This window comes from Dermochelys coriacea, chromosome 1 (assembly GCF_009764565.3).
Source record: "Dermochelys coriacea isolate rDerCor1 chromosome 1, rDerCor1.pri.v4, whole genome shotgun sequence".
Lineage (NCBI taxonomy): Eukaryota > Metazoa > Chordata > Testudines > Dermochelyidae > Dermochelys > Dermochelys coriacea.
The window spans coordinates 354,001,321-354,143,873 of NC_050068.2; the positions used below are offsets into that span (position 1 = coordinate 354,001,321).

The window sequence follows — 142,553 nt, forward strand, 5'->3', positions numbered from 1 at the left end:
TCCTTCAACAAAAAAACTTCATAAACAGACTTCAACGAGAGACTGCTGAATTGGAATTAATTTGCAAACTGGATACAATTAACTTAGGCTTGAATAGAGACTGGGAATGGATGAGTCATTACACAAAGTAAAACTATTTCCCCACGTTATTTCCCCCACCCCCACCCCCCACTGTTCCTCTGATGTTCTTGTTAACTGCTGGAAATAGCCTACCTTGCTTGTCACCATGAAAGGTTTTCCTCCTTTCCCCTCCCTGCTGATGGTGATGGCTCATCTTAAGTGATCACTCTCCTTACAGTATGTATGATAAAACCCATTGTTTCATGTTCTCTGTGTGTGTATATAAATCTCCCCACTGCATTTTCCACCAAATGCATCCGATGAAGTGAGCTGTAGCTCACGAAAGCTTATGCTCAAATAAATTTGTTAGTCTCTAAGGTGCCACAAGTACTTCTTTTCTTTTTGGGAACAGACTCTGCCTAAGAATTCAGCAGAGGGATCTGCTTTGCAAAGTGATCAAGTTTGGCTGGTGCTGTTTTACAAATCACTTCAGTACTGAACGTGTTCAGTACTGAACTGAAAGCTGGACGTGCACAAGTCCATGGGGCCGGACGAATTGCATCCGAGAGTGCTGAAGGAATTGGCGGCTGTGATTGCAGAGCCCTTGGCCATTATCTTTGAAAACTCGTGGCGAACGGGGGAAGTCCCGGATGACTGGAAAAAGGCTAATGTAGTGCCCATCTTTAAAAAAGGGAAGAAGGAGGATCCTGGGAACTACAGGCCGGTCAGCCTCACCTCAGTCCCTGGAAAAATCATGGAGCAGGTCCTCAAAGAATCAATCCTGAAGCACTTAGAGGAGAGGAAAGTGATCAGGAACAGTCAGCATGGATTCACCAAGGGAAGGTCATGCCTGACTAATCTAATCGCCTTTTATGATGAGATTACTGGTTCTGTGGATGAAGGGAAAGCAGTGGATGTATTGTTTCTTGACTTTAGCAAAGCTTTTGACACGGTCTCCCACAGCATTCTTGTCAGCAAGTTAAGGAAGTATGGGCTGGATGAATGCACTATAAGGTGGGTAGAAAGCTGGCTAGATTGTCGGGCTCAACGGGTAGTGATCAATGGCTCCATGTCTAGTTGGCAGCCGGTGTCGAGTGGAGTGCCCCAGGGGTCGGTCCTGGGGCCCGTTTTGTTCAATATCTTCATAAATGATCTGGAGGATGGTGTGGATTGCACTCTCAGCAAATTTGCGGATGATACTAAACTGGGAGGAGTGGTAGATACGCTGGAGGGGAGGGATAGGATACAGAAGGACCTAGACAAATTGGAGGATTGGGCCAAAAGAAATCTAATGAGGTTCAATAAGGATAAGTGCAGGGTCCTGCACTTAGGATGGAAGAATCCAATGCACCGCTACAGACTAGGGACCGAATGGCTCGGCAGCAGTTCTGCGGAAAAGGACCTAGGGGTGACAGTGGACGAGAAGCTGGATATGAGTCAGCAGTGTGCCCTTGTTGCCAAGAAGGCCAATGGCATTTTGGGATGTATAAGTAGGGGCATAGCGAGCAGATCGAGGGACGTGATCGTTCCCCTCTATTCGACACTGGTGAGGCCTCATCTGGAGTACTGTGTCCAGTTTTGGGCCCCACACTACAGGAAGGATGTGGATAAATTGGAAAGAGTACAACGAAGGGCAACAAAAATGATTAGGGGTCTAGAGCACATGACTTATGAGGAGAGGCTGAGGGAGCTGGGATTGTTTAGTCTGCAGAAGAGAAGAATGAGGGGGGATTTGATAGCTGCTTTCAACTACCTGAAAGGGGGTTTCAAAGAGGATGGCTCTAGACTGTTCTCAATGGTAGCAGATGACAGAACGAGGAGTAATGGTCTCAAGTTGCAATGGGGGAGGTTTAGATTGGATATTAGGAAAAACTTTTTCACTAAGAGGGTGGTGAAACACTGGAATGCGTTACCTAGGGAGGTGGTAGAATCTCCTTCCTTAGAGGTTTTTAAGGTCAGGCTTGACAAAGCCCTGGCTGGGATGATTTAACTGGGACTTGGTCCTGCTTTGAGCAGGGGGTTGGACTAGATGACCTTCTGGGGTCCCTTCCAACCCTGATATTCTATGATTCTATGATTCTATGAATGCAGGGTAATGTAATGTTGGTATCCTGATCGACAAGTCAAGGGCAGCCGAAGTGTGCTTAACTGGTATTGGTTGAGGGGGTCACCCTCCACTAAACCTCACTCGCTGGGGGTGAAGGGGCGAGGGTGTGAACAGGTGTTTCTGGCGGGGGGGTAGGGGAAGAGGTGTTGCCCAAGAGTCTTAGACACCACTTGACCCTTCTCCTCTCCTCTCCTCTGTTTACAGACAGCGCTGATTAGACCCGACTGAGAGTCGCTGTTCTGTGAGGTGATCGCTGGAGTTGAAATCACTGAGAACAAGGCCAAAGGCTTAGCTCTGAACTCTGCACTCAGCAATTCCAGGGGCTGGAGGAACTTCCCTGCCCATGCAGGCTGGGCAGCTGCTGTCACTGCAACGCTGCCCCGCAGCAGGGCTGAGTGGGGAGCCCTCATGCCATGCTGGCATCGCTGACTGGCTGCACTAGAGGCGGGTCGCAGTGGCCAGCGATGGTGCGTGACTGACAGGGCAGTGGTGGCCACAGCAGAGGGAATGGTGGCAAAGGTGAGCTGGTTGCATTGGTGGCAGCAGCAGCTGAGGTATCGCTCGATGCCCTCTCCTCCCACCTGAACACACCTCTGGACTCTGGGTCTTTGCTGGACCAGGACAGCAGCTGTGAATGGGGTGTGGTGGAGGGACAGGGGAATGGCGTATTAAAGAACCATTTGTTTGTTGGCCTTGCACAGGGCAAGGTGAGAAACTGAGGCAAAGGACACTGCTCACCATACACTAGGGTGGGTGTTTGCTTCTGACTCAGGGTTGTGATGTTTTCGCAAATCAATGCTATGACTCCTTCCCCTTTTATTCAAAGTCTCCTTTGCTATACACAGACTCAGTACTTGAGAGAGGGCTGGTATCACCTCTTACAGGCACCCAGGTAGTGGTTAATTTTCTCAGATTACTGGGTGGAAGCTTGAGCCGGGTCTGTGTTGTATTGTTAAGCAGAACCCTTAGATATTGAACCCGGCCCTTGTAGCTGTGACTCTACCTGGCAGAAGGGTGACATTAGGAACAGAAGAAATCCTAGCAGTGGTATAGACCATTGATAAATGGAGATGGTAAAATTGTTGATAATGATGCAACAAAGGCAGAAGTGTTCAATAAATACTACTGTGGTTTGTCTGGAGAGAAGCAAGACAATGTACTAGTATCACATGAGGATCATAGAATCATAGAATATCAGGGTTGGAAGGGACCCCAGAAGGTCATCTAGTCCAACCCCCTGCTCAAAGCAGGACCAAGTCCCAGTTAAATCATCCCAGCCAGGGCCTTGTCAAGCCTGACCTTAAAAACCTCTAAGGAAGGAGATTCTACCACCTCCCTAGGTAACGCATTCCAGTGTTTCACCACCCTCTTAGTGAAAAAGTTTTTCCTAATATCCAATCTAAACCTCCCCCATTGCAACTTGAGACCATTACTCCTCGTTCTGTCATCTGCTACCATTGAGAACAGTCTAGAGCCATCCTCTTTGAAACCCCCTTTCAGGTAGTTGAAAGCAGCTATCAAATCCCCCCTCATTCTTCTCTTCTGCAGACTAAACAATCCCAGCTCCCTCAGCCTCTCCTCATAAGTCATGTGCTCTAGACCCCTAATCATTTTTGTTGCCCTTCGCTGTACTCTTTCCAATTTATCCACATCCTTCCTGTAGTGTGGGGCCCAAAACTGGACACAGTACTCCAGATGAGGCCTCACCAGTGTCGAATAGAGGGGAACGATCACGTCCCTCGATCTGCTCGCTATGCCCCTACTTATACATCCCAAAATGCCATTGGCCTTCTTGGCAACAAGGGCACACTGCTGACTCATATCCAGCTTCTCGTCCACTGTCACCCCTAGGTCCTTTTCCGCAGAACTGCTGCCGAGCCATTCGGTCCCTAGTCTGTAGCGGTGCATTGGATTCTTCCATCCTAAGTGCAGGACCCTGCATTTATCCTTATTGAACCTCATTAGATTTCTTTTGGCCCAATCCTCCAATTTGTCTAGGTCCTTCTGTATCCTATCCCTCCCCTCCAGCGTATCTACCACTCCTCCCAGTTTAGTATCATCCGCAAATTTGCTGAGAGTGCAATCCACACCATCCTCCAGATCATTTATGAAGATATTGAACAAAACGGGCCCCAGGACCGACCCCTGGGGCACTCCACTTGACACCGGCTGCCAACTAGACATGGAGCCATTGATCACTACCCGTTGAGCCCGACAATCTAGCCAGCTTTCTACCCACCTTATAGTGCATTCATCCAGCCCATACTTCCTTAACTTGCTGACAAGAATGCTGTGGGAGACCGTGTCAAAAGCTTTGCTAAAGTCAAGAAACAATACATCCACTGCTTTCCCTTCATCCACAGAACCAGTAATCTCATCATAAAAGGCGATTAGATTAGTCAGGCATGACCTTCCCTTGGTGAATCCATGCTGACTGTTCCTGATCACTTTCCTCTCCTCTAAGGATGAAGAAGGACTTTCTAGTCCATTAGTAATTGAGGGGTGGAGTGTGACAGGGAGTGTGTTGTGTGTATGTGGGGGGAGAGACAGTGTGTTTTGGGGGGCTGAGTGCATGTCAGCATGCTGTCTTGTAAGTTCAGACAGCAGCAGACTCCCCCCTCCCCCCCACCTTTCTCTCTCACACACACTCATAGCAGCAGCATGCCCAATAATGGTTTTCTTTGTCCCAGAGCAGATAAGCAGCCAGAAACGGAGCTTTGAAAGCGGATATCCGCATGCCTGCAGCCGAGTTTAAAAACAATGAACAGAGCAGCCACTTGATTCAGGGGATTTCCGGAGGCCAATCACAGTGCAGTAATTCAACATGTCATCCACACTGAGACCCAGGCATTTTAGCAAGGGCGCAGCAAGCTTTATGCTTCTCATGGAGGTGGATTACCAGGAGCGCTCCAGCTGCAGAGTCCAGATGCTCTAAGTGCTTTGCCAATGTGGACACCTCAGGAGTTAGGGCGCCAGGGACTGATTTAATGTGCTATAACTTGCAAGTGTAGCCAAGCCCCAAGAGTCCTAAAGGAGTTGGCCGAGGAGATCTAATACATCCAAGGGTGCCGAGGGAATTGGCTGATGTGATTGCAGAGCCATTGGCCATTATCTTTGATAACTTGTGGTGATTGGGGAGGTCCCAGACAACTGGAAAAAGGCAAATATAGTGCCCATCTTTAAAAAGGAAAGAAGGAAAACCCGGGGAACTACAGACCAGTCGGCCTCACCTCAATCCCTGGAAAAATAATGGAGCAGGTCCTCAAGGAAACCATTTTGAAGCACTTGGAGGAGAGGAAGGTGATCAGGAACAGTCAACATGGATTCACCAAGGGCAAGTCAAGCCTGACCAACCTGATTGCCTTCTGTGATGAGATAACTGGCTCTGTGGATGAGGGGAAACTTGTGTACGTGTTATTCCTTGACTTTAGCAAAGCTTTTGATACGGTCTCCCACAGTATTCTTGCCAGCAAGTTAAAAAAGTATGGATTGGATGAATGGACTATAAGGTAGATAGAAAGCTGGCTAGATTGTCAGGCTCAATGGATAATGATCAACGGCTCAATGTCTAGTTGGCAGCCAGTATCAAGTGGAGTGCCCCAGGGGTCGGTCCTGGGGCCAGTTTTGTTTAACATCTTTATTAATAATCTGGACGATGGGATAGATTGCACCCTCAGCAAATTCATGGATGACACTAAGCTGGGTGGAGAGGTAGATATGCTGGAGGGTAGTGATAGGGTCCAGAGTGACCTAGACAAATTGGAGGATTGGGCCAAAAGAAATCTGATGAGGTTCAACAAGGACAAGTGCAGAGTCCTGCACTTAGAACAGAAGAATCCCATGCACTGCTACAGGCTGGGGACCGACTGACTAAGCAGCAGTTCTGCAGAAAAGGACCTGGGGACTGCAGTGGATGAGAAGCTGGATATGAGTCAGCAGTGTGCCCTTGTTGCCAAGAAGGCCAATGGCATATTGGGCTGCATTAGTAGGAGCATTGCCAGCAGATCGAGGAAAGTGATTATTCCCCTCTATTCGGCACTGGTGAGGCCACATCTGGAGTATTGCATCCAGTTTTGAGCCCCCCACTACAGAAAGGATGTGGACAAATTGGAGAGAGTCCCGCAGAGGGCAATGAAAATGATCAGGGAGTTGCGGCACATGACTTACGAGGAGATGCTGAGGGAACTGGGGTTATTTAGTCTGCATAAGAGAAGAGTGAGGGGGGATTTGATAGTTGCTTTCAACTATCTGAAGAGGGGTTCCAAAGAGGATGGATCTAGACTGTTCTCAGTGGTGGCAGATGACAGAACGAGAAGTAATGGTCTCAAGTTGCAGTGGGGGAGGTTTAGGTTGGATATTAGGAAAAACTTTTTCACTAGGAGGGTGGTGAAGCACTGGAATGGATTACCTAGGGAGGTGGTGGGATCTCCATCCTTAGAGGTTTTTAAGGTCAGGCTTGACAAAGCCCTGGCTGGGATAATTTAGTTGGGGTTGGTCCTGCTTTGAGCAGGGGGTTGGACTAGGATGACCTCCTGAGGTCTCTTCCAACCCTAATCCTCTATGATTCTATCTCTGGCCTTCTAGTGTTAATTTTAACTAAAACTTGGAATACCAGGGTAATTCCAAAATAATGAAAAGCTGTTATGGGCACCAGTTGACAAAGAATTAAAGAATAGGGTGACACTTAATGTCAGCCTGTATAGTTTTATGGAAAACAGAGTTGTGAAACAAACCTGAATTCATCCTATGATGAGATTGCAATAAAAGTAACTGTGTATATGTATTTTCAGAGTAGCAGCCGTGTTAGTCTGTATTCGCAAAAAGAAAAGGAGTACTTGTGGCACCTTAGAGACTAACAAATTTATTAGAGCATAAGCTTTCGTGAGCTACAGCTCACTTCATCGGATGCATTCCGATGAAGTGAGCTGTAGCTCACGAAAGCTTATGCTCTAATAAATTTGTTAGTCTCTAAGGTGCCACAAGTACTCCTTTTCTTTTTGTGTAGATGTAGTACACTTAGATATTTGTGAAGTATTTTGACTTACTGTTAAACGACAATCTGATTAAAACACCAGAACTATGCAATATCTGTAGAGCACACACTGATGGGATTAAGACTTGGTCAACAGATCTCAAATCAAAGTTGTAGTGGGGAATCACTGAGCGAGGATGGTTTTAGTGAGGTTCTGCAGGGATCAGTACTGGCCAGATGCCGTTCAGCATGTTCTTCAATGAGATGGAAAAAGAAAAGGAGCCCTTGTGGCACCTTAGAGACTAACAAATTTATTTGAGCATAAGCTTTCGTGATGTAATGCTCAAATAAATGTGTTAGTCTCTAAGGTGCCACAAGGACTCTTTTTCTTTTGTGGATACAGACTAACACGGCTGCTACTCTGAAATGAGATGGAAGTAACCACAAAAATCCCTGCTGATAAAATGTGCAGATGACACAATGTTTGGCAGAGTTGTAAATAATTATGTGGCCAGTGCAGTTGTACAGAGCAACCTGGAACCCTTGGTAAGCTGTGACCATTCAAACGGAATGAGATTTAATATAGCCAAATGTAAAGTTATACATCTAGAACCAAGGAATACAGCCCCCCCCGCATCACGTGGGATGGAAAGCAGGGTCTCCGAAAAGGATTTACAAGTCGTAATGCACAACCATCTGACCATGAGCTCCCAGTGTGAGCCTGTGGCATAAAGAGTCAAATGGATGGATAAATAGGAATAGAGCACAGGGAGGTGATTTTAACTCTGTATACAGCATTGATGAGATTGACATGGGAATATTGCTCCAGATCTGGTGCCCACATCTTAAAAAGGCTGTTGAAAAATTGGCAAGGGTTTAGAAAAAAGCCACAAAAATGATCTGCGGGCAGGAGAAATTGTCTGACAGTGAGAGACTTAAAGAGCTCTGTCTGATTATCTTGTCAAAAGGAAGAGCAAGAGGTGATTACAGCCCATAGGAACTTTCATGGACAGACAATACCAGCTGCGAAAGGGCTCTGTAATCTACCGGAGAAAGTCAGAGCAAGAACCAAGGGCTGGAAGCTAAAGCCAGAAAAATTCAAAAAAGAAACACTGCACCAATTTTCACCAGTGCGGGTGAATAACTGCTGGAACAACCTCCCAAAGGATGTGTGGATTCTCCAGTTCTTGAGGTTTCCAAATCCAGGCTGGATGCTGTGATGCAGGGTGAGAATTTGCTAAGTCATATCCTATCTTTCTAGTATCTTAGGCTTAGTTTTCAGTTTTGTTTATTTGCTAGGTGTGACGTTATTGACTTGAACTGGGACCGTATAGAACCTTGTTGCACCCAAGGTCCTGTAGTGGCACCAAATCTTGTATAAAGGGGGTCAAATAAGGTGTCTAAGATGAAGTTATGGTTTGCTGGTTATGATTATGCTATCTGTTTGCATGTATCGTTTTTGTATTTAAAGATATAAGTATTGGCTCTGTACTGTCTGTATTTCAAACTTATGCTATGCTTCTGGGTGACACCCCAGACAAGTTGGTGTCAGCTCTTCCTAGCCTGCTTGATGGCCCATTAAGGACCAGCAAGGTATGCAGGGACCTGCCTATGGACAGAACTCTGAGGGTTTTCCAGGCCATGTGATGGACAGCTTGTCTTTGGAACAAAGAAAGAAAAAACACATGGCAAGAGACTATAAAGAGCTGCTGCAGCTCCTCCATCTTGTCTTCAATCCTGCTTCATACCTCTGGAGGAAGTTTGCTACACTGAAGCTTTGAACCAAGGACTGAAAGACCCATCCCAGCTGTGGGTGTTCTCCAGAGACTTGATTTGAACCTGCAGTTTATTCCGTCACTGCTGCAAGCCTGAACCAAGAACTTTGCCATTATTGTATGGAATTGATTCCATGTAACCAATTCTAGCTCTCATCTATATTTCTTTCCTTTTATGAATAAACCTTTAGATTTTAGATTCTAAAGGATTGGCAACAGCGTGATTTGTGGGTAAGATCTGATTTGTATATTGACCTGGGTCTGGGGCTTGGTCCTTTAGGATCGGGAGAACTTCTTTTCTTTTGCTGGGGTATTGGTTTTCATAACCATTTGTCCACATAACAAGTGGCACTGGTGGTGATATTGGGAAACTGGAGTGTCTAAGGGAATTGCTTGTGTGACTTGTGGTTAGCTAGTGGGGTGAGACCAAAGTCTGCTCTGTTTGGCTGGTTTGGTTTGCCTTAGAGGTGGAAAAACTCCAGCCTTGGGCTGTAACTGCCCTGCTTTAAGTGGTTTGTCTTGAATTGGTACTCTCAGTTGGGTCCCACCAGAACCAGCATCATTACACTAGGTGATCTGCTTTGATCTGTTTGCTATCACTTATAATCACTTACAATCTATCCTTTTGTAGTTAATAAATTGGTTTACGTTTTAATTTAAACCAGTGTGACTTTGACTAAAGTGTCTGGAGAAAAATCTCAGCTTGGTTTAACACAAGCTTATTGTGCACATTCCTCTCCATATTGAGGTAGGGGGGAAAGACATATTAATGAGCTTACACGGTACAAATCTCTGTGTAGTGCACAATGGTGGAATTTGGGGTTTATACTCCAGGAGGGGGATGCATGCCAGGGGAGGTGGGAAACTGGCTGGTGTCTGCTGTTGGCACTCAGGTAGCCCAGTCTGGGTGAGTGGCACCACCTGCTGTTGTGTTGGGTGATAACAGGTCCTGGGTGAGGCTGGCTGTGTCCCCAACCCAGCTGTCAGAGTAGCAGCCGTGTTAGTCTGTATTCGCAAAAAGAAAAGGAGTACTTGTGGCACCTTAGAGACTAACAAATTTATTTGAGCATAAGCTTTCGTGAGCTACAGCTCACTTCATCGGAATGCATCCGATGAAGTGAGCTGTAGCTCACGAAAGCTTATGCTCAAATAAATGTGTTAGTCTCTAAAGTGCCACAAGTACTTTTCTTCTTTCAACCCAGCTGTGTGTCTTAGAGAGGCACAGCAATTCCCATGGCTCCCAGACTGCACCTCAGAGGTAACAACCCATCACAGGCATAAGCAAAAGATGCCCACCGCTTAGCTGGGTTAGCCCTAAAGGACACATAGAGCTGGCTTATCTCAGAAGCTTCCATTCCTTCTTGGAAATTTAAGTTTGTAACTCAGTTGTGTATCTATGTCTACCTGCTTTAACCTTGTAAATAACTCTCTGGTTTCCTTTTCCTGCTAATAAATCTTTAGATAGTTTATTATAGAGTTGGCTACATGCATTGTCTGGGGTGTGAGATCTGAAGTGCTCTGGACCTGGGGTAAGTGACCAGTCTTTTGGGACAGAGTAACCTGAATATTGCTGTGATATTTGGCTAAGGGACTGTCTATCACTAAAGGCTAGTCTACTAGTGCTAGCAGGCTAGCGCTGCTGTGGCAACGCTTTAACGTAGCTTGTGTAGTCATGGGAGAGTGCCTGGAGAGAGCTCTCCCAGCACTCTGAAAAAAAACACCTCCACGAGAGGCGCAGCTCCCAGCGCTGAGTGCTGGGGCACTGTCTACACTGGCACTTTACAGCGCTGAAACTTGCTGCACTCAGGGGGGGGGTGTTTTTTCACTCTCCTGAGCAAAAAAGTTGCAGTGCTGTAAATTGCCAGTGTAGACAAGCCCTAAGGCAGGTTCACCTGGGTACCCAGACAGATCAGCATACCGAAGGGACTGCCAGTGACTCCATGTTATGGCTATTATGGTGTCTGAGCAGTTTACACTGGATAATTGGTTGGTGAAATCACAGCCAGTCTGGGATTTGTGCCCTGGTTCCTAACAGCCTGCCCTGAGGCTGGGATTCATGCTTTTGAGTCCTTGCGGGACAGCTGGACACTGATGCCTTTCTGGAAGATGCTGTAGCCAAATGCATCAAGAGAAGGTTTCACAGTTCCACAGGCTCCGCGCTATGCCCTAGCTTCGGAACAGACTCTTGGAGGAACCCCCACAGGGTGAGCCACACAGCCTCATCCCCCCAGACTGAGCTTCTGGGGCTTCAGCCCTCCTGCTTCACACCCTGAGCTCTGCCCAGCAACTCCAGCTGAGACAGACCTCAGCAGAGACTTGTCTGTGTTTCAGGGAAGAATGCACCCTCGCAGATACTTGCAGTGACACACAAGCAGCATTTTCAAAACTGTTGGGTTTATTAGTCAGCGGGAACGTAGCATTGGAAGTCCTTGGATCAGCACAGAGACATGCAAAGTAAAGCATGGTCCATTCTGATCAGCCCAGAACAGTTCACCAGCCATAGAATCATAGAATATCAGGGTTGGAAGGGACCTCAGGAGGTCATCTAGTCCAACCCTCTGCTCAAAGCAGGACCAATACCCAATTTCTACCCCAGATCCCTAAATGGCCCCTCAAGGATTGAACTCCCAATGCTGGGTTTAGCAGGCCAATGCTCAAACCACTGAGCTATCCCTCCACCATTTTCAGGCTCAAACCACTGAACTATCCCTCCTGCATTTTCAGGCTCCGCGTCTCTCTGAGACTACCTTCCTTAGTTCCCAGGTGAGATATCTAGAGTCCTTAAAAGGCAGGCCTTCTTACCATTCAGTTCACATCCCACTTGCCAGGGTTTCCTGCTCATAGATGTTGATGGTTCAATCACTGGGGGGTTCTCTTTGTCTTGCTGGATCCTCTGGAGGTCTGGGTCAGTTTCAACCAGTTCCTTAAAAACCCAAAAAGAAAAGGAGTACTTGTGGCACCTTAAAGACTAACAAATTTATTTGAGCATAAGCTTTCGTGAGCTACAGCTCACTTCATCGGATGCATTTGGTGGAAAATACAGTGGGGAGATTTATATACACACACAGAGAACATGAAACAATGTGTTTTATCATACACACTGTAAGGAGTGTGATCACTTAAGATGAGCTATTACCAGCAGGAAGGAGCGGGGAAAGGAGGAAAACCTTTCATGGTGATAATCCAGGTGGGCCATTTCCAGCAGTTAACAAGAATGTCTGAGGAACGGTGGGGGGTGGGGTGGGGGGGAGAAATAACATGGGGAAATATTTTTATTTTGTGTAATGACCCATCCACTCCCAGTCTCTATTCAAGCCTAAATTAATTGTATCCAGTTTGCAAATTAATTCCAATTCAGCAGTCTCTCCTTGGAGTCTGTTTTTGAAGTTTTTTTGTTGAAGGATAGCCACTCTGAAGGTCTGTAATCGAGTGACCGGACAGATTGAAGTGTTCTCCGACTGGTTTTTGAAAGTTATAATTCTTGATGTCTGATTTGTGTCCATTTATTCTTTTACATAGAGACTGTCCAGTTTGACCAATGTACATGGCAGAGGGGCATTGCTGGCACATGATGGCATATATCACATAGTAGATGCGCAGGTGAACGAGCCTCTGATAGGTTGGCTGATGTGATTAGACCCTATGATGGTGTCACCTGAATAGATATGTGGACAGAGTTGGCAACGGGCTTTGTTGCAAGGATAGGTTCCTGGGTTAGTGGTTCTGTTGTGTGGTGTGTGGTTGCTGGTGAGTATTTGCTTCAGTTTGGGGGGCTGTCTGTAAGCAAGGACTGACCTGTCTCCCAAGATCTGTGAGAGTGATGGGTCGTCCTTCAGGATAGGTTGTAGATCCTTGATGATGCGTTGGAGAGGTTTTAGTTGGGGGCTGAAGGTGATGGCTAGTGGCGTTCTGTTATTTTCTTTGTTGGGCCTGTCCTGTAGTAGGTGACTTCTGGGTACTCTTCTGGCTCTGTCAATCTGTTTCTTCACTTCAGCAGGTGGGTATTGTAGTTGTAGGAATGCATGATAGAGATCTTGTAGGTGTTTGTCTCTGTCTGAGGGGTTGGAGCAAATGTGGTTATATTGTAGAGCTTGGCTGTAGACAATGGATCATGTGGTGTGATCTGGATGAAAGCTAGAGGCATGTAGATAGGAATAGCAGTCAGTAGGTTTCTGATATAGGGTGACCTACGTGCCTCTAGTTTTCATCATGCATTCTTACAACTACAATTCTTACAATAGAATCTGGCCTGGGTCCTGCAGGAGGTCAGACAAGATGATTTAATGGTCCCTTTTGGCCTTAAAAAATCTATGACCCTGCCCTCCAGCCTGTTTATTTTCCCAATCCCAGGCTGGCTTGTACCCCCGGCCTCTCTTCCAGGCTGGTTCAGCTTGGCCCAGCCCCCCGGGGAGGCAAAGTCCAGCTGTGGGTCCAGCTGATTCCAGCCTCATTATTATGATCGTCACAACATCTCCTAGCAACACATGGGAGAATGTGGCTATGTCAGCCCAAAGTGAGGCCTGATGATGTCGCAATGGTGTCAGGGAGCCACGTCTGGTGATGGGGTCCCTGGCCTGGCTGCCCTTGGGGCTCCTGCCCGTGCTGCTCCTGGCGACGCAGGGATACAGCTCGACGTGTGAGCGGGATGTGGGGGCAGGGGCATTGGAACAATTTGTACAGTTCGGGTGCTGAGAGCCATTGAACGAAATTGTAAATCCTGTCTATAATGGAAACCACTTCAACTCAGGGGGTGCTGGAGCATCCCCCGCACCCTTAGTTCCAGCACCTATGTGTGGGGGGCTCCCATGGAGATGGCCAGAGGCTCATGCCCCCCACTCATGCCATGAGCACAGCCCCATGGTTGGGCCAGCCCATGCATCAGTGCCCAGACACACTCCCTGCCCCTCCCATGCTCCCAAGTGGCAGCTCCCTGCAGGAGAGGAGGCAGTGAGGCCAAGACCTTCCTTTACAGGGGAAAGTGGAGGAGAGCACAGCAGGAGATGTGGTGGGGCTGAGGCCTTTGCCCATAGGGAGGTGGAGGAGGCAGCAGGGTGGAGACATCTTCAGAGGGTTTAGGCTGGTCCCGTTAAATATCCACCAGGCCCCAGCCCCAGAAGTGAGAAATATGTGGCAACCCAGAGATTGTTTCCAACTGGCCACAAGGGGACGCCGTTGCCTCACACTAATTCATCTGAGCATCTATAACTCGGGCAAGGCCAGATGCCAGAGCTGGGGAGCCCAGGGCAGGGGGCTGTGGGTTGGATTGAGGGGTGTTGGCAAAGCTGGGGTGGGGGGAATGGAGCCCAGGGCAGTTATAGCAGGGGGCTGTGGGTTGGACTTAGGGGAGTTGGCAGAGCTGGGGGTGAGGGGGAGCAGAAATGGAGCCCAGGGCAAAGGTAGCAGGGGGCTGTGGGTTGGATTGAGGGGTGTTGGCAGAGCTGGGAGGGAAATGGAGCCCAGGGCAGGGGTAGCAGGGGGCTGTGGGTTAGACTGAAGGGAGTTGGCAGATCTGGGGGTGGGGGTGGGAATGGAGCCCAGGGCAGAGGTGGCAGGGGGCTGTGAGTTGGATTGAGGGGAGTTGGCAGAGCTGGGATGTGTTGGGGGGAATGGAGCCCAGTGCAGAGGTAACAGGGGGCTGTGGGTTGGATTGAGGGGAGTTGGAAAAACTGGCGGGGGAGGGAATGGAGCCCAGGGCAGGGGTAGCAGGAAGCTGTGGGTTGGACTGAGGTGTGTTGACATAGCTGGGGCTGCGGTGGAGCCCAGAGAAGGGGTAGCAGGAGGCTGTGGGTTGAACAGAGGGGAGTTGGCAGAGCTGAGTGGGGGGAATGGGGCCCAGGGCAGTAGCAGGGGGCTGTGGGTTGGACTGAGGAGTGTTGGCAGAGCTGCGGGCGGGAAATGGAGCCCAGTGCAGAGGTAACAGGGGGCTGTGGGTTGGATTGAGGGGAGTTGGCAGACCTGGGCTGGGGAGGGGGGAATAGAGCACAGGGTAGGGGTAGCAGGGGGCTGTAGGTTGGATTGAGGGGTGTTGGCAGAGTTGGGATGGAGTGGGGGGAATGGAGCCCAGTGCAGAGGTAACAGGGGGCTGTGGGTTGGATTGAGGGGAGTTGGAAAAGCTGGGGGGGAGAGGGAATGGAGCCCAGAGCAGGGATAGCAGGGGGCTGTGGGTTGGATTGAGGGGTTTTGGCAGAGCTGTGGGGGGCGGGAATGGAGCCCAGGGCAGGTGTAGCAGGGGGCTGTGGGTTGGATTGAAGGGAGTTGGCAGAGCTGTGGGGGAATGGAGTCCAGGGCAGGGGTAGCAGGGGGCTGTGGGTTGGACTGAGAGGAGTTGGCAGAGCTGTGGGGGGAAATGGAGCCCATCGAAGGGGTAGCAGGGGGCTGTGGGTTGCATTGAGGGGTGTTGGCAGAGCTGGGGGGCGCGTGGTGGAGTCCAGCCCTGGGAAAGCAGGGAGCTGCAGGTTGGCAGAACTCAGGGCGCGGGGGGCACCTCTCATCCCTGGTTTCTTTGTTGACTCCATCTCTGCTGTCAGGGGAGTGGAAATGGCTTTGGGGAGCTGCTTGGGGTCTCTGTGTTTCCTTCCTGCCCTCGATGGGTCCCTTAAGTCTCACACAGCCCAGCCATTCCTTTCCACGCAGAGACGGGATCTTCTCACCCTGTCTTTGATCTTCTCCACAGCCTGTGGGCGCCGCCCCCTGGTGTCTGGCTATGGTGGGATGCGGATCGTGGGTGGCGTAGATGCTCTGCCGGGGGCCTGGCCCTGGCTCGTCAGCATCCAGATCCCCACCCGAATGGGCCCCCAGCATTCATGTGGCGGGTCCCTCATCAGCCCCCGCTGGGTCCTCACAGCCGCTCACTGCTTCAAAGCCAAGAGAAGGTGAGACGGGGCAGTCGGTGCCAGGGCCCTAGGGGGACAGTGTGGCGGGGAGGGAGGCCATGGGCAGGAGGGGAAGTTGGAAGACACCTGGGGAGCATGAGCAGCTGATCCATAGACTGTAAGGCTAGAAGGGACCATTAGAACCTCTCATCTGACCCCCTGTATTAATAAGCCCAGTAACTTGGGTTTGGCTAAAACATTTTCCAGAAGCATCTAGTCTGGATCTGGAGACACCACAAGATAGAGAATCCACCACTGTCCTTGGGAGTTTATTCCAGTCCTTAGTCACCTTCATTGTTGAATTTTTGGGCCTAATTTCTCATTTGAATTTGTCTGGCTTCTACTTCCAGCCACTAGTTCTTGTTCTGCCTTTCTCTGCTAGATTGAATAGGTGTTTAGTGCCTGGTACTTTCTCTCCATGAAGGCCTTTATACACTGTACTTGATTCACTTCTCAATCTAAGATGAACAGACAGAGTCTGTCTCTCACTGTCAGGCATTTTCTACAGCCCTTGAATCATTTTTGTGGATCTTGTCTGCACCCTCTCCAATTTTTCAACATCCTTTTTAAAATGTGGACACTAGAACTGAATGCAGTGTTCAGCATGGGACTCACTAATGCTGCAAACAGAAGTAAAATCCTCTCCCAGCTCCTACTCACTTCACCCCAGTTTATACATCCACAGATCATAATAGCCCTTTTGTCACAGCATCACAGTTGGAGCTCATGGTCTATTACTTGTCTACTATGACCCCTAAATCCTTTTCAGTGTCACTGCTTTCCAGACTACAGGCCTCCTTTCTGTAGCTGTGGTCTGTGTTTCTTGTTCCTAGATGCATAACTTTCCATTTGGCTGTATTAAAATCTATGTGGTTTGAATGGGACCAGTTGACCAAACAATCCTGATCGCTCTGTACGGCTCCCCTTGCCTCATCATTATTTACCACTCCACCCATCTCTGGGTCATCCCTAAACTGTACCAGCAGCAATTTGATATTCACTTCCAGAGCACTGATGAAAATGGTGAATGGCATCGGGCCCATTGCTGAGGGAAGGGCCGGGTGCCTTGGCGAGTGAGACGGGGCAGAGCTCTTCACTCACCTTCCCTGTAGATCTGACACTCCACTAGCTGTTGGCTGCTGGGTCTCTCTCTCCCCTCAAGCCTGCACAAAGGACGAGGGAAGGGTGTGGATCTGGGGCCCCCCTTTCCCTGGTCCCTGCACCTCATTCACTGTTCACATGAGATGTGCTGCTAGGCGCTGTGGTTCTGCACACAGGCCATGCCTGCCTTGGGGAAGTGGGTTGTTTTAGAAAGGGGTTCCCCAGATTAGCCACAACCAGCTAAGAAGATTTCACCGTCACCTGCCTCAGTCTACACTGGAGGCTAAGTCATGACAACACATTTTCTGAATGACACACTCCACCCATGCAGACGTGGCCTCAGCGAGGGTCAGAACTGTGGGCTGAGGGCAAGCGGATAAAGCGGACTTCTGGAAACTGTATTTGGAAATTGCTAGCAAATACTTCAGAGCTGTGATGTTCATGGTTAAGCACCCGTCTAGCTGCTTGGCACTGCTGCTGCAGACTGACAGGGCCTGCCCTATGCCCTGGATTGTCAGCACTCCCGTGAGAGGACCTTGCAGTGTGCCAGACCCCCAGCAGGTCACACCTTTCCACAGGGGTAAGTCATGCGTCCTCAAAGACTGCTAGCCCATGTCTCCAGGCTGCAGCATTCCTGTTCCTCCTTGTGAACTCTGCCCGGAGAGTCTGACTGAAGCAGAGTCCTCTTCAGAGACTTTTCTCCCTGTCAGGGATTCATAGCTTCCAAGGTCAGAAGGGTCACTGTGAGCATCTGGTCTGACCTCCTGTGTAATACAGGCCAGAGACCTGCCCCCAAATTAATTCCTAGAGCAGAGCTTTTAGACAATCCTCCAATCTTGATTTAAAAATTGTCACTGACGGAGAAACCAGCATGATCTTTGGTAAATTGTTCCAATGGGTTATTACTGTCACCATCAAAAATTTACACTTATTTCCAGTCTGCATTTGTCTAGCTTCAACTTCCAACCATTGGATCATGTTACACCTTCCTCTGCTAGATCAAAGAGCCCATTATTAAATATTTGTTCCCCCTGTAGGTACTTATAGACTGTGATCAAGTCACCCCGAACCTTCTCTTTGTTAAGCTAATGATTGAGCTCCTTGAGTCTATTGCTATCAGGCAGGTTTTCTAGTCCTTTGACCATTCTTGTGGCTCTTTTCTGAGCCCTCTTCAAGTTATCAACATCTTTCTTGACTTGTGGACAGCAGAGCTGGACACAGGATGACAGCAGTGGTCACATCAGTGCCCAATACAGAGGCAAAATAATCTCTCTGCTCCTATTTGAGATGCCCCTGTTTAGGCAGCCCAGGATCCCATTAGCTCTCTTGGTCACAGTGTCACACTGGGAGCTCATGTTCATCTGATTATCCACTTCCTCCCCCAAATCTTTGTCAGTCACTGCTTGCCAGGATAGAGTCCCCCAGCCTGTGAGTATGGCCGACATTCTTTGTTCCTTGATGTGTATTTAGCCATATTAGAATGCATATTGTTTGCTTGAACCCAGTTTACCAAGCAAACCAGACTGCTCTGAATTAGTGACCTGCCTTTTTATTATTTACCAATCTCCACGTTCTTATGTCATTTTCAAACTTTATCACTGATGATTTTGTGCTGTCTTATGTTTATGGATTGGCATTAATTATATTGCCCCCCCTTATTTCTTTATTAATCGGGTCCATATCAAGCACTCCATTCTCTTGCGTGGGCACTCCATTCTCTGTCTGATAAGACTGTAATTACCTGAGCCATGCCATTTATCTTTTTAAAATATTAGCACATTAACTTTCTTCCAGTCTTCTGCATTAAGGCACCTTAGCAAGTATCTACTGCAACTCCATGCAGTCTTTTCAAAACAGAGGCGGGTTTATTAGTCACCTGGACATAGCATTGGGAAGACATTAGGTGAACACAGAGAGGCAAAGGATAAGAAGAGTTCAGACTGGCCAAAGTTGGGCTCCTTTGAGCCATGCTGCTGTAGGAACCACCTTCCCTTTCTCTCTGTTCCTTGCGTCTCAGTTCCAGGTAAGAGACCCATGTCTTTGTGAGCCCACCTCCTTATGGCCCCTTTCTGTCACCTTCTCCCATTGTTCTCCTGCTGAAAAGCTGGGCTAAATTCACATGTTCAGCCCACTGGAACCTCCCACAGACAAGTGTCAGTTGTTCAGCCCTTGGGGTTCCCACTATCTCTGTAGGGTCTTCCATTGATATAGAATCATAGGACTGGAAAGGACCGTGAGAGGTCATCTAGTCCAGTCCCTTGCACTCATGGCAGGACTAAGTATTATCTAGACCATCCTTGACAGGTGTTTGTTCAATCTGCTCTTAAACATCTCCAATGATGGAGATTCCACACCTTCCCTAGGCAATTTATTCCAGCGTTTGACCACTCTGACAGTTAGGAAGTTTTTCCTAATGTCCAACCTAAACCGTCCCATGCTACAATTTATGCCCATTGCTTCTAGTCCTGTCCTCCAAGGTTAAGGAAAACAATTTTTCATCCTCCTCCTTGTAAAAACTTTTTATGTACTTGAAAACTGCTGTCAAGCTCCCCCTCAGTCTTCTCTTCTCCAGATTAAACAAACCCAATTTTTTCAATCTTCCCTCATAGGTCATGTTTTTTAGATCTTTCATCAGTTTAGTTGCTCTTCTCTGGACTTTCTCCAATATGTCTCCATCTTTCCTAAAATGTGGCACCCAGAACTGGACATAATACTCCAGCTGAGGCCTAATCAGCGCTGAGTAGAGCGGAAGAATTATGTCGTGTCTTGCTTACAACACTTCTGCTAATACAGCCCAGAATGATGTTTGCTTTTTTTGCAACAGTGTTACACTATTGATTCATATTGCTTGTGATCCACTATGACCCCAAGATCCCTTTCCGCAGTACTCCTTCCTAGGCAGTCATTTCCCATTTTGTATGCGTGCAACTGATTGTTCCTTCATAGGTGGAGTACTTTCCATTTGTCCTTATTGAATTTCATCCTATTTACTTCAAACCATTTCTCCAGTTTGTCCAGATCATTTTGAATTTTAATCCTATCCGCCAAAGCACTTGCAATCCCTCCCAGCTTGGTATCATCCACAGACTTTATAATTGTGCTCTCTATGCTATTATCTAAATCACTGATGAAGATATTGAACAGAACCAGACCTAGAACAGATCCCTTAGGGACCCCACTTGATATGCCCTTCCAGCTTGACTGTGAACCACTGATAACTACTCTCTGGGAATGGTTTTCCAACAAGTTATGCACCCACCTTATAGTTGCTCCATCTAGGTTGTATTTCCCTAGTTTGTTTATGAGAAGGTCATGCAAGACACTATCAAAAACCTTACTAAAGTCAAGATATACCACATCTACCACTTCCCCCCATCTACAAGGTTTGTTACCCTGTCAAAGCAAGCTATTAGATTGGTTTGACAGATCCATACTGACTGTTTCTTATCACGGTTATTATCTTCTAGGTGATTGCAAATTGATTGCTTAATTATTTGCTCCATTATCTTTCCAGGTTCCGAATTTAAGCAGACTGGCCTGTAATTCCCTGGGTTGTCTTTATTTCCCTTTTTATAGACGGGCACTATATTTGCCCTTTTCCAGTCCTCTAGAATCTCTCCTGTCTTCCATGACTTTTAGAAGATAATCGCTAATGGCTCAGATATCTTGTCAGTCAGCTCCTTGAACATTCTAGGATGTACTTTATCTGGCCCTGGTGACTTGAAGACATCTAATTTGTCTACATAATTTTTAACTTGTTCTTTCCCTACTTTAGCCTCTGATCCTATCTCATTTTCATTGGCATTCACTATGTTAGATGTCCAATTGCTACTAAACTTTTTGGTGAAAACCAAAACAAGAAAGTCATTAAGCACCTCTGCTGTTTCCACATTTTCTGTTATTGTTTCCCTCCCGCCCACTGAGTAATGGGCCTACCCTGTCCTTGGTCTTTATCTTGCTTCTAATGTATTTGTAGAATGTTTTCTTGTTACTATGTCTCTAGCTAGTTTAATTTGGTTTTGTGGCTTTCTAATTTTGTCCCTACATACTTGTGTTATTTGTTTATATTCCTCCTTTGTAATTTGACATTTTTTAGGACTCTTTTTCAAGTATCAGATCACTGAAGACCTTCTGGTTAAGCCAGGGTGGTCTCCTGCCATACTTTCTAACTTACCTATACAGTGGAATAGTTTGCTTTTGTGCCATTAATAATGTGTCTTTGAAAAAACTGCAGACTCTCTTCAGCTGTTTTTCCCTTTAGACTTGCTTCCCATGGGATCTTGCCTACTAACTCCCTGAGTTTGCTAAAGTCTGCCTTCTTGAAATCCATTATCTTTATTTTGCTGTTTTCCCTCCTATCATTCCTTAGAATCATAAATGCTACCATTTCATGATCACTTTCACCCAAACTGCCTTTGCCACTTTCAAGTTCTCAACCAGTTCCTCTCTATTTGTCAAAATCAAATCTAGAACAGCCTCTTTCCTAGTAGCTTTCTCCACCTTCTGAAATAAAAAATGGTCTCCACTACATTCCAAGAACCGGTTGGATAATCTGTGCCCTGCTGGGTTCTTTTCCCAACAGATGTCTGGGGAGCTGAAGTCCCCCATCACCACCATGTCCTGGGCTTTGGATCATTTTGTTAGTTTATAAAAAAGCCTCCTACACCTCTTCTTCCTAATTCGGTGGCCTGTAGTAGACCCTGACCATGACATCACCACAGGCGCTAACTTTTGTTTTTCCCAGTGGAGTGGGTGCTCCAACCCTGTTCCGCCCCAAACCCTGCTCCCATTTGGCCTCTTCCCCCAAGGCCCCGCCCTCATTCTGCCTCTTCCCAACTCAGCTCTGCCCCCTCCCCTAAGGGCTCCCACCCACCCACCTGCCGCTCGCTCCTCTCCACCCCCCCGTCTCCTCCCCTCCCCCAAATGCCTCCTGCCAGCCGCTTGCTGATCTGTGGTCAGCCCCAGGGCCCCAAATAGCTGATCAGTGCCCAGCCCTGGGGCCTGGAACCACTGGCTGGTGGGTGCTGAGCACCTCCTGTTTTTTCCCATGGGTGCTTGAGCCCTGGAGAACCAACGGAGTCAGCACCTGTGACATCACCCTTGTTTTTTACTCCTTTTATCCTTAACCAGAGACATTCAACAGGTCTGTCTCCTATTTCCATCTCAGCCTTGGTCCAACAGCTCCTCCCTTTTTCCCCTGCCTGTCCTTCCTGAGCAAGCGGTACCCTTCTATACCAATATACCAGCCATGTGTATTATCCTACTAAGTCTGTGAAGCCCACTATGTCATAGTTGTGTTTATTAACTAGCATTTCTAGTTCTTCCTGCTTATTTCCCTTACTTGTCGCATTAGTATAAAGACCCCTAAGCTACTGATTTGATTCCCCCCCTCGTCCCCAATGTTCTCTCTTGTCTCTCCCTTATCCTGGCTGTAACGGCCCATGCACTGCCCCGCAGATTCCAACCCTTCTCCAAGGTCTCCATGTTTTTGACTTACCTGTGGGCTTTTGTCACCTGCCTCCATCAAACCTAGTTTAAAGCCTTCCTCACTAGGTTAGTCCCTAGTCCCTATATGGGTTGGTCCCAGCCAGTCCCTAACAATCCATTCATACCATCCCAGACAAAACACCTTGTATCTCCTGCTTTGTCCCAGGGGCAGCATTTTAACTCTGCTGCACCCACTGGGTAACAATACCATGGTGATAGGTATGGAGTCATACAAATAGTTCATAAAATATTGCAGAAAAGTCCCACTTCTCTCCCAACTAGCTAAATGCAGCCCCTCTGAACAGAGCTTATATTTATACTGTCCCAATTAAACAGTCGTTATTCACTGTAATTAGGTTTAGCAAAGTGCTCAAGGGATGGGGCCCCAGTAGCGGGAAATGGAAATTGAAACTAAAAATACAGTGCAGTGATGTGAGTGGGGCAATGTCTCCCTGGAAGAACTGACCTGTGGTGGGTCCAGGCTGTCTCTTTCCAAGGATACATCTACCCTTGAAGCTAGGGGTGGGAGTCCCAGCTCGAGGAGACGTGTGCGTGCTAGCTCCGATTGAGCTAGCATGTCAAAAATAGTAGTCTTGGTCTGTGCACTAACCTGGCTGTGAGTGTGTAACCCACACATCTCCTGGGTGTGGTGCTCTCTCCCCTCTAGTGGCACCGAGACCACTTAGAGATTAATGAGTCTGGTACAGCCTTTTCTAAGAGCTATGTGGCTTTTAGCTCATCCTGTAGAGGCTCATGCATTTAAGTCCAGAGGTCCCAGGTTCGATCCCACTTGTAACACCGATAGGCCCCGGTTGATAACTGTGTGTGTGTGACGTACAATGCATGTTACGGCTCTGTGGGACCGTCTGTAGCTCTGTGCACTAACCCAGCTCTATGTATGTGACATGTAGTGGGTGTTATGGGTCTGTGGGGCCCACATCTGTGCAGTAACCCAGCTGTGTGCGTGATGTACGGTGGGTGTTTCAGATCTGCAGGGATCGAGTCTGTGCCTTAAACCAGCTGTGTGTGCGTGACATATGGTGGGTGTTACAGAGCTGCGGGGCCCCAGTTTGTGCAGTAACCCAGCTGTGCGAGTGACATACAGCGGGTGTTAGAGATCTGTGGGGCCCGGGTCTGTGCACTAACCAGCTATGAGTGTGTGACGTACGGTGGGTGTTAGGGGTTTGCAGTGCCCAGGTCTCTGTGCACTAACCAGCTCTGTGTGTGTGTGTGTGTGTGTGTGTGACATACAGTGGGTGTTATGAATCCACAGGCCCAGGTCTGTGCACTAACCCAGCTCTCTGTGTGTGTGTGTTTGTGCGTGACGTACGGTGGGTGTTATGAATCCACAGGTCTGGGTCTGTGCACTAACCAGCTGTGTGTGCATGTGTGTGTGTGTGTGTGTGTGTGACATACAGTGGGTTTTATGAATCCACAGGTCTGGGTCTGTGCATTAACCCAGCTGTGTGTGCGTGTCTAGGGTCCTGGCTCGGTGGAGGATTGTGATTGGCATCTCAGAGCTCTCCCACCTGTCAGACTTAGTGCAGATCCGCTCAGTGCACAGGGCTGTGCTGCACCAGGAGTACAATCCACGCAAGGAGACAAATGACATTGCCCTCATCCAGCTTGACCGTCCTGTGACCTTTGATGACCTCACACAGCCGGCCTGCCTGCCCAGCGCACTCATGGCTGTCACCACCTTCTCCCCCTGCTACATCAGCGGTTGGGGCACCACCACCCAAAACAGTGAGGGGCTGTGTGCGCGGGTGCCGCCTTCTTACCCTGGGGGGGTCTAGGAGAGAGATGGACCAGCCCTTACGGCTGGGCTGCACTAGATCAGCCACACACATGGGGACACGCACACACAGCTACTCGCATGGGGATGCACACACAACTACATGTATGGGCACACACACATGCAGATACCCTCATGGCCACACACACATGCATTGCAGTTATGAATGGGGGCACACACAGGGGTTGGAAAATGTGTTGTAAGCCCCTCCTGCACCACACTGCCAGCAGCTCCGTGGGTGGGGCTCACTATGCTCTCCTATGGACAAAGAGGCAGGCTCTGCCTGGCACGGCACCTGAGCTGTTGCTTACACCTGGCCAGCTACCTCAGTGGTGTGAATGGTGAATGCTGGGCTGAGAATATTTGTCACCTGCTCGGGACAGGTGTAGGTGACACACAGTGCTGGGCAGTGGCATGTAGCTGGAGCCGTTATTGGTGGGGGATGTTATCGTTCATGGTCAACTTATCCATCAGCATGAATTTCAGCCTGCCCATTCCTCCTGAGTCCCTATCCCCTGTTCACTTCTCTCCCCGTCACTCGCCTCTCTTCCCCTCCCCCTCCCTCCTACACTAGTATTTGCAACTGCTTCCAGTGCAGGAGAAATCCTGGACCTATTGGAGTCTGTGGGAGTTGAGTATCTTCTGCCTAGTTCATGAAGTTTATGTTTGCTTTCCTGCTGTAGGTCATTATTGAAATTGCCTAAAGGACCTGGCCTAAGCTATTCCCCACAGTCCCACCTCTCTCAGCTCACAGCTACTGACCAGACACTACAAATCTAGTTACTACGGGTGGGGCAGGTTAGGAGGCACCACGTCATCATCTGCGCCAGCCCCTACTCAACTGGGGCTGCCTCCTACCTGCATCTGGCGGCTGCAGCTCCTAGTCCTGGCTCTTCAGTCACATCTTTGCACTAACCTGCCCATAGAGCATTACCCCGTTTCCCCACTGTCTTTGCTTTTTCCTCTGTAGGTTCTACACAGCAACATGCACCTCTCTAGTCTATTAATATTCTTTCTGTGTGACACTAAAATAATGGGGGAACCAGTTAATTTATTTGGACATTCCAAAGGCCTTTGATGGTGTTCTCTTGAGAGGGTGTTAGGGAAAGTCAGCCAGTCCTGGGGGGAGAGGCCAAGTGCTGTCTTGGGCGAGAAACTGGCTAAGAGAAGAGCACAACTAAATGGTCATCTTTCATCCTGGCAGAAGGTCAGCAGCAGGGCTCAGGAAGCTGTACCAGGACTTGGGCAGGTTCATGTATTATTAATAATCAGGAAAGGGGGCTGTGCAGCAAGGCAGCAAGTCTTGCAGCCGACACAGTCTGTTCTAGAGAAGACAGTGAGGCTCATCAGAGGGACCAGAGTCAGCTGGGGCATGGGCAACACGAAGGTGGATGGAATTCAGTGCTGGGCACTGCACGGGGGAAGGACTAACTAGACCAGCCCACACCTTGCTGGGTTCTAACATAATTGTAACCACAGAGCACAGGGGCCTGCAGCCCAGCGAAATGTCTGCTCAATGTGCAGCAGCCACAAATGGGCTGTTAGGGTGCATCAGGTATGGGACAGCATGTAAGTGGACTGTTAGTACAGCAACTAGCACGCCCTCCTCCGGGCACTATGTGCTATACCAGTCACTGGGTTGGGAGGGAGGGAAATTCAGAAACAGGCCAAGAACCAGCAGATCTGTGAAGAGAGACTGAGACTGTTTGCCTTAGAGGGGAGACAAATAAATGATGGAGGGATTCAGAAGAATGACTGGGACAGAGAAACCAGTCTGCCAGCGGAGTATAGATTGTTGGGAGGCCGGTGTGCTGGGAGTACTGCTTAGTGTGAAACACAGTTGTTACTTTCTCTATTTCCCTTTTCCCTTCAACCCTCCTGCCCTCCCAGTTGACAGCAGATCAAACCTCTCCTCTGCCAGGAGGCCTGCAAACCTTCAACAGTGGCTAGGCAGTGGGGGAGCTGGGCCCATGGCTCGTCCTGCTCACCAACATTGTCTCACTGCTCTCCCCTGAAGCCACCTGTTGTCTTTTGGTCTTAGAGGGTGAAGTCCTGGGGCAGGGACTGGCTCGTTGGTCTGCATTTGAATAGCACCTGGCAGTGGGGCCGGGACCTGGGTCTGGCCGCGCCTAGGCATTCCCACCATTCACATAAATAGCAATAACTGCGTTAAACTCCCTGGGGCAGGGACTTTCTGTCTTTTTTGCTTAATGTCTGCATGGCCCATGGCACAATGAGGCCCTGCCTGTAGTGGAGACAGCTCCGGGAGCACTGGTGGAGGGCCGCCTCCTGCTCAGACCTTCGGCTTCATCTGCCAGTGGGATTTAACGCTGGGACCATTGACCTGCCTTAGAGACCTAGCCGGGGGTGATGGAAAACCTGAGAATAGCTCTGCTGCTGCCTGTGAGCATGCTCACAAACAATGGTGGTGGATAATGGTCCCACTGCCCTGGAGCCATCCCATAAAGCTCTGTACCCACGTTCACAACTACCCCTATCCAGAGAGCACCACCGGGGAGGCTGAAGCCAAAGCTGGGCCAAGCTGGCAGGCAGAGGCCTTGTAGCCCTCTATGGATGGGAGCTACTCTCACAGCCTCACAGTAGCCAGCATCCTCTGCCCGCCTCATTCAGCCTGGACACAGGGACAGCCGTGGACACAAACACGCTCCCGTTCAGCTATACCGAATCAGAAACAGCACCACCCTGGCTGCGGTAATCCAGGCTCTGTGAGCCAGGCTGAGCTATCACCACTCATTGCACGGAGCTACACGTGCTTAGACTTGGACCAGCATGCATCAGATACCATACACGCACACACACCTCTACCTCATGCTACGCTCGCTGCATGGCTCCCTGGGAAGGCCCAGCCCACTTCATGGTCTCAGGGTTAATCTTCAAGGTCCTCCACAGAACTGGTGCCAGACACCACCGAGAGCACGTGTCCGTGACACCTATGTGCCTGGGGAGCTGTGACGCTGTCAGCCACACGGAGGAAGCCTGTGAAGCAGAAGCCTGGCTTTCTGGGCAGCTGGGCCGAGGTGTTGTGGCTCATTAGTGAGGAGAGGCGAATGAGCACAGATCTCACAGCATCCTCAAGTGTTAGAGTCACATCTTCGCCTTTTCCCAGCCATGGTGGGGAGAAAGAGACGGGAATAATCACTGAAATCCCCAGCTGCCCTGTGTGGGTCTGGGCAGACAGGCGGACCTGAGCTTGTTGGGTGCCATGGCTGGGAGGCGCACCATCCCTGGGGTGACCGCACACTGATGATTTGACGGTTACTCATGGCAATGGGAGGGAGAATAGTACAGTGGCTGAGGGGACCTAGCTGCTGCCCCCTCCCCCCAGCCATAGCCTTTGGGCCCTAGCTGCTGGAGCAGGAGTCAGAATGACCGTTCCTGGCGCTCTGTGGGGCACAGTGAGAACTCCAGGAGCCAGAACTGGCCTGTGCCAGGGCACTGAGACATGACACCGTGGTAGGGGAGGGGGACACGAGGGCACAGAAGGGAGGGGCAGAGCTGCGGGCAGGGTCTGAGCTGGATGAACAGGAACAGAGCTGAAACCCTCTCCTTCCCTGCAGCGGTGGACAATGCCGACATCCTGCAGGAGGCCAAAGTGCAGCTCATTGACACTGCAACCTGTAACAGCAGCCGCTGGTTCAACGGGGCCATCGCCAGCAACAACCTGTGTGCAGGGTATGAGCAAGGAGGCATCGACAGCTGCCAGGTACACAGGCCGGAGCCCTCTCACTGCACAGCCCTGCCCCAGCACTAGCTCCTCTCCCCACTACCCTCTTTGGGCATCACCAGCCTGTCCCCAGCCAGCAACGGCTGCCAGGTACACAGGCCCTGCGCCCCATTAACACCCTCTCTCCACTCCCCCAGAAATGAGCGCATGGCCGGGGGAGAGCTGAGCTCTGTAGGTATCAGGGCTGCTTGGGTCTTAGGGGCTGCAGCTGGTGCTAAGGAGTTGGAGGTCACAAGTCCTCAGTAACACGCCTTCCCTCTTTCTGCAGGGGGACAGTGGGGGTCCCTTAATGTGCAAAGATGAGGTCACATCCCGGTATTACGTGATTGGCATCACCAGCTGGGGCCAAGACTGTGCCCAGGCCCACAAGCTGGGCCTATACACCTCTACCCAGCCCTTTCTGGAGTGGATCCTGGAGAACACTGGGCTCCTGGAGCCCAAGGAGAAGACATCTGAGGAGATATTGCCAACACAGATTGTGCCCCTCCAGTCTCCTGCTGCTGCCACCAAAGTCAGGCCTTTCCTTCTCCCTGTCCTGCAAGAGCCAGTCGCCCCGCTGGAGCCACCCTACTTACCTCCAGAGCCAGTCGCCCCCCTGGAGCAACCCTACGTACCCCCAGAGCCAGTCTCCCTCCTGGAGCCACCCTATGAACCCCCAGAACCACCCTACGAACCCCCAGAGATACCCTACATCTCCCCAAAGCCAGCCATTCTCCCAGAACCAGTAAGCCCATACAGAGCATTCCTCACCCACAAAGCCATTTATCCCCCACAGATTAATCCCCCCAAAGCCAGTTATTTCCCCAGACCAGTAATTGTCCTGAAACTACTGATCCCCCCCAAGATATATACCCATCACAAAGAGAGCGGCCCCTCCCCACCAGCTGTCTCTGCCCTGTCTGCACCCCAGAGGCCTGGAACCTCCCAGGATTTTAAGAATGACTGAGACAAACTGGGAAAAAGAGTCTTGACTCCATTATGGGGGGAATGTAGCAGCTGGTGGGGACCAGCCGCGCCTGTTGCCCTGAGGGACAGTGATCTGAGTGACCCAGCCCCTGCATGGATTACATGTGTTGAATTTCCCTCTAGGTGCCCTTCTGCTCTGTTTAGCCTGAGGCCCTTGGAAGGCACCAGTGTCCCTGCTCCACCCCAGGAACTGAGGCGTGGGCCTACATGGCTCAGCACTGCTCAGACAGTCAAGGCATGAGGCCCAAGTCACACCCATGGAGGCCCTGCAGAGCCTGCCCATAGGGGCCCACCTGTATGTCCACCCATCCCCTACTGCATGCATCTTCCTAAAATAATCTGCAATCCCACAGATTTGGAGAGTGAGAGGACAAGGATGGTGAGGAGATCATGCAGAGTGTCCTGCTCTCTTGAGGTCCCTTCCAGCCCATGATCTGTGACCATGGGTTCTGCAGCCAAAATAGACGTGGGGAGCGGAGAGACGGTAGATAGTATAGGGGTACCATATTTGAACATGGGGGGTATTTGCTCACCCACCCCCATCCCCACCCCCTTCCCTGCCCACACTGGACCCCTTCCCCATATCCCGGCCCCGGCCCCACCTCCTCCCCTGAGCACACGGCGTTCCCCCTCCTCCCCCTCCTTCCCAGCCATGCGAAACAGTTGTTTTGCGATGCAAGCACTGGGAGCTATGGGGAAAAAACAGGCACTCTCTCTTGAGTGATCAGCATTCACTCTCTTTCTTGAATGATCAACTTTTCTTTGGGGAAAAATAATAATGGCAAAATCCCGGACGTTTTTAGATATTTTAAAATTCCTCCCGGATGGGGATTTAAGAACCAAAAAGCTGGATATGTCCAGGAAAATACGGACGTATGGTAATCCTAAAATATTCTGGTTCCTGTGTTGCAGTGGGGAACTGAAGCACACAGGAAGTCTGTGGCAGAGCCAGGCATTGAATCCAGAGCTCCTGAGCGGCAACCCTTTGTTTCAGCTACCTAGGTTCTTTCAGGTCATTAGCACCTCTGTGTTTTCTCAAAAGCCTCACTCCCAAGGAGGCTGGGCCTGCCCCACACTTTGTGTGACCCCAGCACTTCAATTACATTGTATGTGGGACCAAATCTAGCCACAAGGGCCTCACACCTTTGTGACATGGAGGAGTGAGGCCAGTTCTGTCAATCACAGCTCCCAGGTGGTACAAATGAATCAGACTGTACCTCAGTTGTTCTCATCTGGCCGCTGTTCAGCCACCTGGGGAGATCAGGGCACACTAAGCTAGGACTAAAGCCTCCACATTGGCTCCCTCCCTAATGTATACAAAGCTACACTTTGCAGCTCTACACACCCCTTACGCAGCACGACTCCCTCAAGCTGATGCCCAAGTTACAGGCACTTTTGCAGCTAGTGCACTAGAGACCCAGAGCTGCTTGTTAATTGCTTGTTAAAAAGAAAAGTGATTCCTCACCAGTGTAATTATGACCCTGCTCACTTTCCCCTTCTTCAGAGTCTTGGGGGAAGCATTTGCAGAGTAGGAGGAGGGAATATGGGATGTTTGGGGTCCTTTTATGCCTTGAAAGCCAGGATGAGGGGCCCCAATGGATGCTGTTTTTAGGGCTTCCAATCTTGCCTGTTGTGCAAGTGATCACCCTGTGTGGATCCACATGGATAATCACCTTGAAGAACCAGTCAGGAGGGAAAAGGATGAGTTTGGGGAGCTGGGAGAGAGGGGAGGTGAAAGCAAAATCATGGCACAGTCCCCTCCCACACTGCCATCAGCTGCAGCGCTAGGAACAAAGAATGTAGGTCACACTTACCAGCGGGGGGACTGTATCCTGGAAAGCAGTGCCTCTGAAAAGGACTCAGGAGTCATGATAGAAAACAACTGAAATGAACTCCCAGGGCAATGCTGTGGCTAGGAGGGGCATGTGAACCATGGCTGTGTTAGCAAGGGGATATCAGGTAGGGAGATGGTATTACCTATATATACAGTTTTAGTGAGACCATTGCTGGATACTGTATCCAGTTCTGGGTCTGCACTTCTGTAAGGATACTGATAAATTGGAAAGTATTAGAAAAAGAGCTATGAGAACGTTTCAAAGTCTGGGAAACATGTCTTAGAGTGAGAGACTAAGAGCAGGTTGAGTGGTGACTTGACCATGGTCTACAAGTACTTACATGAGGAGCAGATTTCTGATAGCACAGGACTCTTTACCCTAGCAGACAGAGGCAGAACAAGATCTCATGGCTGGAAGCTGGAGTGAGACACATTCAGAGTAAGAATAATGCACAATTTATTTAATGATTGTGTTCTCTTCTGATCTTAAAATCTTCCAGTGCACCTTGCTCTGCTACAATTACTTGGGCACTCAGGCTCCCTGGCATTCCCCACCACTGAAGAACCCTGATACCGACTGCAGGGAATTTACAAGCCTCAGAGAGGCACCCCCCAATTCCTCATTCAAATCCACCATGCCCACACGAAGTGACTATAGTGACTATAGTAGAATTACATGGGAGGACAATTGTTTTCAAAGGCCTCACCCTTTGCAGCAGGTTGACTTCTCTGGCAAGGTGTCAAACTACTCATACACTGTACAGGGCTCCATCGGCTCAGAAAGGGACCTGGGTGTTGGTGCAGCAGCTCACTGTGCAGCTGCAGTCAAAACAGCAAACAAGGTGCTGGGATGCATAAGGCATGGACTGGAGTGTAACAGCAACCATTCTAATGGTTGAGGTTCAACAAAGACAAGTGCAGAGTCCTGCACTTAGGACGGAAGAATCCCATGCACCGCTACAGACTAGGGACCGAATGGCTGGGCAGCAGTTCTGCAGAAAAAGACCTAGGGGTTACAGTGAACGAGAAGCTGGATATGAGTCAACTGTGTGTCCTTTTTGCCAAGAAGGCCAATGGCATTTTGAGCTGTATAAGTAGGGGCATTGCCAGCAGATCAAGGGACATGATCGTTCCCCTCTATTCGACATCGGTGAGGCCTCATCTGGAGTACTGTGTCCAGTTTTGGGCCCCACACTACAAGAAGGATGTGGAAAAATTGGAAAGTGTCCAGCGGAGGACAGCAAAAATGATCAGGGGGCTGGAGCACATGACTTATGAGGAGAGGCTGAGGGAACTGGGATTGTTTAGTCTGCAGAAGAGAAGAATGAGGGGGGATTTGATAGCTGCTTTCAACTACCTGAAAGGAGGTTCCAAAGAGGATGGAGCTAGACTGTTCTCAGTGGTGGCAGATGACAGAACAAGGAGTAATGGTCGCAAGTTGCAGTGGGGGAGGTTTAGGTTGGATATTAGGAAAAACATTTTCACTAGGAGGGTGGTGAAGCACTGAAATGCGTTACCTAGGGAGGTGGTGGAATCTCCTTCCTTTGAGGTTTTTAAGGTCAGGCTTGACAAAGCCCTGGCTGGGATGATTTAGTTGGGGAGTGGTCCTGCTTTGAGCAGGGGATTGGACTAGATGACCTCCTGAGGTCCCTTCCAATCCTGATATTCTATGATTCTATGAATTGTAATGCCTTTATATATTCAATGGCGCGGCCTCACCTGGATATGGCAGTATTTGAAGGAGTGCAGAGAAAGGTGCTGGGAACGCTCAGAGGCCTGGGAAAACTATCACAGGAAGAGAGATTGAAAAGATTGGGATTATTACTTTAGAGAAGAGATGAATAAGAGGGGACATGATACAAATCTATAAAGTAATAAATAATCTAGTGAAGTTAGATCAGGAGCCTCTGTTCTCCCTGTCTCACAGCACAAGGAGAAGGGGACATTTGATTAAATCAAAAGGTGGCAAATTCAAAACCAGTAAAAGAAAATACTGTCCATCACAATACATGGTCTGCGGAACTCATTGCCACTGGAAGTTGTTAAGGCCAAAAACTTGACAAAAGTCCAACAAGGACTGGACATTTATATGGATAATGAGAATATCCAGATTTATAAGAGTTAATGCAAAAAGAGGTATTGGAAGGAATATTAAACATTGGATTAAATCCTGAGGCACAATTTCCAACAATTAAAGATTAGAATCAGACCTTTTGGGGGGGAGGAGCAGATTACCCTTCATCTGCTGCTTTGAGGTTCTTACACTTTCCTCTGGAATATCTGGTTCTGGACAGTTGAGCACAGGACAGTACTGGCCAGTCCTATGTTCCTTGTTCTAGTGTATGTATCAGTGCACTCTGGGAGAATGTAGGCAGCTACTCCATGATGCCTCAGCAGGGCACAGAGCGCCTGGAGAACATGCTCACACAACCTGCACTGTGTGGGGTAATGAACCCAGTGTGCCCTACTACAGAGAGAGCAGGGCGGAAGGAGAGCTGGCCAAGCTGGATACACTGTCCAGGGAGATTTCGCTCTGTGCTGTCAGCAGTAGCCTACCCATTCCTACCTGCCCCTGGGGTATCTCCATCGCCCATGGAAGTCACCGTCCATGTTACCCTCTCAGTGTTCACAGTTTTGGCCCTGATGCTTCCATCAGCACCTTCCCAGCTCCACTCGCTCATCACAAAGGAAGATGGAAACCAGAGACCTGTGTGATGTCATATTGGCCAGTCACTGATTGGACGGAGGCCCTGGACTTGGTTTATGATGTCACGAGTGGTGAGGCAAGTCTCCGTAGATGCAGGTGTCTGGTGCTCCGGTGGAAGATGAGGCTGCTCTCCCTCTTCCTGTTCCACACCCTGGTCTGGCCCATGCACAGCATGAATGGCAACTGTGAGTAAGTGACACCTGGGCCATGAGAGGAAATGCTGAGAGTGGCCCTGATGGGGCACTTCCCAAGCACCAAAGGGCATTGGCTTCCCCACAACATGAGGCTGTCCTGAATGACAGGGATTCCTGCCCCCTTCCCAGGGTCACGCCCAGGTTCAGATGACATCTGTGCCTCATGGGTTAGCAATGAGGCCCTGGCATATAAATCCCATGGGCCATCTCACATGGGGTGGGGAACACACAGGGCTCCTAGGCCCTGCTGCTTCCCACGGGTTGTGTCCAGGGAGAGGCAGGTGGTATGACACAGAAGATGCCTGGCAAGACCTGGGGAGTGAGATAGAAACAGCTGGGGGCAAAGGTCAGCCCCAGGGTAAGTGTCAAATCCCTGCTGCCTTGTCAGGCCACAGCCAGCAGGGCAGTGACACACCTCTGTCTCCAGTGCAGTTTGTGGGCGCCGCCCCCTGGTGTCTGGCTACGGCGGGATGCGGATCGTGGGTGGCGTAGATGCTCTGCCGGGGGCCTGGCCCTGGCTCGTCAGCATCCAGATCCCCACCCGAATGGGCCCCCGGCATTCATGTGGCGGGTCCCTCATCAGCCCCCGCTGGGTCCTCACAGCCGCTCACTGCTTCAAAGCCAAGAGAAGGTGAGATGTGTGACCTGGGGGGGGAGGGGTGCTCTCACAGCCCAGGCAGGGGGCCAGCCACCCACCCACTCTTCCCTGTACTCCTAGCACTTGCAAGCCAGAAGGACATCTGGGCAATGCCATGGAACTGGTCATGCCATGGGGCTGATCCTTATGGGGAGAGACGGCTGGGCACCATGGCCTATTCCACAGACTGGCACTGTTCCCTGGCCAGGCATCAACACACCCTAGGCTGAGCCCTGGTGTGCATGGGCACTGACTGACAGCTTGTCCCAAGGTGAGAGCATGCTGGAGAACACGCTGCCTGAGCAGCTGGCCCTATTGTGTCTCTGACCTGGCTCCCTGCTGCTGCGCTCTCTGTGCCCCAGACAGTAGGGCCGTGCAATGTACCCAGCTACAGTGCATCTCTCTGCGGCCCTGCACCGGGCGGGAGAGGAACCGCTCTATCCCCTCCCACTCCTCCCTGTGACTGACTCTCATTCTGTTCTCCAGGCTGCTCCCGCAGTGGCGTGTTGTGATTGGTGCGTCCCAGCTATCCCAACGTGGCCCTGAGGCCCAGGTGCGCTCCATCAAACAGGTAGTGTTGCACGAGCACTACGAGCCGCGCACGGAGAGCAATGACATCGCTCTGCTGGAGCTCGAGCAGCCAATCGAGTGCAATGGCTACGCACAGCCCGCCTGCCTGCCCAGTGCCATGGTGGAGGTGTCGAACCTGTCCCACTGCTACATCAGCGGCTGGGGAGTCATGCAGGAGACATGTGAGAGCCCCAGGCTCCCTGTTAACTCTAACTGGGTACCTGTCCCAGCACGGACACAGTGACCTCAGCTGGGATCTGGCCACACTGAAGGTCTAGGCCTCTGCTGCCATGAAAAGACAGCAGCTGCCGCTCCTGATGGTGCCCCACACACCTCACTGAGCCAAGGGCACGTGCCCGCCAAAGGCTGGATCCAAACCTCACCTGCCCAGGCAAGGGAGGAGGAGGAGGGGATGCATGAGCAAAACCACAAAACTGAGGGAGCAGAGTGAAGGTTAGGCACTGGGGGAGGGGCACAGCCATGTGGCGCATTGGGGAACGGGAGACAGGGCTAAGAGCTGTGCAGTAAATATTCTTCATGTCCCTGCAGCCCTGGAAACAGCTGACATCCTGCAGGAGGCCAAGGTGCATCTCATTGACATCACGACCTGTAACAGCAGCCGCTGGTACAACGGGGCCATCGCCAGCAACAACCTGTGTGCAGGGTATGAACAAGGAGGCATCGACAGCTGCCAGGTACGCAGGCCGGAGCCCTCTCACTGCAGAGTCCTCCCCAGCTCTGCTCAAATGCTTGTGCTGTGGCCTCACACCTCCTCTTCTGGGATCCCCGCCTAGAACTCTCACTACCCCCTGCTCTGCTGGAATCCTCACCTGGGACCCTGCCTCCACTTCCTCCAATATCTCTACCCGGGGCTCTGCCTCCCCCTCCTCCGACCTGAACAGTTTCAGCACCCTTGTCTATGGTCTCCTTAAGTCCCAAACAACGCTGTTTCTGGCATACAAAAGAAAGTGAAACCACATCATTCCTCCTCACCCATCCCCAGGCTCCTCCACTGGTGCCCAGTCCCTTCCAAACTGCCCCACCCCATTTTAAAACTCATGCCCCATGCCTCTGTCCTTCTGCTTGTCCAGCACTGGCCTCTCTCTACCAGGTGGTATGGGAGCCTTCTCCTCTGTCTGCCTGCTGCCAGAACTCCTTCCATTTTCCCATCTCCTAGGTAATCTCAGCTGGAAACGTCTTTGCTTTTCTCTCTCTGTCATTGTATTAGGGGTGTAAAGCCCCAGGGATGCTATGCAAAAGGAGGGGGATTGTAGAGCCCACGATGAGCTGCATTGGGCTGTGGCAGTCTCCCAAAGGAAGTGGGAAGAGTCCCATTTAAATGTCCTCAGTAATGGAACTGGCCAGAACACTAGGGCAGCGTTTCCCAAACTTTTTTGGCCACGGAACACTTTTTAGCCTATTACGGAACACTTATATTATTTTGTAGTTGTTTGGTTTTCAAATAAAAAATTGCATTATTTATGCTCAAATATATTTCATTTTATAAAACAAGCAAAAATATGAATGTAAAATAACTTGAACTAACAATTTCTAACTGGAAAGCGTGTATAAAATAGTACAAAAATCAAGTGCAAGAATCAAAATTAAATTCTAGATTCTTTCACGGAACACCTATTCACATTGTGCGGAACACCAGTGTTCCGTGGAACACAGTTTGGAAAACGCTGCACTAGGGAATAGGCCACAGGAACCATCCACAGGAATGGACTAGAGGGGCCCAGTAGGTGGCTTTTGTCGCTCATGTCAATGACTCAGAGATCCAATCTGGGTCAGGAGCTCTTAGGATTAAGAGCACAGCTACTCCTCAGGGCCATTGAGGCAGATACCCTGAATGTGGTACGCAGAGCTGGGAGTGAGGCCTCCATGCCACAGCGCCGATGCATAGTGGCTGCGTTCAGAGGTGTGATATCCAAGAGGGCTCTGTATGGGAGGGGGAGGGAGCTGACTGCTCAGCACTCACCAAACCAGCGATGCGCTAACATAGAAATGCAGCAGACTCCTGATGGGGGAAGCACTGGCTGCAGCTCCTAGACAGTCCATTCCCAGGGGTGGGGGGCACTACAAGATCATTGCCCTTTGGAACACATGCTAGGGCTTTGCCAATGCTAGGCAAGCCTTGGGGGTGAGCCCCCTTCCTCTGAGCTCTAGCTGACAAATGTCTCCCAGTGGCGGATGCCAGAGGGACCAGTTGTGTGTCCTTAAGCCTCTTCCAAGAAGGAGTCAGCCCTACTGCCAAGCCTGACCCACCAGTGATGAGCTGGCTGTGCCTCAGACCTCTCTTCTCTGCTGCAGGGCGACAGTGGTGGCCCCCTCATGTGCACAAAGGAAAGGTCAAAGCGCTTCTGGGTTATTGGAGTCACCAGCTGGGGGCTGGGCTGCGCCAAGGCACAGAGGCCAGGGGTCTACAGCTCCACTCAGCACTTTCATGACTGGATCTCGGGGAAAGTCAGGCCCAGGCCCAGAACAAGGACAGGCCCCTGCTCGTCAGCCCAGAGCAGTCTGTCTGACTTCTTCAGGAAACTGAATGAGTTCCTACAGGGCCTGAAGGGAAAGGGGACTTGAGAAGGGAGGGGAGCAGAGCACAGCGGAGGCTGAGATGGACGGTGGCCATTTCTGATGCTTTGCCCACTGCTCTAGAGGACTCTGTACCAGCATCCGGCTCCCATCCTGCCCATCATCCTTGTGGATGTAGATTGAGAGCTTACCTTACAGCAGAAGTAAAACAGTGCCCTCAACACAGCCAGCTCTGCCTCTGTTCTGTTCAACCTCTTATGCTATGCCCAGAACCACCCAGTAGCAGAGGCTGCACACAACCAGCTGGGCTAGAATGGTGGAGCGAGGAAGGGGAGGGATGGCTCACAGTGGCTTGGGACAGTGCAGTTGGAGAAGGGTGGCACACAGAGCCAAAGAAACATTGGGGTGGAGTGGTTGGGCTGGTACGGTGAGTGGGGTCAGGGAGGGGTGAGAGGTAGAGCTGGCTGGGTTGAAACAGCAGTGGGAAGGGCTGCTATTCGAACATGGTCCGGGTGCAGGAAGGACCCAGGCTCAACGCTTTGTAAAAAAATCCTTTAGTGTTGGTTTTCTCAATCTGGGCTCTGCTAATAGACACCTGGGCAGAACTCTTCCCTGCAGGGCAGGCAGTGCCAACACCCCAGCAAATGCCCCCCTTCCCTCCCAGAGGGGCAGGCAGCAGTCACATGTATTCTTGTCCCTTCTGCATCCCGGATGCTCAGGAGGATGGCGCCCAGGCCAGGAAGATCAGGCCCAAACAGTCTCCCTCCCAGGGAGGGATGGTCCCAGCCAGAGGCTCCCAGCATGGCCAGTGCATGAGAAATCTGCTCTCCCCAGGCAGAGAGTGATGGTTCTAACTAACCATGAAGAAGCTGGGGCAATAGGGAGCAGTACAAGGTCAGTCTGAGGCCTGGGCTCAGGTGGATGGGGGCTTCTCCTCAGGGTAGTTCTCCTCTTTATCTGAGTCCTCCCGCTTTTTCTGCAGCTCAAAGTTCTGGAAGGGAATGGGGGAATGGTGAGAAGCAAATGGGAACCAGCCATTTCCCACCCCACTAAAGCACTCCCAGCACAGCACCTCATCCCCTCACCGCTAATCTGGGACTGTCTGTACAGGACCCCACAATGCTCCCAATACAAGCCCCACTTCACCCCACTCTGAGCTGGGACTGGGGCATTACGGGATCCCCACGATGCTCCCAACACAGGCCCCACCTCACCCCACTCTGCACTAGGACTGGGGGCTTTTTCCTGGTGAGGGAAGGGGTGTGGTGCTGGCAACTCACTAAGGAGAGGGAGGGGAGCTTTAGGCAGGGCACTCTTACCTCCAGCTCCCGCATGACCTCATCCATAAAATCCCCTGAATTCTGTTTGTATGCGATAGCTAGTTTGATAGCATCACTGAAGAGCTGAGGAGAAAGGAGGGGCACTTGTCACTCTGGGAATGAGAGGGGCGTCCGGGATGCCCAACCCCAGATGAAGCCACAGGACTTTTCTCCCCACCCTACAGCACCCTAGAGAAACCAGCCATGAGACAACCCCCCAGCTACGGGAACCCCCCACACCTGTGGGAGGCAGCCAGCGAAACATCCTGTCTCCCAAAGAACCCCTGCTCCTTCTCACCTCCCCATGCAGGCTTGCCCAAGTCCCATCTCACATAGCCAAGCTTTACCTTCACTACGTTGGTGCCATCTGCAGCTGAGACAAAATAGAAGGGCAGATTGAACTTCCGGGCAAAGTTGAAGCTTTTCTGGGTCACTTTCATATCCGCTGAAGGAGCAAAGGAGAAGCAGTTGTTGAGCCATCACTGCTGGTAGCAGGCCAAGCATACCCTGGGACAGCATAGAGAAGAAGTCCATGCAACCTTTGTGGGGGCATCTCTCGCTGGCAAGGCCCCCTTCATGCAGTGCATGGTTTGGATGGTGCCTCCTGACAACTAGAGGAACCTGGAAAGGGTGACAGGCTAAACCAACAGTTAGCAAGGAAGTACATGATGGAAAAGGACCTTTTTGTTGCTGGTCAAGGCTTTCCACAGAGGGACCCTGACAGGGACTCTCACCTCATGGGGGGACATCTGGTACAGTGTCAACAATGGAGCATTACTTTTCATCTGTCCCAGCTCCCAGGTCTGCATGGCTCTGTCTGTGCTAGGGATGTCTTTCAAACGTTTCTCGCTATTGCTAACAGTGGTACACTTGCAGCGTACCGGTGTTGTCATAGAACCATCGCCTTTGCCCTCCCTCCGCTGCTCTTCCACTGTTTGTCACACTCACTTGTTGCTTCTCATCTCAAAGCAGACTGAAATCTCTTGGGGCAGGGACAGTCTCACCCTATGTTTGTGCAGCACCCTGCACAAACGGGCCTGATCTGGATGGGGCCTCTGGGTACTTCCACAATAAAGAAAATAAACAGTAACAATGTCAGGGAACCTGTTGAGCTAAGAGGGCTCTGCCAGCTGGCCAGTGTGGTGCAAGCTGCTGTTCAAGGGAGTGGGAGGAGATAGGAAGGAGACTGGGTGATATCAGGCCAGAACTCAGCTAACTGTGCTATATATTTATGTCTGTGCTGAAAACAAATTTGTGTTTTCAGTTTCTTTTTCTGAGCAAAACAAAGTCAAAGAGGCAAAAACATGCTGTAAAAGGCCAGCACTTTATCTAGTAAAATATGATCTGTGGAGTCCATCTCCAAGAAGCCCTTGGGACCAGCCAGGTGGTCACTTCCTTCAGCCATGTCACAAAAGGACCATCCCACAGCACTGAAAGGCCAAGAGGCAGAAACACTCACCATCAATTTTGTTGGCCACCACGATGCAGGGGATCTCTGGGCGGAACTCTCTCAGCTCCTTGTACCAGTTATTCAGGTTCTTGTAGGTGACCTTCCTCTGCACATCAAACACCTGCCAAGGAAGAGCCACCTGTCACCAGGCCTGCAGCTGGACAGTCCCTGAGCAACCCACTGCACTGAGCATTTGCAAAGAACTCATCCCACCATGCAAAATCACTGCCTTTCTTTTTAAACACACAGAATTGCAGAGTTAGTGCCTGAAGGGAAGGTGCTGAAGGGAGATTATTTAGATTGGATCAAAATGTTTGATACAGCATCCCATGGAACCTCACTGTAAGAATTAATTACAATTGGCTTAGACCAGACATCAGCATAGGGGCTGACAACTGGCAGGAAGGCGGTAAAACAGAGGCTATGGTAAATGGCAAACTATCATCAAGCCATTAAAAAAAACCCAGCCCCTCTCCCTGCACTAAGCTATCATCAGCCTCGTGATCTCTCTGCATATCCTGCCTTGTACAGTGCTGAGGATACTCACCCTTAACAATAATGAGGGTGGGGAAGGCTCTGACGTGCCCTGTAAGGACAGGGGTCAGGCCCAGTCTGATTTACAACTTCATTAATGAGCTAAACAAGGGGGTCAGCAACATGTTAATGAAGTTTACAAATGATGCTAAATTAGGAGGAGCTGAGAATAACAGTGTGGACAGAGGAGAGTAAAGAGATTAAAGGAAAGGGCAGGAAACTCAAGCAATGGGCAGGAAACTCCAGCAATGGGAAGCAGCAATGGCTGAAAGACAAGGGCAATGAGAGGAGGCAGCAAATGGGACATGAATTTGCAATGCAATAATCCTGCATAATAGACCAATGCAGCTTTGTGCTGGATGCTCCAAGGTATTGAGTCAAAAAGCAACAAAGGGACAGACCTCCCTATATGGCTTTGATGTGACTGCACCAGGAAACGTGCATTCTGTTCTAGGCATGATATTACTGGAAAGCTGTTGATGAATGGATGTAGACCTGAGGTTGAAAAGGATCCTAAAGGGAGCGGGAAAGAATCCCCTAATTATCCTTCATGTGGGAACAAATGATACAGCTAGATTCTCGTTGGAAAGTATTAAGGGAGACTATGCTAGGCTGGGGAAGACGCTTAAGGAAATTGAGGCTCAGGTGATCTTTAGCGGGATCCTTCCTGTTCCTAGAGAAGGGCAACAAAGGTCTGACAAGATTATGACTGTCAACAGATGGCTTAGGCAGTGGTGCTATAAGGAGGGCTTTGGGATGTATGACCACTGGGAGGCATTCATGGACAGAGGTCAGTTCTCTCGGGATGGACTTCATCTCAGTAGGGAAGGAAATAGACTTCTAGGATCGAGGCTGGCACAACTGATAAAGAGAGCTTTAAACTAGGAATTGGGGGGAGATGGATGGGAGATGTCCAGAAAATCTCCACGCCAGATTTTAGCATTGAGAGGGAAGCAGATGAAGTAAGAATGGATACAGCCGTGGGTAGGAGAATGTATATAAGGAGTGAGGGCGGTGTGGATACTAGTCTAATAGGTTATACTGGATGTAGAATGACTGTGCCTAATAGGGTACAAAATGTGAGCGAGGCCAAACAGCAAAAATTAAGATGTTTGTACACCAATGCAAGGAGTCTAGGTAACAAAATGGAGGAACTAGAGCTACTGGTGCAGGAAGTGAAACCAGATATCATAGGGATAACAGAAACATGGTGGAATAGTAGTCATGACTGGACTACAGGTATTGAAGGGTATGTGCTCTTTAGGAAAGACAGAAACAAAGGTAAAGGGGGTGGAGTAGCATTGTATATCAATGATGAGGTAGAATGTAAAGAAATAAGAAGCGATGCAATGGATAAGACAGAGTCTGTCTGGGCAAAAATTACATTGGGGAAGAAAACTAGTAAAGCCTCTCCTACGATAGTGCTTGGGGTGTGCTATAGACCTCCGGGATCTAATTTGGATATGGATAGAGCCCTTTTTAATGTCTTTAATAAAGTAAATACTAATGGAAACTGCGTGATCATGGGAGATTTTAACTTCCCAGATATAGACTGGAGAACAGTGCTAGTAATAATAATAGGGCTCAGATTTTCCTAGATGCGATAGCTGATGGATTCCTTCATCAAGTAGTTGCTGAACCGACTAGAGGGGATGCCATTTTAGATTTAATTTTGGTGAGTAGCGAGGACCTCATAGAAGAAATGGTTGTAGGGGACAATCTTGGCTCAAGTGATCATGAGCTAATTCAGTTCAAACTAAATGGAAGGATTAACAAAAATAAATCTGCAACTAGGGTTTTTGATTTCAAAAGGGCTGACTTTCAAAAATTAAGGAAATTAGTTAGGGAAGTGGATTGGACTGAAGAACTTATGGATCTAAAGGTAGAGGAGGCCTGGGATTACTTTAAATCAAAGCTGCAGAAGCTATCGGAAGCCTGTATCCCAAGAAAGGGGAAAAAATTCATAGGAAGGAGTTGTAGACCAAGCCGGATGAGCAAGCATCTTAGAGAGGTGATTAAGAAGAAGCAGAAAGCATACAGGGAGTGGAAGATGGGAGGGATCAGCAAGGAAAGCTACCTAATTGAGGTCAGAACATGTAGGGATCAAGTGAGACAGGCTAAAAGTCGAGTAGAGTTGGACCTTGCAAAGGGAATTAAAACCAATAGTAAAAGGTTCTATAGCCATATAAATAAGAAGAAAACTAAGAAGGAAGAAGTGGGGCCGCTTAACACTGAGGATGGAGTGGAGGTTAAAGATAATCTAGGCATGGCCCAATATCTAAACAAATACTTTGCCTCAGTCTTTAATAAGGCTAAAGAGGATCTTGGGGATAATGGTAGCATGACAAATGGGAAGGAGGATATAGAGGTAGATATTACCATATCAGAGGTAGAAGCGAAACTGAAACAGCTTAATGGGACTAAATCGGGGGGCCCAGATAATCTTCATCCAAGAATATTAAAGGAATTGGCACCTGAAATTGCAAGCCCATTAGCAAGAATTTTTAATGCATCTGTAAACTCAGGAATAGTACCGAATGATTGGAGAATTGCTAATATAGTTCCTATTTTTAAGAAAGGAAAAAAAAGTGATCCGGGTAACTACAGGCCAGTTAGTTTGACATCTGTAGTATGCAAGGTCCTGGAAAAAATTTTGAAGGAGAAATTAGTTAAGGACATTGAAGTCAATGGTAAATGGGACAAAATACAACATGGTTTTACAAAAGGTAGATCGTGCCAAACCAACCTAATCTCCTTTTTTGAAAAAGTAACAGATTTTTTAGATAAAGGAAATGCAGTGGATCTAATTTACCTAGATTTCAGTAAGGCATTTGATACTGTGCCACATGGGGAATTATTAGTTAAATTGGAGAAGATGGGGATCAATATGAACATCAAAAGGTGGATAAGGAATTGGTTAAAGGGTAGACTGCAACGGGTCCTACTGAAAGGCGAACTGTCAGGTTGGAGGGAGGTTACCAGTGGAGTTCCTCAGCGATCGGTTTTGGGACCAATCTTATTTAATCTTTTTATTACTGACCTTGGCACAAAAAGTGGGAGTGTGCTAATAAAGTTTGCAGATGATACAAAGCTGGGAGGTATTGCCAATTCGGAGAAGGATCGGGATATTATACAGGAGGATCTGGATTACCTTGTAAACTGGAGTAATAGTAATAGGATGAAATTTAATAGTGAGAAGTGTAAGGTTATGCATTTAGGGATTAATAACAAGAATTTTAGCTATAAGTTGGGGACGCATCAATTAGAAATAACGGAAGAGGAAAAGGACCTTGGAGTATTGGTTGATCATAGGATGACTATGAGCTGCCAATGTGATATGGCTGTGAAAAAAGCTAATGCGGTTTTGGGATGCATCAGGAGAGGCATTTCCAGTAGGGATAAGGAGGTTTTAGTACCGTTATACAATGCACTGGTGAGACCTCACCTAGAATACTGTGTGCAATTCTGGTCTCCCATGTTTAAAAAGGATGAATTCAAACTGGAGCAGGTACAGAGAAGGGCTACTAGGATGATCCGAGGAATGGAAAACTTGTCTTATGAAAGGAGACTTAAGGAGCTTGGCTTGTTTAGCCTAACTAAAAGAAGGTTGAGGGGAGATATGATTGCTCTCTATAAATATATCAGAGGGATAAATACAGGAGAGGGAGAGGAATTATTTCAGCTCAGCACCAATGTGGACACAAGAACAAATGCGTATAAATTGGCCACCAGGAAGTTTAGACTTGAAATCAGACGAAGGTTTTTAACCATCAGAGGAGTGAAGTTTTGGAATAACCTTCCAAGGGAAGCAGTGGGGGCAAAAGATCTATCTGGCTTTAAGATTCTACTCGATAAGTTTATGGAGGAGATGGTATGATGGGATAATGGGATTTTGGTAAGTAATTGATCTTTAAATATTCAGGGTAAATAGGCCAAATCCCCTGAGATGGGATATTAGATGGATGGGATCTGAGTTACTATAGAAAATTCTTTTCTGGGTATCTGGCTGGTGAATCTTGCCCATATGCTCAGGGTTTAGCTGATTGCCATATTTGGGGTCGGGAAGGAATTTTCCTCCAGGGCAGATTGGAGAGGCCCTGGAGGTTTTTCGCCTTCCTCTGTAGTATGGGGCATGGTTGACTTGAGGGAGGCTTCTCTGCTCCTTGAAGTATTTGAACCATGATTTAAGGACTTCAATAGCTCAGACATGGGTGAGGTTTTTCATAGGAGTGGGTGGGTGAGATTCTGTGGCCTGCGCTGTGCAGGAGGTCAGACTAGATGATCAGAATGGTCCCTTCTGACCTTAGTATCTATGAATCTATGAATCTATGAATTGGATGGAGTTGAGAGAACAAAAGAAATACAAAGGGGTTGAGGGATGGAGTTATGAGGAAAGATGAAAGGTGCTTAAGGTAAACAATGACGGGAGAAGGGACAGGAAAACAGTATAGGAAGGACTGTCAACAGCAAGCAAGGAAAGGAAATATTTACAGCACTACATAAGAACATAAGAATGGCCATACTGGGTCAGACTAAAGGTCCATCTAGCTCAGGGGTCTCAAACACGCAGGCTGCATGCGACCAGCCGAGTTATTTTCTGCGGCCTGCCATAGGCACTGAGTCCACCGGCAGCCAAGCTCCCCTCACAACCACCCCCTACCTCCCAGCGCTTCCTGCCGCCAATGAGCTGTTTGGTGGCGCTTTGGACTTTCCAGGGGGGAGGAGGGAGGAGCAGAGACGTGGTGTGCTCAGAGAAGGAGCTGGAGAAAAGGCAGGGCTGGGGTGGGGATTTGGTGAAGGGGTTGGAATAGGGGCAGGGAAGGGGCAGAGTTGGGGTGGGGACTTTGGGGAAGGGGTTGGAATGGGTGCGGGGAAGGAGTGGGAAGAGGCAGGGCAGGGGCAGGGGCAGGGGCGGGGCATTCAGCATGTATGATTCTTTGCTGTGAGTAGTTGGGAAGAATGTTTGTTAAAAGTGACAACGTATTTTGTATGAATAGTTACTTTAAAAAGTTCCTGCCATTACAGCTACATTGATAGACTGTTACCGTAGATCATCATCAGTGTTACTAACCACATAAGGAATAGTTACAGGTATTTATATTTTATTAAAACCCCTCTTCGCATTACAGTTTTAAAAAAGTTAATACATTGACTTTTAATTACATACTATATTACTCTTCATTTTTTTCATTTTTGACTATATTTTTGAATCGTTGTATGAAAAGGTTTCAGTGATGCGGCCCTCCCGCCAATGTACTAGTCCTCATGTGGCCCTTGTAGTGATTTGAGTTTGAGATCCCTGATCTAGCTCAATATCTTGTCTTCTAACAGTGGCCAGTGCCAGATGTTTCAGAGGGAGTGAAAAGAACAAGGTAATTATCGAGTGAGCCATCTTGTTTTCCAGTTCCAGCATCTGGCAGTCAAGGGCTTAGGGATACCCAGAGCATGGGGTTGCATCTCTGACCATCTTGGCTAATAGCCACTGATGAACCTATCTTCCATGAATGTATCTAACTATTTTTTGAACCCAGTTATACTTTTGGCCTTCACAATATCCTCTGGCAATAGGTTCCTCAGGTTGACTGTGCAATGTGTGAAGAAGTACATCCTTTTGTGTGTTTTAAGCCTGCTGCCTACTAATTTCATCAGGTGACATCTGGTCCATGTATTATGTGAAGGGGTACATAACACTTCCTTATTCACTTTCTCCACACCAGTCATGATTTTATCAACATCTATCATATCATAGAATCATAGAATACCAAGGTTGGAAGGGACCTCAGGAGGTCATCTAGTCCAACCCTCTGCTCAAAGCAGGACCACTCCCCAACTAAATCATCCCAGCCAGGGCTTTGTCAAGCCTGACCTTAAAAACCTCATATCCCCACTTAGTTGTCTCCTTTCCAAACTGAACAGTCTGAGTCTTTTTAATTTCTCCTCATCTGGAAGCTGTTCCATACCCCTAATCATTTTTGTTGCTTTTCTCTGTATCTTTTCCAATTCTAATATATCTTTTTTGAGATGGGGGTGACCTGAACTGCACGCAGTATTCTAGGTACGGGCGCAACATGGACTTATATAGTGGCATTTTAATATTTTCCATCTTATTATCTATTCCCTTCCTAATGATTCTGTTTGCTTTTTTCACTGATGCTGCACACTGAGCAGATATATTCAGAGAACTATCCACAATGATTCTAAGATCTTCCTTGAGTGGTAACAGCTAATTTAGACTGCATCATTTTGCATGTACAGTAGGGATTATGTTTTCCAGCGTTCCCTACTTTGCGTTTATGAACACTGAATTTCATCTGCCACTTTGTTGCCCAGTCACCCAGTTTTGTGAGATTTCTTTGTAATTTGTGGCAATCTGCCTTGGACATAACTATCTTAAATAATTCTGTATCATCCGTAAACTCTGCCACCTCACTGTTTACTCCTTTTCCCAAATCATTTATGAATATGTTGAACAGCACTGGTCCCAGTACAGATCTCTGGAGAACCCCACTATACATAACCTGTCTCCACTGTGAAAACTGGTCATTTATTCCTACCCTTTGTTTCCTATCTTTTAATCAGTCCCTGATCCATGAGAGGACCTTCCCTCATATCCCCTGACAGCTTATTTTGCTTAAGAGCCTTTGGTGGGGGATCTTGTCAAAGGCTTTCTGAAAGTCCAAGTACACTGTATCAACTGGATCACCCTTGTCCACAAATTTGTTGACGCCCACAAAGAATTCTAATAAATTGGTGAGGCATCATTTCCCTTTACAAAAGCCGTGTTGACATCTTCCGCAACATATCATCGTCTATGTGTCTGATAATTCTGTTCTTTAGTATAGTTGCAACCAATTTGCTTAGTTCTGAAGTTAGGATTACTGGCCTGTAATTGCTAGGATTGCCCCTGGAGGCTTTTTTAAAAATTGGCATCACATTAGCTATCGTCCAGTCATCTGGTACAGAGGCTGATTTAAGCAGTAGGTTGCATTCCACAGTTAGTAGTTCTGCAATTTCTTATTTGAGTTCCTTTAGTAGTCTTGGGTGACTCCCATAAGGTCCTGGTGACTTATTACTACTGTTTATCAATTTGTGCCAAAACCTTCTCTCTCAACACCTCAGTCTGGGACAGTTCCTCAGATTTGTCACCTGTAAAGAATGGCTCAGATGTGGGAATCTCCTTTACATCATCTGCAGTGAAGACAGATGCAAAGAATTCATTTAGCTTCTCTGCAATGGCCTTGTCTTCCTTGAGTGCTCCTTTAGCACCTTGATTGTCTAGTGGCCCCACTGATTGTTTGGCAGGCTTCCTTCTTCGGAGGTATTTAAAAGTATTTTTTGCTGTAGTTTAAAGTCTTTTGCTAGTTGGTCCTCAAATTCTTTTTTGGCCTGTGTAATTATACTTTTATGCCTGACTTGCCAGAGTTTATGCTCCTTTCTTTTTTCCTCAGTAGGATTTGACTTCCACTTTTGAAAGGACACCTGTTTGCCTCCAACCGCTTCTTTTACTCTGCTGTTTAGCCAGGGTGACATTTTTTTGGTCCTCTTACTATTTTTTTATTGGGGGTGTATATTTAATTTGAGCCTGTAGTATGGTGTTTTTTAAAAGTTTCCATGCAGCTTTCAGGCATTGCACTCTTGTGACTGTTCCTTTTCATTTCCTTTTAACTAACTTCCTCATTTTTGTGTAGTTCCTCTTTCTGAAGTTAAATGCTACAGAGATGGGCTTCTTTGGTATTTTGCCCCGCACAAGCATGTTAAATTTAATTACATTATGGTCGCTATTACTGAGTGGTTTAGCTATATTCACCCATTAGACCAGATCCTGTGTGCCACTAAATGAGAATTGGCTCTGCCTTTGTGGTTTCCAGGACTAGCTGCTCCAAGAAGCAGCCATTCATAGTGTCTAGAAATTTTATTTCTGCATCCCATCTTGAGGTGACGTGTCAATATGGGGATAGCTAGAATCCCCTATTATTATTAACTTTTCAATTTTTATAGCCTCTCTGATGTCCCTTAGCATTTCATAATCACCATCACCACTGTGGTCAAGTGGTCGATAATATATTCCTACTGCTATACTCTTACTATTCAAGCATGGAATTACTATCCATAGAACTTCTATGGCAGTTTGATTGATTTATGATTTTTACTACAATTGACTCTGTGGTTTCTTTCACATATAGTGCCACTCCCCAACCAGCCTGACCTACTCTGTCATTCCTTTATATTTTGTACTCTGGTATTACCCTGTCACATTGATTATCATCATTCCATCAAGTTTCTGTGATATCAATATCCTCATTTAATACTAGGCACTCAAGTTCACCCATTTTAGTATTTAGACTTCTTTCATTTGTATATAGGCACTTATAAAATTTGACAATATTTAATTGTCCGCCTTCATGTGATGAAACCGAGTGGGACTCTCTTTCATTTGACTATTTCTCTTAAGCTTCTACCTATACTTTATCAACTTCTTTAGCAGGACATAGAGAATCCCTATTAATAGATCCTCCCCTAAGGAATGTCTCTGTCTGCACCATGTTCTCCTCCGCACCATTAAGCTTTCCCCAGCCCTTTGTTTAAAAATTCCTCTATGACCTTTTTAATTTTAAGTGCCAGCAATCTGGTTCCATTTTGATTTAGGGGGAGCCCATCCTTCCCACATAGGCTCCTTCTTTCCTAAAAGGTTCCGCAGTTCCTAATAAATCTAAACCTTTCATCTCTACATCATTGTCTAATCCATGCATTGAGACCCCATTGAGCTGCCTGTCTAGCTGGTTCTGTGCCTAGAATTGGAAGCATATCAGACAATGCTACCATGGAAGTCCTAGACTTTTATCTCCTATCTAGTAGCCTAAATTTGACCTCGAGAACCTTTCTCCTACCTTTCCCTATGTCACTGGTACCCACATGTACCATGACCACCAGCTCCTCCCTAGCACTGCACATAAGTCTGTCTAGATGTCTCGGAAGATCTGCAGCTTTTGCACCCAGCATGCAATTTACCATGCGGTTCTCCTGGTCATCGCAAACCCAACTATCTATATTTCTAATAATTGAATCCCCCATTACTATTCCCATTCTCTTCCAATAACTGGGGTCCCCTCCCCCATAGAGGTAGTCTCAATGTGAGAAGATACCATGGCATCATCTGAAAGGAGGGTCCCCACTACGGGATCATTTCCATCTGCTCCAGTTTGATGTTCTCCTTCCCCAAGACTTCCATATTCCTCAGCTGCACAGAGGCTGGGGGTGAGACCGCTCTGCTGTGTCCCGGAAAGTCTCCTCTGTGTACCTCTCTGTCTCACTTAGCTCCTCCAGTTCAGACACTCTGGCCTCAAGAGCCTGTACTCGGGGTAACATTATTAAAGGTAATGTGTAGAATGAATAACAAACAGGTTCTGTTACCAGCCAGGAATCCTCTACACACACAGAGTGAAAGCCACAGGTAGAAGAATGCCCTTACCATGATACAAGCATGGGCCTTGTGGTAATAGGATGCATGCATACTCTGGAACCTCTCCTGTCCGGCTGTGTCCCAGAAGTCTGAAAGGCACAAACCAGCAAGTTCAGCATGCCATGACAGGAAAGAACTTCCAACCCCCTCACAACCCAACCCCAGAGTTCAGCCTTCTCCTGTATACCTACTGATACGAGCCTTTGCCATGACAGACTGAGACATTCCCTGACCAGTTTACAAACATAGACTCTAGCTATACATGGGTTTAGCTGTGCCTGTGCAACACCCCAGCAGCGACAGTTGGCATCAGTGTAAATACAGTAGTGCAAAAAGTTCTGTGTAAACTGGATTTAAAAAAAACCACAGAAAAACAAGGCAAAGCATGGGTGCAAAAGCTGAAGAAAATAGGGTGAGAAGTACTCAGATAGTACAGGGATGATTGTGGGATCCAAACCTAAATAGATTGGGGTGATCTCAACAATGGCAGTGTGATCTTTTTTAGCAGGGTGGTCCACAGAGCATTCTCCATGTCAGGACCCTGGCTGTCATCCTCACAGGGCAGCCTAAATGTGGCTCTGTCCAGCTGCATTGTCCCTGTGGCTGCAGAGGCATGGAGAAAAGGTGATCTCTGAAGTAGCCAGGTCCCAAACTACTGAGTGCCTCACAGACTAAGACTCTGCTGTGAAGTGTAAGAGGAAGGGGAAGAAGTGTAGCCTCATCAACTACCCCCACTGCACAGCTCCAATCCCTCCTTTCCACTCCATTCTTCCCTGCATTGTATCAACACCCTCCCCCATCTCTAACCTCTCCATATTGCCTCCAACTGCTCAGACTCCCCTGCCCCTCCTCTTCCCATCTTCACAGTTTGGACACTGCTCCAACTCCTCCAACATTCCCACCATCACACTCATTGCTATGGCTACTCACATACCCCCCCATTTTTCCCTCCTTCTTCCCATCCATGCCTCTGGTAAGGCTGGAGGGACCACGGGCAGGTGGTAGGATTGTGCAGAGAGTGTGTACCAGCTGGAGGCAGGGACAGGAAGGAGAGTTGACATGTGAAGTTCCTAACCCATATCTGTCCCTAGTGCACAAAGAAGGGTTTTACGCACCCATTCACAGCATAGGAGGCTCAGCTGAATAAGAACACTCCATGAAGAGGAATACAACCAGAAACAATAGCTCCGAGAGACGTGAACTGCTCCATTCATCTCAGTGGGAGTTCTCATTCTCCTTTCTTGAGCATTTAGCATACCAGCATGGAAAGGGGTTTAGATGCCCTCATGGAGGCAGGACCCTCAGATGCTTGCTCATGTGGAGGGGGAAGATAAGGGGCTCAGACCCCTCTGATCAAGCCACACATGGGGGTCAGGGAGAGGGCTATAGATGGGGGGCAGGAAGGGACAACCCTGAAAAGAGCTGGGGGAGGGCAGGTAAAGGGCTTCAGTCTCCTCTCTCAGCATGGCAGGGCCTCCCAGATCCTAGCTCACATGGGGGGACAAGAAGAGGGACTCACAACCCCACAAGGATCCCACGGATCAGTACAGGGACCTGTGCTGTTCAACATATTGATTAATGATTTGGAAAAAAGGTGAACAGTGAGGTGGCAAAATTCAAAATTATTCAAGATAGATATGTCCAAAGCAGACTGTGCGGAGTTACAGAGGGATCTCACAAAACTGGGTGACTGAGCAAGAAAATGGCAGATGAAATTCAAATTGATGAGGACAAAGTAATGTAGAGTGAAAAAAAAATCCCAAATATACATATACCAAAATGGGTTCTAAATTAGCTGTTACCACCAAAGAAAGAGATCTTGGAGTCATTGTGAATAGTTCTCTGAAATCTTCCACTCAATGCACAGCAGTGGTCAAAAAGACTAACTGTATGTTAAAACTATTAGGAATAGGATAGAAAATAAGATGGAAAGAACATAAAAATGGCCCACTGAGTTGAACCAATGGTCCAGCTAGTTCAGTATTCCATCTTTCTGACAGTGGCCCGTGCCAGATGTTTTAGAGAACAGGGCACTTATCAAGTGATCCATCCCGTCATCCAGTCCCAGCTTCTGGCAGTCAGAGATTTAGGGACACCCAGAGCATGGGGCTGCATCCCTGACCATCTTGGTTAACAGCCATTAATGGACCTGTTCTCCATAAACTTATCTAACTCTTTCTTGAACCCAGTTATACTTTTGGCCTTCACATCACCACCTGGTAAAGAGTTCCATAGGTTGACTGTGTGTTGTATGAACAAGTACTTACTAATGTTTGTTTTAAACTTTTTGCCTATTAATTTCGTTGGGGAACCTTTGTTCTTTTGTTACATGAATACTTCCTTATTCACTTTCTCCACACAAATCCTGATTTTATAGATCTCTATCATATCCCCACTTAGGCTCAATGCCACTACATAAATTCATGGTGCACCCACACCTGTGTCCAGTTCAGGTCACCCCATCTCAAAAAGAAGATAGTGGAACTGGACAAGGGTGAGACAAAGACAACAAAGATGATCAAGTATATGGAACAGCTTCCATAAGAGGGGAGACTACAAAGATTAGGGCTGTTCAGTTTAGAAAAGAGACAACCAAAGGAGGATCTGACAGAGGTCTATAAAATCATGAATGGTGTGAACAAAATGAATAGAGAGAAGTGTTATTTACTTTTTCACACAATACAAAAAATAGGGGTCACCTAATGAAATTTACAGGCAGCAGGTTTAATACAAACAAGAGGAAGTACTTTTTCACACAACTAACCTGTTGCACTCATTGCCATGGGACATTGTGATGACCAAAGTATAATTGGTTTAAAACAGAACTGGGTAAGTTCATGGCAGAAAGGTACATCAATGGCTATTAGCCAGGATGGTCGGGAATGCAACCATATGCTTTGTGCAACCCTAAATCTCTGACTGCCCGAAGCCAGGAGTGGAAGACAGGAGTAGATCACTCCATAATTGCCCTGTTTTGAACACTCCCCCCTGAAGCTCTACTACGGACTACTGTCAGAGACAGGATGCTGGCCAGATGGACCAAGGTCTGACCCACTATGGCAGCTCTTGTGTTCTACAGTTTGAGCCCCATGTGTGTGCAAAAAGTAATTAGAAGAACCAGATGTTTTTGTAAAATTATGGGTTTTTAAGAGGTTGATAACTCAGAAATCCCCTGCTCAAATGACCCCACCTTTGGACTACTAACACCATCCAGCACCCCAATGAAGCACTATACATTTCAAAACAACCCAACTCATCATGTGGATTTTAGAATACTTAAAATGGTCCACCTTTAAACAGGAAGAGATGCTCAACCTTAACTATAGCAGAGTTGGGGCTCTGCTATAAATACCAGTACAACTTTTCTAGTGTAGATGCTGTTATACTGAGACATAAGTACTTTAAACCACGAAAGGAATAGTGGAATACAGTAGAACCTCAGAGTTATGAACACCTTGGGAATAGAGATTGTTCATAACTCTGAAATGTTTGTAATTCTGAACATAATGTTATGATTGTTCTTTTAAAAATTTAGACCTGAACATTGACGTAATACAGCTTTGAAACTTTACTATGCAGAAGAAAAATGCTGCTTTTAACCATCTTCATTTAAATGAAACAAGCACAGAAACAGTTCCCTTACCATGTCAAATCTTTTTTTAACTTTCCCTTTATTTTTTTTAGTAGTTTATATTTAACGCAGCACTGTACTGTTTTTGCCTTTTTTTGGGGGGTGGGGTGTCTCTGCAGCTGTCTGATTGGGTACTTCCAGTTCCAAATGAGGTGCGTGTTTGACCAGTTAGTTTGTAACTTTGGTGTTCGTAACTCTGAGGTTCTACTGTAATTAAAATGGGTAAGGTCAACTGTCTATTGGTATAATTGCGTCCACACTATGGCTTTTACTAATATAACTATTTTGGTTAAAAATAAAATCACAACTTTAACCAAAATAATTTTAGTAATAAAACTTTCAAGTGCAGACAAGGCCTCAAGTATCAGGAAACGTTGCACCTGAGTCCTGAAACAAAGAAAATAGTGAGCAAAATGGTAATTGGGCCCAGACACCTACAGAGAAGGTGGGGGCTTTCTTAAACCCAGCTTCTCTTAGAGAACAGAGGGAAGAAAAAATACACACAGAAGGATCTGGGCTTTGCTAGGAGAATGTTAGTTGATTCTGTTCTGTTACTATAACAGAAAAGAAAAGTCTGTCTAATTTAGTTTGTAGTGAAGTATGAAATTAAATGGATTAAAAACTTGCTGATTGATAGATCTCAGAATGTAAACTATAGATAGGGGATTATTATTGCGCAGTGGTCTCCCACAGGGATCGGTTCTTGGCCTTATACTATTTAACATCTTTATCAATGACCTGAAAGAAACAAAATAATCACTGATAAAATTTGCAAATGACACAAAAATTGGTGGAGTGGCAAATAATTAAATAATTAAAAGGGCAGGTCACTGATGCAGAGCAATCTAGATTGCTTGGTAAACTGGGTGCAAGCCAGCAATATGAGTTTTAATATGCCTAAATCTAAATGTATACATCTGGGAACAAAGACTGTAAGCCATACTCACAGGATGGGGGACTCTATCCTGGAAGGAAGTGATTCTGAAACAGATTTGAGGTTCCTGGTGGATAATGAGCTGAACATGAGCTCCAAGTATAACTCTGTGTCCAAAAGAGCTAATGTGATCCTGGGAGGCATAAACAGGGGAATGTTGAGTAGGAGCAGAGAGGTTATTTTTCCTCTGTATTTGGAACTGATATCATAGAATCATAGAATATCAGGGTCAGAAGGGACCTCAGGAGGTCATCTAGTCCAACCCCCTGCTCAAAGCAGGACCAATCCCCAATTTTTGGCCCAAATCCCTAAATGGCCCCCTCAAGGATTGAACTCACCACTCTGGCCAATGCTCAAACCACTGAGCTATCCCTCAGCCCTGACCACTGCTAGAGTACTGTGTTTATTTCTGGTGTTTACAATTCAAGAAGGATGTTGGTGAATTAGAGAATATTCAGAGACGAGCCATGAGAATGATTAAAAGATGAGAAAACATGCCTTAAAATGATAGACTCAACTAAAAGGAGGTGAAGAAGTGACTTGATTAGAGTCTATAAGTACCTGAGTAGGAAACAAATACTTAATAGGCTCTTCAACCTAGCAGAGAAAGGTATAACATGATCCAATGGCTGGAAGCTGAAACTAGACAAATTCAGACTGGAAATAAAGCATACATTTTTAATTATAAGAGTAATTAATCACTGGAACAATTTACCACGGGCTATGATGGATTCTTCATCACTGGCAATTTTAAAATCAAGATTGGATTTTTTTCTAAAATATCTGCTCTAGGAATTTTTTTTTTTAGGGGGTTGGCGGGGGGAGTTCTGTGGACTGTACTATATATAGGAGGCCAGACTAGATGAATGCAATGATCCCTTCTGGGGATGATTATTATTATTGATGAAAGTATATGTGTAATGTGTGTGTAGGCTCTTTGTTGTTTTAAAATCCCCTTTTCTCTAATACAGTAGATGCTGGTTATTAACAATCCTGATACTGACAATTTTCGGTTATTAGCAACATTTTGCTGGAAGCTGATCCTATCCCATTCATTATAAAGTTAACTGGACTCATATATTTGCAACTCTCATGCTACTTATTGGCAACCTTTCTTCTTTGCCAAGGAGCCTCCCCCAAGGGTGGGGACCCAGCAGCCACACAGGAGATAACGCAGGAGTCCCGGTGCTGCAAAGTGGGAGGAGAGGCTGGGAGGGTAGGCTGCAGACAGGGCAGCAGCATGGAGATGGGCTGCAGCCTGAATGCCAGGGCTTTCCACAGAGGGCAGGGATGTTGGAGGCCCATGGGGCTGCACAGTACTTCTTCCTGCACTGTCTGGGCTGTGCCCTGTCTTGGCACTGGGGACCTGGGCTCAGCACACCCCAGTGCCCTGATTCTCCGTGGAAAGACCCAGTCATAGGCAGGTTTTTGGGGCTTACGTCAGGTATGGAAGCACTGGATATGACAAGCCCAGGGAGAGGGAGAATGCAGGAAGAGGTACAGTGCAGCCCCATGAGCCCCCAGCATCCCTGCTCCCTGTGGAAAGCCCCAGCATCTAGGCTGCTGCCACACTCTCCCTGCTGCTGCCCTGCCCACAGATTACTTCCACAGCCTTCTCTCCCATGGTGCTGCAGGCTGGAAGGGGGAGCTATAGCAGGGCAGCAGCTGGGATGTGGGTTGTGGTCCAGATGCTTTCCAGGGGGAGCAGGAATGCTAGGGGCCTGCATGATGCCTCTCCTGGTGCTCTCACGGTTGCATCCTGCCTTGGTGCTGCGGGCCCAGGCTCAGCATGTCCCAGCACTTCATTCCTGGCTGCAGCCCTGCAAACCTGCCTTTTGGTTACTGGCAACTTCTGGATAATAGCAACTTCTTGCTGGGAAATGAGAGGCTGCTGGTAAGTGGTATATGCTGTACTTCATTCCAACAGCTAAATCAAAACAATTAGTTTTAAGAAAGCTGTTGGTCAATATTGCTTTTCACAGGGTCCTGAAGATAGGAAGTACACAGGTTCCTGAAACTGAGTCCGGCCAGCAAGATGATAAGCGTTTGGTATTCATGGGGTCAGTGTACCAGGATACCATCTAAGAACAGAAGAATCATGAGATTCCAGCCCATGACAGGTACAGGCAAGAGACAAAATACTTTGGAGTCAGAGAGATCAGAAAGAGGACTGAAGTGTTGCTAGCTTCATTGCTATGACATGGACCAAAATAGGACAGAACAGAGTCATTTGTAACCTTATTCTAAGGTTCTCACACAGTTCCTGCCCCCCGGAGAAGCACATTAGTAACGTTTCCCATTTCTGATGACACCACCACCATCCTGTCACCCAGCCTTACTGACCTCTCCCTCTCCTCCTCCTCTCTCATCCAAATCTCACTGCTTTTTCCTGCACAATATATTGAAAATCCAGCTCTTCTTTTTGGTCCCAAAAGCTAGAACACCTGTCTAGGCTTCAATCACCTCCCATCCTGATTACAGCAGGCTTATCCTCGGTGGCTTCCATGATTCCTTCATCATGCCCCTCCAGTCCATCCAAAATACAGCCCATAACATTAACTTCCTTGCCTGTCAAGCTAACCTCATCACCCCTTTTGGTCCCTCTACTGGCTCCCTCTTTGCAACTTCATTAAATTTAAATTCTTCGGCCTTTCCTCCAATGTCCTGCATCACTGCACATCTGCCTACATCACAGTACTTTTCCCTTAACATGTCCCTCGTACCCCTTCCACTCCACCAATGGTACCAGCCTCAAAGATCTTTTCATTCCTTCTCCCACTTCTGTCTCCCACTCCCTTCTTCATGCCGCCTCAGGTGCAAAATGATTTCCCAATCTGTCTTCACCAAGTTCTCATTCAAATTCCTCTTAGACTAATTTCTTTTGCAGTACCCCAAAACTGGGAGTTCATAGCAATAACAAAGGTCATTCTCTCGTCTCAATTTCCCAGTGTGATCTGTCTTCCTAATGCTGCCTTTGAGATTGTAAGCTCCTCAAGGCAGGCACTGTGTTTGTGTCCTATATAGCCCCAAGGACACTGTCAGCATGAAAACTACAACTAAAAACAGCTCAAGTGTTTCTACAAAAATGGTCAACAGTGACACTGATACCATGGACGCTGCCATTGCCCTTATTTGGGTTCAGTTTACACCCAGTTGAGATGAACAGGAATTCCTGGACTCAACAGAGGTCCTTCAGTGATGCCATAGCAGGGATTTCCCTGGCTGTACTCAGCACTCACAGGGAGGATATGTGCTTGTCTCCTAGGAGGTGCTTACCCACAAGGATATTCTTCCCATCCACATTGGTTGTGTATTTGTAGAGTGTCAAGGCAAACGTAGAGAGCTGCTGGGGTTGGCTGTGCATAGGTTAAGGAGCTGAAAAGTGAGTCTTATCCAGACACCAATCTCATGTTCAGTAGAGCACCTGTGAGGGGAACTTGCTTGAGGGGGGCTAGGGCAAGCAGTCAGCAGCTGGGTCACCAAGCTGCTCCTCTGCAGTGTGTAGCATAGCTAAGCCATTCATTCAAATTTGCCTCAGAGTTTCAATCCCAAACTAAGGGTTAGTCTACACTAGAATCAATACAGTGGCGCAGCTGTACCGAGGTAGCTGCACCACTGTAGTGCTGCTAGTGCAGACGCTCTATGCTGACAGAAGAGAGCACTCCCTCTTGCACGGCATAATTACTACATCTCCCCGAGTGGCAGTAGCTATGTTAGCGAGAAAGCGTCTCCCACTGACATAGCACTGTCCACACTGGCACGTAGGTCAGTGTAACCTACATCGCTCGGGGAGGGGAAGGCTTTTCCACACTCCTGAGTGACTTAAGTTATATTGAAGTAAATGCTAGTGTGTACAAGCCCTAAGGCGGGGAGTAGGAGCTCTACAGTTGAAGTGCCCATGACAGTCCTATAGACCTCACAGGACCAGCTGCTAGCACTGCAGTGCTCAGGAAAGGAATTCTAAAGAAGATACTGTAGCTGATAGTAGGGGGAAGACCTTATTAGGAGGAACAGAAGTTATAAGTTCCAAAGTGCTGTGTGGATTTAGCTAGCTCATCAGTGTAGTACAAAGAGAGTCTAGGTCAGGCAGGGAAAGCCAGGAAACAGAACTCTGCTGAGAATGGGATGAGAGACCCTGATGGGAAGAACATGGTTAAACAAAAAGGCCTCAAACAGACCATTTCCCCTTCATGTACCCTCCTGGGCCCTAGAACAAAAATAAACATGGGTGAGGTCTGAAAGAACCCGAAGGATACAATCCATCCAGGAGGAACCTTTCCATTAACCTGCAAGTAGAGAAATGATACAGGCCCATTAGTCCTTACCTGATCATCTTTTTATCTTCTTTCTCCTCATCCCTGATACAGATAGGCCCCCACTCCTATACATTCAGCCTCTCCCTTCGTCTCAGACACAGCTAATAAACCACTGTGAGGTAACAATAACTAGAGCTGCTGCTTTCTGCAGCGGATAGGCAGAGACCAGACACTGGTTGAGGAGTGCCAAGCTTGTATGCTGCTGGAGCCTTCCTGGCACGTGCAATAAGGGCCAGTTACTCACTTGGATTTCCCCACAGCGCTGTCCCCCAGGCAGATAATCTTCACGTTCTCATCTGCATCATATTTCGTCTGGTCCAGCTCCTTGCAGGAATCTCCCCCTGGTGCATCTCTAGCCATGCTGCCTCCACCCTAGCTGCACAGAAGCCACCTTTCCTGGGACCAAGGGGAAGATTTTACTTTTCTGAGCCCCTCAGAAAGAGCTAGGATAAGCTCATAGTGTGACAGTCTCCTTCCTAGCCGTCAAAAGGTAGTTATGATCAACAGAACTGCTGTGCTGGCTCAGACCCCAGCCCTTTGGTGGATACACCTACCCAGAATGAAATGGAAAGGCACCACTCCATCCAGAGCCTCCTGACACCACCAACAGCTCCTAGCTCTCCCATCTATCATCCCTTGCATCTATCACCCCGGCCCCCACAGAGGACAGCGCCACACTCTTCCGACCTATCACCCCACCCCCCACCCCCAACGGGGACAGCTCCTGGCTACCCCATCTATAATTCCCCCACCTACCATACCTCCCCCAACCAGGGACAGCTCCCCACCTACCACCCCATCACCTCGGAGAAAGTTCCCCACCGATCACCCCTCCCCCCTCCAGGGACAGCTTCCTACCGATCGCCCCTCCCGCCCCGGGGACAGCTCCACACCGATCGCCCCTCACCCCACAATGGGGACAGCACCCCACCCATCGCCCCTCCCCCCCGGGAACAGCACCCCACCCATCGCCCCTCCCCCCCGGGGACAGCACCCCACCGATCGCCCCTCACCCCACAATGGGGACAGCACCCCACCCATCGCCCCTCACCCCACAATGGGGACAGCACCCCACCCATCGCCCCTCCCCCCCGGGAACAGCACCCCACCCATCGCCCCTCCCCCCCGGGGACAGCACCCCACCGATCGCCCCTCACCCCACAATGGGGACAGCACCCCACCCATCGCCCCTCACCCCACAATGGGGACAGCACCCCACCCATCGCCCCTCCCCCCCGGGAACAGCACCCCACCCATCGCCCCTCCCCCCCGGGAACAGCACTCCCCCCCGGGGACAGCACCCCACCCATCGCCCCTCACCCCACAATGGGGACAGCACCCCACCCATCGCCCCTCCCCCCCGGGAACAGCGCCCCACCCATCGCCCCTCCCCCCCGGGGACAGCACCCCACCGATCGCCCCTCACCCCACAATGGGGACAGCACCCCACCCATCGCCCCTCACCCCACAATGGGGACAGCACCCCACCCATCGCCCCTCCCCCCCGGGGACAGCGCCCCACCCATCGCCCCTCCCCCGAGAACAGCTCCCACTCTCCCCGGAAGCCCCGTCCCCACCGATCCACCCCCGCTCCGCAGCGTCTCGGCCCGACACTCACCAGCCGGCCTAGCCGCGTCCCCGCTGCTACGCGACAAGCGGCGCGAGGCCCCGGGCGCTCAAAGGACCCCGGGACCGAGGCTGTCCTCGGAGCGCCTGAGGCGCCAACCGCTGAGCTAGACACTAGGGGCTGGGACTGGACACCAGCGGGGGGCGCCGAACCCCAGCCCCCCCGGACCAGCCCCCGTGCCCGCCTCCCGATCTGTCCCTTCCCGGGCACGTCATCCTCCTCCGTCACCATGGCGACACTCCCAGAGCTTGCGCGCCCCCGTCGCCCCGTGCCCGCGCGGCCGGAAGCGCCATGGGGGCCGTGCTGCGCTCCGCGCGGCTGCTGCAGCTCACGCTGGCGGTGCTGAAGCCCGACGCCGCGGCCCACCCGCTGGTGCTCGAGGTGAGGGGGCGGAGCGGGCGGCGGGGACGACGGGCCGGGCCGGGCCGGGCCCCGGCCCCGGCCCCGGCCCGCACCCCGCAGCGGCCACGCTCCAAGCCTCCACCGGCCTGTCCCATCCCCCCGCGGGGCCTCAGTCGGTGATACCCCCCCCGGCCTGTCCCATCCCCCCGCGGGGCCTCAGTCGGTGATACCCCCCCCCGCCTGTCCCATCCCCCCGCGGGGCCTCAGTCGGTGATACCCCCCCCGGCCTGTCCCATCCCCCCGCGGGGCCTCAGTCGGTGATACCCCCCCCGCCTGTCCCATCCCCCCGCGGGGCCTCAGTCGGTGATACCCCCCCCGGCCTGTCCCATCCCCCCGCGGGGCCTCAGTCGGTGATACCCCCCCCGGCCTGTCCCATCCCCCCCGCGGGGCGTCAGTCGGTGATACCCCCCCCCCCGCCTGTCCCATACCCCGCGGGGCCTCAGTCGGTGATACCCCCCCCCCCCGCCTGTCCCATCCCCCCGCGGGGCCTCAGTCGGTGATACCCCCCCGCCTGTCCCATCCCCCCGCGGGGCGTCAGTCGGTGATTTTCCCCCCCCCGGCCTGTCCCATCCCCCCGCGGGGCGTCAGTCGGTGATTTTCCCCCCCCCGGCCTGTCCCATCCCCCCACGGGGCCTCAGTCGGTGATACCCCCCCCCGGCCTGTCCCATCCCCCCGCGGGGCCTCAGTCGGTGATACCCCCCCCGCCTGTCCCATCCCCCCGCGGGGCGTCATTCGGTGATTTTCCCCCCCCCCGGCCTGTCCCATCCCCCCCGCGGGGCGTCAGTCGGTGATACCCCCCCCCCCGCCTGTCCCATCCCCCCGCGGGGCCTCAGTCGGTGATACCCCCCCCGGCCTGTCCCATCCCCCCCGCGGGGCGTCATTCGGTGTTTTCCCCCCCCCCCGGCCTGTCCCATCCCCCCCGCGGGGCGTCAGTCGGTGATACCCCCCCCCGCCTGTCCCATACCCCGCGGGGCCTCAGTCGGTGATACCCCCCCCCAGCCTGTCCCATCCCCCCGCGGGGCCTCAGTCGGTGATACCCCCCCCGCCTGTCCCATCCCCCCGCGGGGCGTCAGTCGGTGATTTTCCCCCCCCCGGCCTGTCCCATCCCCCCCGCGGGGCGTCAGTCGGTGATACCCCCCCGGCCTGTCCCATCCCCCCCGCGGGGCGTCATTCGGTGATACCCCCCCCCCGGCCTGTCCCATCCCCCCGCGGGGCCTCAGTCGGTGATGCCCCCCCGGCGTGTCCCATCCCCCCGCGGGGCGTCAGTCGGTGATTTCCCCCCCCCGGCGTGTCCCATCCCCCCGCGGGGCGTCCGTCGGTGATACCCCCCCGCCTGTCCCATCCCCCACCAGGGCGTCCGTCGGTGATACCCCCCCGCCTGTCCCATCCCCCACCAGGGCGTCAGTCGGTGATACCCTCCACCAGCCTATCCCATCCCCCCGCGGGGCCTCAGTCGGTGATTACCCTCCCCCCCGGCCTGTCCCATCCCCCCACGGGGCATCAGTTGATTATACCCACCGGCCCATTCCTCCGTGGGACATTAGTTGGTGGTAGACCCCCTGGCCTGGCCCATTTTCCCCGGGAGGCGGTAGTACCCCCATCTTCCCCCCCCTACACACACTTCGGATTATTGGACACTGATTCATGTGAACACAGCTGCTGGGCCCAGTTACTGCTGCTGCAGAACCTGCCAGATCCCTCCCTGGATTGCCCGTACAGAGCTGTGCGCCACAGACTTAGTCGTCTTTTGGAAAGTCGTTTTCTGGGGTTTCTCTGTCTGAGTCTGCAGAGCCTGGCACAAGAGCTTGATGAGGCAAGAACTGCCCCATTCTTGCTGGAGGTGCCACAGAACCCAGGGGCCCTATTCCAGAATTCAGGTCGATGCAGTATGAAGCCTTGTGAATTATTCTAGTTGCACTGTAAACATTTCCAGGAGCTAGCCTGTACCTGCCCCCTGTGCTCAGCCCTGCAGTCTCTCTTGCTCTGACCACACATTTCTCCCAGTAGTCAGGATCCCCCTGGTACCTTGGCTGAAGTCTTTGCTCTGCAACATATGATGTGTTTGTGCCTCACCCTTGCCCTGCCTTTCCAGGCCGTGCATGAGACCATCCTGAACAACAAATTTCTCATTGTGCGGACCAAGGAGCTGATGTGGAGAAGGGAAGATGGCCAGCGATTTTACCAGGAGCACTCAGGTAGTGATCACAGGGAGCTTGCCACTGGCTCTAACTGGGTCCTTCGGGGTGTGAACCCTGGGACTGGAGGTTGTCTTTGCTCATGCAGGAAGTGTGGAAATGGGCAGTGGGGAGCACAGGGAAGGGCACAGGTTAGCCTCTCTCAGGAGGGACATCGCAGAAGGATGGGGTTGAGAGATAGGAAGAGACAAGGAGAGAGTTAGAGAGACTCTTGTGTGGAGAGAGATTCAAAGTCAGGGATTGTATAGTTCAATGAGGAGAGGAATGAAAGGGGGTATGACAGAGGGATACAGAACTGATTTCTCTTGGAAAGTGGTCTGATACTATGGGGATAGATGCCAGTATAAACCCTAGGATAGATAGGAGGTAAATCAGGAAGTCCTGTTCACTCTCTCTGAATGCAACAGGTCATTCAAAGAAAGTGAAAGGCACTACACACAAGACTTATCATAGGAAATATTTATTACGCAACACACAATCTGTGGAGCTAACTACCACGAGGCATTACTGAGGCCAAGAGTTCAGTAGGAGTCAAAACACAATTAGACACTTACATGCATAGTGCTCTGCTACAGACTTCCTGCATGACCTTGGACTAGTCACTTAGTACATCAGTTCCCCATTTGAGACACGGAGGTAATAGCACTTCCCTACATACCTCACGTTGTGAAGTTAAATACAGTACATTAAAAATTGCCAAGTGCTCTGCTCCTAGAATAATAGGGGCCAGATATGTACCTTATTGGGATGAATGGGAAGGTTGCAAACAAACGGCTTCTATTATATCTGCTAGGATAAGATAAACCCTCCTGCTGCAAGGAGGATCTAGCCATTGACAGATAGGGCTGTGGAGACTCTGCCAAGGGCAGGTTATCCCAGAATTGTCCGCTGGGGGTTCTGCCCCTGCTGTCGAAGCAGCTGGTATCAGTCCCAGTCAGAGACAGGATGCTTTGCTAGATGTGCCCTGGACTGGCAATGCCTCTGTTCCTATTGTAAGAACAGCACAGGAAAGGGCAGGGGGGTGAGGGGTGGGTGGTAGGGCAAGGCCAAGCAAGGGTATCAATATGATGGGGGAACTGGACATCTATGCCCCTTTAGAGTGAAATGCTGTGTCTCATATTGCAGGACGATTTTTCTATCGGAGGCTGGTGGAGTTCATGACCAGGTACTTCCCCTCCCCTATCAGTCCTAACTCAACAGTGCATCCCAGCCATGGGGTTTGGGAGCTGTTCTGGCTGTCAGGAGTGAGTGGGGGTGACACCCACTTTCACACACATGCCATTGCCCCCTCATGCTGGTGCTTCTTCTAGCAACACTGCTGTCCTTTGGGTAAACCCCCCCTCCTCCTGCCTTGATAAGGGGAGAATGGGGGTGGGACAGGGCACTGGGCAAGGTCATTCTGGGATTCATGACACTTAAATTGTCCCAGAGAGGCAGCTTTCATGGGACAAGGAAGGATGCTCAGGCCTCAAGGTTAGAACATTGTGATTCCAGTCTGGCACCAGCTGATCCTCGGTGCTGTCCTGCAAGTGTAGCCCTTGAGGGAGTGCGATCTATATTGTTAGAAATGCCATTCTTTCTAGGCTACCTTATGCCAGATCACTGCCCTGGAATCAGGATGTTTTAACAGCTTGGGATAACCCTGAGGCCCTGGCTACAATGAGCCTGCTCTGTGTCCTAGAGGGCTGCATGGCAGCCACCTTCGCCTGCCACTCTGATGCTGCTGTGTCTGTGAGGATAGAAAGCACGTGAGATGCCCACATCCTGTTGTAATCTTGTCTTCTCTTGTCCCCACCTGGCTGTGTTTCCCCAGTGGCCCAATGCGGGCTTATATCCTAGCACATGAAGATGCTGTTGCACGCTGGAGGTCGCTCATGGGACCCACAAAAGTGTACCGAGCCCGAAATACAGCTCCAGACTCCATCCGGGGAGCCTATGGCCTCACGGACACGAGGAACACCACACATGGCTCAGGTAAGAACACCAGGGCAATCATTGGGGTGGAGGAAGGGCCAGATGGGGGCACTGTCTCAGTGCACACATTGCCTCTGCTGATGCCCAAACCACATGTCCTTGCATCCCTGCAGGTTCCTCCAATCAAAGTAGGCAGGCTCCATTCACCCCAGTTCCATGACTCAGGGATGCAGTGGTAAAACTTAGGCCCATGAGCATAGACTGTCCCCTCCACCCCTCTGAGTAGAGCTCAGGGTACAATCAAAACAATATGCCACCACCACCACCTCAGGGCGCGCTCTCTCTCTCTCCCAACAGACTCGGCGGCATCAGCCCGTAGAGAAATTGCCTTCTTCTTCCCAGAGTTCAGCGAGAGTCTCTGGTACCAGCAGGATGAGCCACGTCTGCGCTGCGGCCTGGCACACTATGACACAGGGGAGCGTGTTCACAGCCTACCCAAGGCTGGCAGGACAGAGTCATCCTAAAGCAGAGGAGATTTACCCTTGACTAATCTCCTTGGAGATGGGGAGGGCCTTGCCTTCCACGCAGGAAGTGCTGCTAGCAGCACCAGCTAGACCAGTGTTCCCCAACTTTTCTTGTGGGAATAGCATATTGCTATTCCCAGAAGACTGTGGCAGGTGCCAGACACCCCGCTGACGAGAATCGGCAGCGGCAACAAGTGTTGCTGCCGAAATGCTGCCGAGAAATGGCAATGGTTCTCGGTGGCATTTTGGCGGGCGGTTCTCCGGCGGCCACACTTGGCGGCGGCATTTCAGCAGCATGGTGTCCGGTGGGCGCCATGGTGCCCGCGGGTACCGCGTTGGGGACCCCTGAGCTAGAATATCCCTGTAACAAGGGAGCTATGTAATGTCTGTTACAGTGCGCAAATACCAGATGCAATCCACATTACACCCCGCTCTGGGGGAGTGTCTCACTTACCTCTGGCTGCACATGTAGCACCTAGATAGTGTGGATGCTACAGACAAACCTTGGATACCAGCAGGAATCCACTGAACTCCAGCATGGCAGAGGAACCCCAGCCTGCAATTCACCAGCACTGTGTGTGCTCACCTATAAACTAGGTGCAGTGGGTACAGGGGGCTGTCCCCACAGGGCATAGATCTTGGTGATGAATGTGGAATATCTCTGTGAGGTGCAAAGCCATCCCACTGCCTTGCTCACATGCACTTTGGCTGTTCATTATCAGTGACAATCTTCATTGCTTATATAGAGCTTTTCTCTGTAAAGCATTTCTCCAACACAACCATGGTGTGCTGCAGTAATAAAGCTTTTTTTGGTGCAGGCATTTTCACTGACAGAGCTCTTGGAGGACAGAGTGGATAAGCTGGCATGTCTGAGCCAGATCTCAGAGATACCTCTGTGTCACATGGGAGATACAATTTCACCTCTCGGGTGCTGGTTTCAGCCTGGGCCCAGGTTGTGGGGATGCAAGGAATCAGGGTAGGAGCCTGTGGTTGGGCGCACTAACCTTCAGAGCACCCCCGAGCATCAGTGTCACTATCTTTGGCTCCAGCAGCTCTTACTGCCCACCTGCCTATGGCACCAGCTCTTCTGTGTTTCAACCCTCCACCCAAGTCTTCTAAGTTCAGACCTCTTCTGGGGTATCATGAACAAGTTCAAACAAAATTGAATAGTTCTGCACTCTTGGGCTACTGAAATCTTCTCTTCTCTACTTACAAACCCTATCTCAGGGCTTCCCTTTTAGGAGCCTAATCTTTTCCCTACCCCCATTCTGTCTGTGTACCCTACCGCTAGGCTTCTCTCAGAAAGGTCTCCTCTGCTGTTTCTCCCGCAATTGAGCTCCCTCAGTCTACTTTATAATGGTTTAGCTCTGCGCCCTCTGACCAGGAGCCAGTTCGTTATCCACCTCCCTGGGTGCAAAGCATGACTAATTGGGTGCATTCACTAGCCTTGCATATGATGGGGGTTAAGTCCCATCACGGAGCCTTTATCCTCTAGTGGATGCTGGTTCTGATTCAGCCCCATGTCAGGAGACTGGCTGGAATGGAAAACCTAGCTTATAAGAGACTCAGGGCTCTTGGCTTGTTAGCGTAACCAAACAAAGGCTGAGGGGAGATGGGACTGCTCTCTATAAATACATCAGAGGGATAAATACCAGGGTGGGAGAGGAGTTATTTAAGTTAAGTACCAATGTAGACCCAAGAACAAGTGGATATAAACTGGCCATCAACAAGTTTAGGCTTGAAATTAGGTGAAGGTTTCTAACCATCAGAAGAGTGAAGTTCTGGAACAGCCTTCCAAGGGGAGCAGTGGGGGCAAAAAACCTAACTGGTTTCAAGACAGAGCTTGATAAGTTTATGGAGGGGATGGTATGATGAAACTGTCTACAATGGCATATAGCAGGGTACATGGTTGGCAGATTCTCTCCTTCCAAGGGTTATTGGTCCAAGCAAGTGGTCAGAATTGGGACTTGGGCAGTGTTCCCGAGTGGTCAGAGCAGGGGTGGTCATGCCTAGTGGACAGAGCCAGAATAAGGAAGCAGGAACCAAGCCAGGGGTCAGAGCCAGAAGCAAAGTTTAGGGATGATGAAAGAGTCAGGTCCAGTGCAGCAGCCAGTCAGGAAGTGCTTCAGTGATTCAAACAACTTCATGTCTCCCCTTCTGGCTTAAATCGTATGTTCCAGACAGTCATTGGGGCTGGTCATCATCCCCAGTCAGGGTGCTCGTGGGTGATGCCTCTGGGAGCCCCTCACTTCCAGTAGTTCAGGATGAGATGCCCAGGTGTGAGGGCTGCGTGGGAACCTGTGGGCCCAGATTTGAGACCCATAGCCATTTACAACAGGGTTCTTTTAAGTGCAGACAACCAGGTTGGGTAAACACCAGCACTTCAGGTTCAAGGAAGAATAGAGCTGGCCACAAAGAAATTGGTGAGAGAGGAGGCCTGATGAGAGGCAAGAAGTCACAGCTGCTTTCTGCTCAGTAGGAGATAGATGAGGATGGGCAGACTGGAAACTACAGATGATACCTCTAGAAATCCAGCAGGTCCAAGGGAACAGATGTATGGGATACACGTGGATGGCAGCTCAGTTCAACCTCTAAGAAAATCAAGCTTACTTGCCAAGAGTTCTCTATCCATCCAAGGAAGACAGAGTATCCTTGTTGGAGATTCAGTACTCTGAAGACTTGAAAGAACATTCTGCAAGGAACAGGCAGAAACAGGACAGCAGGCAGCCATCCTGGACCTAAGACATGAGATGTCACTCTAAGATTGGACAGGCTTCTGAATTTGATGGGCAAGGATCCATTGGTGATGGTTCATATCAGTGCACAAATGCCACTGCATCGCAGGATATCTTGCGCTTAGTAGAGGACTTCAGGGAACTTGAAAACATGCTGAAGAAGAAGAATGTCTCTAGCCTCTGTTTGCCAGAAGCTGGGAATGAGCGACAGGGGATGGATCACTTGATGATTACCTGTTCTGAGGTATCTGGCATTGGCCAGTGTTGGAAGACAGGATACAGGGCTAGATGGACCTTTGGTTTGACCCCCGATGGCTGTTCTTACGTTCTTATTTAATATTTTTATCAATGACCTGGAAGAAAACATAAAATTGTCACCGATAAAGTTTGCAGATAATACAATAATTGGTTTCAGAGTAGCAGCCGTGTTAGTCTGTATTCGCAAAAAGAAAAGGAGTACTTGTGGCACCTTAGAGACTAACAAATTTATTTGAGCATAAGCTTTCGTGAGCTAAAGCTCACTTCATCTGATGAAGTGAGCTGTAGCTCATGAAAGCTTATGCTCAAATAAATTTGTTAGTCTTTAAGGTGCCACAAGTACTCCTTTTCTTTTTACAATAAGTGGGGGAGTGATAAATAATAAAGAGGACAGGTCACTGGTTCAGAGCAATCTGGATTGTTTGTAAACTGGGCGCAAGCAAATGAAATTGCATTTTAATAGGACTCAATGTAAACATATACATCTAGGAACAAAAAATGCAGGCCATACTTACAGGACAGGGGACTCTATCCTGGAAAGTAGTGACTGAAAAAGATTTGGAGGTTGTGGATGAGCTCCCAGTGTTACGCTGTGGTCAAAAGAGCTATTACAATCCTGGGATTGATAAACATGGAATCTTTAGTAGGAATAGAGTCGGGTTTTTGCCTTTTTATTTGGCATTAGTGCGACCATTGCTGGAATACTGTGTCCAGCTCTGGAGTCCACAGTTCAAGGATGTTGATGAATTGGAGAAGATTCAGGGAAGAACCACAAGAATGATTAAAGGATTAGTAAACAAGTCTTATAGTAATAAATCCAAGGAACTCAATCCATTTAGCTTAACAAAGAGAAGGTTAAGGGGTAACTTGATTACAGTCTGTAAGTACCTACATAGAGAACAAATATTTAATAATGGGCTCTTCGATCTAGCAGACAAAGGTATATCAAGATCCAAAGGCTGGAAGTTGACTCTAGACAGATTCAGACTGGAAATAAGGCATACATTTTTAACAGTGAGAGTAATTAACCGTGGGAACAATTTACTAAGGGTTGTGGTGAATTCTCAGTCACTGACCGTTTTTAAACCAAGACTGGATGTTTTTCTAAGAGATCTGCTCTAGGAATTATTTTGGGGGAAGTCTGGCCTGTGTTATACAGGAGGTCAGAGTAGGTGATCATAATAGCCCCTTCAGGCCCTATAATTGATTAATCTATATCTAAAACAGGAAGCCTATGAAAGAATTTGTGGGTCCCCTAGATCACCAAGGAGTAAAAGAGAGCAATTAAGAAAGATAAGGACATTGGTGAGGAGCTAAATGATCTGTACCAGTCAGCCCTCACTGCAGAGGATGTTGGGAAGGTACTACACCAGACCTGCTCTTTCCTGATAATATCATTTCCTAGCAGTGACCAGAAGAAATGATGCTGGAGCAAACTGTTAGTTTACAAAGCAACAAGTGTGATAAATATAAAGGGAAGGGTAACCACCTTTCTGTCCACTATAGTGCTATATTTCAGAGTAGCAGCCGTGTTAGTCTGTATTCGCAAAAAGAAAAGGAGGACTTGTGGCACCTTAGAGACTAACAAATTTATTAGAGCATAAGCTTTCGTGAGCTACAGCTCACTTCAAGTGAAGTGAGCTGTAGCTCACGAAAGCTTATGCTCTAATAAATTTGTTAGTCTCTAAGGTGCCACAAGTCCTCCTTTTCTATAGTGCTATAAAATCCCTCCTGGCCAGAGGCAAAACCCTTTCACCTGTAAAGGGTTAAGAAGCTAAGGTAACCTCGCTGGCACCTGACCCAAAATGACCAATGAGGGGACAAGATACTTTCAAATCTGGAGGGGAGGGAACAAAGGGTTTGTCTGGCTGTGTGATGCTTTTGCTGGGAACAGATCAGGAATGCAGCCTTACAACTCCTGTTAAGTTAGTAAGTAATCTAGCTAGAAATGCATTAGATTTCCTTTTGTTTAGTGGCTGGTAAAATAAGCTGTGCTGGATGGAATGTATATTCCTGTCTTTGTGTCTTTTTGTAACTTAAGGTTTTGCCTAGAGGGATTCTCTATGTTTTGAATCTGATAACCCTGTAAGGTATTTACCATCGTGATTTTACAGAAGTGATTCTTTTACCTTTTCTTTAAATAAAATTCTTCTTTTAAGAACCTGATTGATTTTTCATTGTTCTTAAGATCCAAGGGTTTGGGTCTGTATTCACCTGTACAAATTGGTGAGGATTCTTATCAAGCCTTCCCCAGGAAAAGGAGTTTAGGGTATGGGGGGATATTTTGGGGAAAGACGTCTCCAAGTGGGCTCTTTCCCTGTTCTTTGTTTAAAACGCTTGGTGGTGGCAGCATAGGGTTCAAGGACAAGGCAGTTTGTACCTTGGGGAAGTTTTTAACCAAAGCTGGTAAAAATAAGGTTGGGGGTGTTTCATGCAGGTCCCCACATCTGTACCCTAGAGTTCAGAGTGGGGAAGGAACCTTGACAAAAAGTTACCAGGCCCACAAAGTTATTTAGGTTAGCTACGATCAGAGAGGACTGTGAAATATTCAGAAACTTGACCAAGGCAGAGGGATGGGCAACATGATGGCAAATAAAGTTTAATGTCAATAAATGCAAAAACAATGCACACTGGAGGAAAATGTAAACTACTCACATACGTTACAGGGTCTGCATCAACTCAAGAAGGGGACCTGGTGTCAGTGGAGACTGTTCGGTGGCAAATTCTGCTCAGTGCACAGCTCTGGTCAATAAAGGAAACAAGATGTTAGGGTGCTCTCAAGGTTCCTTCCCCACTCTGAACTCTAGGGTACAGATGTGGGGACCTGCATGAAAACCTCCTAAGCTTACTTTTACCAGCTTAGGTTAAAACTTCCCTAAGGTACAAACTATTTTACCTTTTGTCCTTGGACTTCCACTGCCACCACCAAACATCTAACCGGTTTTATTTTATTAGGAAAGAGCCAGTCTGGAAACGTCTTTCCCCCCAGAATCCTCACCAAAACCTTGCACCCCCATTCCTGGGGAAGGTTTGATAAAAATCCTCACCAATTTGCATAGGTGACAACAGACCCAAACCCTTGGATCTTAAGAACAATGAAAAAGCATTCAGTTTCTTAAAAGAAGAATTTTAATAGAAGAAAAAGTAACAAGAATCACCTCTGTAAAATCAGGATGGTAAATACCTTACAGGGTAATTAGATTCAAAACATAGAGAGTCCCTCTAGGCAAAACCTTAAGTTACAAAAAGACAAAAAGACAGGAATATCCATTCCATTCAGCACAGCTTATTTTCTCAGCCATTTAAACTAACAGAATCTAACACATATCTAGCTAGATTACTTACTAAGTTCTAAGACTCCATTCATGTTCTGTCCCTGGCAAAAGCATCACACAGACAGACCCAGACCCTTTGTTTCTCCCCCCCCTCCAGCTTTGAAAGTCTCTTGTCTCCTCATAGGTCATTGTGGTTGGGTGCCAGTGAGGTTATCCTAGCTTCTTAACTCTTTACAGGTGAAAGGGTTTTTCCTCTGGCCAGGAGGGATTTTAAAGATGTTTACCCTTCCCTTTATATTTATGACACGCCCCCCAAATCACAGATAGGGTGAAACGCTGGCTGGGATTTCTTCCTGGAGCTCTAGAAAAAAACAGAGTTAATAAGACACACGCACCTCTAAATATACTACCAAGTATATAAAAACTAACAATATTTTCCACATCTCAAGGATGATTTTAACCAGTTGATTCTGGGAAATTTCACAGGAGAGTGCATCAGCCACTTTGTTAGAAGCTCCTGAGGTGTGTTAGATGTCAAAATCAAAATCTTGGAGAGCTAAACTCCACCGAATAAGTTTTCTGTTATTTCCCGTGGCGGTATGAAGCCACCGTAGTGCAGCATGGTCGGTTTGCAGGTGGAAACGCCATCCCCAAACATATGGGCATAGCTTTTCCAGAGCGTAAAAAATGGCGTAACATTCTTTTTCAGTGACTGATCAGTTGCTTTCCCTCTCAGACAGCTTCTTGCTGAGAAACACTACAGGGTGGAATTCTTGATCCAGTCCTTCCTGCATTAACACTGCTCCCACACACGCTTGGACGCATCGGTGGTTACTAGGAACGGTTTGTCAAAGTCTAGGGCCCTTAGTACAGGGTCAGACATGAGTGTCGCTTTAAGCTGGTTAAAGGCCTTCTGACACTCTTCAGTCCAATGAACGGCATTTGGCTGTTTCTTTTTGGTTAGGTCTGTCAGTGGGGTGGCGATTTGGCTGTATTGCGGTTCAAATCGCCTGTAATAACTGGCCAAGCCTAAGAAGGATTGAACCTGTTTCTTTGACCTTGGGACAGGCCACTTTTGGATAGCATCCACTTTGGCCTGTAGTTCCTTGATCTACCTGGTGTCCAAGGTAAGTCACTCTGTTTAGGCCTATTTGACACTTCTTAGCCTTAACAATTAGTCCTGCCTACCTTATGTGCTCGAAGACTTTTTGTAGATATTCCAGGTGTTCTGCCCAGGAATCTGAAAATATGGCCACATCATCAAGATAGGCGACTGCATATTCTCCTAATTCCGTTAGGAGACCATGTACAAGTCTTTGAAAGGTGGCGGGTGCATTCCGCAGCCCAAAAGGGAGTACATTAAATTCATACAGCCCAACATGGGTGGTGAAGGCTGACCTTTCCTTGGCGGATTCATCTAGCGGTACCTGCCAGTACCCCTTGGTTAAGTCCAAGGTAGAGATGAACTGGGCCTGTCCCAGTTTCTCTAATAGTTCATCTGTGCGTGACATTGGATAGTTGTCAGGGCGAGTTACAGCATTTAGCTTACGGTAGCCCACGGAAAAACGTATCTTCCCATCTGGTTTGGGAACTAGAACTACTGGAGATGCCCATGCATTGTCAGAGGGGCGGATTACACCCATCTGTAACATATCCTGGATCTACTGTTCTATAGCAGTTTTAGCTTGAGGAGACACCCGATAAGGTTGGACTTTAATTGGGTGAGCATTACGTGTGTCAATGGAGTGGTATGCCCGTTCAGTCAGTCCTGGGGTGGCTGAGAACGTCAGCATGTAGCTAGTGCACAGCTCCTGGATCTGCTGTTGCTGCATACGCCTGAGGGTCATGGAGAGGTTCACCTCTTCCACGCCATCAGCACTTTTCCCTTTGTAGTAGACACCTTCAGGCCACTCAGCATCATCTCCTCCCTGGGCTGTAAACTGACAAACCTTTAATTCTCTGGGATAAAAGGACTTTAGAGAATTAATATGGTATACCTTAAGCTTTCGGTTGGAGGTGGGGAATGCTATGAGACAATTAACAGCTCCCAGGTGCTCCTGGACCGTGAATGGCCCTTCCCATGACGCTTCCATTTTATGGGCCTGGAGCACCTTTAAGACCATGACATGGTCTCCTACTTTGAAGGAACGCTCTCTGGCATGTTTATCATACCAGACTTTTTGCTCTTTTTGAGCATCCTGTAGGTTTTCTTTAGCAAGGGCTAGAGAGGTTCGGAGTGTGTTTTGTAGGTTGGTTACAAAGTTCAGAAAGTTAGTTCCTGGCAAAGGTGTTAATCCCTCCCATTGCTGCTTCATCAACTGTAATGGCCCCTTAACCTCGCGGCCATATACAAGTTTAAATGGTGAAAACCCTAAACTGGGATGTGGTACAGCTCTGTAGGCAAAGAGCAACTGCTGCAACACTAGGTCCCAATCATTGGAGTGCTCATTTACGAATTTACGTATCATGGCCCCCAAAGTTCCATTAAACTTCTCTACCATGCCATTTGTTTGATGTTGGTAAGGAGTGGCAACCAAATGATTTACCCCATGAGCTTCCCAAAGGCTTTCCATGGTTCCTGCCAGGAAATTAGTTCCTGTATCTATGAGGATGTCGGGGGGCCAACCTATCCCTGGCAAAAATGTCTGCTAGTGCCTGGCACACACTTTTAGCCCTGGTGTTGCTTAGAGCTACTGCTTCTGGCCATCAGGTGGCAAAATCCATGAAAGTCAGTATGTACTGCTTTCCTCTGGGTGTCTTTTTCGGAAAAGGACTCAGAATATCCACAGCTACTCACTGAAATGGAACTTCAATGATGGGGAGCGGCTGGAGAGGGGCTTTGACCTGGTCTTGGGGTTTTCCCACTTTTTGGCATACCTCACAAGGCCGGACATAGGTAGAAACATTCTTGACCATTCCCTCCCAGTGGAATGACCTCCCCAAATGGTCTTTGGTCCTGTTCACCCCAGCATAGCCACTAGGATGATCATGGGCTAAGCTCAAGAGCTTGACCCGGTACTTAGTTGGAGCTACCAACTGTCTCTGAGGATGCCAGTCTTCCTGGTGTCCACCAGAAAGAGTTTCCTTGTATAAAAGTCCTCTTTCTGCAACAAACCTGGATCGATTAGAAGAGCTGAGAGGTGGTGGGTTGCTCCGTGCTGCCATCCAAGCTCTCTGGAGGCTTTCATCTGCTTGTGTTCGGTCTGGAACTGTTCTCTTGATGCTGGAGACATCAGTTCCTCATTGGATTGTGGACTTATGCTTGGTCCCTCTGGAAGCGATGTAGGGGATGGGGCTGTTTCTGTTGACTGTGAACCACTCTCCGCTGGTGCACTATGTTGGGGTTCAGGCTCCGGCTGAGCCTCTTGTGTAGGGTTATCGGCTGCTGCCAGTTCAGGTTCAGTGGGGCCCTCTGGTGTTGGGGTTGCAAGTACTGGCAATGGGTCTGGTGCTAGTTGTTCCATCGGTTCCAGTTCTGTCTCTGTCTGGGTCTCTGGGACTGGATCCACTACTGCTGTTGCAGACATTGGCCTGGTGTCCGGGTCTATCACGTCTGACTGGGTCCTGGTAGAAATTTCCAGAACAGAGTTAGGCGTGACGGCTTGTTTAGCGTGGCTGCGGGTGACCATTTCCACCCTCTTGGGTCGCTTCACATGATTGGCCAAGTCTTCTCCCACCAGCATGGGGATGGGATAATCATCATAGACTGCAAAAGTCCACATTCCCAACCAGCCCTTGTACTGGACCGGCAAATTGAAAGAGTTTGACTTGAAGGGTTGAATCATCACTTGGATCTCTGGGTTGATTAAACTGGGGTCCACTAAGGAAGCATGGATAGTTGACACTTGTGCTCCATACGGTGACCTTCTTCCTGCCCACACTCACAGTTTCCCTCCGCTCCAAGGGTATCTGGGAGGTATCTGGGCCTGAGGACCTCTGGTGTGATTCCGGTGCAATGAACTGTAATCTGTTGGGATTCTTGGGGCAGTTGGCTTTTACATGCCCCGGCTCATTACATTTAAAACATCGTCCAGCTGACGGGTCACTGGGGCGAGGTGGGTTGCTGGAGAACGGTGTGGCGGGACGATAAGGTGTCCGGAGGGTTCCTTGAGTGCTAGTTGGGGCCTTGGGCAGCCCCCGGTAGTAGGGGGTGGTCTGAGGTTGTCCCTTCTGGTATCTGCTCCAACTGTGACCAGTTTTTTTTCTTTTCTGCCACCTCCACCCATTTGGCTCCAATCTCTCCCGCCTCGATTACAGTTTTGGACTTCCCATCTTGGATGTATCTTTCTATTTCCTCAGGAACACCCTCCAGGAACTGCTCCATTTGCTTTAGGAAGGGCAAATCTTCTGGAGATTTAACACTTGCTCCTGATATCCAGGCATCCCAATGTTTCACAATGTGGTAGGCATGTCGGGTAAATGACACGTCTGGTTTCCACCTTAGGGCTCTGAACCACCGACGGGAATGCTCGGGTGTTAGCCCCATTCTGACTCTCGCCTTGGTTTTAAACAGTTCCTACTGGTTCATGTGTTCCTTAGGCATTTCAGCCGCCACCTCAGCTGAGGGTCCACTGAGCTGCGGCCTCAGCTCTACCATGTATTGGTGTGTAGAGATGCTGTACCCAACGCAGGTCCTTTCAAAGTTTTCTAAGAAGGCCTCGGTATCATCGCCTGCCTTGTAGATGGGGAACTTTCTGGAATGGGAAGTGGTACCTGGAGAAGGATTGCTAGGGTTTGTTGGTATATTCTGCTGAGCCTTTGTCTTCTCCATCTCCAGTGCATGCTTCCTCTCTTTTTCCTTCTCCTCCATCTCCATCTGTCTGAGTTCTACCTGTCTTTCATGTTCCTTTTGTTTTTCCTCAGCCTCAAATCTGGCTAATTCCAGCTTTTGTTGAACTGTGGAGTCTGTCATCCTAACCTCTCTGTTTTTAACTAACTTTACACCCGAGAGTTAGAAAGAAAACAAAAAAAACCTTGGCTTGTAAAATTTTGCTGTGCTGTAATATACCTATATTCTCTGATAGTGATTGTCAGGTTTTTTTTTTTTGTTTTAAGGATTTCTCTGTAGGCTAACACCTTTGTCTTCAGGGAAATAGGCAGAAAACCCCTCTAGTTGTTCTTAGGTAAAAAAAAACAAAACAAAAAAACCTTCAGGTCTGTGAAGACTTGTGAATTTCCCTGCAGGAGGTTAACTACCCTGCCTTTAGGTAGAGAAGACTCCAGCTCACAAAAGACTATCCCCTTTTGTCTCTGCTCTGGCCCCAAAGCAGAGAAAAAAAAAATCGAACTGCTTTTAGTTTAACCTGCTTTCCAGCAGCCCAAAGGAAAAAAAGAGTATTTCCTTTTCAAATCTGTGCTTCTGGTTCAAAAAATCTCAAAATGATTTCAAGTTGATCCTACCGCTCTGCCACCATGTCAAGGTTCCTTCCCCACTCTGAACTCTAGAGTACAGATGTGGGGACCTGCATGAAAACTCCTAAGCTTACTTTTACCAGCTTAGGTTAAAACTTCCCTAAGGTACAAACTATTTTACCTTTTGCCTTTGGACTTTCGCTGCCACCACCAAACGTCTAATAGGTTTTATTTTATTAGGAAAGAGCCAGTTTGGAAACGTCTTTCCTCCCAAAATCCTCACCAAAACCTTGCACTCCCCTTCCTGGGGAAGGTTTGGTAAAAAACCTCACCAATTTGCATAGGTGACTACAGACCCAAACCCTTGGATCTTAAAGAACAATGAAAAAGTATTCAGTTTCTTAAAAGAAGAATTTTAATAGAAGAAAAAGTAGCAAGAATCACCTCTGTAAAATCAGTATGGTAAATACCTTACAGGGTAATTAGATTCAAAACAGAGGATCCTTCTAGGCAAAATCTTAAATTACAAAAAGACACAAAGACAGGAATATCCATTCCATTCAGCACAGCTTATTTTCTCAGCCATTTAAACAAACAGAATCTAACACATATCTAGCTAGATTACTTACTAAGTTCTAAGACTCCATTCCTGTTCTGTCCCCGGCAAAAGCATCACACAGACAGACCCAGACCTTTTGTTTCTCCCCCCATCCAGCTTTGAAAGTTTCTTGTCTCCTCATTGGTCATTTTGGTCAGGTGGCAGTGAGATGATCCTAGCTTCTTAACCCTTTACAGGTGAAAGGGTTTTTCCTCTGGCCAGGAGGGATTTTAAAGGTGTTTACCCTTCCCTTTATATTTATGACAGGTGCATAAGGCATGGAATGGAGGATCATATGGAAAATATTCTGATGCCTGTATATAGATTAATGGTGCAGTTTTCTCTGGACACTGGGTGCAGCAGAGGTCTCCCCATCTCAAAAAGGATATGGCAGAAGTAAAGGGGGTTCATAGAAGAGCACAGCATGGGGAGGAGGTGACCAGCCCTCTGGAGAAAGAAGTGGTTCGGGACTATTTAGAAAAGCTGGACAAGCACAAGTCCATTGGGTCGGATGTGCTGCATCCGAGGGTTCTAAAGGAGTTGGCGGATGTGATTGCAGAGCCATTGGCCATTATCTTTGAAAACTTCTGGCAAACAGGAAAGGTCCTGGACGACTGGAAAAAGGCTAATGTAGTGACCATCTTTAAAAAAGGGAAAAAGATAACCCGGGGAAAAAAAGACCAGTCAGCCTCACTTCAGTCCCTGGAAAAATTATGGAGCAGGTCCTCAAGGAATCAATTCTGAAGCACTTAGAGGAGAGGAAAGTGATCAGGAACAGTCAGCATGGATTCACCAAGGGCAAGTCATGCCTGACTAATCTAATTGCCTTCTATGACGAGATAACTGGCTCTGTGGATGAGAGGAAAGCAGTGGACGAGTTATTCCTTGACTTTAGCAAAGCTTTTGACATGGTCTCCCACAGTATTCTTGCCAGAGAGTTAAAGAAGTATGGGCTGGATGAATGGACTATAAGGTGGATAGAAAGCTGGCTAGATCGTCGGGCTCAACGGGTAGTGATCCATGGCTCCATGTCTAGTTGGCAGATGGTATCAAGCAGAGTGCCCCAAGGGTCGGTTTTGTTCAATATCTTCATTAATGATCTGGAGGATGGTGTGGATTGCACCCTCAGCAAGTTTGCAGATAACACTAAACTTGGAGGAGTTGTAGATACACTGGAGGGTAGGGATAGGATACAGAGGGTCCTAGACAAATTAGAGGATTGGGCCAAAAGAAATCTGATGAGGTTTAACAAGGACAAAGTGCAGAGTCCTGCACTTAGGAAGGAAAAATCCCATGCACTGATACAGACTAGGGACCAAATGGTTAGGCAGCAGATCTGCAGAAGAGGACCTAGGGGTTACAGTGGATGAGAAGCTGGATATGAGTGAACAGTGTGCCCTTGTTGCCAAGAAGGCTAACGGCATTTTGGGCTGTATAAGTAGGGGCATTGCCAGCAGATCGAGGGACGTGATCGTTCCCTTCTATTTGACATTGGTAAGGCATCATCTGGATTACTGTGTCCAGTTTTGGGCCCCACACTACAAGAAGGATGTGGAAAAATTGGAAAGAGTCCAGTGGAGGGCAACAAAAATAATTAGAGGACAGGAACACATGACTTATGAGGAGAGGCTGCGGGAACTGGGATTGTTTAGTCTGCAGAAGAGAAGAATGAGGGGGGATTTGATAGCTGCTTTCAGCTACCTGAAAGGGGGTTCCAAAGAGGATGGATCTAGACTGTTCTCAGTGGTAGCAGATGACAGAACAAGGAGTAATGGTCTCAAGTTGCAGTGGGGAAAGTTTAGGTTGGATATTAGGAAAAACTTTTTGACTAGGAGGGTGGTGAAGCACTGGAATGCATTACCTAGGGAGGTGGTGGAATCTCCTTCCTTTGAGGTTTTTAAGGTCAGGCTTGACAAAGCCCTGGCTGGGATGATTTAGTTGGGGATTGGTCCTGCTTTGAGCAGGGGCTTGGCCTAGATGACCTCCTGAGCTCCCCTTTCAACCCTGATATTCTATGATTCTAAGAGCAACAAGAATGATCAGGGGGCCTGGAAAAACCTATGAATAGAGATTGAAAAACCGGGATTGTTACCTGGGAGAGGAGACAAATGAGAGAGGATACAACCTGGAGCTTTCCAGAGCCCAGAAGCAATTCTCTCAGTTTCTGACATTCAGTCCATGCACAGTTGGATTCATTTGGGTTTCTGTGCAGGTCACACCACATCTGCATGGCCTTTTCCTGTTCTCCACCAGTGCAGCAGCTGCTCACACAGGAATACAAATCTCTTGCACTCTGAGAGCTTACAGCAGCGCAACTGTACCAATGCAGTTGCATCACGAAGTTCTCTCACGTAGCCGCTCTAAGCCGAGGGGAGAGCGCTCTCCCGTTGATGTGATTATGTTAGGGGAAATCAACCTAGTTAGCGTATGTGACTCCATTTTGGGTTTCCTCTCAGCCATTAACTAGAAGCAAGCACATCACATACCAAGGGAGGATCCTTCAGGGTGGACAGCTGGACAGTTTCAAGATAAGGGAAACAAAGGAGACAGGGACCAGCCGACATGCCTGAAATAGTTGCTAATTCAGCTCTTTTGCATGGGGAAGGTGGCTGCAGGGGATTGGTAATAGATAAGGAGAAGGCCTGTTTATTGGTTTAGGCCCCCTGAGGCATACAGGCAGGATGTTTTGCCAATAGTATATAATCTTTGTGTAACCTGTAATCGGGGTCCCGTTCTGCTTAACAGAACGGGACCACGCTCGAGCATAATAAACCTACAAACTTAGAGATACTCTGCAGTCTGTCTTTAGTTGGTTGCCTCAGCCTAGAAATGAACTGTACGTGTCCTAACTGGAATAATTCGTAACAGATTAATGAACCCCTCATAAGCGGTGGTAGCCAAGTTGGCAGGAGAAGCTCTCTTAGCAACATAGGGCTGCCCACAGCGGTGCTTCTGTCAGTGAACCTTGTGTTGCTTGGTGATTTATTCACACCCCTGCGTTATGTACGTTAGAGTGACATAAGTGATAGTAGCAAAGGAGTACTTGTGGCACCTTAGAGACTAACAAATTTATTAGAGCATAAGCTTTTAAGAGATAGTATAGACATTGCCTGAGAATCCCCTCTACAACTCCAACTCCCTTCAGAGCCCCATGCCCAGGCCTGCATGGAAGTTGAGTGATGTGGGATTTCACACATGCCCTGGCTTGTGGTTCACTGTCTGGCCCTCGCTGGGGTCTTACACATACGCCCTGGGCCAGCACTCACTGCACACCCTGAGGTCACTCTCACACACCCGTACACTGTGGGTCAGCACTCCCTGCCCTGAGGTCTTGCGCTCGCTGACACACAGGGTCAGCACCCACTGCACAACCTGCTGTGGTGTCTCATCTGCATCCTTGCCCCTTTGCAACTCTGCTCTAGGTAGCGTGATGGCCCTGGAGACCAGCACCGGGGAGGGAGCATTCAGCCTGCTGGGGCTCTAATTGCAGCTGGTGATGCAGCAGCTCCTGTTCACAGTGCTATGTACATCGGAAGCTGCCTGGAAATGGGATGATCATTGGGGGATCCTCGCAGACTGGCACCTACATTTGCCCACATACTTCTTCCTCGTCATCATCCCATGATGCCCAGCTTGTGGCCAACCTACTGTGGGCAGGAACCCCCAGCTCCTCCTGCCACCACGCAGCCCAGATGTACCTCTCACTGTCCTTGGTCTTGTCATTGCTGCTGGTGATGGTCAAGAGTCTGTGTTGCCATCTGCCATCCCGTGCTAGATCTTCATCTTGAGCCGCCTGTCTGCCTGCAGCCGGCACCTGGCTATGCAACTTCCTCTTTGTGATTTTGCGCATAGTACTCACCCTGCTGCTGCCTGTCAGCAGCCTTTCTGAGATCCGCCACTTCCTGTATGAGATGCCAGCTGTGATAAGGATACCATAGGGCAGTCTGTTCCATTGCCCTACTCTTCTCACAGTTAGGAAGTTTTTCCTGAGAATTAATATAAATCTGCTATGCTGTAGTGTGAACCCATTGCTTCTTGTCCTGCCCTCTGTGGCACGAGAGAGCCATTTTTCTCCATCTTTTTTATGGCAACATTTCAAGTAATGGAGACCACTATCATGTCCCCCTAATCTCCTCTTTTCCAAACTGAACATACACAGTGCCTTCAGCTTTGATTATCTTTGTCACTCGCCTCTGGATCCTTTCCAGTTTCTCTAAATCCTTTCTATACATTGGTCACCAAAATTAGATACACTACTCCAGCCGAGGCCTAACCAGTGCCAAGTAGAGCGTTACCATCACCTCCGTGACTTGCATGCTTTGCCTTCGTTAATGCAACCTCAAATTGCATTTGCTGTTTTTGCAACAGCATCACATTACTGACTCATGCTGATGTTGTGATCCACCATAACTCCCAAATCCTTCTCTACCAGGCCAGTTTCCCCCCAGTCTGTATTTGTACATGATAACATGTTTTTAAAACATAAAAGATTGTTACAAAGATGAGGGAGAAAAAGTATTCTCGTTAACCTCTGAGGATAGGACAAGAAGCGATGGACTTAAATAGCAGCAAAGGTGGTTTAGGTTGGACATCAGAAAAAAAAACCTTTCTGTCAAGATAGTTAAGCATTGGAGGTTGGGAAATCTCCATCAGTGGAGTTTTTTAAGAGCAAGTTAGACAACCACCTGTCAGGGCTGGTCTAGAGAATTCTTAGTCCTGCCTCAGTGCATGGCACTGGGCTATATGACCTAGTGAGCTCTCTTCCAGCCTATGATTTCTATGATAAGGTCAGTTCCTGAAGTCTTTCCCCATAGATCATCACTAGATGTCAGGAGACAGCTCATTCAGACCCTGCTTACAGGACTAACTCATTCTGTCTTGTTTTTGCACCTTTTCCCCATCAACATCTATTGTTGTTGTAGTTCTACACTATAAATTTTTATCCACTTTCCCAGTTAGGCTGAACTGTCACAACAAGTGTCTCAGAGGGTAGACAGGTGTCTGTCCTGACAAAGCAAGCTCGCTGACCATAGATTAATAGAGTGCAAGGTCAGAAGGGACCATTAGATCATCTAGTCTGGCATCCTGTATAACAGGCCAATAATTTTCACTCACTTACCCCATGTATTGAACCTAATAACTTGTGTTTAGCTAAAGCATCTTCCAGAAAGGCATCAAAATCTGGATTTGAAGACTTCAAGAGATGGAGAATCCACTACTTCCCTTGGAAGTTTATTCCCATAATTAATCATTCTCACTGTTGAAATTTCTTGCCTTCTTATTAATTTCCATTTGTTTGGCTTCAGTTTCCAGCCACTCGTTCTTATTCTGCCTTTCTCCACTAGATTAAAACATCCTTTAGTAACTGGTATTTTCTCCCTTGAAGGGTGTTATATTCTGTACTCAAGTCACCTCAGGGGTGAAAGTAACATTTAACACTTACTGGTACGGGGGCCGGCTCTGACCCCCAGAAGGGGCAGGGCCTCAGGCGGAAGGGGCGGAGGGTCAGCGTCCCCCAACCAGCCCATCTGTGCTGCCTGGCCTGCACCACCTGGGGCTCCAGTGGCAATTTAAAGGGCCCAGGTGATTTAAAGGCAGCGCTTTAACGTCAGCTGCGTACGGGCCGTTACCGATGGCCACTTTTTACCGGTATGCTGTACTGGCCCGTATCGGCTTACTTTCATCCGAGTCACCTCTCAATCTTCTTTTTGCAAAGATAAACAGGCTGTGTGAGCTCTAAGTCCCTCACTGTCAGGAATTTTCTCCGGCCCTTAAACCATTTCTGTGGCTTTTTTCTGCATCCTCTCCAATTTTTCTGACATCCTTTGGACACAGCAGTCCAGTATCCATCTCAGCACTCCTCTGTAGAGGTACAATCATCTCGCTGCTCCCCTGTTTATACATCCAAAGATTACATTAGCCTTCTTTTGTCTTGCAGCAAATCACTGATGAAAGTGCGGGATCATCCCCTGGTGTGACGATGATACCAGCGCTCTGACATTACAGGTTTACACATGTTCACGTTAGAATTGCTGTGAAAGTTCAGTCTTACACAGCCCACACAGGTGCCAGTTTCACCCCAATGACCAGCCTCTAAAGTGTTTCCTTCCTTTTCCAAATGCAAAATTTACACCTAAAAATTGCACTGGCCTAGTGTCTAAGATGGCCAGGTTGGGTCCTGCTCCAGCGAGCCCATTGGAAAGTGGAGCTTCTCAGCTGACCAGGGTGTTAAAAAGTACTTGCTTCTAGTTCTGGGAAATCCCTGGAGATGGGTTACTCTACACTTGGCGGTTTTATGTAAAGAATAGATATTTCAATCTGAGCCAGCCCGGGCAGCCCAGGGAACATCTGGGCTTCACAGCAGGAAGGATTCACGCAATAATCCCATGAAAACAAAATCCAGTGCACATGTGGTGTGAGATTTTCGAAGGCCAGTAACTCAGGCACATCAAACACAGCTTTTGCAAGGACAAACAAGTGCCAGTTTTCTGAATGAGGGCTATTCCCCTGCCAAATTGCACCTCCTACTGTCAGTCCTCTCAGTACTAGAACTCTACAAACTACCATAAAACAAGCTTTCTATAATGGGGAAAATGTACTTCTTTGCTCTCCTCCTAATCGAAAATGACTTTCCAGAATGACTCTCCCCCAAAACTACCCCAAACCTGGAAAAATTTCAGCCTTAAAAATGTGGAAGTTTAGAAAATTCAGAGTGTCTGAAAACAGATTGAACTGGAAAAGTTTGTGCAGCCTAAACTCTAGCTGTGACCACCACAAGCAGACTCTAGAGGTTGGAGTCACGTGGTCAAATGTGCAGCCATGTGAATAACTAGCACTGATCATGCACATTGCCTGCCCACTGGTCCTCTTGCCCACTACTTCCCCTTTCCTAGTGGGTCTGCTGCTAAAAACCCTGAGGAGCATCACATGCTGCTATTTTGCCCTTAAAAGAAAGCAAGTCAATGACGTGTTTCCTTCTTATCCTAAATGTGGAGGCAGTATGGGGAGAATTCCAAAATAATACTGGGCCAAGGGGAAAGATAGTATTGAGCCCTGGACCAGTGGCAGAGGTTAAAGTCTGTGTCTTGAAGCCCAGCATGGTTAAGACAGGTACTACACACTGAAAAAGGGAGATTCCCACCTTCCCAGGAGGACACAAATCTTTCGGCCTGGAAGAAGCAGAGATACTGGCTCTTCATATCGATCCCATTTTGATAATTTTTGGAGGCTTTGAAAACTTGGTAGTTCTCATTTATTCCTCTTTCTGGGCCCTGCCAGTGGGATCGTGGTGCTAAGACTGATGCTGAGTCCACAGGAGGAAAGAGTATGAATGAGAGCCAACACAAAGGGCGTTGTGAGTTATATAGCTTGTACTGGCACTCAGAAGTAATGCAGCCATCCCAGACACAGTAAGGTGAGAAATGCACAATTAAGGCACCTAAACAAACCTAACTGTGCCCTGCAATGACATCAGGCAATAACCATAAGATTTTGATTAAGGCAGGTCAGTGTTTTTGGTTGCAGATTAGACTAAATTGATTTTTAAAGATGATTTTTTCCCCCCATTGATGTCTCTCCAGGGCAGAGCTAAAGACCTTTAGGTGCCTTGACTGTACATTCCTTTAAGTGTATCCTTAGCTCTGAAATACCGTGGGCTTCTAGTATCTAGTTTTGAGATAACTACAACCTCCATGTAAAGTTCTGTATCTTAATATTACTGTGGCCAATGATCACAATTTGATTACTTTCAATATGTGCAAACAAAGGACAGCCCAGCTGTTAATACACACACTGCTTCCAAATGGCTCATTTCCCAAAACTGAGGAAGTTATGAGTGACACTGAGTAGAAGACCAAAATTAGAAAAATGTGCATGAAAATTAAAAGCTGTTTAAGAAGGGTTTGTTAGATGAAGAAACAGGCATGATTCCACAATCAAGACTGAGGACAACTTTAGTTAAAGTCCATCCTGTTTCAGTGGGGAAGTGAAGACAGCAATTAGAAATAAAAAGCCACATAACTGTGACAGGTTTGGTCACAGAGATCCCCTTGGGACTGTCACCTGACATGCTGGAATTACCTCTGAGCCTGTTTTCCATTCCAGCTTGGGACTCCAGACCCCTGCCTTGTTGAACCAGACACGCCAGTCTGCTGAAAACACAGACCCAGGATCTGGTCCACACCTGCAACTCTGTAGACTTTAACCAAAAACTGCCCAGGAAGTTACCTATCTCCAGCACCCAGACACCCAGTTCCCAATGGGATCCAAACCCCAAATAAATCCATTTTACTCTGTATAAAGCTTATACAGGGTAAACTCATAAATCATCCACCTTCTATAACACTGATAGAGAGAGATGCACAGCTGTTTGCTCCCCCAGGTATTAATCACTTACTCTGGGTTAATTAATAAACAAAAGTGATTTTATTAAGTATAAAAAGTAGAATTTAAGTGGTACCAAGTAATAACAGCCAGAACAAAGTAAGTTACCAAGCAAAATAAAACAAAACACGCAAGTCTAAGCCTAATACATTTAAGAAACTGAATAAAGGTAAATCTCACCCTCAGAGATGTTCCAATAAGCTTCTTTCACAGACTAGACTCTTTATTAGTCTGGGCCCAATTCCTCTCCCCTGGTTCAGTCCTTGTTAGTTCCAGCTCAGGTGGTAACTAGGCGTTTTCTCATGACTGCAACCCCCTTTAGTCTATTCCACCTCCTTTTATAGCTTTGGCACAAGGCGGGAATCCTTTGTCTCTCTCTAGGTCCCCACTCCTCCTTCTAAATGGAAAAGCACCAGGTTTAAGATGGATTTCAGTACCAGGTGACATGGTCACATGTCCTGTGAGACCCCCCAAGCCTTCATTCTCCACATCAGGTACACAGGAAGGCTTGCAGGTAAACAGAACCATTTACAGCCAACTGTCCTAGTCAATGGGAGCCATCAAGATGCTAAACCACCATTAATGGCCCACACTTTGCATAATTACAATAGGACCTCAGAGTTAACTTCATACTTCTAGTTTTAGATTCAAGAATGATACATACATACAAATAGGATGACCACACTCAGTAGATTATAAGCTTTGTAATGATACCTTACAAGAGACCTTTTGCATGAAGCATATTCCAGTTACATTATATTCACACTCATTAGCATATTTCCATAAAACATATGGAATGCAACGTCACACTAACAAATAGGAAAGGGGACAATAGATAGCAAATCAATATAAATTAGAAGTTATGAAGTGTAGAAAACTAATAAGGGAAGTTAAAGACACCAGGGAAAAATCCTTGTCTGGCGGGACTAATGACACCAAGAAGGCATTTTAAAAGTATATTAGGAATGAAAGAAAAAGCAGCACAAGTGGAAGGATGGGCCCAAGTATCAGCCCATTTGTAGAGCAGATGCAAAAATGTGGATCCGTATCTGATCCACATCCGCCAGGATCAACCTGTGATCTGACCCGCAATCTGCTAGCTGTCTTTTACCTGTATCTGCATTGCATCTTCACCCACAGCAACAAGCTGTCTCACAAGGGCTAGCAACGGGGTGGAGAGGGGGTTGGAGGAGTGAGTGGGTGAATAGGAGGGTGGGGTCTTGCAGGGAAGGGACAGTGTGGGGGCAGTGCGGTGGGGGGGTTGGGAGGAAGGGGAAAGGGGCAGTGTGGGGGCAGGGTCTTGAGAAGGGGCAGTGTGGAAGGGGGATGGGGGAAGGGGCAGAGTGGGGAGCGGGGTCTTGCAGGGAAGGGGCAGTGTGGGGGGCAGGGTCTTGCAGGGAAGGGGTAGTACGGAGGAGGGATTGGGGGGAAGGGGTGTTGCATCGCTTGCTGCTCCTGGGGGCTTATGAGTGACGGCACATGGCAGCAGCAGTGCATATTTCAACACAGTGGGGTGGAGGAGTGGGGTGCTTCGTTCATTCCAATACCAATGGCTGGGGACAGGCCCTGCTGCCCAGGAGCTGGCTGGCCAGGACTATGGCCAGTGCTGCTGGGCCAGGCCATGGTGGGAACGTTGGCCCTCTGATTTACCAGCCTGGGCTCCCTTTTACACTATGCTGCTGTGACAAGCTACAGACCCACTTCCGTCCTACACTTCCATCAGCATTCACACAGGTAGGGACACACCCAGCTGCAGTTACATGCAGAATTACCAGTCACTGCATGAACCAACAATAGAGAGGTTACAGCCAAAATAACCTCCAGCCCCCCAGAGCTGTACCGTCCTGCCTGGATTGAAACCCCGCTCCCTATGAATTTATTACCTAGTTCGCCTCCCCCTCAATGTGGAGTGGAAATGCAACAGCCTTTGCCCTTTGAGCTAAGATTTCCAAGCACTTCATTCAAACTCACTAATTTAAATAAAGCAAAAACAAGCAAAGCAGATTGCCTAGGAAATAAACAAAAATGCAAACTAAGCTTAACATACTAGCTAGACTGCTAATTCACATTCAATCTTTCACCCTGTCTGATGATACAAGCAGGCTTGCAGAGTCTTAAGGCACAAGCTGAACTTGCTTTTCAGCTTGGGTTCCCCACTTTTGTTCAAAGTCCTTTTTCCTTAGGAGCTTCTCTTAGGTGTTTAGTTGTGGGGGAGAGAAGAACAGATGAGGTCACTTCCTGCCTTATATAGCTTTAGCACAGGGGTCGGCAACCTGCAGCATGCCGAATTTTACTTCCATGCTGCTGCCAGCCAGGGTCCTGGCCACCGGCCCTGCTCAGCCCATTGCTGGCCAGGGGTTCCATTGCGGGGGCCCCGTAAATCTAAAATTTATTACTGGCACATGAAACCTTAAATTAATGAAGACTTGGCACATCACTTCTCTAAAGGTTGCCGACCCCTGCTTTAGCATATGGCAGGAACCCTTTGTTTCAAACTTGGTTCCCAGACCAGTTTGTGAAAAAATACAGACATCCCAAAATGGAGTCCAGAATCATGTGGCCTGGTCATGTGCCCTGACATATCTTGCTGAGTCATAGCAGCCATTACTTACAGGCTATCTAGAGCATCCCGGATCATGGATAAACTCTTCTAAGGGCTATTGTTTTTCCCGAATGGCCCATTACCCTGAATAGGCCCTTTTACCTAGTGGGTGTCACCCAGGTGTGACGACATGTGAAATACAGATACATAGTTAATATTCATAACTTCAGATACAAAAATGATACATGCATGCAAATAAGAATCAGATTCAGCAAATCATAACTTTTCCAATGACCCCGCACATGACCCATCTTGTACAAAATGCATCATAATTATGTCATAATTATATCATAATCATACAACTATGAAGAATATGGAGTGCAGTGTCACAGGGATCTCAAGAGGTCATCTAGTCCAGTCCCTTGAACTCAAATCAGAACTAAGATGTTTGTCTAACCTGCTTTTAAAAATATCCAATGATGCAGATTCCACAACATCTCTGGGCAATTTATTCCAGTGCTTAACCATCCTGACAGGAAGTTTTTCCTAATGTCCAACTTAAAATGCCATTGCTGCAGTTTAAGCCCATTGTTTCTTGTCCTAGGTTAAGGAGAATAATTTTTATCCCTTCTTCTTGTAACAACCTTTTATGTACTTGAAAATTGTTAGTCTTCTCTTCTCCAGACTAAACAAAGCCATTTTTTCAATCTTCCCTCACAGGTCATGTTTTCTAGACCTTTAATCATTTTTGTTGCTCTCCTCTGGACTTTCTCTAATTTGTTCACATCTTTTCTGAACTGTGGCACCCAGAACTGGACACAATACTCCAGTTGAGGCCCAAGCAGCACTCAGTAGAGAGGAAGAATTAATTCTTGTGGCTTGTTTACAACACTCCTGCTAATACAGCCCACAATGATTTTTGCTTTTTTTGCAACAGTGTCACACTATTGACTCATATTTACCTTGTGATCCACTATCACCCACAGATCCCTTTCCACTGTACTCCTTCGTAGGCAGTCATTTCCCATTGTGTATGAGTGAAATTGTTCCTTCCTAAGAGGAATATTTTGCATTTGTCCTTATTTATTTTATCTTATTTATTTCAGACGATTTCGCCAGTTTGTCCAGATCATTTTGAATTTTAATCCTATTCTCCAAAGCATTTGCAACTATTCCCAGCTTAATATTGTCCACAAACTTCATCAGTGTACTCTCTATACCATATCTAAATCAGTGGTTCTTAACCTGGGGTGCATGCACCCCCTGGGTTGCAAGATGCCCTTTCTGGAGGTGCGAGACATACCTGATTTTTTTAGAAGGTAAATCATTGAAAACACAAATTAAGCACAGGCACGTAAATAAAACTACTTTGTTTCACCACACCTATGTATGTATTAACATTATACATTTAACGATTACTGTAATATACAAACAAAAATATAACTAGGTTTAAAGAACTGACCTACTTCAATGATTTTTGACAAGGGGTGAGAGAACATATTTTGAGAACCAAAGGTGCAGGTTTCAGTAAAGGTTAAGAACCACTGATCTAAATCATTGATAAAGATACTGAACAGAACCAGACTGATCCATGCAGGGCCGCACTCAATATGCTTGTCCAGCTTGACAATGAACCACTAATAAATCTCCCCACTGTATTTTCCACCAAATGCATCCGATGAAGTGAGCTGTAGCTCACGAAAGCTTATGCTCAAATAAATTTGTTAGTCTCTAAGGTGCCACAAGTACTCCTTTTCTTTCTGTAACTACTCTCTGGGAATGGTTTTTCAACCACTTATGCACCCACCTAATAGTACAGGGGTTCTCAAACTGGGGGTCGGGACCCCTCAGGGGGTCATGAGGATATTACCTGGGGGGGTCATGATCTGTTAGCCTCCACCCCCAGGCCCGGCTTTGCCTCCAGCATTTATAATGGTGTTAAATATATAAAAAAGTGTTTTTAATTTATTAGGGTGGTTGCACTCAGAGGCTTACTATGTGAAAGGGAAAAGGAGTACTTGTGGCACTTTAGAGACTAACAAATTTATTAGAGCATAAGCTTTTGTGAGCTACAGCTCACTTCATCGGATGCAGTGAGCTGTAGCTCACGAAAGCTTATGCGCTAATAAATTTGTTAGTCTCTAAGGTGCCACAAGTACTCCTTTTCTTTTTGCGAATACAGACTAACACGGCTGCTACTCTGAAACCTGTCATTATGTGAAAGGGGTCATCAGTACAAAAGTTTGAGAACCACTGTTATAGTAGCTCATCTAGGCTATATTTCCCTAGTTTGTTTATGAGAAAGTCATGTGAGACATTATCAAAAGCCTTACTAAAGTCAAAATATACCACATCTATTGCTTCTCCCTCTCTCTCTCTCTCTCTTCCCCCGCCCCCGGCCCTCCATCCACAAGCCTTGTTACCGATGAAGTGAGCTGTAGCTCATGAAAGCTTAGGTTCAAATAAATTTGTTAGTCTCTACGGTGCCACAAGTACTCCTTTTCTTTCCTGTCAAAGAAAGGTATTAGATTGGCTTGACAAATCCACTTATCACTTCATTATCTTCTAAGTGTCTGCAAACTGATTGCTTAATTATTTGCTCCATTATCTTCCCAGGTACTGAAGTTAAGATGACTGGTCTGTAATTCCCCAGGTTATCCTTATTTCCCTTTTTTAGATGGACACTATATTTGCTCTTTTCTAGTGCTCTGGAATCTCTCCTGTCTTCCATGAGTTTTCAAAGATAATTGTTCAGATATCTCCTCAATCAGCTCCTGGAGTGTTCTAGGATGTATTTAATCTGGCTCTGGTGATGTGAAGACATCTAACTTTTCTAAGTAATTTTTAAGCTTGTTCTTTCCTTATTTTAGCATTTGATCCTACCTCATTTTCACTGGCGTTCATTAAGTTAGAAGTCCAATCGCTACTAACCTTTTTGGTGAAAATCCAAACAAAAAAGGCATTTAGTGCCTCTGCCATTTCCACCTTTTCTTTTATTGTTTCCCCCCCTCATTGAGTAATGGGCCCACCCTGTCCTTGGTCTTCCTTTTGCTTCTAATGTAGTTGTAGAATGTTTTCTTATTCCCCTTTATTCAGACTCTTGGGGCAAAGTTAGCAGCATCCCATGTAGAGAGCCAGGCTTTCTGGGAATACTTGAGAAACAATGAGCAATAAAAATGAGAAGCTTCACAGAGTACCAGAAAAGTTAACTTCCCTATTCGCCACCCTCCAAATAAGCCACTCCCCATGTCCAGCCATGCTGTGGAGACATTGCATTTCTCCCAGCTGTCTGGAGACCCCCTGTGCTTCTAGCATGCCAGGGAGCAACAGCACCAGCCTTCCCTAGGTGTCCCCGCCTAGGACTACGGGAAAATTTTTTCTGGGTCTTTCAGTCATCATCAATGCAGCACTGACATTTTGCACTTGTATAATACAGACTTCAGCAGACAGAAGCTCAGAACCACTGGCTGCCCAGGAATATTTCAGAGACAGTCTGACTAGGACAAGAGCAGACCCTGGGAAGAACGGGTGCATCATGAATCACCAGGTGTAGGCAGGAAAGGCAGAGTCAGCTAATGGAACTGGGCATTGATAGGAACACTAAGCCTTGGGGTGGCTCTGGTGGATCGGACTGTCGCTTTGGTGGGTGTGCATAAAAACTCTGTGGGCATGGGGGAGGCAGTTACACCTTGTGTAAAATTAATATGGCTAATATAATGTTATGGAGATTAAACTATGGAAGGAATGTGCATTTTCCCAGGACGTGTGCAGTGTTTATTGGAGAAGGGGTAAAAGAAAAGCAAACAAAACATGATACTTAAATAAAATCCTATTAGGGCTCCAAAAGGAGCCACAATAAGTTGTGCTTTCTTTTTCAGATCTTTGTGTAATTTGGAGCAGGAGATGAAAATGGAAAGTAATCAGAACTCTTGTGGAAGTGGAGTGTTTCCCTTTTAAGACAGTCTCGGAGCTGCTAATAGCTTTGGATCCAAAAGCAAGCTAGAAAGCCTCTGTGTAAACGCAAATTACCTAGCTGATGGGCACAAAGGAGCTGCAAATAATGAATACATCTGGTCAGCAAACAAGCTACTAGAAGACTCAGATTATGGCCCTCAAGGAAAGGGAGGTGAAAAACCAAGTCAAGCCTGAAAATAAGGGGAACAGGTTAAACCTAAGGGGTGAAGTGTTAGGATATAGATATTCAGGCCTGTCTATAAAGGCCTGTATTCTAAGAATTTAGGTGTATTCTTATCACTTAGCTAGTTATAGAGGTATAAAAGAAAGAAAGAATCAAAATCACTGTCTGCCGCTGTAAGGACCTTCTCTTCCTGTGACAGTCTGAGCCCTGTTCTTAGGCTAAGGCCTTTGGCTAAGCAGCAGAGGCAGCCGTAAGTTGGGAAGCGAATGGTCAGAGCCTCACATTCCAAACTAATCACATTGAAAGAAGGTGCTATGGGGCTGTTAGGAATACAGTCCTGTCCTGATAATGCCTATTGCCTCCAGAGAAAGGGAAGTGCCTAGAAAATGTAAAAGGAAACTTAGTTTGATAGCATCCTGTCTGGCAAGAACTCACTGGGATGTGAAATCCTCACTTCTGTATTGTTTTGTCATTATAGTTCCCACTTTGCTATTGTTTATTTGCATGGTCTCTGTCTGGTTCTGTGATTGTTTCTGTCTGGTGTATAATTAATTTTGCTGGGTGTAAACCAATTAAGGTTGTGGATATAAATGCTTAAATAATCATGTTACAATATGTTAGCATTGGTTAGTTAAATGTCAGTAAAATGATTGATTAAGGTATAGCTAAACAGAACTCAAGTTTTACTATATAGTCTGCAGTCACTCAGTAAGGGGAGGGGAATGGGAACAGGGAATGGGAGTGGGGAAATTGGAATCACGTTTTGCTAAGGGGGGGAATGGGAACAGGGACACAGGCAAGGCTCTGTGGTGTCAGAGCTGGGAAGTGGGACACTAAGGAAGGAAACTGGAATCATGCTTGCTGGAAGTTTACCCAATAAACATCTAATTGTTTGCACCTTTGGACTTCGGGTATTGTTGCTCTCTATTCATGCGAGAAGGACCAGGGAAGTAAGTGGTTGAAGGAATAAGCCCCCTAACAGGCATTAACACAAGAACAACCATACAGGGTCAAACCAATGGTCCATCTAGCCCAGAATCCTGTCTTCTGGCAGCGGCTGGTGCCAGACACTTCAGAGTGAATGAATAAAACAAGGCAATTTATCGAGTGATCCACCCCGTCATCCAGTCCCAGGTTCTGGCAGTCAGAGGTTTAGGGACACCCAGAGCATGGGGTTGGGTCCTGACCATCTTGACTAACAGCCATTGATGGACTGATCCTCCATGAACTTATTTAATTCTTTTTTTGAACCCACATATACTTTTGGCCTTCACAACTTCCCCTGGCAACAAGTTCCACAAATTGACTGCATTGTGGGAAGAAGTTTGTTTTAAACCTGCTGCCTATTAATTTCATTGGGTGACCCCTTGTTCTTGTGTTCTATTAGGGATAAATAGCATTTTCTTATTTACTTTCTCCACACCATTGATGATTTTATAGACCTCTGTCATACCCCCCTTACATAATGACAGGTTTCAGAGTAGCAGCCGTGTTAGTCTGTATTCGCAAAAAGAAAAGGAGTACTTGTGGCACCTTAGAGACTAACAAATTTATTAGAGCATAAGCTTTCGTGAGCTACAGCTCACTTATGCTCTAATAAAGCTTATGCTCTAATAAATTTGTTAGTCTCTAAGGTGCCACAAGTACTCCTTTTCTTTATACCCCCCTTAGTCATCTTTTGTCCAAGCAGAACAGTCCTAGTCTTTTTAATCCCTCGTCGTACCCACAATCATTTCTGTTGTCCTTCTCTGTACTTTTTTCCAATTCTAATACATCTTTTTTTGATATGGGGTGACCAGAATGGCACACTGTATTCAAAGTATGGGTGTACCATGGATTTATATAGTGGCATTATGATATCTTCTGTCTTATTATTGTAATTCTTCTGCCAGGTGGAGTTGGCATCAACAAGGGCTGGGTTTAATATCTAAGGGGTTCTCTTAACAATACAAAACAGAACCAGCTCATGCTCCCATCCATTAATCTGGGAAAATTAACCACCACTTCTGGGTGCCTCCAAGAGGCAATACTACTCCTCTCACAAGCACAGAGTGTGTGTAGCCAAGAAAGTATTCAGTAAAAAGGGAAAAGGAACCCAGCATTGATTTGGGAAAACAACACAACCATGATTCAAAAGCATATGACTACGAGCAAACACCCATCCCAGGATATGTTGGGTAGTGTCCTTTGCTTCAGTTTCTCACCTTGTGGTGTAAAAGGCCAACAAACATCCCTTTAACACACCAATTAGTTGCTGTTTTTGGTTAGCAAAGACCCAGAGTTGAAAGAGATGTTCACAGGAGTTCATTTTTCCATTGCAGCGTTGAGCAATGCCCTAGCTGCTACAGCTAGTCCACAGTTGCTGCTGTTCACTCTGCCACTGTTGGTCTAAGATTCAGCATCTGGGTATCAGTGATTTCAGCTCTAGCAATAGCTGAGCAAAACAATAACTTACAATGGAGTCTAACAGCTGTCTTTAAACAGTGGAGAGTCAAATGGTGTATAGGGCTCCTTAAGCAGCCCCCCCCCCACCCCCAGGACATCTGTCCTCACCTTGGCTCTTCTTGTGGCATTTGGCATTCTTACCTACTGCTTAGTGAGTGCAATTCAGTTGAGGGTAACCCCCTCAATCAGGGCAGGCTAAGCACAATTCTTCTGCCCTTTACTCGTACAATCAGGATAACACCACTTCATCACGCATTACTACAGTGATTTGTAACAACACTGGCCAAAAGTGATTTGGCAAACCACCTCCATCATGCTGTGCATTTAGGCGGAGCAGGCAGTTCTGTGCCAACACGGTCTGTTCCTGACCAGCTCATCACTAGATGGCAGGGGAGAGCTCATCCAAGCCCCAGCTGAAGTTGTCTATCCCTTTTCCAGTGCTTCCTGTCATCATTAGCTTTTTGATGGCTGCTGCACATTAAGCAGATGTTTTTAGAGAATTATCCACAGTGACTCCAAGATCCCTTTCTTGAGTGGTAACAGCTACTTTACACCTCATCATTTTGGATGTATAGTTGGGATTATGGTTTTCCAATTTGCATTACTTTGCATTGATCAATATTGAATTTCATTTACCACTTTGTTGCCCAGTCACCCAGTTCTGTGAGATCCTTTTGTAACTCTTCACAGTCTACTTTGGACTTAACTATCTTGAATAATTTTGTATTGTCTGCAAATTTTGCCACCTCAGTGTTTGTCCCCTTTTCTAGATCACTTTGAATATGTTGAACAGCACTGGTCCCAATACAGATCCTTGGGGGATGCTGCTATTTACCTCTTTCCACTGTAAAAACTGACCATTTATTCCTACACTTAGTTTCCTGTTTTTTAACCAGTTCTTGATCCATGAGAGGACCTTCCCTCTTATCCCATGAAAACTTACTTTGCTTAAGAGCCTTTGGAGTGGGACCTTGTCAAAGGCTTTCTGAAAGTCCACATACACTAAATCAAGTGGATTGCCCTTTTCCACATGTTTGTTGACCCCCTCAAATAATTCCAATAGATTGGTGAGGCATGACTTGACTTCCTTTTACAAAAGCTGTGTTGACTCCTCCCCAACAAATCATGTCAATCTATTTGTCTGATAATTCTGATCCTTACTATAATTTCAACCAGTTTGCCTGGTACTGAAGTTAGGCTTACTGGCCTGTAATTGCCAGGATCACCTCTGGCAAAGACCTATAAAAACGGGCTATTTGGTTTACTCCAGTATCAGAAATACCTTCTCTCCTACTGTAGATACAATGGTATTCCCTCACCCCATCCCAACACACAGAGCAGTCCACACACAGACTCTCCTTCACTTCTGTCAAGGTTCCTTCCCCACTCTGAACTCTAGCGTACAGATGTGGGGACCTACATGAAAACTTCCTAAGCTTACTTTTACCTGCTTAGGTTAAAACTTCCCCAAGGTACAAACTATTTTACCTTTTGCCCTTGGACTTTCGCTGCCACCACCAAGTGTCTAACTGGTATATTATTAGGAAAGAGTCCGTTTGGAAATGTCTTTCCCCCCTCAAAATCCTCCCAAACATTACCCCCCCTTTCCTGGGGAAGGTTTGATAAAAATCCTCACCAATTTGCATAGGTGACCACAGACCCAAACCCTTGGATCTTAAGAACAATGAAAAAGCATTCAGTTTCTTAAAAGAAGAATTTTAATAGAAGAAAAAGTAACAAGAATCACCTCTGTAAAATCAGGATGGTAAATACCTTACAGGGTAATTAGATTCAAAACATAGAGAATCCCTCTAGGCAAAACCTAAAGTTACAAAAAGACACAAAGACGGGAATTCCATTCAGCACAGCTTATTTTCTCAGCCATTTAAAGAAATCAGAATCTAATGCATATCTAGCTAGATTACTTACTAAGTTCTAAGACTCCATTCCTGTTCTGTCCCTAGCAAAAGCATCACACAGACAGAGAGAGAAGCTTTGTTTCTCCCTCCCCCCAGCTTTTGAAAGTATCTTGTCTCCTCATTGGTCATTTTGGTCAGGTGCCAGTGAGGTTATCCTAGCTTCTTAACTCTTTACAGGTGAAAAGGTTTTTCCTCTAGCCAGGAGGGATTTTAAAGGTGTTTACCCTTCCCTTTATATTTATGACAACTTCATATGTCAATTGACAACAACAATCAATCAACTTGTCTCCTGTTGCTCCATATGAAGTCTAGAAACATCCATCTCACAGCTGCCATTCCACGAAGAGTCAGGGACACCAGGATACGTCTCCCACCCTCTGTTGTGAGAGGCCTGGACTTGACATAACCCACAGCCCTCTTGTGTATGACTTAGCATAACCCTCAGCCAACTTGTATGCTCAGCCACCATAAATCAGAAATAAAAACTATAAAGTCAGGAAAATTCATCCTCAGCAGACAGAAAAATACCAGCTGCATCCTTACTAACAGGAATAGATACAGTACAATCACAAAAAGAAAAGGAGTACTTGTGGCACCTTAGAGACTAACAAATTTATTAGAGCATAAGCTTTTGTGAGCTACAGCTCACTTCATCGGATGCATTTGGTGGAAAAAACAGAGGAGAGATTTATATACACAGAGAACATGAAACAATGGGTTTATCATACACACTGTAAGGAGAGTGATCACTTAAGATAAGCCATCACCAGCAGCAGAGGGGGGAAAGGAGGAAAACCTTTCATGGTGGCAAGTAAGGTAGGCTAATTCCAGCAGTTAACAAGATATCAGAGGAACAATGGGGGGTTGGGTGGGGGGGAGAAATACCATGGGGAAATAGTTTTACTTTGTGTAATGACTCATCCATTCCCAGTCTCTATTCAAGCCTAACTTAATTGTATCCAGTTTGCAAATTAATTCCAATTCAGCAGTCTCTCGTTGGAGTCTGTTTTTGAAGCTTTTTTGTTGAAGGATAGCCACTCTTAGGTCTGTGATCGAGTGACCAGAGAGATTGAAGTGTTCTCCAACTGGTTTTTGAATGTTATAATTCTTGACGTCTGATTTGTGTCCATTCATTCTTTTACGTAGAGACTGTCCAGTTTGGCCAATGTACATGGCAGAGGGGCATTGCTGGCACATGATGGCATAAATCACATTGGTAGATGCTCAGGTGAAGGAGCCTCTGATAGTGTTGCTGATGTGATTAGGCCCTATGATGGTATCCCCTGAATAGATATGTGGACAGAGTTGGCAACGGGCTTTGTTGCAAGGATAGGTTCCTGGGTTAGTGGTTTTGTTGTGTGGTGTGTGGTTGCTGGTGAGTATTTGCTTCAGATTGGGGGGCTGTCTGTAAGCAAGGACTGGCCTGTCTCCCAAGATCTGTGAGAGTGATGGGTCATCCTTCAGGATAGGTTGTAGATCCTTGATGATGCGTTGGAGAGGTTTTAGTTGGGGGCTGAAGGTGATGGCTAGCGGCGTTCTGTTATTTTCTTTGTTGGGCCTGTCCTGTAGTAGGTGACTTCTGGGTACTCTTCTGGCTCTGTCAATCTATTTCTTCACTTCAGCAGGTGGGTATTGTAGTTGTAGGAATGCATGATAGAGATCTTGTAGGTGTTTGTCTCTGTCTGAGGGGTTGGAGCAAATGCGGTTATATCGTAGAGCTTGGCTGTAGACAATGGATCGAGTGGTATGATCTGGATGAAAGCTAGAGACATGTAGGTAGGAATAGCGGTCAGTAGGTTTCCGATATAGGGTGCTGTTTATGTGACCATCGCTTATTAGCACCATAGTGTCCAGGAAGTGGATCTCTTGTGTGGACTGGTCCAGGCTGAGGTTGATGGTGGGATGGAAATTGTTGAAATCATGGTGGAATTCCTCAAGAGCTTCTTTTCCATGGGTCCAGATGATGAAGATGTCATCAATGTAGCGCAAGTAGAGTAGGGGTATTAGGGGACGAGAGCTGAGGAAACGTTGTTCTAAGCCAGCCATAAAAATGTTGGCATACTGTGGGGCCACGCGGGTACCCATTGCAGTGCCGCTGATTTGAAGGTATACATTGTCACCAAATGTGAAATAGTTATGGGTGAGGACAAAGAAACTACAGCATTTGCTCAAGAAACTCCCTGAAAAAGCACAAGAACAAATCCGCACAGACACACCCCTAGAACCCCGACCTGGGGTATTCTGTCTGCCACCCAAGATCCATAAACCTGGAAATCCTGTACGCCCCATCATCTCAGGCATTGGCACCCTGACAGCAGGATTGTCTGGCTATGTAGACTCCCTCCTCAGGCCCTTCGTTACCAGCACTCCCAGCTATCTTTGAGACACCACTGACTTCCTGAGGAAACTACAGTCCACTGGTGATCTTCCTAAAAACACCATCCTAGCCACTATGGATGTAGAAGCCTCTACACCAACATTCCACACAAAGATGGACTACAAGCCGTCAGGAACAGTATCCCCGATACTGTCACGGCTTACCTGGTGGCTGAACTTTGTGACTTTGTCCTCACCCGTAACGTTCACCTGCGCATCTACCAATGTGATATATGCCATCATGTGCCAGCAATGCCCCTCTGCCATGTACATTGGCCAAACTGGACAGTCTCTATGTAAAAGAATGAATGGACACAAATCAGACGTCAAGAATTATAACATTCAAAAACTAGTTGGAGAACACTTCAATCTCTCTGGTCACTCGATTACAGACCTAAGAGTGGCTATCCTTCAACAAAAAAGCTTCAAAAACAGACTCCAACGAGAGACTGCTGAATTGGAATTAATTTGCAAACTGGATACAATTAAGTTAGGCTTGAATAGAGACTGGGAATGGATGAGTCATTACACAAAGTAAAACTATTTCCTCATGGTATTTCTCCCCCCCACCCCACCCCTCACTGTTCCTCTGATATTCTTGTTAACTGCTGGAATTAGCCTACCTTGCTTATCACCATGAAAGGTTTTCCTCCTTCCCCCCCCTGCTGCTGGTGATGGCTTATCTTAAGTGATCACTCTCCTTACAGTGTGTATGATAAACCCATTGTTTCATGTTCTCTGTGTGTGTATATAAATCTCTCCTCTGTTTTTTCCACCAAATGCATCCGATGAAGTGAGCTGTAGCTCACGAAAGCTTATGCTCTGATAAATTTGTTAGTCTCTAAGGTGCCACAAGTACTCCTTTTCTTTTTGCGAATACAGACTAACACGGCTGCTACTCTGAGTACAATCACAGTTTCTTGGGAATAGAAGGAAGTATGAACAAGCTAACCTTGAGTTTCTGCAAGTTTCTTACTAGGTGCCTGCGAGAGTTTTTAGTTAAAGTTGCTTTTGCTGATAAGTAGCAATTATGAGGTTTTGCTGTTGCTAGAGAAGTTGTTAGAGCCCATTGGGGATTATGATTGGTTAAATTTATTGCATAATCATGTTTTAAGTAAAATATTTGGTTAAAGTATAGATAAGAAGGACTCTCATTTTAACTGTATAATGAGGGTCAAAAAAGATGCCCGCTGGAACTAACTCCGGGACACAGCTCAAGAATAAAGCTGCCAGAATGCTTACATTGTGCATGACCATTCCATGTGGAAGCCGGTGCCCCGAGCGAGATCTAATGCTGACCAGCCATTGGGAGAAGTCTGGCTACTTTATTGGGAGTGGTGAGCATTAGATACTTGGCATGTGTATTCTGTTGATTAATTGTTAATAAATACATGTACCTGTTTAAGGGTATTACTGTGTAAAGTCTCCTTCACTTGCACAAGATCCTGTTAACTCATAGAGGGCCACTGGACCCAGGGGAGGGGGAGGGCCTAAATTGTGTGGGTAACTCCTCCAGGATACATAGCAGCTGGAATAACTTACACATTAGTAACATCTTGATGTGACGGTCATATTGCGTCATAGGAGAGAAGGGATCTGGGCAGGGATACAAGGCCAGACTTCTAGCTTTTTGTGGCACTAACTATAAGCTTCTTGATTCAGGTTGTTGTTGTTTTGTTTGTTTTAAAGAAGTGTGCTTTAATTTACCTGGGCTACATATTGACACTCTAAAATGCTGCAAAATCTTTAACTTGTTTCTATTCTTTTCCTGTCTTGTTCATTACTTTGTGTCTATTCTTTTCCCAGGAGCTTAGAACATGGAAAAGAAGGAAGGGCTGAGCAGAGGGGGAGAACTTTCCCCTTCCCCGGTGTTTTCACATTATGGTGCAATTAACTAAATTTAGAAATAAAGTTTTTAAAGTCACAGCTGAGGGCAAACACTGCAGCAGCGAGTGTCTCAGACAAACTTTTAACAAGTCCCTTTGTGACTCATTTATAATTTACAGGAAAACACCCTGGTTAATAAATCCCCGGGAAATTCTGTACTGTTGTCATTAATGCTCAAACCTTGGAGGGATTTGTCATGGAGACAAGTGAGGACTGTTGGGGGACAGGTCCTGAGCAGAGACAAGGATCAGGAAAACTTTACTTTCAAACTTCAGCTTTTCCATTCAATTTAAAGTGTGCTATTGAGGGGCACTAACTGACCCCTGTGCAGTTTCTACCTCTCAGCAGAGAGAGGTACAAGCTGAGGGCTGAATAGGTAGAGGCTGTCATGCAGGGAATCTCCTCCAGGTCACTGGCAGAGGCTAGGAAGGGGAGAGGGTGGCTGGAGCAGCTGCTGTCTGTGCTGTGCCTGTTCCGTGTAGTAATAGACCCACCAGGACTGTCAAGCCAGCACATTTCATCAACACTATACAAGACACTAGAGACAGAGTGTCGCCACTGTGGATGCAGAAGAGATTTCACAGAGGGTCACCATGTCCCTGTAGGAACATCCTGGCCAGTAAGGATCCCCGAGATCCGAACTGGAACCAGTCCCCTCCTGACCCCTTTGACCAGGGCCAGACGAGGTCCTGACACTCCACTCCTCCTGGCTTCGTTCAGGCCGATGGGCTCCCCACCCCGTCCCTTCGCTTGTGTGAGGCTGCAGAGTCACCTCCCATTTTCCCTGAAGTTCCACCTAGTTTTCCCCTTTTTTCCTCTCACTCCTCACAGTTACATTCAAGTCAGCTTCCTGCTGAACTGGGCCAGTGCGGCTCCGTACAGCCCAGCCCAGGGCCATATTCCCTAAGGAAATCAAGCTGATGAGAGGCAGAGCAGCTGGAAGACTCTGTGCAAAGATACAAGTAAAAAATAGGGGTGAGGTCATGACAGGGGTCTAAGAGAGACCACTAACTACCTCTTCTTCCTGAACCAGGCATTTCTAGAACAACCAACGAACAGTGACACCGCAAGACCAGAGGGATGCTACGCAGATATCTTTTGGGACAGTAATATGGCAACATGCAATATTCCAGTCAATTCTTGGAATGTATTGGAGACCATTTTTTGTTTCAGGAAGTGGAGGAAGTAACCAGGGGCACAGCCATATTAGACTGGATTCCAACCAGCAGGGAGGAATTGAAAGCAAATCTGAAGGCGGAAGGCCATTCGGGTGACAGTGACTGTGAAATGAGAGATTTCATGATTGCATGGAAAGGGAAGAGTGAGAGCAGTAGACTAAGGACAGTGGACTTAAAAAAAAGTAGAGTTTCACAAAGTCAGAACTGGCAGGTAAGGTCCCATGGGAAGAAAATTGAAGGAACCCTAGAATGTCAGGGTTGGAAGGGACCCCAGGAGGTCATCTAGCCCAACCCCCTGCTCAGAGCAGTACCACTCCCCAATTTCTGCCCCAGATCCCTAAATGGCTCCCTCAAGGATCAAACTCACAACCCTGGGTTTAGCAGGCCAATGCTCAAACCACTGAGCTATCCCTCCCCCCAAAATGATACATGCATATGTAACGCAAACAGATCCAAGTCGTCGGCAGGCAGGATCAAACTGGGGACCTCTGCAGCTTAGTGCATGAGCCTCTGCTGCATGAGCTAAACATCACCTGGCTGTTCAGTCACCTGAAAAAGAAGATCAGGAGAGCTGGCAGTTTCTCAAGGAGAAAGTGTTAAAGGCACAACTGAAAACTATTCCAATGTGAAGGAAAGAGAGGAAAAATAATAAGAGCCCAATATGGCTCCATCAGGAGCTCTTTAGTGACCTGAAAAGGAATCCTACACAAAGGGGAAACATGGCTAACTACTAAGGAGGAGTGCAAAAGAACAGCACAAGCACGTAGGGGAAAATTCAGAAAGGCTAAGGCACAAAATGAGTTACATCTAGCAAGGGACATAAATACATTAAGAGCAAGAGAAATAACATCGAGAAGGCTAAAGTGTTTAATGCCTCTTTTGCTTCACTCTTCACTAAAAAGATTAATGGGGACAGATACTCAACACAATTAACATTAACAACAAGAGGGAAGAAATGTAAGCCAAAATAGGGAAAGAACAGGTTAAAGAATATTAAGATAAATTACATGTATTCAAGTCAGCAAGGGCCTGATGAAATTCATCCTAGGGTACTTCAGGAACTAGCTGAAGCAATCTCAGAACCATTAGCTAGCAATTATCTTCAAGAACTCAGGAAGGACGAGCGAGGTCCCAGATGACTGGAGAAGAGCAAACATAATATGTATCTTTAAAAAGGGAAACAAAGAGGGTGCAGGAAATTACAGACTAGTCAGTCTAGCTTCGAAACCTGGAAAGATACTCGAACAAATTATTAATCAGTTTGCAAGCACCTAGAGGGTAATAGGATTATAAGAAAAGGTCAGAATGGATTTGTCAAGAACAAATCATACCAACCTAATTTCCTGTCCACGTTCAGACATGCAGGGGAGTGTTTTGTTTGGGAATTTTCTTTACAATCTCTATCCACATGTTGCTCTGTGTTTATGTTGGAGAGGGTGAACTCAGATACAAGAATACTTAGTCGGGCTGTAAATTAAATACAGTTAACTCATGCAATTAACTAAAAAAAATTAATTGTGATTAAAAAAACTAATCACAATTAATTGCACTTATAACAATAGAATACCAATTGAAATTAAATATTTTGATTGTTTTTCTACATTTTAAATATTGATTTCAATTACAATACAGAATATGAAGTGCACAGGGCTTTTGCTTACAAATATATGCACTGTAAAAACGATAAAAGAAACAGTATTTTTCAATTCACCTCAAACGAGTACTGAAGTGTGATCTCTTGATCATGAAAGTGGAACTTCCAAATGCAGATTTTTTTAGTTACATAACTGCACTCAAACAAACCAGTGTAAAACTTTAGAGCCTACAAGTCCCCTCAATCCTACTTCTTATTCTGCCAATCACAAAGACAAACAAGTTTGTTTACATTGACGGGAGGAACTTCTGCCTGCTTCTTTATTTACAATGTCACCTGAAAGTGAGAACAGGCATTTGCATGGCACTGTTGTAGCCAGCGTTGCAAGGTATTTACATGCTAGATATGCTAAACACTCATACGCCCTTTCATGCTTCGCCCACCATTCCAGAGGACATGCTTCCATGCTGATGATGCTCATTAAAAAAATAATGCATCCATTAAATTTGTGACTGTATTCCTTGTGGGGAGGGGGGAGAATTGTATGTCTCCTGCTCTGTTTTACCCGTATTCTTCATATATTTCATGTTATAGCAGTCTCGGACCATGACCCAGCACCTGTTTTAAGAACACTTTCACAGCAGATTTGAGAAAACGCAAAGAAGGTACCGATATGAAATTTCTAAAAATAGCTACAGCACTCGACCCAAGGTTTAAGAATCTGAAGTGCCTTCCAAAATCTGAGAGGGACGAGGTATGGAGCATGCTTTCAGAAGTCTTAAAAGAGCAACACTCTGATGAGGAAACTACAGAATCCAAACCACCAAAAAAGAAAATCAACCTTCTGCTGGTGGCATCTGATACAGATGATGAAAATGAACATGCATCGGTCCGCACTGCTTTGGATTGTCATCAAGCAGAACCCATCATCAGCATGGACGCATGTCCTCTGGAATGGTGGGTGAAGTATGAAGAGACATCTTTAATGCATCTGGCACGTAAATATCTTGCAACGCCAGTTACAACAGTGCCATGCGAACGCCTATTCTTACTTTCAGGTGACATTGTAATCAAGAAGCAGGCAGCATTATCTCCTGCAAATTGTAACATGTCTTGTTTCTTTGAGTGATTGGCTGACCAAGAAGTAGGACCAAGTAGACTTGTAGGCTCTAAAGTTTTACATTGTTTTATTTTGAATGCAGTTTTTTTGTACATAATTCTACATTTGTACATTCAACTTTCATGATAAAGAGATTGCACTACAGTACTGGTATGAGGTGAATTGAAAGATACATTTTTTTGTTTTTTACAGTGCAAATATGTGTAATCAAAAATAAATATACAGTGAGCACTGTAAACTTTGTATTCTGTGTTGTAATTGAAATTAATATATTTGAAAATGTAGTAAACATCCAAAATATTTAAAATAAATGGTATTCTATTGTTGTTTAATCGTGCGATTAATCGTGATTAATTTGTTTAATCGCTTGACAGCCCTAATACTTAGCTCTTACAGCAGAGTGGAAGGTGGGGCAGTTTGTGATGATCCTTAGCTCCTCCAGGCGTTCATTCTACATGCTTAGGCTAACCCCCAAGACAACTTGGGCTCTGGCACAGATGAGTTTTTACCAACCTCAAGAGACAAAAATCATGAGTCAGACTCTCCAAAATCCTGAGATTTCCTTTTTAAAATCAAATAATGCTTTTTAGTCTGGCTTTTGACTTTTTAACTTCCCACTATTCCACTGCCAGTGTTTGTGAGAGAGAATTTCAGGTTCAAAAGTTAATATTCAGTGCAAACAAAAATGCCCGCCTCTCCCTGGCTGCTCAGCTGGAGACTCTGCTTACCCTCTCCTCACCTGTGAGATAAGGGACCTGCCATCCTTTGCTTATTACTGCCTGTCCTAGTAGCAACACTTCTCTGCACCCTCCTGCCCCAGAACATCTCTGCTTGGGACCCAGGAGCACCACTTCCAACTCCTCTGTGCTAGGACTTCTCTTCTGGCTCAGTAGGGCCACCTCTGACTCCTCCCCTCCTTCAGGCCTCTCTCTGCTCTAGGACCAGACATGAAGGCAGCACAGGTCTGGGTCCTTCACCCCAAGGCTCTTGCACACAGCTCTGCCCACATGCCCAGCCCTGCAGATTGTAGGGTCAGAGGCACTATGTCATCACCACTGCAACGTTGCCTTCCCCTGGCTGCTCCAAGGGGAGTTGCCTTCCCCCCCAGTCCAGCCCCATGCTGGGGAGCTGCCATCCAGTCCCCAGGGTCAGACTGGAAATTCACTGCTAAAAATTTACACTGAGTAATCAACCATTCTCCAAGGCTCGTGGTGGATTCTCCATCACTTGACAATCCAGACTGGATCTTTTTCTAACCCAGGCTCTAGGAATTATTGTGGGGAAGTTCTAGTCTGATCTCCTGTGTATCACAGGCCAGAGATCAGACTAGATCATCACAATGGTCCCTTTTGGCCTTGGAATCTGTGAGTCTCCCACTCCCAGCACTGACCTCTGCAACCCATCAGCGTTGCTTCTGCCTCTTTCTACCCCCACATTCTCCCCTCCCCCTTTCACAGGGTCTCTGCTGCTCCTCACAGTCCCTGAGTCCTGTCCAGACCCCTGAACCATAGAGTGCCAGCCATTTTGCTTGTGGGCATGGCTTCAATCTCACTGAAAGCAGTGGGAGGTGGTAGCCATCTTTGCTAGTTAAACTGAAATTAAAATGTACAGTGACAAAAATGAAATCACTACAAGCTGCATGGAAACTTTTTAGAGATACGATAATAGAGGCTCAACTTAAACATACACCCCAAATTTAAAAACATAGTAAGATGACCGGAAAAAAAATGCTACCATTACTAAACAACAAAGTAAAAGAAGCAGTGATGGGCAAAAAAGCATCCTTTAAAAAGTTAAATCCTATTGAGGAAAGTAGAAAGGAGCATAAATTCTGGCAAGTGAAGTGTAAAAATATAATTACGCAGGCCAAAAAAGAATTTGTTGAACAGCTAGACAAAGACTCAAAAAGTAAGAGCAAAAATTTTTTTAAGTACATGAGAAGCAGGAAGCCTGCTAAACAACCAGTGGGGCCACTGGACAATCGAGATATTAAAGGAGCACTCAAGGATGATAAGGCCATTGTAGAGAAATTACATGAATTCTTTGCAATGGTGTTCACAGCTGAGGATGTGAGGGAGATTCCCAAACCTGAGCCGTTCTTTTAGGTGTCAAATCTGAGGAACTGTCCCAGATTCAGGTGTCAATAGGGGAGGTTTTGGAACAAATTGATAAATTAAACAGTAATAAGTCACCAGGACCAGATGATGATATTCACCCCAAAGTTCTTAAGGAACTCAAATGTGAAATTGCAGAACTACTAACTGTGCTATGTAAGCAATCACTCAAACCAGCTTCTGTAGCAGATGAGTGGACGATAGCTAATGTGATGCCAATTTTTAAAAAGGGCTCCAGAGGTGATCCCAGCAATTACAGGCCAGTAAGCCTGGCTTCAGTACCGGGCCAATTGGTTGACACTATAGTAAAGAACAAAAATAACAGACACACAGATGAACATGATTTGTTGGGGATGAGTCAACATGGTTTTTGTAAAAGGAAATCATGCCTCACCAATCTACTAGAATTCTTTGAGGGGCTTGACAAGCATGTGGACAAGGGAGATCCAGTGGATATAGTGTACTTGGACTTTCAGAAAGCCTTTGACAAGGTCCCTCACCAAAGGCTCTTAAGCAAAGTAAGCAGACATGGGATAAGAAGGAAGGTCCTCTCCTGGATCAGGAACTGGTTAAAAGATAGGAAATAAATGGTATGAATAAATGGTCAGTTTTCACAGTGGAAAGAGGTGTCCTCCAGGGGGTCTGTACTGGGACCAATACTATTCAACATTTACAAATGATTTGGAAAAAGGGGTAAACAGTGAGATGGCAAAATTTGCAGAAGTCCAAACCAGACTGTGAAGAGTTACAAAGGGATCTCACAAAATTTTGTCCGCACCCACAACTATTTCAGATTTGGGGACAATTTATACCTTCAAGTCAGTGGCACTGAGATGGGTACCCACATGGCCCCACAGTATGCCAGCATTTTTATGGCTGACTTAGAACAACGCTTCCTCAGCTCTCTTCCCCTAGCACCCCTACTTTACTTGCACTACATTGGTGACACCTTCATCATCTGGGAAGGAGGCCCTTGAGGAATTCCACCAGGATTTCAACAATTTCCACCCCACCATCAACCTCAGCCTGGACCAGTCCACACAAGAGATCCACTTCCTGGACACTACAGGGCAAATAAGCAATGGTCACATAAATACCACCCTATATCGGAAACCTACTGACCGCTATACTTACCTACATGCCTCCAGCTTTCATCCAGACCACACTACACAATCCATTGTCTACAGCCAAGCTCTAAGATACAACCGCATTTGCTCCAATCCCTCAGAGACAAACACTGACAGGATCTCTATCAAGCATTCTTAAAACTACAATACCCATCTGGTGAAGAAAAGAAACAGACTGACAGAGCCAGAAGGGTACCCAGAAGTCACTTACTACAGGACAGGCCCAACAAAGAAAGTAACAGAACGCCACTAGCCATCACCTACAGCTCCCAACTAAAACCTCTCCAGTGCATCATCAAGGATCTACAACCTATACTGAAGGATGATCCCTCACTCTCACAAACCTTGGGAGACAGGCTAGTCCTCGCTTACAGGAGGACTGGCCTGAAACGAATACTCACCAACCTGAAACAAATACTCACCAGCAACTACACACCACACAACAAAAACGCTAACCCAGGAACCAATACCTGCAACAAAGCCCGTTGCCAACTCTGTCCACATAATCTATTCAAAGGACACCATCATAGGACCTAACCACATCAGCCACACCATCAGGGGCTCGTTCACCTGCACATCTACTAATGCCATGTACATTGGCCAAACCGGACAGTCTCTACGCATAAAGAATAAATGGACACAAATCAGCCATCAAGAATTGTAACATTCAAAAACCAGTAGGAGAGCACTTCAATCTCCCTGGACACTCAATAACAGACTTAAAAGTGACAATTCTTCAACAAAAAGACCCTTCAAAAACAGACTTCAAAGAGAAACTGCAGAACTGGAATTAATTTGCAAACTTGACACCATCAAATTAGGCCTGAATAAAGACTTGGAGTGGATGGGTCACTACAAAAAGTAATTTTCCCTCTGCTCATACTCACACCTTCTTGTCAACTGTTGGGAATGGGCGACGGCCACCTTAATTGCATTGGCCTCATTAGCAGTGACCCCCCCACGAGGTACGGCAACTCCCATCTTTTCATGTGTTGTAATATATATACACTGCTTACTGTATTTTTCACTCCATGCATCTGATGAAGTGGGTTTTAGCCCATGAAAGCTTATGCCCAAATAAATTTGTTAGTCTCTAAGGTGCCACAAGGACTCCACATTGTTTTCACAAAATTGCGTGACTGGGCAACAAAATGGCAGATTTCAGAGTGGTAGCTGTGTTAGTCTGTATCAGCAAAAAGAAATTGAGAAATGCAAAGTAATGCAAATTGGAAAGCATATCCCCAACTATACATATAAAATGATGGGGTCTAAATTAGCTGTTACAACTCAAGAAAGAGATCCTGGAGCCACTGTGGATAGTTCTCTGAAAACACCCACTCAATGTGCAGCAGCAGTCAAAAAAGCTAACAATGTTGGGAATCCTTTAGAAAGGGATAGATAATAAGACAGAGAATATCATATTGCCTCTATATAAATCCATGGTATGCCCACATCTCAAATACTGCATGCAGATGTGGTCGCCCCATCTCAAAAAAGATCTATTGGAATTGGAAAAGGTACAGAAGAGGGCAACAAAAAATATTAGAGGCGTGTAACAGCTTCCATGTGAGGAGAGATTAATAAGACTCGGACTTTTCAGTTTGGAAAAGAGATGTACAAAAGGAAGTATTTTTTCACACAACCACCTGTGGAACTCTTTGCCAGAGAATGTTGTGAAGGCCAAGTCTTTAACAGGGTTCAAAAAAGAACTAAATAAGTTCATGGAGGATAGGTCCATCAATGGCTCTTAGTCAGGATGGACAGGGATGGTGTCCCTAGCCTCTGTTTGCCAGAAGCTGGGAATGGGCAACAGGGGATGGATCACTTGATGATTCCCTGTTCTGTTCATTCCCTCTGATGCACTTGGCATTGGCCACTGTCAGAAGACAGGATACTGGGCTAGATGGATCTTTGGTCTGACCCAGTATGGCTGTTCTTATTAAAAATGACAGTCCATCTGGCCAAGCCATAGCAATCCAACAACCAAGCTGTGGTAGATTCCATCTTAGGCTCCATCTCTCTCTGACCTCTTAGTCAATCCCAGGTGAGAACAGCCAGTTTCTTCCAGAAGTCCACTCTTTATCCCCTACAGGTCACCTGCTAGTCCTTTGTCTCCAGGCTGGGCCATGCTGAGCTCTCTACCCTACTTGCTGGAGCTTCCCGCTGTTGAGTGTCGATTGTTGAGTTGTGGGGATTCCACAGTCCCTCTGGACTGTCTGTTGAAATGGATCAGTTTCAACTAGTTCCTTAATGACCCTATTCATTGCAGCAAAGCAATATCTACCCCACATGTCCTCTGGTGCTTCCAAGAGCAGACTTCACCCTGTTTTCCACACTGGGTAGCAATGCAAAGGACAGAGGGAAACTGAGGCACATGTAGGCTTCATAAAACTATTACAGAAATTTTCCACTTCATCACACCCTTCCTGCTTGAGTGCACCTGTTTGAAGTGCCACTGTTCACTCCATCAGGATCCCATTGGGAAGTCCACAACAGCCTCAGAATGGACATGAGTCTCAAGATTTGGAGGGGAAGTCAGTTGGATAGCACCAGGATGGGTGCAGAGTAAAAACCTGAACAGAACAGATCATTGGCGCTGATGCAGCCCCCAGTCCATATTCAGCGCTGAAACCAGCGCAGCAGGAATCAAAGCTTGTAGCTGGACTCTGGGGTTGGCACCAGGCTCAATAATCAGCTTCCCTAATGGTGGGAGGTTCAACTCAGGACCGTAACTGAGGAGGTCGTAACATCCAGAGATGGTTTCATTTGTCAGCATCTAACCCACACTTCTGTAAGCAAGGCAGGCAGCTGGCCCTCCTGAATCCCCATCAGTAATGGGCCCATTGTCTCTGCTGTCTTTAGACAGCTATGAAGGACAGTGATTGCACTGCAAGTCTGAGAACATGGAAATGGGGAGAACCAGCTGTATAGACAGTGCATTTCTTCTCTCTGCCTGATGCAGTTCCCAGGAAAGCCGTCATCTCCAACTCAGCCTGCCCTCTGAGAAGTAGGTTCACAATTCCTTGCAGTTCTGACTGTACTGCATGTTACCCAGCCTGGCCCCAGCTCCAGGCAGCGTTGCTGTTCTGGACTGGGCAGTTGCAATGGTGGAGGTGCACGAAAAACTCTCTGCTTTGGCCACCACTATGGCTTAGGGATGCAGCGACTCTTCAACTCGACTGACTAGAGAGTGAGACTTGCTCCACCAGCATCCAGCTTCCATATCCGTCCCACCCACAGCTACCATGCTGCCTTTGGGTGCACTCACACTGCCCCAGGATATAGAATTGCCTATGAGCAACACAGACAGATATGTGCAGGGTGCTCAGGTTTGTCTACTACTGAATAAGAGCAAGAGAGAGGGAAAGGATGGGGGCTTCAGTGTGACAGGACCTGCAACCTGGCAGGCTGTATATCCAAGGGATGCACTTTCAGCACTAAAATGAACTCTGGGAAAACAGAAAAGAGATTCTGGACACTCCATAAAGCCCTTTTGCTGGGGTTCAACTGTGGGGACCTAGAGGTGGGGCTTGGGATTGGGAGGTCGGGGGCTGGGGGAGGCCCTGTAAAGCTGACATTCTGGGCTTCATCCATCGGACTTAGATCCAGCGCCAACAGCCAAGAAGCCCCATGGGGGTGGAGTGGGAAGGGGAGTGTTTTTACAGGGCTCTATTCCTGTCATTGACAGTGAGCTGCATTTGAGAGTCTGTCCCTGTGGGCTCCCTCACCCGGGGTTAAATACCACGCCCTCCAGGCAGCTCCAGCTTCAGACCCAGGGAGCAGAAAGGTTCCTCCTCAGGCAGGTGAGACCTAGACATTTCCATGATCTTTTCTCTTCACAGAGCATTTGGTGTGGGCGTGAGCTGCCATGCTGCTCACTCCTGAGGGCAAAGGTTCAGCAAAGGCCCAGCTAGAGCTATTGCCACCCCCTTCTCTCCGCCATGCCCATGTGGCTCCAGCCTGAGCGATGGACCCAGCCACAGGACACCCTGCTGGGTAAGTCGCTCTGCAGCCTCTGCTCTGGGCTCTAACACTCACTAAAACCCAGGGATGAAGGAGCTGAAAGCCAGTCCCAGCCCCTTCCCCATGGGGCTGTCAGCCAGTGATCCTGCTGGTTCCGCTGCATGGAAAGAAAGGGACAGAGAGTCACTGAATACTGGGGTGCTGGGGAAAGTCTCCCTCAGCAATGAGGGTGGGGGAAGAGGACAGCTCCAGCCGGGCGTCTTCCTGTGTGTTGGGGACGGGGGGATTCTGGCCAGTCATCTCCCTTAGCAACACTCTGAGAAGGGCATGGGGCCTGGAATCCAGAGGCCAGAAGGGTGGCTCCCCGAGTCCTGGGCATGTAACTAGCTTGCACCTAAGAAGAGCCACTTTGACAGGTTCTGCAGGGAAGTGTCTTGGCAGGTGGAACATTGCAGAGCAAAGTGATTCCCAGCTACGTAGGTGCAGACCTGCTGCACGGTCCATGGTGGCAGAGGCTTCATGTGGAAGGGCAGCTGCTCTCTCCCAGCACAGAGGGTGAATTCACCCCGAGCAGAGGGCCAGCCCAAGGCCTCGACAGCATTTACCTTTCACAAAGGTGCTGGGTGCTCTGGGTAACTCTGAAACTTAAGGAAAGTGACCTGCCAGCACAGACAGTTCTGAAAAGCCTGTGACGGCTGCTAGAGCCAGAGGTGTGCTGGAGAGGAATTTGCTCAAGAGAAGTAAAGAGAGTTACCCTGTCATTTAATGCATTCTGCTCCCGATACTGCTGTCTGCCCTGTAACTGGTGCTGGGTTTCTCCTGGGGATATGGGGTGGGGGGAATGGAAGGGAGAAGGGGAGAAAAAAAGAGATCAGGAAATTAAATGTGGAAAAACTCCAGTCAACATCCAGAATAAGAATTTTAAACAGAAGAGTGAGGAAATTCAAAACACTGAGTCCCATTAATTTAGCCCCATTGTACCTATTGTATACAGAACAGGAGTAACAACCTATGGTGATACTTCGAGGATGCTTTTTAGTTTCATTGTGTGCCATCTTGTTATGAGGAAAGTTAAATAGGAGCATTCCCCTTCTAGTCATTCTGGATCCTTCTCATGTTCCCTCTCCTCTAAACTAAGTAATCCCAGTCTTTCAGTCTCTCTTCATATGAAAGTCTTTCCAGACTCAGCCATTCCTATCAGTCTCTTAAGCCCTTTAGTTTTGCTTTACCCCTTTTGAGATGAGGATGACCAGAACAGAGCATCACCTCCTGGGGATGTGTGCCATCAGTTTGTATAATGTATGCCATCTATCTTTAGTACTATTCTCTAAACTGTATTTGCTTTTACTGCTGCCCAAAGCAGACATTTGCATTGATCTGGCCACAATATCTATTTCTTTTTGCTAATTTGATTATAGTTAAATTAGAATCTAGAAGTGCATCTGGGAACTTCAGCGTGGAATTAAACTGAATAGCATCTGTTATCAAGTTGCCCCATCGCTTAGCTTTGTAACGTCTCCCCAGAAGGGACCATTAGATCATGTTATATGACTTCCTGTTTATCAGAAGCCATTAAATTTAACCCACGTACCCCGGTATTGAGCCCCATCACTTGGGTTTGGCTAAAATGTATATTCCAGGAAGGCATTCAGTCTTGATTTGAAGACATCACAAGATGGAGAATCTACCACTTCCCTTGGGAGTTTGTTCCAATAGTTAATCACCTTCACCATTAAATATTTCTGTCTTATTTCTAATGGGAATTTGTCTGGTTTCAGCTTTCAGCCACTAATACTTGTTATACCCTTCTCTGCTAGATTAAACTGCCCTTTATTTTCTCCCTGTGAAAGGTATTTATACAATGAAAGCAAGTCACCTCTGAGTCTCTTCCTTGATAAACTAAGCATACTGAGCTCTAAGTAGCTCAACATTAGGCAGTTTCCCCAGCCCGTAAATCGCTTTTGTGGCTGTTTACTGCACCCTCTCCAATTTTTCAACATTTTTTTTAAAAATGTGAATGCCAAAACAGGACACAGAATTCCAATAGCGCTCTCCCTAATGCCGTACACAGGGGGTAAAAAATTACCTATCTACTCCCTTGTTTGTACATCTGAGGAACACATTAGCTCTTTTTGCCACAGCATAGCACTAGGAGCTCCTATTGAGTTTTTGTCCTTTATGATCCCTAAATCCTTTTCAGGATACAGTCCTCCATTATGTAGGTACAGCCTGCATTTCTTGTTTCTTCCTAAAAGAAAAGAAGCCAGTTCCTGCAGAGGAGGAGAAGAGATGATGGACATAGCCAGGGACCACAGCCTAAGGAAAAATGAGGATGATTTAAATGGGACCACAAGGGAGAACATAAGACTGATTCATACCAACACTAGGGAGAAACAGGTCTATGTGACTGGGGACCTCATACTCAGAAGAATTGACAGTCCGGTCATCAGACGAGATCCAGAGAATAGAAGAGCATGCTATCTGCCAGGAGCAACGCCACAAGATGGAGACATGAGGTTGAAAAGGGTCCCAGTAAGACTGGAGAAAAAAAAATCCACTGATTCTGCAACATGTTGGGACAAATGACACTGCTAGATTCCCACTAGCATAGCTCAAGAATGACTATGGTTAAGATGTTTAAAGAAATGGAAATTCAGGTGATCTTCAGCAGAATACTTCGGGTCCCCAGCGAAGGAGGGCAAAGGCATGACAAGATAATGAAGATCAATAAATGGCTCAAGGATTGGAGCGACAAGGAAAGTTTTGGGATGATCAATCATTGGGAAGCATTAACAGAAAGAAGACTCTTCTCAACTGATGGGCTTCACTTGAGTACCTGGGGTATTTGCCTTCTGGAATCAAGGCTGGCATGATCATAGAATCATAGAATCATAGAATATCAGGGTTGGAAGGGACCCCAGAAGGTCATCTAGTCCAACCCCCTGCTCAAAGCAGGACCAAGTCCCAGTTAAATCATCCCAGCTAGGGCTTTGTCAAGCCTGACCTTAAAAACCTCTAAGGAAGGAGATTCTACCACCTCCCTAGGTAACGCATTCCAGTGTTTCACCACCCTCTTAGTGAAAAAGTTTTTCCTAATATCCAATCTAAACCTCCCCCATTGCAACTTGAGACCATTACTCCTCGTTCTGTCATCTGCTACCATTGAGAACAGTCTAGAGCCATCCTCTTTGAAACCCCCTTTCAGGTAGTTGAAAGCAGCTATCAAATCCCCCCTCATTCTTCTCTTCTGCAGACTAAACAATCCCAGCTCCCTCAGCCTCTCCTCATAAGTCATGTGCTCTAGACCCCTAATCATTTTTGTTGCCCTTCGCTGTACTCTTTCCAATTTATCCACATCCTTCTTGTAGTGTGGGGCCCAAAACTGGACACAGTACTCCAGATGAGGCCTCACCAGTGTCGAATAGAGGGGAACGATCACGTCCCTCGATCTGCTCGCTATGCCCCTACTTATACAACCCAAAATGCCATTGGCCTTCTTGGCAACAAGGGCACACTGCTGACTCATATCCAGCTTCTCGTCCACTGTCACCCCTAGGTCCTTTTCCGCAGAACTGCTGCCGAGCCATTCGGTCCCTAGTCTGTAGCGGTGCATTGGATTCTTCCATCCTAAGTGCAGGACCCTGCATTTATCCTTATTGAACCTCATTAGATTTCTTTTGGCCCAATCCTCCAATTTGTCTAGGTCCTTCTGTATCCTATCCCTCCCCTCCAGCGTATCTACCACTCCTCCCAGTTTAGTATCATCCGCAAATTTGCTGAGAGTGCAATCCACACCATCCTCCAGATGGATAAGAAGGAATTTAAACTCGGAGATGAGAGGAGAAGGATGGGAGAGACTCAGGAAATCTTCATGCCTGGCTTAAATATGCAAGACGAGTCAAATCAGTTAAATGAAGATTTAGTAAGGGAATAATGGAACTCCATAAGGTAAGAATATGGACAGCAAGAAAGAAAGTACAAATATTGATTGGAATAGTAATCAGATAGGTGGTACAGTTAGTGAAAGGACTATACCTAGTACGACTAGAAAACTGGATGAAGTCCCTGGGAAACAACTGAAATGTTAGTATATGAACGTAAGGAGTCCAGGCAATAAAATGGAGGAACCGAAACTACTTTTGCAGAAGATTGAACCAGATATTATAGGGATTACAGAAACGTGATGGAATAGCACACATGACTGGAATACAGATATTCAAGGGTATGTGCTGTTTAGGAGAGATAGGAATAAAAGGTAAAGGTGGTGGGATATTGTTGTACTTCAACAAAGTGATGAACTGTAAGAAGTGATGGAATGGACAAAAACACTTTGGGGCAGGATTGTAAGAGAGGTTCTGTTAAGATAAAATAATGTTAGGGATCTGCTATTGACCCACAGGGTCAGTCTTAGATATGGCTAGAGATCTCTATTATTAGAGAGATAATTACTACCAGGAATTGGGTCATAATGGGAGACTAACTTCCCAGATATAGACTGGAGAATAAATGCTACTAATACTGGTAGGACCCACTTATTCCTGGATGTGACAGATGACAGTTTACTTCAAAACTGCCACTTAACCAACAAGAGAGGATGCAATTTTACACTTGGTTTTCATAAGTAGTAAGGGTATCCTAGAAGAAACGGTCATAGGAAATGAAGGATAATCAAAGCCAGGTCATCAATTACGTTTTTGATTTCAGAAGGGCAGACTTTCAAGAATTAAGGGCACTAGTTAAAGAAGTCACCTGAACTGAAGAACTCAAGGACTTAAATGTGGAGGAAGCTTGGAATTTCTTCAAGATCAAGTATATAAAAATGATCTGATATTTGCATCCCAAGCAAGGCATGAGGCGGGGGGAGGGGGAGAAGGAAGAGAGACAAAAATTATAGGGAAAGGCCTCAGGCACAGCTGGATGAATAACCACCTCAAAAACGTTATTCGGAACTGCACAGGGAGCCTGTAGGGAATGGAGAAAAGGGCTGGTCAGCAGAGATGCATCTTGGAGGTTAAAAAGTGCAGGAATAAAGTGAAAATTGCTAGAAGTCAAGCTGAATTAGCTCTTGCCAAGAACATTAAAATTAGAGGGTTTTTTTAATTACATAAACAAGAAAATAAGGAAGGAATAGTTTGTGCTGCCATGCAGTGCAGATGGGAAGGAGATTAAAGACAATCAAAGCAAAGTATTCATTTACTTTTTGGGCCATATATAGGTTTTCAATAAGGATGATAATATGGAACATGGGCATGAAGATAAGATAGCAGATGGAAATGAGTGTACAGAAATGGAAGTTACCACATCTGACATTGGCTCAATTTGTTCATGACACCCTATATTTGCATTTGTACCCCATTTCCTTCCTTAGTCCACCCCATGCCTGTGTTAGTTTAACATTCTCCTGGCTGTTCCAGTTAGGCGCTAACCAAGATTAGCCCTGCTAGAAGTGCAGGCTGTGTTGCTTGTGCAGCACCCTCTCCCCTTCCACTCATGCACCCCAATCTCTCTCCTGCCCTATCACATCCCTCAGAGACTCCCACCCCCATACACATGCACCCCTTCCATTGCCCCCATCCTCCTCCTCCCTCAGCATCCCACCAGCCCCATTCTCCCTGCAAATTCCAACCACCTTTCTGCCACCCATTCTCTGCACCCCGTTCACCCTCCCTTTTCTCCTGAACACCCTCCCAGCTTCCCTTCTACTCCCCCAAACCTGTCTCAGGCTTCTGCCCCATTTCTCCCTCCCCCATTTCCCCTGCATCCCTCCAGCCTCCCTCCTTCTATTCCCCATATCCCTCACTCTCCCTGAGCCTCTCTTGCCCCATCTTCCCCAAATACTCCCATTCCCTCCCCTGCATCCCCTCAGCCATCCCCCCAAGCAGAGTCCTGGACTTTCAGGGCCAGCACTAGGAGTTGGCTAAATAGGCAGATATTTAGTTTTTCAGGGATGGCTCTTTCCCAGCTATCCCAGCAGAGCACCAGAAAAGAGCTTTGGGGGAAATCTGCCCCTTTAAGGACAGATCAGAGCACCAGTGGTGGCTGGCAGCTGCCATACTAGATTCATAGATTCCAAAGCCAGATGTGATCTAGGTCCCAGCTTGACCTCCTGTATAACACAGGCCATGGAAAGCCCCCAAAATAGTTCCTTTTGAACTACAGCACATCTTTAACAAAAGATAAAAGATTTAAAGATTGCCTGTGATGGAAAATCCACTGTGGTGCTTGGTAAGTTGTTCTAGTGGTTAATTACCCTGACTGTTAAAATTTATATCTCATTTCCATAGCTTGTCTAGCTTCAGCTTCCAGCCATTAGAACATGTTATGCCTTTCTCTGATAGCTTGAAGAATCCATTATTAAATATTTTTTCCTCATGTAGGTACTGATAGACTATGATCCTTACTCCTTAACTGTCTCTTTGTTAAGCCAAATAGATTGAGCTCCTTGGGTTTATTTCTATAAAGCTTGTTTACTAATCTTTAACCATTCTTGTGGCTCTTCTCTGAACCCTCTCCAATTTAATCAACATTCTTCTTAAATTGTGGGCACCAGAACTGGACATAGAATTCCAGCAGTGGTTGCACCAGTGCCAAAGACAGAGATAAAATATGCAACTAATTATCCACCACAACCCCCAAGCTTTTTTTTTCTATCACTGCTTCCCAGGATAGAATCCCCCATCCTTTAAGTAAGGCCTACGTTCTTTGTTCCCAAATCATAGAATCATAGAATCATAGAATATCAGGGTTGGAAGGGACCCCAGAAGGTCATCTAGTCCAACCCCCTGCTCAAAGCAGGACCAAGTCCCAGTTAAATCATCCTAGCCAGGGCTTTGTCAAGCCTGACCTTAAAAACCTCTAAGGAAGGAGATTCTACCACCTCCCTAGGTAACGCATTCCAGTGTTTCACCACCCTCTTAGTGAAAAAGTTTTTCCTAATATCCAATCTAAACCTCCCCCATTGCAACTTGAGACCATTACTCCTCGTTCTGTCATCTGCTACCATTGAGAACAGTCTAGAGCCATCCTCTTTGAAACCCCCTTTCAGGTAGTTGAAAGCAGCTATCAAATCCCCCCTCATTCTTCTCTTCTGCAGACTAAACAATCCCAGCTCCCTCAGCCTCTCCTCATAAGTCATGTGCTCTAGACCCCTAATCATTTTTGTTGCCCTTCGCTGTACTCTTTCCAATTTATCCACATCCTTCTTGTAGTGTGGGGCCCAAAACTGGACACAGTACTCCAGATGAGGCCTCACCAGTGTCGAATAGAGGGGAACGATCACGTCCCTCGATCTGCTCGCTATGCCCCTACTTATACATCCCAAAATGCCATTGGCCTTCTTGGCAACAAGGGCACACTGCTGACTCATATCCAGCTTCTCGTCCACTGTCACCCCTAGGTCCTTTTCCGCAGAACTGCTGCCGAGCCATTCGGTCCCTAGTCTGTAGCGGTGCATTGGATTCTTCCATCCTAAGTGCAGGACCCTGCACTTATCCTTATTGAACCTCATTAGATTTCTTTTGGCCCAATCTTCCAATTTGTCTAGGTCCTTCTGTATCCTATCCCTCCCCTCCAGCGTATCTACCACTCCTCCCAGTTTAGTATCATCCGCAAATTTGCTGAGAGTGCAATCCACACCATCCTCCAGATCATTTATGAAGATATTGAACAAAACGGGCCCCAGGACCGACCCCTGGGGCACTCCACTTGACACCGGCTGCCAACTAGACATGGAGCCATTGATCACTACCCGTTGAGCCCGACAATCTAGCCAGCTTTCTACCCACCTTATAGTGCATTCATCCAGCCCATACTTCCTTAACTTGCTGACAAGAATGCTGTGGGAGACCGTGTCAAAAGCTTTGCTAAAGTCAAGAAACAATACATCCACTGCTTTCCCTTCATCCACAGAACCAGTAATCTCATCATAAAAGGCGATTAGATTAGTCAGGCATGACCTTCCCTTGGTGAATCCATGCTGACTGTTCCTGATCACTTTCCTCTCCTCTAAGTGCTTCAGGATTGATTCTTTGAGGACCTGCTCCATGATTTTTCCAGGGACTGAGGTGAGGCTGACCGGCCTGTAGTTCCCAGGATCCTCCTTCTTCCCTTTTTTAAAGATGGGCACTACATTAGCCTTTTTCCAGTCATCCGGGACTTCCCCCGTTCGCCACGAGTTTTCAAAGATAATGGCCAAGGGCTCTGCAATCACAGCCGCCAATTCCCTCAGCACTCTCGGATGCAATTCGTCCGGCCCCATGGACTTGTGCACGTCCAGCTTTTCTAAATAGTCCCTAACCACCTCTATCTCTACAGAGGGCTGGCCATCTCTTCCCCATTTTGTGATGCCCAGCACAGCAGTCTGGGAGCTGACCTTGTTAGTGAAAACAGAGGCAAAAAAAGCATTGAGTACATTAGCTTTTTCCACATCCTCTGTCACTAGCTTGCCTCCCTCATTCAGTAAGGGGCCCACACTTTCCTTGGCTTTCTTCTTGTTGCCAACATACCTGAAGAAACCCTTCTTGTTACTCTTGACATCTCTTGCTAGCTGCAGCTCCAGGTGCGATTTGGCCCTCCTGATATCTTTCCTACATGCCCGAGCAATATTTTTATACTCTTCCCTGGTCATATGTCCAACCTTCCACTTCTTGTAAGCTTCTTTTTTATGTTTAAGATCCGCTAGGATTTCACCATTAAGCCAAGCTGGTCGCCTGCCATATTTACTATTCTTTCGACTCATCGGGATGGTTTGTCCCTGTAACCTCAACAGGGATTCCTTGAAATACAGCCAGCTCTCCTGGACTCCCTTCCCTTTCATGTTAGTCCCCCAGGGGATCCTGGCCATCTGTTCCCTGAGGGAGTCAAAGTCTGCTTTCCTGAAGTCCAGGGTCCGTATCCTGCTGCTTACCTTTCTTCCCTGCGTCAGGATCCTGAACTCAACCAACTCATGGTCACTGCCTCCCAGATTCCCATCCACTTTTGCTTCCCCCACTAATTCTACCCGGTTTGTGAGCAGCAGGTCAAGAAAAGCGCTCCCCCTAGTTGGCTCCCCTAGCACTTGCACCAGGAAATTGTCCCCTACGCTTTCCAAAAACTTCCTGGATTGTCTATGCACCGCTGTATTGCTCTCCCAGCAGATATCAGGAAAATTAAAGTCACCCATGAGAATCAGGGCATGCGATCTAGTAGCTTCCTTGAGTTGCCGGAAGAAAGCCTCATCCACCTCATCTCCCTGGTCTGGTGGTCTATAGCAGACTCCCACCATGACATCACTCTTGTTGCACACACTTCTAAACTTAATCCAGAGACACTCAGGTTTTTCCACAGTTTCGTACCGGAGCTCTGAGCAGTCATACTGCTCCCTTACATACAGTGCTACTCCCCCACCTTTTCTGCCCTGCCTGTCCTTCCTGAACAGTTTATAACCATCCATGACTGTACTCCAGTCATGTGAGTTATCCCACCAAGTCTGTTATTCCAATCACGTCATAATTCCTTGACATCACCAGGACCTCCAGTTCTCCCTGCTTGTTTCCAAGGCTTTGTGCATTTGTATATAAGCACTTGAGATAACCTGTTGATCGCCCCTCATTCCCAGTATGAGGCAGGAGCCCTCCCCTCACAGACATTCCTGCCTGTGCTTCCTCCCGGTATCCCGCTTTCCCACTTACCTCAGGGCTTTGGTCTCCTTCCCCCGGTGAACCTAGTTTAAAGTCCTCCTCACTAGGTTAGCCAGCCTGCTGGCAAAGATGTTCTTCCCTCTCTTCGTAAGATGGAGCCCGTCTCTGCCCAGCACTCCTCCTTCATGGAACACCATCCCATGGTCAAAGAATCCAAAGCCTTCTCTCCGACACCACCTGCGTAGCCATTCGTTGACCTCCACGATTCGACGGTCCCTACCCAGGCCTTTTCCTTCCACGGGGAGGATGGACGAGAACACCACTTGCGCCTCCAACTCCTTTATCCTTCTTCCCAGAGCCACGTAGTCCGCAGTGATCCGCTCAAGGTCATTCTTGGCAGTATCATTGGTGCCCACGTGGAGAAGCAGGAAGGGGTAGCGATCCGAGGGCTTGATGAGTCTCGGCAGTCTCTCCGTCACGTCACGAATCTTAGCCCCTGGCAAGCAGCAGACTTCTCGGTTTTCCCGGTCAGGGCGGCAGATAGATGACTCAGTCCCCCGGAGGAGAGAGTCCCCGACCACCACCACCCGCCTTCTCCTCTTGGGAGTGGTGGTCGTGGAACCCCCAACCTCAGGACATCGCATCTCATGCCTCCCAACCAGCGGAGTCTCCTTCTGCTTTCTCCCCCCAGACATATCATCTGGTCCACTCTCCGCAATGGTACCTGTGGAGAGAACATGAAAGCGGTTAGTTACCTGTGTCTGTGTTACTGGAACCCGGACATTCCGCTTACCTCTTCTGGAGGTCACATGTTGCCAAGCTTCTTCACTGGCCTCTTGGCTCCTCTGTGCAACCTGCTCTATATCTTTAGAGCTTTGTGCCCCTAGAAGGCTATCCTGAGTTTGGTCCAGAAAATCCTCAGTCTCTCGTATACAACGCAGGGTCGTTACCTGTTGCTCCAGACCTTCAATCTTCTCTTCCAATATGGAGACCAGCTTGCACTTTGTACAGACAAAGTCGCTTCTGTCCTGTGGAAGAAAGACAAACCTGGCACATCCAGTGCAGGTCACAACAGCTGAACCCCCCCCTTCCATATCACCTACCTACTATGAGCTTCCTCAGAGACGTTGGCAAGATGTAAGCCTCACTGGGCACACTCCAGGCGAACTCCCAGGCAAACTCCTGCTGTGAGCTGCTCTGCTGTCCCCGCTGCTCCGCTGGTTCGCTGCCGCTCAGCTGGTTCGCGAGGCTCTGGCTATTTTTAAACAGCCAGGCTTCCCTGACGCAAACACACAGACACCCTAATGCCTGCCCCCTGCAGGCTAGCAGCCAATCAGACACTCACTCAGGCTCTCTCCCTGCCCTCCCAGCAAACACACGCTCGGATACTTCCTCAGCAAGCAAACACACACACTCGGATACTTACCAGTCCCAGGCAAACTCCTGCTGTGAGCTGCTCTGCTGTCCCCGCTGCTCCGCTGGTTCGCTGCCGCTCAGCTGGTTCGCGAGGCTCTGGCTATTTTAAAAAATGTTTGTATACATTTAGCCATATTAAAAACACACATTTGCTTGTGCCAAACATGGCTCTAACTGGACCCAACCATCCCTTCCCCATCAGCTGGGACATCCAGACAAACCATGGGAAATTACAGACTAGTCAAGTTAACTTCAGTATCCGGAAAGATAATGGAGCAAATAATCACGTAATCAATTTGCAAAGACCTAGAAGATAATAAGGTGATAAGTAGCAGTCAGCCTGGATTTGTCAAAAACAAATCATGTCAGACCAACCTAATAGCTTTCTTTGACAGGATAACAAGCCTTGTGGATGGGGGGAAGCAGTAATTGTGGTATATCTTGACTTTAATACGGTTTTTGATACTGTCTTGCATGACCATCTCAAATGAACTAGGGAAATATAGCTTTAGATTATGACATAGAGAGTACACTTAAAAAGTTTGCGGATGATACCCAGCTGGGAAGGGTTGGAAGTGCTCTGGAGGATAGGATTAAAATTCGAAGTGATCTGGAGAAATGGTCTGTAGTAAATAAGATGAAATTCAATAAGGAAAAACACAAAGTACTCCATTTCGGAAGAAACAAATCAGTTGCACACATACAAAGTGTGAAAGGACTGCCTAGGAAGGAGTACTGCAGAAAGGGATCTGGGGGTTATAGTGGATTGCAAGATAAATGCGTGTTAGTGTAACACTGCTGAAAAAAAAAGTGAACATCATTCTGAGATGTATCAACAGGAGTGTTGTAAGCAAGACATGAGAAGTAATTCTTCCACTCTACTCCACGCTGATATGGCCTCAACTGGAGTATGGTGTCCAGTTCTGGGCCTCACATTTCAGGAAAGATTTGGACAAATTGGAGAAAGTCCAGAGAAGAGCAAGAAAAATTATTAAAGGTCTAGAAAACATGAGCTAGGAGGGAAGACTGAAAAAATTGGGGTTATTTAGTCTGGAGAAGAGAAGACAGAGGGGACATGTTAACAGTTTTCAAGTACATAGAAGTTTGTTACAAGGAGGAATGAGAAAAATTGTTCTTGTTAACCTTGGAGGAGAGGACAAGAAGCAGTGGGCTTAAACTGCAGCAAGGTAGGTTTAGGTTGGACATTTTGAAAAACTTCCTGTCAGGGTAGTAAAGCACTGGAAAAAATTGTTTAAACTGTTCTTAACCACCACCAATGATGGAGATTCCACAGCCTCCATAGGCAAACCCCAGTCAGGAATGGTCTAGTTATTACGTAGTCCTGCCATGAGTGCAGAGGATTGAATTACATGACCTACTGGAAGTCCCTTCCAGTCCTACACTTCTATGATTCTCTGACAATGGATTTGCCCCATAAGGACTCCACACCACCAGGAAATCAGAAGTTGCCAAGGGCCAGAGTGGGGAAGTTCTGTCTCCCTCAGGGTGGCCCCCAAGAAAGGCCTAGGTCAAGAGTCAAGAAAGGCATAAACCTTTACGCTTCTGGCTCCCCAAGTGTATCCTCTTTTGGGCAAATGCACTAAGATAGGGGGGAGTGGTAGGTACGCTAGAGGGTAGGGATAGGGTCCAGAGTGACCTAGACAAATTGGAGAATTGGGCCAAAAGAAATCTGATGAGGTTCCACAAGGACAAGTGCAGCATCCTGCACTTAGGATGGAAGAATCCCATGAACCGCTACAGGCTGGGGACCGACTGGCTGAGCGGCAGTTCTGCAGAAAAGGACCTGGGGATTACAGTGGGCAAGAAGCTGGATATGAGTCAACAGTGTGCCCTTGTTTCCAAGAAGGCTAATGGCATATTGGACTGCATTAGTGAAAGCACTGCCAGCAGATCAAGGGAAGTGATTATTCCCTTCTATTCGGCACTGGTGAGGCCATAGCTGGAGTATTGCATCCAGTTTTGGGGCCCCCCGCTACAGAAAGGATGTGGATAAATTGAAGAGAGTCCAGTAGAGGGCTACGATAATGATAAGGGGGCTGGGGCACATGACTTACGAGGAGAGGCTGAGGGAACTGGGCTTATTTAGTCTGCAGAAGAGAAGAGTGAGGGGAGATTTGATAGCAGCCTTCAACTATCTGAAGAGGGGTTCCAAAAAGGATGGAGCTAGGCTGTTCTCAGTGGTGGCAGATGACAGAACAAGGAGCAATGGTCTCAAGTTGCAGTGGGGGAGGTCTAGATTGGATATTAGGAAACACTATTTTACTAGGAGGGTGGTGAAGCACTGGAATGGGTTACCTACCGCGGTGCTAGAATCTCCATCCTTAGAGGTTTTTAAGGCCTGGCTTGACAAAGCCCTGGCTAGGATGATTTAGTTGGGGTTGGTCCTGCTTTGAGCAGGGGCTTGGCCTAGATGACCTCCTGAGGTCCCTTCCAACCCTGATCCTCTATGATTCTCTCTCCCTCCTGACCCGGGTTTTCCAAAGCTGCACAGTTCCCTATCTGTACTGTGAATTCCCCAGCAAGTCTACCTAAGTAGGCCAGCATTTATTTTGTTTTCTCTCCAAAAACTAGGAACAGTGTAATTACCCAGTTATAAAAAAAGTTAACACACAGTCCTTTATAAGCAAGCATATTTATTGTTAATGTGAAAGCATTAGAGAAAACACAAAAACAATAAAAGTTCCAATATGCATGCTAATAAGCTTACCAGAAGTCACCCATGAGTGTGACTTGGCCTTTGTAGGCCAAAGTTCTTCCAACCTGTCCCAGAAAGGTTTGGGGCCCCCCCTTGGTCAGAATGTCCTCTCCATTTGCTGATCAGGAAGATCGTATTGAGCCTGAGTTTTAACTGACTATTCATCCAAAAGTCCTTTCTTTGCTGGTCTCTGGAGAATCCAGATTGTATTAATATATGTGAGCCTCTCCAGGAGGTGATACAACCTGAGTGAATTGGCCTAATCGCCCCCACTGTTCTTTGTTCCTGGGAGAGGCTGCAGTCACCTTCTCTCATGGAGTTACAGACAGCTGGCCTGCAATGATACATATACTTAATACAGTAAGATCTCCTAAGGATACTGCAGGAAATTGCCATACCTTTCACAATGTGAACCTCTTGTAGTCAGACTTACATACACACAAGGGACAACAGGTAGCATTTTGAGCTCTAAGTTTCCATCTTTTCTGCATGTGAAATCACAGTCTCATTGCTGGAAAGAGGTGGTTTAGCTCTGAATTCCTGACTCTCACTCCGTCTCTTCTCTCTTCCTGTCCCTCTCCCCCACAGACAAACTTTACTGGCCCCATGAAACAGGAGAATCAGACACAAGTGACAGAGTTCATCTTCCTGGGCTTCTCCAGTCTTCCCCATGGCCAGGCCTTCCTCTTCCTGGTGTTCCTGGGGATCTACTTAGTCACCCTGGTGGAGAATTCCATGATCTTTACCCTCATCCAGTTGGATTCCCATCTTCACAGCCCCATGTACTTTTTCCTCAGCCACTTATCCTGCTTGGATATTTGCTTCTCGTCAGTCACAGTCCCCAAGATTCTGGTGAACTTCCTGCGTGAGCAGGAGACCATCTCCTACTGTGAGTGCATGGCCCAGATGTTCTTTCTGATGTCATGCGCAGGAGCCGAGTGCGCACTCCTAGCCATCATGGCCTATGACCGGTACGCAGCCATCTGCAACCCCCTGCGCTACACTGACATCATGAGCCGGAGGGTGTGCTTCCCACTCGCCATGGGGTCCTGGCTCTGGGGTCTTCTGGACTCAGCCATACATACCTTCATGGCCTCCAGCTTATCCTTCTGTGGCGCCAACCAGCTTCACCACCTCTTCTGTGATGTCCCTCCCCTGCTGAAGATTGCCTGCAGTGACACCTATGTCAATGAGGTCACACTCCATCTGGCTAGTATCTTTGTGGGCCTGAGCCCATTTCTGCTCATCATCATCTCCTACCTCTACATCCTGGCAGCCATCCTCAGGATCCGCTCCAACACAGGAAGGCGCAAGGCCTTCTCCACCTGCGCCGCACACCTGATTGTGGTCACCATATATTTTGGGATGGCCAACCTCAACTACAATCGCCCCAGTGCAGGCTACTCCATGGGGGTGGACACCCTGGTCTCCACGCTGTACTGCATCGTCACCCCGATGCTGAACCCCCTCATCTACAGCCTCCGCAACCAGGAAGTGAAGGGGGCCCTGAGGAAGGCTCTACGGAGCCAGAGGAGGGAATATTCTTCCCCAGGCAGGCAGGGTCCCGGTTGAGGTGAGAGCTGGGAGGTGACTCCTGCTCTGCTCTGCCTGTAATGGCTCCTCCTTACTTCCAAGGGAAATGTTTTATTTTATATTCATGTTAAACAAAACCTCTTTTCTTTAGAGTAAGTTAGCTGCGCCTTGATGATGCAGTCTGGGGGTGCAGGATCTATGTCTCTGTCTTCTGCCTAGCACAGTTGGCCCCAGTCCCTGGTGGGGCCCATAGACACTGCTGCAATAATAAATAATTATCTTCCCTGCTGTTTGACTCGACTCTTCTTTCTGCTGAGGCCTGGGTGTGTGGATTACACAGCACCAGCCCACGGATCCAATCTCCACTGAAATTCAGCTCCACCAGCTGAGTATAGTCTTCACTCTGCTCTCTAACCAAGAAGTGGGAGCTATGCAGAACCATGCACAGCCGCGTTGGCAGAATTTACCAGTTTTGCTGAAGTTGTCTCCCTTTCTTTTGTTTGGGATTCTTCTGTTCCTGGAGGCACCCTGCTGCTCTCCAGGGCCCCAGCAGACACGAGAGATGTGTGGGGCTCACACAGCTGGCCTACATTCATAATGCCCACTTCCTAACTGCTCATAAAGCAACAAACATGCCATTGGAGCCCATCAACAGTTCTGTCCCTTCCTAATGGCCAGAACTGTAACCCAGGGCTCCATCCCTTTGCCAGGCTGGTTGGGCAGGATCCGCTCTTCTGAGTGGATAAGATTTGTTCAGATGAAGTGCAGTGGAAGGACTGACCCATTATCCTGGGAACCAAGATGGGGAAAGTTTGGCCAAGTACCAAGTAGCCTGCAAACTCTCACGTACAACTGGATGAGAGGAAAAGAAAGTGGAGGAGTCCCTGACAAGACAGGCTAGAGGCTGGAGCCCTGGCCAGTAGGCCCTACAGGCCAATGCCTACTTGCCTCCAGCAGACGACCGACTAGAAGGGGCATCTAGACACGCGTCCTGAGGAGCCTGGGGGGCCTGGTTAGCCCTATGACCCTCAACAGGGCTGCCCTAGGGGCTGAACTAGGAATGGCTGTGTTCATTCTTGATTGAAACTGACTAAAAGTATTCGCAGCTATGCCTCTCTTCCAGCCCCACTAAAGGATTTTTTAATTTCAGCCCCATGTGCAAACGCTTACTAGGACCCACCAGGTGCTCCAGTCTATAAGGCTTCCCAAAAGGCAGGCTCATCTTGTGGTGCAGGCACACGTCCCTGGTCTGAGACTAAGAAGACATGAGTGCAATTCCCACCTCTGCCATGACTCACTATGTGGCCTAGGCCAAGTCACTTTCTCTCTCAATGCCTCAGTCCCCCAACAGTAACATAGGAATAATACTCACCTACTTTTCAGGGGCATGTGAGGCATACATCAATGGATTTAGCAAGGTGGTCAGATACTATAGCAATGGAAGGAATACCACCTAGACAGACAGCTCCAGGTACTCCCGGTGCTGAGTATCTGAGAAGATTGGGTGTACCCCAGCACTCAGCGATGCCATCAGGCAGCATGAAATTACATAGAATCATAGAAATGTAGGACTGGAAGGGACCTCAATAGGTCGACTAGTCCAGTCCCCTGCATTGATGCAGGACTAAGTATTATAGACCATCCCTGCCAGGTATTTTGTTTAACCTGTTCTTAGAAACTGCCAGTGATGGAGATTCCACAATCTCCCTATGTAATTTGCTCCAGTGCTTAGCTATCCTGACAGTTAGGAAGTTTTTCCCAATGTTTAATCTAAATCTTCTTTGCCACAATGTAAGCCCATTACTTCTTGTCCTGTCCTCAGTGATTAAGGAGAACAATTTATCACCCTCCTCTTTATAACAGCCTTTTATGTACTTGAAGATTTATGTCCCCCCTCAGTCTTCTCTTCTCCAGACTAAACAAACCCAATTTTTTAAATCTTTCATTGTAGGTCACATTTATAGACCTTTAAACATTTTTGTTGCTCTCCTCTGGACTTTCTCCAGTTTGCCCACATCTTTCCTGAAATGTGGCACCCAGACCTGGACACAATACTCCTTCTGAGGCTTGATCAGAACTGAGTAAAGCGGAATAATTACTTCTTCTTTCTTGCTTACAACACTCCAGCTAATATATGTGGTCTAGCAGTGCATTTCATTACTAACATGGATGATTCTAATAAGATACATACACCAAAATTTCTCTCCTCAGGTTAATTACCATGACAATCAAGCCTGATAACATCACTGCAAGATGCAGCAGGAGTAGAATCTGTGTTGAGGTTTTGCCTAAATAGCCCCTCCCTGAGGTGTGGCTTAAATCTCCTTCCTTCTCTCCCAGATGATTAATATCACCAGTATTTGGAGTTGCTTCTCTCTCCTCACCTCAGTTGGGTCCTACATTCTTTTTTCTTGGTGCCTCCACTCAACTCCTCACTACACCAGATATACACAGGTACTATTCCTTGAAAAAAAACAGAGATTAAAGGAGGATTAAAGGATAAAGGAGTTTGAGGCGCAAGTGGTCTTCTCATCCATCCTCCCCGTGGAAGAAAAAGGCCTGGGTAGAGACCATCGAATCGTGAAAGTCAACGAATGGCTATGCAGGTAGTGTTGGAGAGAAGGCTTTGGATTCTTTGCCCATGGGATGGTGTTCCAAGAAGGAGGAATGCAAGGCAGAGACAGGCTCCACCTAACAAAGAGAGGAAAGAGCATCTTTGCAAGCAGGCTGGCTAACCTAGTGAGGAGGGCTTTAAACTAGGTTCACCGGGGGAAGGAGACCAAAGCCCTGAGGTAAGTGGGGACGTGGGATACCAGGAGGAAGCATGAGCAGGAGAGTGCAAGAGGGGAGGACTCCTGTCTCATACTGAGAAAGCAGGACAATCAGTGTGTTATCTTAAGTACCTATACACAAATGCAAGAAGCCTGGGAAACAAGCAGGGAGAACTGGAAGTCCTGGCACAGTCATGGAATTATGATGTGATTGGAATAACAGACTTGGTGGGATAACTCACATAACTGGAGTACTGTCATGGATGGATATAAACTGTTCAGGAAGGTCAGGCAAGGCAGAAAAGGTGAGGGAGTTGCACTGTATGTAAGAGAGCAGTATGACGGCTCAGAGGTCCGGTGTGAAACTGCAGAAAAACCTGAGAGTCTCTGGATTAAGTTTAGAAGTGTGAGCAACAAGGGTGATGTCATGGTGGGAGTCTGCAATAGACCACCGGACCAGGGGGATGAGGTGGACGAGGCTTTCTTCTGGCAACTAACCGAAGTTACTAGATCACAGGCCCTGGTTCTCATGGGAGATTTCAATCACCCTGATATCTGCTGGGAGAGCAATACAGCTGTGCGCAGACAATCCAGGAAGTTTTTGCAAAAAGAAAAGGAGTACTTGTGGCACCTTAGAGACTAAAATTTATTTGAGCATAAGCTTTCGTGAGCTACAGCTCACTTCATCAGATGCATTTGGTGGAAAATACAGTGGGGAGCTTTATATACACACACAGAGAACATGAAGCAATGGGTTTATCAGACACACTGTAAGGAGAGTGATCACTTAAAATGAGCCATCACCAGCAGCAGGTGGGGGAAAGGGAGGAAAACCTTTCATGGTGACAAGCAAGGTAGGCTATTTCCAGCAGTTAACAAGAACATGTGAGGAACAGTGGGGGGTGAGGTGGGGGGAGAAATAACATGGGGAAATAGTTTTACTTTGTGTAATGACTCATCCATTCCCAGTCTCTATTCAAGCCTAAGTTAATTGTATCCAGTTTGCAAATTAATTCCAATTCAGCAGTCTCTCGTTGGAGTCTGTTTTTGAAGTTTTTTTGTTGAAGGATAGCCACTCTTAGGTCTGTAATCGAGTGACCAGAGAGATTGAAGTGTTCTCCAACTGGTTTTTGAATGTTATAATTCTTGACGTCTGATTTGTGTCCATTCATTCTTTTACGTAGAGACTGTCCAGTTTGGCCAATGTACATGGCAGAGGGGCATTGCTGGCACATGATGGCATATATCACATTGTAGAAGCGCAGGTGAACGAGCCTCTGATAGTGTGGCTGATGTGATTAGGCCCTATGATGGTGTCCCCTGAATAGATATGTGGACAGAGTTGGCAACGGGCTTTGTTGCAAGGATAGGTTCCTGGATTAGTGGTTCTGTGTGTGGTTGCTGGTGAGTATTTGCTTCAGGTTGGGGGGCTGTCTGTAAGCAAGGACTGGCCTGTCTCCCAAGATCCGTGAGAGTGATGGGTCGTCTTTCAGGATAGGTTGTAGATCCTTGATGATGCGTTGGAGAGGTTTTAGTTGGGGGCTGAAGGTGATGGCTAGTGGCGTTCTGTTATTTTCTTTGTTGGGCCTGTCCTGTAGTAGGTGACTTCTGGGTACTCTTCTGGCTCTGTCAATCTGTTTCTTCACTTCAGCAGGTGGGTATTGTAGTTGTAAGAATGCATGATAGAGATCTTGTAGGTGTTTGTCTCTGTCTGAGGGGTTGGAGCAAATGCGGTTATATCGTAGAGCTTGGCTGTAGACAATGGATTGTGTGGTATGATCTGGATGAAAGCTAGAGGCATGTAGGTAGGAATAGCGGTCAGTAGGTTTCCGATATAGGGTGGTGTTTATGTGACCATCGCGTATTAGCACCGTAGTGTCCAGGAAGTGGATCTCTTGTGTGGACTGGTCCAGGCTGAGGTTGATGGTGGGATGGAAATTGTTGAAATCATGGTGGAATTCCTCAAGGGCTTCTTTTCCATGGGTCCAGATGATGAAGATGTCATCAATGTAGCGTAAGTAGAGTAGGGGCATTAGGGGACAAGAGCTGAGGAAGCGTTGTTCTAAGTCAGCCATAAAAATGTTGGCATACTGTGGGGCCATGTGGGTACCCATCGCAGTGCCACTGACTTGAAGGTATACATTGTCCCCAAATGTGAAATAGTTATGGATGAGGACAAAGTCACAAAGTTCAGCCACCAGGTTAGCCGTGACAGTATCGGGGATACTGTTCCTGACGGCTTGTAGTCCATCTTTGTGTGGAATGTTCATGTAGAGGCTTCTACATCCATAGTGGCCAGGATGGTGTTTTTAGGAAGATCACCGATGGACTGTAGTTTCCTCAGGAAGTCAGTGGTGTCTCGAAGATAGCTGGGAGTGCTGGTAGCGTAGGGCCTGAGGAGGGAGTCTACATAGCCAGACAATCCTGCTGTCAGGGTGCCAACGCCTGAAATGATGGGGCATCCAGGATTTCCAGGTTTATGGATCTTGGGTAGCAGATAGAATACCCCAGGTTGGGGTTCTAGGGGTGTGTCTGTGTGGATTTGTTGTTGTGCTTTTTCAAGGAGTTTCTTGAGCAAATGCTGTAGTTTCTTTTGGTAACTCTCACTGAGATCAGAGGGTAATGGCTTGTAGAAAGTGGTGTTGGAGAGCTGCCTAGTAGCCTCTTGTACAGACAGCCCCCCAACCTGAAGCAAATACTCACCAGCAACCACACACCACACAACAGAACCACTAACCCAGGAACCTATCCTTGCAACAAAGCCCGTTGCCAACTCTGTCCACATATCTATTCAGGGGACACCATCACGGGGGCTTATTCACATCAGCCACACTATCAGAGGCTCGTTCACCTGCGCATCTACCAATGTGATATATGCCATCATGTGCCAGCAATGCCCCTCTGCCATGTACATTGGTCAAACTGGACAGTCTCTATGTAAAAGAATAAATGGACACAAATCAGACATCAAGAATTATAACATTCAAAAACCAGTCGGAGAAAACTTCAATCTCTCTGGTCACTCGATTACAGACCTGAGGGTGTCTATCCTTCAACAAAAAAGCTTCAAAAACAGACTCCAGTGAGAGACTGCTGAATTGGAATTAATTTGCAAACTGGATACAATTAACTTAGGCTTGAATAGAGGCTGGGAATGGATGAGTCATTACACAAAGTAAAACTATTTCCCCATGTTATTTCTCCCCCCCACCCTATCCCCCACTTTTCCTCAGATGTTCTTGTTAACTGCTGGAAGTAGCCTACCTTGCTTGTCACCATGGAAGGTTTTCCTCCTTTCCCTCCCCCAGCTGCTGGTGATGGCTCATCTTAAGTGATCACTCTCCTTACAGTGTGTATGATAAAACCCCATGTTCTCTGTGTGTGTATATAAATCTCCCCACTGTATTTTCCGCCAAATGCATCCGAAGAAGTGAGCTGTAGCTCACGAAAGCTTATGCTCAAATAAATTTGTTAGTCTCTAAGGTGCCACAAGTACTCCTTTTCTTTTTGCGAATACAGACTAACACGGCTGCTACTCTGAAACCTGTCATTATGCAAGGAAGTTTTTGGAAAGTATAGGGGACAATTTCCTGGTGCAAGTGCTGGAGGAACCAAATAGGGGCAGAGCTCTTCTTGACCTGCTACTCACAAACCGGGAAGAATTAGTAGGGGAAGCAAAAGTGGAGGGGAACCTGGGAGGCAGTGACCATGAGGTGGTCGAGTTCAGGATCTTGACACAAGGAAGAAAGGAGAGCAGCAGAATACAGACCCTGGACTTCAGAAAAGCCGACTTTGACTCCCTCAGGGAACTGATGGGCAGGATCCCCTGGGAGAATAACATGAGGGGGAAAGGAGTCCAGGAGAGCTGGCTGTATTTTAAAGAATCCTTATTGAGGTTACAGGGACAAACCATCCCGATGTGTGAAAAGAATAGTAAATATGGCAGGCGACCAGCTTGGCTTAACCGTGAAATCCTTGCTGATCTTAAACACAAAAAAGAAGCTTACAAGAAGTGGAAGATTGGACAAATGACCAGGGAGGAGTATAAAAATATTGTTCAGGCGTGCAGGAGTGAAATCAGGAAGGGCAAATCACACTTGGAGTTGCAGTTAGCAAGAGATGTTAAGAGTAACGAGAAGGGTTTCTTCAGGTATGTTAGCAACAAGAAGAAAGTCAAGGAAAGTGTGGGCCCCTTACTGAATGAGGGAGGCAACCTAGTGACAGAGGATGTGGAAAAAGCTAATGTACTCAATGCTTTTTTTGCCTCTGTCTTCACGAACAAGGTCAGCTCCCAGACGACTGCACTAGACAGCAAAGCATGGGGAGGAGGTGATGAGCCCTCTGTGAAGAAAGAAGTGGTTCGGGACTATTTAGAAAAGCTGGATGAGCACAAGTCAATGGGGCCGGATACACTGCATCCAAAGATGCTAAAGGAGTTGGCAGATGTGATTGCAGCTCCATTGGCCATTATCTTTGAAAACTCCTGGTGATTGGGGGAGGTCCTGGATGACTGGAAAAAGGCTAATGTAGTGCCCATCTTTAAAAAAGGGAAGGAGGACGATCTGGGGAACTACAGACCAGTCAGCCACACCTCAGTCCTTGGAAAAAATCATGAAGTAGGTCCTCAAGGAATCAATTCTGAAGCACTTAGAGGAGAGGAAAGTGATCAGGAACAGTCAGCATGGATTCACCAAGGGCAAGTCATACCTGACTAACCTAATTGCCTTCTATGATGAGATAACTGGCTCTGTGCATGAGGGGAAAGCAGTAGATGTGTTATTCCTTGACTTTAGCAAAGCTTTTGATACGGTCTTCCATAGCATTTTTGGCAGCAAGTTAAAGAAGTATGGGCTGGATGAATGGACTATAAGGTGGACAGAAAGCTGGCTAGTTTGTAGGACTCAACGGGTAGTGATCCATGGCTTGATAGCTAGTTGGCTGCCGGTATCAAGTGGAGTGCTCCAAGTGTCGGTCCTGGGGTCGGTTTTATTCAATATCTTCTTTTGTGATCTTGAGGATGACTTGGACTGCACCCTCAGCAAGTTTGCAGATGACATTAAACTTAGAGGTGTGGTAGATACACTAGAGGGTAGGGATAGGATACATAGGGACCTAGATAAATTAAAGGGTTGGGCCAAAATAAATCTTATGAGGTTCAACAAGGACAAGTGCAGAGAGTCCAGCACTTAGGATGGAAGAATCCCATGCACTGCTACAGACTAGGGACTGAAAAGCGAGGCAGCAGTTCTGCAGAAAAGGACCTAGGGGTTACAGTGGATGAGAAGCTGGATATGGATCAACAGTGTGCCCTTGTTGCCAAGAAGGCTAACAGCATTTTTGGTTGTATAATTAGGGGCTGTCATAATTATAAAGGGAAGGGTAACCACCTTTCTGTATACAGTGCTATAAAATCCCTCCTGGCCAGAGGCCAAATCCTTTCACCTCTAAAGGGTTAAGAAGCTAAGGTAACCTTGCTGGCACCTGAGCCAAAATAACCAAATTGGGGACAAGATTCTTTCAAATCTGGAGGGGCGGGGGGGGGGGGGGAAGGCTTTTGTGTGTCTGTCTGTGTGATACCTTTACAGGAAACAGATCAAGGATGCAAGCCTTCCAACTCCTGTGAAGTTAGTAAGTAATTTAGCTAGAAAATGCATTAGATTTCCTTTTGTTTTTGGCTTATAAAATTTGCTGTGTATTCCTTTTTTTGTGTCTTTTTGTAACTTAAGGTTTTGCCTAGAGGTATTCTCTATGTTTTGAATCTCATTACCCTGTAAAGTATTTACCATCCTGATTTTACAGAGATGATTCTTTTACCTTTTCTTTAAATAAAATTCTTCTTTTAAGAACCTGATTGATTTTTCATTGTTCTTAAGATCCAAGGGTTTGGGTCTGTGTTCACCTGTACCAATTGATGAGGATATTATTATCTAGCCTTCCCCAGGAAAGGGGGCGTAGGGCTTGGGGGGATATTTGGAGGGAAGACGTCTCCAAATGGTCTCTTTCCCTGTTTAAATCGCTTGGTGGTGGCAGCATACTGTTCAAGGACAAGGCAAAGTTTGTACCTTGGGGAAGTTTTTAAACCTAAGCTGGTAAGAATAAGCTTAGGGGGTCTTTCTTGCAGGTCCCCACATCTGTACCCTAGAGTTCAGAGTAGGGAAGGAACCTTGACAGGGGCATTGCCAGCAGATCGAGGGACGTGATCGTTTCCCTCTATTCGACATTAGTGAGGGCTCATCTGGAGTACTGTGTCCAGTTTTGGGTCCCACACTACAAGAAGGTTGTGGAAAAATTGGAGAGAGTCCAGCGGAGGGCAACAAAAATGATTAGGGGACTGGAGCACATAATTTATGAGGAGAGGCTGAGGAAACTGGGATTGTTTAATCTGCAGAAGAGAAGAATGAGGGGGGATTTGATAGCTGCTTTCAACTACCTGAAAGGGTGTTCCAAAGACGATGGATCTAGACTGTTCTCAGTGGTAGCATATGACAGAACAAGGAGTAATGGTCTCAAGTTGCAGTGGGGGAGGTTTAGGTTGGATATTAGGAAAAACTTTTTCACTAGGAGGGTGGTGAAGCACTGGAATGCATTACCTAGGGAGGTGATGGAATCTTCTTCCTTAGAGGTTTTTAAAGTCAGGCTTGATAAAGCCCTGGCTGGGATGATTTAGTTGGGGATTGGTCCTGCTTTGAGCAGGGGGTTGGAATAGAGGACTTCCTGAGGTCCCTTCTAACCCTGATATTCTATGATTCTATGATTGACTGAGCTTGTGAAGGCCTTACACTCAATGACATTTCTATCTGTCTGTAACATAATAGCTTTTGAATGCTGCATCCAATCAATCCAAAAATTTCAGGAAATATGCTTGCCATCAATGAAAAGAACTCTATTGATTTGTGGGAAAATTGGAAAACTGAAAGGGGAAAATGGGAAACTTGAATCCCCTGCCAGCTTTTTAGCACACCCATGTCTCCAAGCACTTCTGAAATTGTCTATAGATCAAACAACAGGTTGCTGGAACCCATTAATGACACGCATATCAAAAATATGTCTATCTCATCTCTGCCTATCCTCTTGACAGAGCTTAATGTATTGACACCCTCAATGACTTAACTGCCAGACAGAAAAATAATGGTGGGTGGGGGGGGAGGGGATGGAAATGGGATCACGCACACAGTCCCTGCCATGGCAGGGGTCGGGGGGAGGAAGAGGAGGAATGGGGCACGCAGAACCCCGAGTGGGGGTGGAAATTGGGGGAATATAGTATGGGGTTAGGGCAGAATGAGGAGCACACAGAGTGCCAGCAATAGGGGTGCATCCACATGTCAGTCAATCTATATTGGTGAGGTGTATAGCACACCACACTAATGGGCATTACAAGCGTAACATTAATATTGTACATTTTATATCCTAGATGAATATTGGGTAGTTATGCCAAGTTGTATAACAAGGAATATTCTTTTCCCAGAATGCTGTTCATTCACACGAACGTGTAGCCCGTGACACTCTGTCCTTGGCACAGGATACAAAACCTGACGGAAACAAGATAAGAATAGTATGTCCTGGTATAGTTAAGAGGGGCTTCCATGGCTCATTGACACCTGGAATATAGTATCCAAAACAAAGATAAGGAAGGTACAGAAAAACAAAATAAGGAATGAATATAAATTAATGGGTTGAGTCTTGGGTGACTTTACTTGCTTTTAAACAGGTCTATTAGAAATAAAGTATACTTACAGGTCTAGTATACATTTATAAAAATATCAGTATTTTAGAAGCAGACCCTTTATGTAAGGTGAACACAGTGAGACTTCTTCCCAGAAAGGGTGATGCACATCTTTTTCCTGGTGTCCAACTTGTCTTTGCCTAAAACTAACAGCTAGTCTACACTGGCAATGTTAAATGGCTGCCATGGCAGTGCTTTAACATGGCTTGTGTGGTCACGTTAGGGCGGAGGGAAAGCGCTCTCCAAGCTCTCTAAGAAAACCCACCTCCATGAGAGGCGTAGCTCCCAGCGCTGGGGCACTGTCTACACTGGCGCTTTATGGCGCTGAAACTTGCTGTGCTCAGCGGGGGGGTTTTCTCACCCCCCCCAAGTGAGAAAGTTGCAGAGCTGTAGCGTGCCAGTGTAGACAAGCCCTAAATAAGGCCTTGTCTACACTGGCAAGTTTCTGCGCAGTAAAGCAGCTTTCTGTGTTTTAACTCCCTAGGTGTACACATTGCCAAGCCACTTAGTGCGCAGAAACAGCACAGTTACAGCACTGTAAAAATCCACCCCGACGAGAGTCATACAGCTTTCTGCACCAGGGCTACAGCATTGTGGTGCCAATGTAGACATCCTAGTTGATTACAGCCCTGTGATGGGCCTCTGGGAGGTGCTCCACAATGCCTGTTCTTGCTTCTCTGGTCATCGGTTTGAACTCTACTGCCCTGCCCACAGGTGACCAACCGTCATCCCCACCCCTTAAATTCCTTGGAAATTTTGAAAGTCCCCTTCCTGTTTGCTTGGTGATGCGTGCAGTGGCCTCAGCACATCTTTCCAGGTGGCCAGGCCTGCTCCACGCACCAGGTGATCCCCCACTTGGAGCAATGCCGAGCTGCTGGACCTCGTCAGCATTTGGGGAGAGGAGTCTGTACAGTCCCAGCTGCACTCCAGCGATAAGAATTGATACCTATGGACAGATTTCACAATGCATGACAGAAAGGGGCCATGACTGGGACACACTGCAGTGCAGGGTCTACGTAAAGGAGCTCCGGAACTCCTACCACAAGGCATGGGAGGCCAACTGCCACTCCGATGCTGCACCACGAGCTCCCAGTTCTACAAAGAGCTGGACGCGATACTTGGTTGCGACCCCACCTCTACCGCGAAGGCCCCTGTGGATACTTCGGTGGCTCATGTGCCAGTCGAGAGTGGACCGAGCCAGGAGGAAGAAATCTTGGATGAGGATGTGGAGGCGGATCCAGAGGCCAAGAATGACTTGGAGGTCAGAGATGCATGCAGCCAGGAGCTCTTCTCTACCCCAGAGGAGGCTAGCTAGTCACAGCTATTGGATCTTGGAGAAGCGCAAACAGGAGAGGAGGCCCCTGGTAAGTGGTTTTGATTTTGTGAATCGCTGAAGCAAGTTGTTGGGGACAGGAGGGTTGCAAAAACCAGGCTTGTTTTTGTATGATGTGCATACTTCCACATGCCTAGTCTGAGTGGCAGAACAGGATGTTGATTGACTCCCTCACTTCATGGAAATCTGCCTCAGATCTCCAGGAAACTCTCATGGAGATACTGGGCAATCCACTGCCATAGGTTCTTTGGCAGAGCCTCTTTGTTTCTTGCCCCATTAAGGATAACTTTCCACGCCACTCTGCCATCACTGCGGGAGGGACAACCATTGCTGGACACAGGAGAGCCACATAAGGGCCAGGACGGAAGCCGCAGTTTTGGAGAAGTCCCTCCCTTGATTCCTTGCTCACTCTCAGCAGCGAGATATCTTCCATAATGAAGACAGCCTGTGGAAAATGTGGGGACAGTAATGATTATCAGGCCCCCCTACAGTGCTGGCCCTCCCCAAGAGCCACGTGCCCAGTGTACAGTAGGGTCCAGGAACACTGATTTCCCCTGCCCCTGCGGTTACTCACCATTCTGGGGATCTTGTGGCTTATGTGTGCTTGCCTGGGGTCAGCCAGTTAGTGACAGGTACGTGAATAGTGGCTGCGTTTTAAATCAGTGGTCTGTGTGTTGCAAACAATACTGCTTCTGTAAAATGTTGCATTTTAGTTTCACAGATATGACCTTGGGAGCCCCACCTCCCTCTTCGTTATCGCCAGCAGAACAGCTGTGAAGAATTCGAAAACGACCCACGAAGAACTAAAGAAGACTTTCTGTGTGATGTCATGATGCACTTCGTGGCCGAAAAACAAGAATTGAAGGAATGGCAGGACATCAAGAGGAGGGACTTAAAGGAGAATTTGGCATGCTAGAATGAAGCCATGGAGCGGCTCTTCAATGTTATGGACTGCCAAGTGGAAACATTCCAGGAGCTACTAGCATTCAAACTGAGCAGCTTCGTGTCCACCCTCCCCTGCAGCTGCTGTCATAAAACTCTTTCTGATGCACCCTGCAGACACCGCCAACACACTCTTATCAACCATCCTGATTCCAGTCTATACCTGCGGCATTCCATTCCTGCCCAGTCATAGTCCAGCCCTGCGGACTCCTAGTACCCACTGCACTCAACACATGTCCCTCTGCAGTTTAGCCCTGATGAAGTACAGTTCCCACTGCAAAAAGGAGAAGGTTGGATATGATACTTGGACATATACAAAACTTTAACCTTCCTGGAACCCCACCTCCTCCTGGGCCTCCCTTTCCCCATCCCCCTCAGTGCTGATGTGTTTTTTTGTTTCTCTCTCCTCCAGTTGTTTTTTAAGAAAATAATTGTTTTGGTTTGAAAGCAATCTTTATTCCATTAATTGAAAGCAAACAGAGCCCTGCAAAGCATCAGGCAATTTTCTTATACCTTCATAGTGCATTGTCTTCACCAATCACAATCACCTCCTCGCATTACAAGCACTGCACTCCTGAGCACAGCCACAAATATTAGTGGCTTTCAGCTTCAAATGCTGCCTCAAGGCATCTCTGATCCTTATGGCCCCGTGCTGCACCCCTCTAATAGCTCTGGTCTCTGGCTGTTCAAATTCAGCCTCCAGGCTCAGAGCCTCAGCGGTCCAGCCCTGAGTGAAGCTTTCAACTTCCCCTTCACAAATATTATGGACCATGGAGCACACGGCTATAAGCATAGGAATATTGTCATTGGCCAGGTCCAGCCTCCTATATAGGCAGTGCCAGCGGGCCTTTAAATGGCCAAAATCACACTCAACAGTCATTCTGCATTTGCTCAGCCTGTTGTTGAACCACTCCTTGCTTCTGTCGAGGTGCTCTGTGAATGGCTTCGTAAGCCATGGCATTAAGGGGTAGGAAGGGTCTCCCAGAGTCACAATGGGCATTTCGACTTCCCCTATGGTGATCTTCTGCTCTTGGAAGAAAGTCCCTGCTTGCAGCTTCTTGAACAGGCCAGTGTTCTGAAAGATGCATATGTCATGCATCTTTTCTGCATTAATATACGTGAAATGCCCACAGTAATCCACAAGTGCCTGGAGAAGAAATACCCTTTCTGACTAATGTACTCGGTGGCTAGGTGGTCTGGTGCCAGAATTGGAATATGCGTGCCACCTATCTCTTCTCTGCAGTTAGGGAAGCCCATTTGTGCAAAGCCATCCACAATGCGATGCACATTGCCCAGAGTCACAGTCTTTCAGAGCAGGATGCGATTAATGGCCCTGCACACTTCCGTAAACACAAGTCCAATGGTCGACTTTCCCACTCCGAAATGGTTAGCAACTGTTAGGGTTCCTTCCCCACTCTGAACTCTAGGGTACAGATGTGGGGACCCGAATGAAAGACCCCCTAAGCTTATTTCTACCCGCTTAGGTTAAAAAATCCCCAAGGCACAAATTCTCCCTTGTACCTTGGATTACATAACGCTGCCACCACCAAGTGATTTAGACAAACTCAGGGAAAGGACTACTTGGAGTTCCTACTCCCCCCTAATATCCCCCAAACCCCCACACCCCCTTTCCTGGGGAGGCTTGAGAATAAACAAGATGAGCACAGACCAACCTTGGGTTTTTTTAGGACACTAAAAAAAAACCATTCATATTCTAAAAAGAAACAGAACTTTATTAGAAAGAAAAAAGGTAAAAGAAGCACCTCTGTAAAATTAGAATGGAAAATAATCTTACAAGGCAATCAGATTCAAAAACACAGAGGATTTCCCTCTGGG

General features: G+C 47.3%; 5 protein-coding genes across 12 annotated transcripts; 4 read left to right on the plus strand and 1 right to left on the minus strand.

Annotated features, from left to right (window-relative positions):
* Positions 1-13,474: 13,474 nt before the first annotated feature.
* On the plus strand, positions 13,475-28,860 carry LOC119861292 (acrosin-like). Its single transcript, XM_038416317.1, has 5 exons — positions 13,475-13,550; positions 15,588-15,786; positions 23,855-24,120; positions 27,748-27,893; positions 28,183-28,860. The coding sequence occupies exons 1-5, from the start codon at positions 13,475-13,477 to the stop codon at positions 28,858-28,860; spliced, it is 1,365 nt and encodes a 454-aa protein (XP_038272245.1).
* A 4,568-nt stretch (positions 28,861-33,428) lies between these two features.
* Positions 33,429-37,405, plus strand: LOC119861356 (acrosin-like). Its single transcript, XM_043508711.1, has 5 exons — positions 33,429-33,610; positions 34,043-34,246; positions 34,739-35,004; positions 35,372-35,517; positions 37,136-37,405. The coding sequence occupies exons 1-5, from the start codon at positions 33,429-33,431 to the stop codon at positions 37,403-37,405; spliced, it is 1,068 nt and encodes a 355-aa protein (XP_043364646.1).
* Positions 37,406-37,895: 490 nt separating this feature from the next.
* Positions 37,896-60,852, minus strand: RABL2B (RAB, member of RAS oncogene family like 2B). 6 transcript variants are annotated; one of them, XR_006276475.1, is made up of 10 exons: positions 60,620-60,807; positions 59,246-59,397; positions 58,942-58,971; positions 57,962-58,041; positions 50,130-50,209; positions 40,136-40,247; positions 39,024-39,121; positions 38,677-38,760; positions 38,190-38,348; positions 37,896-38,120 (listed from the first exon to the last, which is right to left on the minus strand). XR_006276475.1 is itself a non-coding variant. In XM_038413682.2 (9 exons), the coding sequence occupies exons 2-9, from the start codon at positions 59,359-59,361 to the stop codon at positions 38,271-38,273; spliced, it is 678 nt and encodes a 225-aa protein (XP_038269610.1). In that variant the 5' UTR covers positions 59,362-59,397; positions 60,620-60,852; the 3' UTR covers positions 37,896-38,270. The 6 variants fall into 6 exon arrangements, 5 of the variants coding, with proteins under 5 accessions (XP_038269610.1, XP_038269637.1, XP_043356347.1 ...); XM_038413682.2 differs by having other exon boundaries at positions 37,896-38,348; positions 60,620-60,852; XM_043500412.1 differs by lacking the exons at positions 37,896-38,120; positions 38,190-38,348 and having other exon boundaries at positions 38,696-38,760; positions 39,024-39,314; positions 59,246-59,394; positions 60,620-60,825.
* Positions 60,853-60,855: 3 nt separating this feature from the next.
* On the plus strand, positions 60,856-86,127 carry NME6 (NME/NM23 nucleoside diphosphate kinase 6). Of its 3 annotated transcripts, none has more exons than XM_043500440.1 (5): positions 60,856-61,009; positions 63,123-63,225; positions 64,351-64,390; positions 65,039-65,199; positions 83,820-86,127. In XM_043500440.1, the coding sequence occupies exons 1-5, from the start codon at positions 60,920-60,922 to the stop codon at positions 83,828-83,830; spliced, it is 405 nt and encodes a 134-aa protein (XP_043356375.1). In that variant the 5' UTR covers positions 60,856-60,919; the 3' UTR covers positions 83,831-86,127. The 3 variants fall into 3 exon arrangements, with proteins under 3 accessions (XP_043356375.1, XP_038269649.1, XP_043356365.1); XM_038413721.2 differs by lacking the exon at positions 83,820-86,127 and adding an exon at positions 65,497-66,494 and having other exon boundaries at positions 60,858-61,009; XM_043500430.1 differs by lacking the exons at positions 60,856-61,009; positions 83,820-86,127 and adding exons at positions 62,610-62,907; positions 65,497-66,494.
* A 40,794-nt stretch (positions 86,128-126,921) lies between these two features.
* On the plus strand, positions 126,922-128,290 carry LOC119859535 (olfactory receptor 1020-like). Its single transcript, XM_038411773.2, has one exon. It carries the CDS (start codon positions 127,022-127,024, stop codon positions 127,985-127,987), a length of 966 nt encoding a protein of 321 aa, XP_038267701.2. The 5' UTR covers positions 126,922-127,021; the 3' UTR covers positions 127,988-128,290.
* Positions 128,291-142,553: the final 14,263 nt, after the last annotated feature.

Coding starts and splice junctions, on each gene's coding strand:
- RABL2B (XM_043500412.1), bottom strand. CDS start 59,361: ATGGCTAGAGATGCACCAGGGGGAGATTCCTGCAAGGAGCTGGACCAG. Junction 58,972..59,245: donor AGCGCTGTGGGGAAATCCAA/GTGAGTAACTGG, acceptor CTCTACTTGCAG/GTTAATGGAAAGGTTCCTCC. Junction 58,042..58,941: donor AGGTTCCTCCTGGATGGATT/GTATCCTTCGGG, acceptor ACCTATGCACAG/CCAACCCCAGCAGCTCTCTA.
- LOC119861356 (XM_043508711.1), top strand. CDS start 33,429: ATGTCATATTGGCCAGTCACTGATTGGACGGAGGCCCTGGACTTGGTT. Junction 33,611..34,042: donor AGCATGAATGGCAACTGTGA/GTAAGTGACACC, acceptor CTCTGTCTCCAG/TGCAGTTTGTGGGCGCCGCC. Junction 34,247..34,738: donor TGCTTCAAAGCCAAGAGAAG/GTGAGATGTGTG, acceptor TCTGTTCTCCAG/GCTGCTCCCGCAGTGGCGTG.
- LOC119861292 (XM_038416317.1), top strand. CDS start 13,475: ATGGGGTCCCTGGCCTGGCTGCCCTTGGGGCTCCTGCCCGTGCTGCTC. Junction 24,121..27,747: donor GGGCACCACCACCCAAAACA/GTGAGGGGCTGT, acceptor CCTTCCCTGCAG/CGGTGGACAATGCCGACATC. Junction 27,894..28,182: donor GAGGCATCGACAGCTGCCAG/GTACACAGGCCG, acceptor CTCTTTCTGCAG/GGGGACAGTGGGGGTCCCTT.
- LOC119859535 (XM_038411773.2), top strand. CDS start 127,022: ATGAAACAGGAGAATCAGACACAAGTGACAGAGTTCATCTTCCTGGGC.
- NME6 (XM_038413721.2), top strand. CDS start 60,920: ATGGGGGCCGTGCTGCGCTCCGCGCGGCTGCTGCAGCTCACGCTGGCG. Junction 61,010..63,122: donor CCCACCCGCTGGTGCTCGAG/GTGAGGGGGCGG, acceptor CTGCCTTTCCAG/GCCGTGCATGAGACCATCCT. Junction 63,226..64,350: donor ATTTTACCAGGAGCACTCAG/GTAGTGATCACA, acceptor CTCATATTGCAG/GACGATTTTTCTATCGGAGG.